The sequence below is a fragment of the Strix aluco genome, chromosome 16 (assembly GCF_031877795.1).
Source record: "Strix aluco isolate bStrAlu1 chromosome 16, bStrAlu1.hap1, whole genome shotgun sequence".
In the NCBI taxonomy this organism is placed as follows: Eukaryota; Metazoa; Chordata; class Aves; order Strigiformes; family Strigidae; genus Strix; species Strix aluco.
The window spans coordinates 12542524-12664419 of record NC_133946.1 but is presented as its reverse complement, the minus strand read 5'-3'; the positions used below and the strand labels follow the sequence as shown (position 1 = coordinate 12664419).

Below are 121896 nucleotides of genomic sequence, written 5' to 3'. Positions count from 1 at the left end.
GTTTTCCAGCTACTCTGGGGCCAAGCCCCACATTGGGGCCAGCAAGACCATCCCCAACAGTGTTCCTGTCATCCGTTCCCCACCCCATCCCAGCGTTATCCTGGCAAAAGCACACACGCATCCACAGTCGTCCCACCCCCATCACAGCTCTTGCTTCAGCCTCATTCCATGCCAGAACCACCCTGGGAAGAGGAACTAACCAGTAAAAATAGGGGAAGTGAGCCTGTCCATATGGAAAGAGTCACATCTTTCACAGCAGAAGCTGCTTTAACTGTTTATTCCCCAAAACATGCAGCAGCTGCCCCATGCCACTGAAATGGGGGCCCAGACAAACGCCAGCATCCCTGAGCAGAGCCAGCTCAGTACCACTGGGACCAGCCTCCCACGGCTCAGCAATCCTGAGCAGGAGGTGCTTTTCCCAGCTGGGGACACTGGAGACCCTGAGGGAAGGACAGGGATGGAGTAGAGGAGGCTGCAGAGGGGCCTAATGTAGATGTTGGTATGGGGGGACCGACACCTGTGCCACGGGCTGGTCCCCATGAGGGGGAACCTCCAAACCCACCAGTGCCTGCCCCAGGGTCTTGGGCAGCCTCTTCCCCATGAGAGAAGAGAGACAAGCTGTGCACTGTCCCCCACACCGAAACCACACTGCACCACCTCCACGCTTCCTCTCCTCACCTCAACTTTGCCACGGAGGAAAGCCTCAGAGTCAGTGACAAAGCCCATGTAACCAGGGACAGATCTCACCCCGTCATGAGAGTGGGACCCCAAGGCCATAGGGCTGGGGACAGGACCCTTGCATGGCACAAAGGAGTCAGGGTCACCCAGGGACAAGGGGGATTCATCTGGGGGAGTCACCCAAGCACTGGCCAAGGGAGATTCACACAGTGAAATTCCCTGGGCACAGCGCAGACCTGAAGGTGAGATTTCTCCCTGCTCCATCCCCAGCAGAGCAGCTTTCATGGGGAGAAGGAGCTTTTGCAACAGGGAGGCAATGAGCTCCGGGCACTTCTGTTTTCTGCTTCCCACCCACTTGTCTCAGATGCATTCGGTCATTTCTCACCTTCATCAGTTCTCACTTCTCCTTTCCCTTTTGTTAATTCAACCCCCAAAAGGAGGAACCACCCAGCAGCTGCAACCCCAGTCAGCTCATTTCCTCAGCTCCCGCCTCACCGCTCGGACGTCTGGTGAGGGCCCTGTGCCGATTCAGCCATGGGCTGGGTGCTGTGGGGGGTCCTGCTCGCCTGGGTGTCAGTGGCTTGGGTGAGAGGGGCTGAGCAGTCCCAGGAGCTGTCCTCCTCTGCGGGGTTTTCGGAGTGCAAGCAGGCCCTGAAGCTCCCAAGTCTGGAAGTCCTGCCGGGGGGGGGCTGGGATAACCTCAGGAATTTGGATATGGGCAGAGTTATCAACCTGGGCTACTCACTGTGTAAGACCACAGAAGACGGATCTTATATCATCCCAGATGAGATCTTCACTATCCCTCGCAAGCAGAGCAACCTGGACTTCAACTCCGAGATCATCGAGTCCTGGAAAGATTACCAAAGCATCACCTCTGCCTCCATCAACCTGGAGCTGTGCCTCTTCTCCTCCATCAATGGCAAGTTCTCCTATGACTTCCACCGGACCAAGACCCACCAAGTGAAAGACCATGCTGTCACCACCCGAGTGCAAGTCAGGAACCTGGCTTACACAGCCAAGATCAACCCAGGGGCAGTCCTGGACAAGGGCTTCAAGAAGCAGCTGCTGATGATTGCCAGCCACCTGGAGAACAACCAGACGCGGATGGCTGATTTTCTGGCTGAGGTGCTGGTGCTTAACTATGGCACCCACACCATCACCTCTGTGGATGCTGGAGCCAGCTTGGTACAGGAGGATCAGATCAAGGCCACCTTCCTGAAGGACAGCTGGGCCACACGGAGTGCGGTCACCGCCTCGGCGGGCGTGGCCTTCCACAGCATCATCAGCGTGAAAAGCGAGGAGTCCCTGGACATCAGCTCTGGCTTCACCAAGCAGTATCTAGAGAACCGCACCAACTCTAGGGTAGAGAGCATCGGTGGCACCCCCTTTTACCCAGGTATCACCCTAAAGACCTGGCAGGAGGGGATCAGAAACCAGCTGGTGGCTCTCGACCGCTCAGGGCTGCCCCTGTACTTCTTCATCAACCCCAGCACCCTGCCAGAGCTGCCCACCCCCATGGTGAAGAAGCTGGCCAGGCGAGTGGAGATGGCTATCCGCCGCTATTACACCTTCAATACCTACCTAGGCTGCACTGATGTCACCTCGCCCAACTTCAACTTCCATGCCAATGCCGATGATGGCTCCTGCGAGGGTGTCATGACCAACTTCACCTTCGGGGGAGTCTTCCAGGAGTGTGCCGGGCTGGCTGGCCCCGACACCAGCACGCTGTGCCGGGCACTGGAGCAGAGGAACCCCCTCACTGGGGCTTTTTCCTGCCCCACCACCTACACTCCAGTGCTGCTGGGCACGCAGGAGCGGGAGGAAGGACACAGCCATCTGGAGTGCCACAACAAGTGCACCTTGGGCATCTTCTGCCACCGCGTGTGCCAGGACATCTTCTGGCTCTCCCGGGTGCAATTCAGCGCCTACTGGTGCGCCGCAAGCGGGCCGGTGGCCCCAGGCTCAGGATACCTCTTTGGGGGGCTGTTCAGCGCCCACAGCGCCAACTCCATCACTGGTGCTCAGTCCTGCCCCTCAGGGTACTTCCCGCTGAAGCTCTTTGATGAGCTCAGGGTGTGTGTGAGCCAGGATTATGAGGTGGGTGGCCAGTATGCAGTGCCCTTTGGGGGCTTCTTCAGCTGCCAGGCAGGGAACCCCTTGGTGGGGCAGCACCAGGGCACCGCCGAGGACCCCCACCCCAAAAGCTGCCCCCCAGGCTTCAGCCAGCACTTGGCGCTCATCAGCGATAGCTGCCAGGTGCAGTACTGCGTCCGGGCTGGCGTCTTCACAGGGGGCTCCCTGCCGCCCGCCCGCCTGCCACCCTTCACCCGGCCCCCCACCAACCTGCCGGCCGTCGACACCGTGCTGGTGAGCAGCGGGGATGGGGACAGCGCCTGGGTCAGGGATGGGCAGAGCCACGTGTGGCGGCTGGCGCAGCCGGAAGAGATCCAGCACACGGCAGAGATGGTGAGGAGCCAGGGGCTGACGGGGGGCGAGGTGGCTGGCATCACCGCGGCAGTCCTGGCAGGGCTGGCCACCACCCTGGCCATGGTCTACTACAGCCGCCAGAGGTACAAGGTGAGGGGGTACCGCGCGATGGGCGAAGGGGACAGCGCAGCCGCCGTGAGCCCCGAGGACAGCACTGTGCTGAGTGTGGGCGAGGGGTACCAGCGAGAGCCCGAGGTGCTGATGGCGTGAGCATCCCATCCCCCCGCAGTTGCCAGGCGATGCCTTGTGCCCCAAACCCTGGCAAAGCCCCCTGCCCAACGCCCCTTCCAGGGGCAAAGCTGCGCTGCGCCACCAGCCCCCTGCCCCTCACCCCCCGGAGCCAAGGGTCTCTCTCCTCAGGGGGGCCCCAGGCTCACCCCTCCATGGGGTGACACACGCTCTCGTCCTCCACCGCATCCCCAAGCTCCAGCCTCGCGCACCTGGGAGGCTCTGTGACCCTTCAGACATCCCCCTCTGGCTGACCTTGGAGGCCAACTCCCAGGGTCAACCTGTCATCAGCCCCTGCACCTCCACAGTGGCATCTCCTCCCTCCAAACAGTCCCAGAGCTCTGCCCCTTCAGAGATAAATGAGTTTCCCTTCCACTGCAAACCATGCCCCAGCTGTCCCCCTGCCCCAAAACGAAAAAAGGGGGCCCATGGCCCTTCAGCCAGCTGCTGGGGACACTGGGGTGCCCAAGGAGAAGGAAACCCTGAGCACAGCTGTATCTTCTTTCCCCCAGGCTGGCCCCAAAAAGCCAGGGGAAGCTGCACAACCCCCCCTACTCTCCCCTGACACACAAAAACACCCGCAGGACTCCTGCCCATCCCGGGTGGAGACTTGCTACTTGTAAAAACACTGGGTGAGGATGCATGCTGGGGCCTGACTCCTGGGAAAAGACCTCCAGCCCTGCAAGCCCAGAAAGTCCCCCCAGCTACTGCAGGCACCTAGGGCCGGCGCAGTCGGCATTATCAATGCTTCGCCTTGCAGGAAAGGAGGGAGCGGGGCGGCCCCGCGGAGACGTGCACGGGGTTAGCCACCAATTTCTGTCCCCTGCAGCTGGAGGGCAACCCCTGTCTCCATGTATATCTATCGGGATAGATATACACACACATGCAGAGAGGCACGGATCTGTTTTATTTCAGCCAGCAACTAATTGCGTAGGCAACACAGCATTAAAAAAGTCATGTTATGAAAAGACTGTGTCACGTTAAGAGCCGTCCGGCCGGCACGCAGGGAGGGTGGGGGAAACCCCCTTCCTCCCCCAGATCACAGGAGGGTTTTGCATAGCTCCAGCCAGGGTTTTTCTGCAAACGGGGGAAGCCCGGGGCTCAGGTGGAGGAGAAATCGCACTGCCGCAGCTCCCCTGGCTTCAGAGCCACCCAAAATGGGGATTTTCCTGGGGAAAGAGGTTTTTCTGCCTTGAGGTAGAAAATAACATCCCATGCTAAGGACAGCTGGGAACAGACCGGTGCAAAGGCGACTGAGGGGGACAAGGGGCGCCTCGCCCTGCCCACGGTGCCCCCTCGCTCGCCTGGCCACACAGACGACGGACAGAAGACAACAGAGAGGCCAGGCCATGCAGGGACAGCGAACGTCCCCTGCCATCTCTTTTATTGACCCCCACCCCCCCCACCTCCATGGGGCGGCCAGCTAGGGGCAACACACCCCCCAGGCTGGGGAGAGGAAAAACAACGACAACAGAACGATGCACAGCAGGACAGGTCTCCCTCCTGCACCACCGTCACCTGGCACAGAGGGCAAGGTGACTCCCCCAGGAAAACCAAGAAGGGAATGCAACAAAACGGGCTAGGAGGCCCCAAGCCCCCAGGAAGCAACAGTGCAGGGCTGGGGGCAGCCTGGGCAGTGGCGGGTGCTGCCCCCCGCTCTGCTCTCCAAGCCCGGGGGTCTCCCAGGACAGGAGCACAGCCAGCCCCCACAGCTGTGGGGACCTCCCAGGCACCCCATCGCAGCTGGCTCTGACAGGCCCTATGAAGTCCCCTGGGGACTGCAGGGACCCCAAGATGCCATGCAACCCCACAATCACCACCCACACTCCCCTCCCCATGCCAACCCCCCCGGCCCCAGCCCAAAACCACTGTGCCAGCTCACTGCCAGCCAGCTGCCTCCTCCCCGCCTCCCCAGGGCCTCCCCAGCAAGAAGGGGAACTGTTCCCACCCACACCTGCGTCTGGCCCCACGGGGACCCACAGGCGACAGCCCCACCATGGGGCACTGACCCCCTTTGGGGCGGGGGGTCCCCGCAGTAGGGGAGTGGTGCTACCCCCATCCCGCTTCCCCTCCCTGATGGCCACCGGGCTCAGCCCCCAGTCTGGCCACAGCACCACATTCTCCCAGCACACAGGCCACCTCCCGAAACACCACCACCTATATGTACACATACACCACAAAACCCCAAAACATGAGGTATATAAAAATTCAACACGGGGACACCCCCATACAAACAGTTCAAGGAACCCACTAGATGGGGGGTGGGAGTCAGGTCAGGAAACGTGCCTCCCCCCCTTCACTTCCTACCACCCGCCTACCCCTCCCCAGCACAGGGCCGGGGCGGGGGGTGGACCGCCAGCCCAGACAAGTGGACCCTGCAGGGCACAGCTCAGACACAGCCAAGAGGACGAGGGGACACAGGGCTGGGGGGCCAGCCGAGGCAGGCCGGGCCCCCGCAACCTCTGGGGACACAGGAGACCAGTGGGGAGGTACCGGACAGGACAAACGAACGAACAGACGTCAGAAGGATGAGGCAGAGCGAGGGGGACTCCCACGGCTCCCACTCCCACCCCAGGCCAGGTCCCAGCCCCAGGTGGGTGTCAGGGGCGTTGCGCCAGGCTGGGACCGCCCGATGGACGAGGAGGGAGGGGAGCCTGACACCCCCAAAGCCCTCGGCACGGCGGCAGCGGGGATAGGACACCGGCTGGAGGAGATGGCCAGGCCAGCATGAAGCCCCGCGGCTCTGTGGGGGGAGGCTCCCTCCCCGTGCGGGAGTGAAGGGGATGGCCGAAAGGGCCTTCTCCCGCATTCCCGGCCAGCCTGGGGATGCTCTCACTTGGCAGGTGCCACCGGCAGCAGGGGGCTTCGGGTGCCCCCTGCAAAGCCCTCAGGCGGGTTTCTCCAGCAGCTTTATCCTTGGGGGCATGGGCACCCCTTCCCTTGCCTCCCTGCCGTGGTCTCAGTCCTTCTCCTGCACCAGGCTCTCCTCCGTGATGCCCTGGGCCGCAAGCTCAGCCAGGACATTGTCCAGGTAGTTGATGTCAGGGTAGCCGTGGCCGGTGAGGTTGGAGCCAAACTCTGTCTTGTGGTGGATCTCGTTCCAGATCACTGTGTCTGACTCGCCTGTGGTGCTGGAGGTCCCGATGGCGAAGATCAAACGCCGGTCCCAGGCTACCAGCAGCAACTTCAGTACCTGTGGAAGGGAAAAACAGGGCAGGCAGCAAGGCAAACACGGGGTGAAAGAACCCACTTCTGCTCAGGGCACGCCTGATCCTGGTATGCCACGGCAATGTGGGCAACCCAGAGCCGAGCCCTCCCAGGGAGCTCAGGATCCCAGCATGGGGTCTGACTCCAACCAAAACAGCGGGACCAGGCTGCAGAAGTCCCCCAGCACACAGGAATGTTGCTGGGCTCCTGCAGAGTGTGCCAGATGGGCTATGGGGAAAACCTCCACCCCGATCTGCCTGCATAAGCCCCATCTGCTTTTCCCCATTGCTTCAGATAGCTGCTCATGCCCTCTCCCCCTCAATATGCCCTTAGGCATGCCTTGGCCAGCTCGAGCTGCCTGGGTGAGCCCCTCACCTTTCTGCCCTTCTCGCTGTCCGGCAAGTAGCAGTGCCGGGGGAAGCCACGGGCGGTGAAGCTCTTCCCGGGGTTTGGATGCTCCGGTCCCTGCAGTGTGTGGAATGGGAGAGGAACAATACCCTTCTGGAACTCAAAAGGATGCTCTGGGCACAAGGTAACCCCCCAACCTCAGTGGATGCAGAGCTGCTCGCTGCTGTGCTGGGTGGCCACACTCCAGCACGGTGGCCCTAAACACCACCGTCCCCCCGGCCACCGAGCAGATGTGGCCAACACTTTCCTGCAGACATACCCCAGGCTTCCCACAACATCCTTATGGACATGCAGCTCCCAAGACATCATTGAATGCAGAGCCCTCAGTCAAGGCATGAACTGCAGCATGACCCAGTGGTGATGCAGCAGTGACAAGGGCCACCAGCCTCGACAGGGGACCACCCACACACCCCCCTGGGCATAGGGCTGGGCCGCACCTGCACCCCCGGGGGGATGTTGTAGATGATGCGGATGGTTTTGCAGTCAGAGTGGCCAGGCAGTGCGTGAGGGATGATGTGATACTCCATCTTCCCTGGGGGCTGTGTCCCCGTCTTCACCCCATAGATGGTTTTGCAGGTAGGACACTGTAGGCTTCCATCCTGAGAGCAGGAAAAGAGAGGAACATAATGAAAGTGGTATTCCCCAGCACCCAGCCAGACTGGGCACTTTGTCCCTGAGCGGCACTGAAAACTGTTTTCATCACGAAAACAGCCATTTCAAAAACACTCAGGAAGCAGGGGCTAGGACTGTGAGAATTTGCTACAGCAATCCAACTTTAGCCAAAAACCTGAGGTCTGCATTTCTATTCAGCAGTTTCACAGTCCTTGATACTTTCCCTACCTCTGTTTTGGGTTTGGTTTTGGTTTCTTTTTCAAAGAGGGAAAGATAACAGCTATTAAAAAACCTCAAGCAACGTGAAATGCATTTTCCAGGAATGTCAAGCACAAGGGCCATTTGCAGGGGGCTCAGAAAAGCCCGCCTGTGGCTGCAAAAGCACTGCCCAGCGCCAGATGCCAGGTAGCTCTGCACAAACATTCATGGATCAAGGTTCACCGCCACTAACCCTGGGAAGGAAAGCAAGGACATAAAACTGGGCATAGTGGGGGGAAAAAACATCCACGCAACCCTGTTTTCTGATTTAGCAGTCCCAAAGTGCTTGCTGCTGATAAAAATTAAACACTCTATCAGAGTGGGGAGGTCAGAGCCCTCCAGGACAGCAGGACTCGAGCAGCGTCCCGCGGAGGGCAGGTAGAGCTCAGCAGCAGTCACTGAGCTGGGGGCTCGGGCATGCCCAGGGCTGCTGCCTCGCACCTTGTTGCCATTGTTGTACATGGCGACCAGGCAGTGGAGGTGGAAGACGTGGCCGCATTTCACCAGCTTCCCCACCAGGTCGGGCTTGACGGCCGGCTGGGGTCCCTTGTAGCCGGAGGGTGCGGAGAGGCGCTCCATGCAGATGGTGCAGTCCTGCACGGAAGGGAGGAGGGGTCAGATGGACGGATGCAGCCAGAGCCTTGCTGAGGACACTCAGCTCACGAGCTGCCCTGCATTTGCCCAGGGACCAACACCCACCCCTGGTGCCATGCCGTCACCCTGGGCCACCGCAGGGGCCGGCCAACATGGGCTCTTCGGAGCAGGACAGGGCAGAGCCACGGGAGGCAGCAGGAGACCCCGGCACGGCACAGGGGCATCGCCCGTGTCCCCAGTCACTCCTCCCAGACCAAAGTACCCTGGCAACACCCTAGCGTGGCCCCCACTGCTCGCACCTCATCCGGCGGATGCCGCACCTTCTGCAGGTATTTCTTCAGTACCTCCTCCGGGGTTTTACCTGCAGGACAGCAAGAGTCAGAGGGGCTGGGGGGCAGCACGAGGGAAACCCACTGCTGGGGGCAGCGGGAAGGGACGGGGGGGATATGGGAACCAGGTAGGGAAGCGGGGACAGGAACAGGGGCCAAGTAGCAAAGCGCCTCTCACCCTTCTTGGCCTGTTTCTTGGTGGTCTTGCGGCAGGTGTGGGAGATGCCGGGGATAGACTGGATCTCACTTTTGCTGACGGGTGGGGGGTGCAGCACCAATTTGGGAGGCCGTGTCAGGCAGACGGGCAGCCCGGCCGCACTCATCAGGATCCCCGTGATCCCTAGGCAAGGAGGTTCGAAACGGCACTGAGGAACCAGCATCACCCCAAACCCCAGATGTTCCCCCAAAACCACCCCACTGGGGCAGACTGTCCCCTAGGGAGGCCAGCACCTACGGGCACCAGGCACCCCGCTGCGGCCCCATCCTCACCTGCCAGTGCTGGGTTGACGGGGCTGGAGCCAGTCAGGTTCTTCACAGGGACGGTGGGGACCCTGCGAGGAGCCAGCAGAGACCACATCAGGGCTGGCAGCAGGCACCCATGTCCCCACAGCCCCCAGGGGCCAGCAGGGGCCAGATAATAGTTGCCTGAGCAACTGCACAGGCCCTGGCTGGAAACAGAGAATCCCCTGACGGGGCGACATGCCCCCCCTGCCCCACTGCCGCCTTTTCTCTTGCTCTTTAGAAACCCCGCCTGCGTCTCCATTCACGGCCCCTTTTTGTCACCGCTCCCTGGGCCGGTCTGTTGTTTTTTTTCCTCTTTTCTCCTATGGCCACATCGCTACCGCAGCTCTTTCCCCCCCCCGCCCCTCCCCTTGGGGCTCTCTTCCATGGGAAAGTTTCCCGGCGGGTCAGGAGTGGAGGGAAGGGGGAGGACGGAGATGGAAAGGAAAGGGGCCAGGCTGTGACAGAAGGCTGACGGCAGAGCCAGACAAAGGGGAGAAACAGGCTCATTAAATGCCCACCCCCTCAAAAAAAAAATAAGTGTCTTTGGAGGGTGGGGGTCTGGAGGGACCCTTTCTCATGGGGCCTGAATGGCTTTTCTTTGGGCCTTTCGCAGTCCCCTACCCATCCCCTGCCACCGAGAGAAAGAGCAGCCTCAGCCTACTCATTGAGATGCAGGAGCCACCTCGTCCCCGCTCTACTCCCCAGGCACCCGTGGGGAAGGCAAGGGGCCCAGCAGAGTCCTCTGCCCACAGGAGGTTGGGGAGGTCTGTCTCCCACCAGGCTCATGGGTGACAGCACCCCTGCAGCAGGGAACCCCATGGGGCTGCAGCCCCTCTGTGCCGTGGAGAGGGGAAAAAAAAAACAAACCCACACTGCCCCTGTTCTTCCCTGAACTACCCTCTCGCTTGCACACGGCAGGACTCACCCAGACGCAATGAGCACCCGGGACTGGGCGATGGCCAGGCGCTGGAGGTGGCTGCGGTTCAGGGTGCCAAGGCTGGGACGAGACACCTTGCTGCTTCCTGCGCCCGGGGGGCTGGCGGCGGAGCTGGCCGAGCTCAGGGCGGGCGTGCTGGCTGCCTGCCGCCGACCCCCTTGGGCTGCCAGCGGCTTCAGCGAGCCACGCACCACGGCTGTGCCGTCGGGCGCCTTGGCCCCTGGGACCGGCACTGGGGCTTTGGGGGCGGTGGGTGGTGCAGGGGGTGCTTTGCGGGGCTGCAGGGTGGCTGTGCCGGGGCCAGCGGCCGAGACGGTGGCTTTGACGCTCATGACTAAGAGGCACTGGGGACAGGCGCAGGCGGGGACCGGGGGGGCTGCCGCCGCCCCAGGGCTGGCCGGCCAGGACTGTGACTTGGGCAGGGTGCCCGAGACCAGCGGGTAGACCATGTCAAGGCGGCGGCGGACGCGGCGCTTGCGCTGGGTCTGCCTGTTGATCTGGCCCATGGTGGCAAAGTCGATGACATAGCAGAAGCCGATGGCGCTCAGGTCCACCCAGGGGTGCTGCTTCTCGTAGGCGCGCTGGATGGTGATGCCCACATCCATGTCATAGGGCGTCCACGACCCGCTGTCGTTCTCCCACTCCCACACGACTCCCTTGCCTGGTGCTGAGGATGGGTCGTAGTAGCTGCGCCGGACAGGGCGGATAGTGCCTGAGGGAGGGTGAGAGGTGCTGTCAGACCCTGGCACCCGCACCCACCTGTGGGCAGGGAGCGAAACCACCCCAACCTGCCCAGCCGGTGCCGTTCGGCATGGGGACAGGACAGCTTTCCGGCTCAGCTTTTGTCCCCGCCCTGCCAGGGGAATGGTGTGCCTTGGTTTCCCCAGGCCACTGCCTGCAAGCCGCCCTGCTGCCGGCACACCCAAAAGGCCAAGGAGCCCCTGGCCTGTGCGTGCACGGCACTGGGGTGCACCCCCAGCATGACTGGGGTGAGGAAAGGGCAGAATTCACCCCCAACAGTCTATGGTGGTGGCCACCCTCCCAGCCCCAGCCTGCAGCTGCTCAGCCCTGATGGGGATACACAGAACCACAAGCTCGGCCGCTCCAAGCTGCTCCCAGGGACCTCCCGTGGGAGCCTGATGAAATCAGGCATGTAGGCACCGGACTCCTTCAGTGCCCACCATGGCCCTGTCTCCCCCTCGGTTCTGGACTGGAACTGGGGAATAAAAGATTTAAGCGGCAGCTCTGAGCCCCACAGTGGTGACACTCACAGGCACCCACACGTGCAGGGGAGTGGGGCTCACACCAGCCCCACCACCTGCAGATGTCAAACTGGCCCGTGATGAAAACCCAGCCCATGGCGCAGAGGGTTTTCCTGCGAGGCCGAGCAAAAGAGTTCAAGCAGGACCCCATGCCTGGCTCCTGCTCCCTATCAGCAAGTGTTAAGAGTGGGATGAGAGCGCAAAGCACGAAGGCTTTGTGGCTTGCGTCCTTATTTTTGCTAGGCATTTCCTTTCCCACCGCTCCCAGTTGACTAAGATGCATTCAAAGCACGGACACAAATTTTGGAAACTCCTACAATGAGGAGAAAGCCTTCCTTTCTGGGACGTTTCATGGCACAGCAAGGCAGGCTGAATGTGGCCAGGCTCAGCCTCAGGGTCCCATCCTGAGCATGCTATTAGCGCTCAGAGTTGCTTGGTTAATAGGTGGGATGAGCTCACAAGCATCTCTGCCTCCACGCTCTTCTGCAAAACCCCACGGCTCAGCCCCGCTGCCAGCGGTAGGAACAAGAAAGCTCAAAGAGAAGAAATAATAAGCCTGCCTCTTCAGCTTTTCACCACCTGTCTTGCAAAGCCTGCAAGAATTTCAGTCCCTTTTCACCCCCACCTCTTCGCTGGGAGCAGCCGCCACCATCGGTCCCCGCACAGGACCATTTCCCATGAAAAAGCGAGGTAAAAATGAAAAGCTGTTTATTAGCACTAAAGAGAGGTGCACATCAAGCAACCCACTATGGAGAGTGGGGTGCAGCTGCACCCAAGGCAAGCCAGGCCATCCATCCCCATCCTGCGAAGGGGCACCCGGGGGAGAAAAGCCGCCAGCACTGGCGGCACAAAGCGGGGCCGGAGGGGAGCGGCGCGGTGATTTATTCTAATCTGGCGCGAGGCGGGGAGGGCAGCAGCGGCGGCATGCTGCATCTGGCAGTCCCCGGGCGGCGGTGTGGGAATGCCGCGCGTCCCCCCAGCCCAGCGCGGCCAGCCGGCCTCCCATTCAGCAGGGGAAGAGAAAGGGACAATAGCTATTCAGGGCCTGCCAGGGTCGCGACCCCCCCAAATCAGAGCTGTTTAATGACCCAAAATACCAACATCCCCAGCAACCCAGGGAGAGACAGAACAATCCCCCTTTCAGGCCTCCTTCCCCAGCAACAATAGTCCTCAGAGGCTGGCCCCCAGCCCCGCCGCAGAGGTCCCTTGTCCCCACACCCCCGGGCAGGGGAGGGTCCCCGCCAGCTCCCAGGGCTGCTGGGGGAAGGAAGACAAAAGAGTGCTTCGGTCACCCCTCTGCACCCAGCACCCCCTGTCCCACGGACAAGGGACATTGGCTGGTCCCCTTCCCACGGCCGTCACTGGGGTGTTGCGGGCGAGGCACAAATCCCCTGAGCCAGCCTCTCCCCCATGGGTGCCTGTGCCCCACATCCCAGACACTGCCAGGGCCATATGTGCCCCACCACCTTGGGAATCCTTCCACACCCCCACCACCCTGGGGGCCCCAATGCCTGCCCGTCGCCCCCCCACTCCCAAATACCCCCCCCCCCTTTACCTGTCCAAGCCACCACCCTGGGGACCACCCCACCTGCCTGTGCCCTTCCTGAGCATCCCCCCACCCGCTTGTGCCCCCAGCCTGGGCACCCCCATGGGCTGTTGTGACCCAGGGCAGGATTTGGCCCTCAAGCACCGTACAGCACTGGGCCTTTGGGGTTGATGATGGCTCAGGGGTAGCACAGAGGGAGCTGGGCACGGTGGGGCAGGGCCCTGGGAAGGGTCTGCAGTGGATGAGCTCCATGCATGAAGGGACTGCAAGCTGGGAGAGGAAAAGGCTGTAGTGTGCAACAGAGCCCAGGGAGGTACAGCAGGGAGAGGAGACCAGGCGGCACGACCCTGTAAGGGACCAGGAACGCACGGGGGCTTGGGCAGCAGCGCAGGACTGGGCAGCGAGGAGCAGAGCTGTGCAATTCCAGGGCAGCGCACGGCAAGTCCAGACGCAGCAGAGGACAAGGCAACGCAATCCAGGCTCAGGCAGGATAACGCAGCGGGGCACCCAGCAGCGCGGCGCACTCCAGCCAGCAACGCGACGGCAGGGCGGGCGAGGGGATGTAACGCAGGGCAAGGCAGCACCGCCACATGGGGCTGGGGAAGGCAGCGCAGCCCAGCCCCGGGTCCGGCCGTGCAGCGCAGCACGGGGCCTGGCCGCGCAGCACCGCGCAGCACCGCGCAACGCGATTCCAGGTCAGGCGGCGCCGCGCAGCACCGGCAGTAAAGCGCTGCTCGGCGCGACTCTACACCGACCATCGCCGCGCAACACGGGCCCTGGCAGCGCAGCGCAAACCCGGCTCGGCCGCGCCAGGCAGGAGAGCGCCCGAGCGGGCGGGGCAGCCCGGGAGCCGGCGGCACGGCGCGGTGCCAGGCCGGGGAGCCGCGGCAGCGGGGGACCGGGCGGCGCGGCGCCGAGCGACGCAGGGCCCCGGCCGGGGAGCCCGGTGCTGCCGGGCGCCCTGCGCGGCACCCGGCGGGGCACGGCGGCGCAACCGCAGCCCGGGGAGCCCGGCGCGGGGCCCGGCCGGGCCGAGGCGGGCGGACTCACCGGTGTCCTGGCGGAACTGGTGCATGGACTGCAGGTCGATGATGTAGGGCGCCAGGCGGCTGTCGGCCTGGCCCAGCACCACGCTGCCGCCCGCCCGCGGCCCGGCGCGGGCCACCGCCTCGATGTGGTGGCTGACGGCCGGGCTGTAGGGCCGCCACCGCCCGTGCTCGTTCAGCCATTCCCACACCACCACGGCCGAGGCCAGCAGCATGGCTCCGCCGCCGCGGCCCGCCCCGGCCCGCCGCCTGCCCCGGCCCGGCCCCGGCCCCGGCCCCGGCCCCGGCCCCGGCTGGCCGCCGCAGACGCCCCGCGGCCGCTGCAGCCCGCCCCGCCGGCACTCGCATGCTCGGCGCGGCGCAGGGCTCTGCCCGCCCCCGCCCCGGGGCCGCCGAGCGGGCGCGGAGCCGAGGCCGCCCCTCAGCGCCGCCGCGGGACCGGCTCCGCCCCGCGCGCGGGGGGCGGGGCCGCGCCGCCCTGACGTCACCGCGCCCGGCCCCGGCCCGGCGGCCCCGAGCGCCCGGGAGAAACCATTGCCGGGGGGGGGAGGGGGGGGTGGCTCGGCCCTGCGCACCCCGCGGACACTGTGCCCCGCCCCCGGGACCCGGTGCGCCCCGCACCCCCCCGCACCCCTCAGACCCCGGGGTCCCCGCACCCCCCGCACCTTGGGACCCCTCCCAGTGCCCTCCGCACCCCCGCCCTGTAGCCCAAGGGCCTCCCGGTGCTCCCACACCCCTCACCGAGAGCCCGCGGCGCGCCCCGGCCCCAGCCCCGCAGCAGCGGCAGTGGGGTGCTGGGGGCGGTGGGGTGCTGGGGGCGGTGGGGTGCTGGGGCGGTGGGGTGCTGGGGGCGGTGGGGTGCTGGAGGTGGTGGGGTGCTGGGGACAGTGGTGCACTGGGGGCAGTGGTGCACTGGGGGCAGTGGGGTGCTGGGGCGGTGTGGTGCTGGAGGTGGTGGGGTGCTGGGGGCGGTGGGGTGCTGGGGCAGTGGGGTGCTGGAGGCAGTGGTGCACTGGGGGCAGTGGGGTGCTGGGGCAGTGGGGTGCTGGGGCGGTGGTGCACTGGAGGCAGTGGTGCACTGGGGGCAGTGGGGTGCGGGGGCAGTGGGGTGCTGCCCCATGTGCCGCAACAGAGAAACGTGGTCCAAGAGCTTCGGCCACCCCCACCCGCGGCTGCCGCCCCCAGGGAACAGCCCAGCGAGCTGCCCCGGCCACGGCCCCCAGTGCACAGAAATGGGTTCAAAGCCCAAAATCGCTGCGTGCCTTGAGGGGCACCCAGGCTGTAACCCCAGCTCCTGTACCCCAGCTCTCCCACCTGCCTGCCACGGATTAGTTTCCCTGGGAAGTGCTTTTTGGGGAGATTTTTCACGCATCTTCACCCTGGCATGCGACTGTGAGGCCTCCAGGACGCTCCTCCAACTTACACTTGGGTGACCCGGTGCCTTTGCTGTGCAAACCAAAGCCGGTGCAACAAAACCCTGCGTGCTCCCGCTGGCCGTGCTCCGCGGGCACCTCTGCTTTGTGGTGACTCCCTGGGACCGGAGCAGCTGGTGCTCACCCTTCCCCACAGCCCAAAGTTCATTCTGAGCTTGTTCTTTTGCTGAGCCCCACGAGCACCATCCCAGGGCAGCCCTGAACAGCAGGGTGTTGACATCAGGGAAGTGCCGGCGTTAGGTCTCGCCTCATTTAGTGTTCCTGTGCTCAGACACACAAAACACTAATTTTCTTGGATATTAAACGGAACACCCATCGTTGCCTGGCTCAGTGAGAACTGTACAAATTGCATCCACGTCCCACACACAGGGGTTTCCCAGCACCGTGGGTCCGTGTCAGCTCGGAGGGCGCCTCGTCCCCAGGACACGGGGACCCACAGTGCTGCTGCAGGATGTTGCCGAGGTCCCCACGGCCACGCAGCTCCTCTCCTGACAAACCTGTTTCCCAGGCACTGCCCAGCCCGCCAAGCGTCCGACAGCAACACTTGTGGTGAGAAACCATCAGGGAAGACATAAATAGAGGAAAAAAGAGAAAGAAGGAAAAAAAAAGGGGGGGAAGAAACAGGTGGGGACTAACTGCAGTGATGCCAGCTGGCGAGCGCTGTGGTGAGAGAGGAGGAGGCAAACCGCAGAAGTTCAGGCAAATCTCTCCTTCCAGCTCACCCCCTTGGAGACACACAGGGCCACGCTTGAAGCACGTTTTCTTGCAGGAAGAGAGGGCTCCTTGCCCTTCCCAGGAAGGGTGCGCAGCAGCAGAGAGCTGCTTCTGTGCGTTTTCACCTGTTCCTTTGGGGCAGGCGAGTACAGCCAAGGCCACGATGGGGAAACCCAGGGAAATCTTTTCTGCTGACTCAGGCGGGAGGAAAAGGTTTTCCTGCTATTAAAAAAGGAAAGTGTTGGTGAACATTCCCGCCCCGGCTCAGGATCAAAAAGTCAGGAGCCAGCGCTGCAATGCTGGCAGGGGATGGTGCAAGGGGACGGGAGAGCCGGTGGGACCGGCACAGCTGAATCCTACCTGCCTCCGGCGCAGTTGGCAAGGGGTGAATCTATTCCCTCCCAGTGCCCAGCGCCGACGCCAGCACCCAAGTGCTGCATGCCTGAGGTCAGGGAGCAGCCTCAGTTGGCTTAAAACCTTTCCAACCCCACAACGTGTGCCCAACCCAACCACACGTTAAGCCCAAACATTTGGTTTTTGAAATGAAACACATCTGTGGGTTGGTTTTGGTGGCTCCTTCCCCACTGCAATTCAGGAGCGCAGCACCCCCCTCCTTCCCCCTTCCCACAGCACTGCAAATCCTTTCTCTCTTCCCAAAGCACAATCTCAGATGGTTTTTTGGTGGGTTTTTAGTCTGCAGGAGGCCATCTGGGGTCCTCAGCAGCATTAGCCATGTGGGTACAACTGTCCTTCCCTCAAGCTCTCTGTCTCCAACATCAACAGCTTCAGTCACCTTCAGCCACCTGGATCAACTTATCTTCAGTCTGTGGCAATGCAAGTCCAAAGGGCCTCCGAGCAACAGGGGAGATCGGCCATCAGATGCCCTTGTTCTTCTCAAATCAGTTTACCAGTGATTCCTTTTGGTGCTGCAGCTGAAAAATAGCATTAAAACCCAGCAGGCTCAGACGTCAGCACCTCCCTACTGCATGGTGGGGGCTTGCTGGTGGGGAAAGCTCGAGACCTGGAGCCTCTTGCTCAGCCAGACCATGGAGGTTTGGGTTATGGTTCGCTTTTTCACATTGTTTCTGGTTATGGTGGCCATTTCAAAGCATTGTGGGTGCTTTGCAAACACAGAGGTGCCCAGCACTGCTGGCAAGGTAGGAGTAAGGAAGGTTGCAAAAGTAGCAATTTGCGCTGCTGGGCACAACCCAGGGAAGCCCCTGGAACAACATCATCGTCCACCTTCAATCCCCATTGCTACTTGGACTCCCGGAGCGTGACTGCAGCAGGCCAAGGCTTGGAGCACCGCCAGCAGTTGATCTGGAAGGATCGAGTTGCAGGGACCTGTGCCAGGGCTGGGGCCGGCTCCCTGGGACGTGAAGGTCACCTCGTACCTGGGGCTACTGCAGTGGGTGAAAAGGGGTCTGCTCCCACCTGCTTGGGTCACAAGATCCAGAGCCGGATGTGAGAGGTTTGAGATGTACGTGCCCACCTTCAGGAAAGTGAGGGGCAGCAAGTAGGTGAGGATTCGAGCACTGGGCCAGTGCTGAGCATGAGGGTGCAAGGGGAGAAAAGCAAGATGACTTCAAGCACACAAAGCAGACAAGACCAGGAGAGGGAGAAATACTTGCTGGGAAAGGGACTCACTTTGACTAATTCTGAAAAAAATAAAGGCCAGACATTGTTACTCCCACGTGCAGGGAAGCAGAAACACTGCAAATAATCGAGTCTGAACTGCAAAGCTGAGGCCAGGCAACGTGGCGATGAAGGAGATGCACATTCTTCCCCTCCAGCGTCACCCACCAAAAAACCAGGCACCCCCAAACCTCCTTTGCCACGACCCTGTGGGGCAGCCCCAGCCCTGCGGCCCTGCCTACCCCGATGTGGCTGGTGGGGTGGACAGGATGGGCGCTGGGGGCCCTACCTCAGCATCGCCCTTCGTCCTCTCGCGGCGCCCAGGGCCCCCCCATCCACGCAGAGGCCGCTGGCGCTGGGGCAGGCGCTGTGACCGGTGCTGCAACAAAGCCGCTTTGTGCGGGGCCGGCCAGGCACGTCCCCAGCCTCCTCCCCACCCCGTGCCTCTGGCATCCCCACATGTTGCCTTCCCTCTCACGGGTCAGGGAGGAAGGCAGGACCACACCAGGAAGGGGGACAACCCCAGCGACCCCCCCCACCTCCTCCTCATCCTCCCACCACATCCATCTCCTTCATCCCCACCTCCTTCATCATCCCCACAGCCTCCCAGCGGGTCCTGTCCCCCACAAACCTCTCACCCTACTGGGACGAACCCTTCCCTGGTGGGGACGGGGCAGCCCAGGCTCTCCAGTGAGGTTGAGTCCCACTGTACCACCTCCCCGAAGAAGTCACATCACCCCGGTAGATCTCCCAGCCTTTTTATTTGCTCGGCAGCCAGCAGCCATCACATCCATTCAGCAAGAAAACCATGGCCCGGGCAGCTGCGAAAACTCACAGCGTTCCCCTTCACAGGGTGAGTGATGTGGTCGGGGCTGCTTAATCCTCCATGGCGTTTCCAGTCCCAGAATAACCCCTGGAGGCACAAACCTCCTTGCAGAGGGTCTTTGGAATCACAGCTTTCAACTAAAAGATCCTCTCCATTACCTTGTCTGAGTGTTAAGAAATTCCTTCCTGGTCATGCCCCCAGAGTCCCCCCTCCCGAAAAAGCCCCCAAGCAGTTAGAGCAGAAATTCAAGGTGCAGAAAACGCTAGCCAGGTGGGAGAAAAGAGTCCACGTGAAGGAGGCGAAGCCTCGCATCTTGCAGCTGGGGGTCAGGTCCCAAGACTCCTTTCACCAGGCGGTATTTTGCTGTCCCTTCGCTCCTGCCTTGTCTCCACAAGAGCCCCGAGGCAGCTTCCATCCATCCGAGGCAGCACCAGGCAATGGCAAGCCAGGCAGCGACCGAATTTCAAAGGAATTTTGAAGGTGCACCGCTGCACCCCACTGAGGATCAGGGCCTCCGGGCCCCGGGGTGAGCGGCAAAGCTGCTTCCCAGGGGCTAATTCCAACCCCCCGGCAGGCAGAGCCTGAGCCACCCCCGAGGTTCACCCCACCTGGGGGTCCCTGCTCCCTCTGGGGCAGCGTGTGGTCTGTGCCTCAGTTTCCCCACAGGGAGTGGCACCAAAAGTGGGGGGGGCCTGGGGGTTAATGACACGGTCCCTCCCGTCCATCCCCCTCTCTGAACATCCCCTTTGCTGTCGGCAGCCCTGCGCAGGGGTGGGCGAGGAGCCCCCCGCTATGCCCCAGTGGGACCCGAGCCCCCCCACCCCCCCGGCCGCCTTCAGGGGCTCTCAGCCAGGCTGGCAGCCGAGCTGCTGCCCGGGCTGGGCTTGGCGAGCTGCCGCAGGTCCCGCGTGGACCTGACAGCCCACTGGGCCAGCTCCCGCAGCACCCCCAGGCCACGCAGCTTCCTCTCGAAGAGGCTGAGGTGGGGGGCTGGGGGAGGCTCGGCCCCCTCCTCGCTGGGGGGCCCACGGCTCTCCAGCCGCAGCAGCTCCTCGAGGTGGTAGGTGAAGGCTGAGACCTGGAGCAGGACGGCTGCCAGCGCCCGGCCCAGGGCGGCGTCCGCCTCCCCCAGCTGCTCCTGCTGCTCCTCCAGCATCTGGGCCAGCAGGGCCCGGAAGGCCCGGTACGCCGCCAGGTTCTCCAGCAGCCGCTGGGTCCCCGTCTGCTCGTCCCAGCGCTCCACCGCTGCCGCCGGCACCCCCTCCACCGCCGCCACGCTGGCGGAGGCGTCCAAGCCCTGCCGCTCCACCTGCGGGGCGACAGCAGACAGGGATCAGCAGCGGCTTGAGAAATGGGGGGGCTCCCGAGCCCTGCCAGCACCGGCTCCAGGGAGCCCCGATTCAGCTCCAGCACTGGCATTCGGGGCAGCGCAAGGCCAGGTGCTCAAGGTTTGCCCAAGCATCGGCCGGCAGTGCCAAGGCCCGGACACCGGCAGCATTTCACCCCCCATCTCTACCGTGGGCCAGAGCCCTCGCGCCCCGGCACAGCTGCCAGGAGCCCCCCAGCAGCGGGAGCCAGCCCTGCGGTCAGCCGGAGGGAGCCGGGCAAACTCACGTAGGTGTCCAGGAGGTCGACGACGTCCGAGCGCATCTTCCCAGCCAGGCGGATACCTCGGCTGCACAGGTCACGGCGCCGGAGGGCGGCTGAGGTGTTGTCTGCTGCCGCCATGGCCCGGGCAGCTGTGGCGGGCACCAGGCTCACGGCGCAGCGCCTGCCCGGCCCGGGGAGGACAATCCCTTGCTGAGCTGGTGCATTCCAGCTGGGAGCTCCGCTCACACGTCCGCTGGCCTGGCTCTCCCCCTCTTCCGTGCCTGGGGCCTGGCACGACGCTGCAAATTCCCGCCTCTGGGATCAACAGCGACAGATTATTTCTCTAATTCCCCCACGCATCGCTACTCCAAGCGCCTTGCCCAGAAGGGTCTCGCCCGGCGGCAACAGGCTCCCAGCCCCGGCTCTGACCCATTCCTCCCTCCCAGCTCTGCAGTGAGATTAGCAGCACGCTAATCCCCCCAGCTCATGCCAGAGCGCGGGAAACCACTGCCGGGAAGAGGCGAGCAAAGCCAGGACATTGCTCAACATCTCAGCCCGGGCAGCGGGCTGGGGCCGGAGCAGGGCAGAGCGCTGGGGGTTGGCCCGTGAGGGACTGAGGGCAGCCCCCAGGCTGGAGCCCCAGCACCGGCCGCAGGCTGGGCTGGAACCTGAACCCCAACAGAAGGCTGCAGGGGCCCGGCCCGGCCGCCTCCAGCCCTCTTATTCCCCCACGGCTGCAAGGGACAGGGTCCCCCAGGCCTAACTCCCCTTTCGCAGCGGGGTCCTGCGGGCAGGGGAGGAGGGCCCAGCCACCCCAGGGTAATGCCGGCCACCCGCCACAGGTGAGCTGCATGCACCAAGACAAAAACAGCCCTTTTAGCTGGTTTGGTTTTTCCTCAGTACGTTTATTTTGGTTATGTATTACCCAGATTAAGAGAGAAAACAGGAGTTGAAAAGCACTTTCCCTTTAGTGTCACAGTACACAGAGCCTTGCCCCAGACTGGCTGGGGGGACTGCCCCAGCTCCAGGGCCGGTGGCCAACCCAGCAGCATCGTTGCCACCTGGTGGCTACTGCAGAAAGCGCTGCTGGGCTCCGAGAGCCCCCCACCTCCAGCTGGCACAGCCCCCCTGGCCCAAACCCTGCGCCTCGGGGCCAACGGAGAGGCCCCTGCCCGCGCCGGGCACAGCACCCGCGAGCTCTGCGGGGGGCAGAGAGCAGCCAAAGGGCCCTGCGCCCCCTCGTTCCCTCCCCGGGAGGAGAAAAAAAAAAAATAAATACAGAGAAAAAAATACAAAAAAGTTTATTGCAAACTACTACAATAATTTATTGAAGCGAACTGCATGCGAGTGAAGGAGAGACATCAAAGGGAGGAGGAGCTGCAGGAGGGCTGTGTCAGTTTTAGGGTTTCAAAGAGGAGTGGGAAGGGAGCTACGCCAGTCTCTCCTGCATCAGGGGTTAGCAGGCTGCGGTTAGAGGACAGACAGGCAACTGGCCGAGACCAGAAAAAGAAAAAGGAGAGCTACGAGAGGTGTGCATGGAAGGACAAGGCGGGGACTGGCGGAGGCGTCCAGGCTGGGAAACAAATGAGCTGGACAAGGCAGCCTGCCTCACCTCCCAGCCAGGTGCCAAGCGTTGCGTCACCAGAGGTGAGCAAGCCCCTGACCCAAAAGCATTTTATCGTGCCATCCCTCAGAAAACAAAACCCCGAGCTCTCCGTTTAGTGTTCTGTGCAAGGCTCTGCCCGCTCTGCGCCTCCCACCGGGCACAGGGGCAGGGAAGCAGCTCCAGCAGCATGGCTGGTCTACAGCGAGCGCTGGGGACGACGCAGCCAACCCCCGCGACACCAGCGCAGCTGCTACCGGCGGCCAGCATCCAGGCCAGGGAGCAGGCCACCACACGAGGCAGCTCGGGCAGCCCCAAGCCTCCCCGGACAGAAGACCCACACTGCTGGTGGGTGAAACCATCAGAGCTGGGTTTGAACAAGTCTCATTGTGCTGCTGCTTTTCAGTTTGCAAGGGGAAGGGACCGGATGGCCACCCGAAAGCTTCCTGCTGGAAATCACAACGATTTGATCCAAGCAAGAAACTGGATCATCCCAAGTGAAGAAACTGGTTTAGTTTAACACCGTACCACCACAGACCTGACGTGCACTGTCCCAGGAGACCTGCGTTCAGGAGCCTCTCCAGGAGAGGCATGGCTGGACACATCTCCTGCAGGCGTGGGAGCCACACTGCTGCCACGGTGCAAGAACGTGGGATGCCCACATCCAGGGCACAAGACAACAGGGTTGCAAACTGTTCAGCCACGAACCGCCCCAACACCAGAAGTGTTTCACCTTGTTCTGACAAAGGTATCAGTGTAAGGGGGGAAGGGAGGGGGCAAATCAGGACAGATAGCCCAATAAATGCTGTCAGGCTTGGGCCATAGCTGGATTTCCAGGCAGCACGGGGGACAGAGTGGGTGTTCAGAGTAAGTTTCCTGGAAAAAGCTTCCAATTAAACTCCCATGTTTTATTGCCATTCTCCAGACCCCAGGTACTTGATTTCGCCAAGCTACTGCTGTGTCCTACAGACCAATTTAGCTGATCTTGTGCTCAGACAAGATACTTCAGCTCTGCTCCCAACCACATAAACCCAACTGAAAAAACAAACAAACAAAAAGCCCAGGTTATTCTTCACCTCTTTCAAAAACACTACGAATCCAAGGCCACTGAATCTCCACACAAAGTTTCAGATAAGAGCAAAAAAAGATCCAAGTCTCCATAGCAGACACATCATACTCTATGTAAGCTTTTCCAAGGGCTCAGAGCTGTCCTCACTACACCAGCAGGCAACACTTGAACCGCCACACTCCAGGGAAAGCAGGGGTGCTTGAGCAGAAGAGCGAAGCTTTGAGAACATGGCTGCACAACACCCTCCCCCCAGAATGGGGGCAGGGAGAGAAGCCAACAGCCCCTTAGTCCTGCGTCAGTCTATTGCCTTGGATAAACAAGCCTGAGACAACCACATCCAGTCCCTGCTTCTGTATATGTCTAGACCTGGAAAGGAGAGGCAGAGTCAGATGACAACATCCCCCAGCAGCAAGCAGCTCACAACCGTCCTAAGTCACGAGAACAAAGTTCCTGACTAATGACGTTCTTCCCCGAAAGGCTAGGGAGCAAGGGGGAGGCAAAAAGAGCATTTAATGCAAGGAGCTCACCCCGACCTGGGAGGGAGGGAGACAACAGCCAGCTGTTCCATCACTCACCTCATCCTCCTGCTAAAACGCTGCTGCAGAGACTCCCACTGCAAACGGGCTCTTCTCCAGGGGCTCTCCCTCTACTCTGGAAAAGCTGCGAGAGACATCTGACTCCACAACGCTGCCTTCACCTCAGCTCTTCCAGCTGCTGTTATGATGGCACGATGTGCTCCCTGCCGCTCACTAGGGCCAAGGAGCCTACTGGGAAATAGCCTGAACACCTTCCGCCCCCACCCCCTAAGAACATAACTAAAAAATACCGACCCTTTTTTAATCAATAAATAAGGAATCTTGTTACCACAACACAAAAACGAAGCATGTTCAAAGTGCAAATTACTGTCGTCAAACTGGGATGCTCCTCCTTGCCTCTCCCACGCAGGGCTCCCGTAGCCCCCGGGCCTCTCCAAGCAAACATGATCTATGAGCCAGGGCGTTCCCTCGACTTCCTGCCAGAGCTGGAGCAGAGGAGCGCGGTGGGGAGAGGGACGTGCGCTGTTTCACAGCTCACCCTGCTGAGGGGGCCTAAAGTGCCAAGCCAAACTCCCAGCCCCGGGGGAAAGAATGAGACTGCAAGGACCAGAGTGCAGCGATGCATAGAAGTTGGGACCAGGGGTGAGAGGGAGTCCTAAGAAACTTGTCCAGAGCACATCAAATGCTTTCTAGTTTGTGAGAGGGGCCACGTCAAGGAGCCAGAAAGGCATCTGCTTTGGGGTAGAGCAAAGGGTTTCAGCAGTCTCCCCTCCCTTGGGGAAATCCGTCGCTCAATCCAACTTGCTCTGGTAATGGCAGCATGTGCCCCTTTCTACAAAGGAGCAGTGGGAGAGAGAGAAGTGCTTGGGAGAGAGGATGTGCTGTGATCCACGCTGGAGGGGAGCAGACCCTTCGGTTATTTACTAGTATTGTAAGTTTTGTTTAACTTTTCTCTCTTTCAGTAAGTGCCTCTTTTTTTTTTTTTTTTTCCTCCTTTTAAATACAGAGTCCAAACTGTCCCAGCACCCACGTGCTCCCCACCCACTAGGGTCCAGTGGAGTCTGAATCTTCGATGAGCACCTCTGTGGTGGCTCCCAGAATCTCTGTGTTCATGACCAGCCCCTCCGGGTTTGCGCTGCTGCCGCTGCCCACGAAGAGCTTGCCGTCAGCCACCAGGCTCACGCGCTCTGCCCCACCGCAGTACGTCTTCGGCATCCCGTCGGGGTTCAGCAGCAGGCAATCTGCCGGGGCAGCGCTTCCCAGGGGGTCGGGAAGGAGGGGGAGGCCCTGCCCGTCGGTGGGCGGCGCGATGGCCTCGGGATTAGTGCCCAGGATGTCGGTGCTGGTGATCAGGGCACCCGCGTTGGCAGCCAGTGCTTCGGCAATAAGCACTTCGGGGTGGCTCTTGGCTTTGTGGGCCACCACGCTGTCCTTCTTCTCAAATTTCTTGCCACAAATGTTGCAGGAGAACTGGTAGAAGGAGTCCGCATCATGCTTCTTCATGTGCCAGTTGAGGGAAGCCTTCTGCCGGCAGGTGAATCCACAGATCTCACACCTGGGAGGGGGAAAAAGGAGGAGGTCACAACAAAGGGACACCCCACACACTTGGGGAGACAGCAATAGCAAGAGGCAGCCCAGGAAAACAGCAGGGGCCCACTAAAATGGGGTGTCACTGTAGGTCCAGCTCTTCCAGTTTTATTTACAGAGGGCTTATGTTCCTCAGATCTCGACTGAGTCACCGCCTCAAGGAGCAGGCGAGACAAGTGGCAGCTCAAACGCTCCTGCGGGTGCATGTTTAAAGAGAGCTGGGACACCAGAGACAGGCTCCAGCCCCGACTTCAGAGCTGCCCCTGCTCTGGGTACAGCCCCAGAACAGCTGTACCCAAGGGTCCCTCAAAGCAGGGGATCAAGAGACAGGCAGAGGTACTCACTGCAAGGGCTTCTCGCCCGTGTGGATCATCCGGTGCACCGCCAAGTTATGAGAACTCTTAAACGCCCGGGCACAGTACTCACAGATGTAATCCCTTTGATCTAAAAAGCAACACCAGTTGGAGCATTACTCTCCCACAGACCTGCTCCCTTTTCCAGCTCTCACATGGTGCAGGTAAAGCTGCCCAAGAAGCAGCAGAACTAGAAGGGCTGGGAAGCCAGCAGGCATAGCAAAGGAGGAGGCGTCCCACAATACACCACAGCAGCTGATCTGGAGAGTTAAGGCATGATTAAGACTCTCCTAAGAGCTAATCATCCATTCTGACCAATACTGAAGGACTGGCAAATTAGGATAAAGCTTGATTTGGTTTATTCCTCTACAGAACCCCTGAGTGATACTTGCCAGGGGGTGAATTAAAAGCTCTACAGCCTATTTCTTTCATTTCCTTAAAAGATGGTAATCCAGAAGGAATTAATACCCTGCTGCTGCTGCAAATCTATGCCAGCTGCCTTGGCTTCACCCTCCCCAGAAGTCCTAGAGGCTTTTCCATTTTTTCCCCTCTCTGTTCACTGACCTGAGGAGGAGTTTGTATCTGTTTCCCACCTCCCTGTACCTGTGTGGTGTTTGGCATGCCGCAGGAGCTGCTTCTGGAGTCGAAAGAGCCGACCACAGGAGGGATGAGGACACACATATTTTTTCTTCAGTAAGTGCTGGTACTTTATGTGATGCTATAAAGGAAGAGTGAAAGGTTGTAGACTCTCTCTGTATATGGCTAAGAGAACAGCTGAGACACATTGACTGCAGATGGCCCCCAACAGGTCACCAGACTTCAATCACTCACAAGACACCCTTATACCATGAACACAAAGGCTTTGATCTCCACTGAGAGAAGAAAGCCAAACAAATGTGGACATCTAGCAACATGACAGGTAAGAGACACACGTGGCCACAAGTGGCCACAATTAAGTCTAACAGAAAGACATTAGAAAGGAGTACTTCAGTGCCAGCGGAGGATCAGCTGCCTGTTCGAAACGGCCCTTCCCTGGCCACACACATGTCATTCGGGAGGTGAAAAGTCAACCAACCTGCAGGTAACGTGGGTGAGCCAAGACTGTGCCACAGCCTTCCATCTCACAGCGGACGTACTGTATCGGAGGCTTCTTCCTAAGAGGTCAGCAAGGAGAAGGGCAAAGTAGTTAGCTGATGCATCTGAAGCCAGGGCAGCAGCAAGGTAAACGAGCGTGAGTGCAGCTCAGTGATGTGAGCGCACAGGATTATGCTCCAATATTCCTGTTCGAGCTATGCTGGTGGAGGCTCTGTCCAAGAGTTCCCTCCACTCCTAGCACTACTTGAGGGCTCTCCCCAGAGCTGAGAAAACCCCAGGACCTTATCGCTGGGCAATGGCCAGGCTAGGGATCAACTCAGAAGTGGGGAGGCGGGGCTGGTTCAGTTGGAAGAAATCAAGCCCACACCTACAGGGAGAAGGAGGAAGGAAAGGAGGGAAGGCAAGGCATGCTGCTATCCCCCACCCCGCCCCTTTAAGGCAGACCTCCATACTGCGCGAGATAGCTCTGAGACAATGAACATCTCTGTGTAGGACACAAGGGAAGCAAGACTCCAGAACAGAAACGAGTAGAGGGGACCACTTACCTTCTCTTGGGCAGCCTTGGGCTCTTGTCATCCTTTCTCCTCCTTCCTCTCCTGTAACAGGGTTACAGAAACAGAACTGAAAGAAGCCTCTTTACATTGGTAGTGGGCAGAGTTTTTGAAGTGTATGCTATAAAGCAGGAGCATGCTATAAGAAATACTACAGAACTCTTCTACACTTTTAGGCTGAAAAGTAACACTGCACCCGGCAAGTCAGCTGCTCTGGCAAGTCTGCCACCTGCTCTGGGTCAAAACGCCTGAAGAGTTTCTAAGGAAACGCTCTTGTAATAGATGGGCAGGTTCCCTAAAGAAGTTAAGTAATCAGGCCTCCATGCAAATTGTCCCTGCATTTTGCAGAACTGCCACATCACACAGAAGACCGCTCCCTGCTGATACCTGGGTGACACTTCTTTCTGCATGACATTTGGTGGCATGTGGCAGACCTCAAATCACCCTGCCTCTGCCAAGACAGCCAGGCTGCGGTTGCGTGACTACCTGCTAGGTCTAGCATACAACACATTTTTGAGCACGGTTGCCTCGCTCAGATGTGTCTCAGCCCACTATTCACAACTGTGCAGATACCAGTAAACAGGTATCAGACACCCACAGCCCAACAGGCTGCGGTCAGAAATTGCCAACTCTCCTGCCACAATGGAGCGAGGAAGGGCTATTTTAAAAACTCCTCAACCAGGCATCACACACTCCACATTTCTTCTTTTAAAAACCTGCAACTGCCCAAACAACTTGTGACCTTATTAAATTCATCCCTCTCCAGGCTGCACAACAGCACACAAGATTCTGGTCTCGTAAGCTTCTGCCGCAGACAGTTAGCAAGCTATTGCCTCATCAACTGCAAGCTCTAGAAAAATCAATTGAGTGCAAGTTGGAGGCAGATTCAGAGGAAGGCAAGATTCCTGACAAATAAATGCTTCATTTGGTTTGCTCTCACGACTCCTCCTATTTCCTAATGCATTTTTTATAAACATGTAATTTTGCCAACACAGTCCAGAATTGATGGTGCACCCTATTTCCTCTGCTCTGCTGGGTAGCACTTCATACCATGTGAAGAACACCAATCTGCATGACTGGGAAGAACAGGATTAATGACCTCGCAGCCATTTTACAGTCCTCTGAATTAACTATAGCAGCTTACACACCTGCCAAGACAAAAATCCATGCTCTGTCTGAGCAGAGCCATGCTTACATGTAAACCGCACCCTCCCAAACAATGCCTCTGCCCAGAACATTGTGCCTGACTGATCATATTGCTGCAGCCCCTTAGAGTGAATTGATGGAAATCTTTTCTAGCCTGTACTGAGACATCTTTATTGATAGCAAGACCATGCTAGTAACATGCAGAACAGGCGCTCAGCATTCAAGCCAAAGCCTTCAGAAGAGGCACAGGTTTTATTATGCACAAAAGTAGTGTCTGATCCAAACAACATAACCACCAGCCTCAGAAAGCCATTTCTAACAGAAAAAATAAACTTCTCAAAATGTCAGCATCCGTACTCCTCTCCAGTGTAAATCAGCTCTGCAGCAGCTTAGAAACAGCAAGAGAAATTAAAACGAAGGTGTGCAGAGCCCCATGCCACAGACCAGCAGAGGGAGCCCCGTTTGTTCCAATTGCTCAGAGAAGCTAAAAGCACAAAAACTGCTTTTTTTTCCCCTCATACTATACCAAAGGATGGCTTTGACAAGACACATAAATCCAGTCTACCTCAGCTGCCAGAAGGAAAGCTTCAGTGTTGAGTTCCAGTGACAGCATACCCAAAGGTTTTGAGTCTCCACTCAAAGCAGTAGTGACTGACTAGGTAGCAAGCTTGTTCTTTTATTTCTCCAAAAGGAGAGAAAACACAGCTGTTTTTTCTGAGCTCTGGTATGTTAGTCCCAGACATACAAAGAGGACACTTACCACATGACACGTACAAAGTATTCCCGTGTCTGCCTCCAGGCACACAACAGAAGAGATGTTGCCTTCTCTGACTGGCTTTCTAATACGGTCTAATCCACTTCAGTCATCACAACAGAAACTAGTTTTGAGAATGCTGCGAAGTATTTCACACTGTCTGGCCATATCCAGGTAAGCTGACTAAACCACAGTATGGAGAAAAACCCCTCAACTTAAACTAAATGAAAATACCAACTATTTTATCTTGCCAAACATGTACGAGAGAGAAGTCCTGCTTCCTAGTATCAGAACAAAAGGTTCTGCCCTATTATCTTTCAGGCCCAGAGGAGGAGAGGGGAAGCCAATGACAACAAAACATGGTTGCACACTAGCAAGAATGCAAAATATACAATACACACTGCTACATATAACTGCAGAATTGTACTCACTTCCTTGGCGGTTCTTCATCTTCCTGAAACTCACTCTCTTCTTTCACTTCTACTTTAATCTCTTTATGTTTCTCTTTTTCCTCCTTCCCCTTGCTAGCTTTTCTCCTTTGCTTTGGTGCTTCCCTACAAAGATACACATACAACATATTACTCCAATATTCTTTCCGTTGTCTGCTTTTTCAAATATTTAAGCAAAAACTGGATCCAAGTTCAGGTCTATTTATCAAGTCCTACTTCTAAGCAGAAGTATGAACAAGGGTTAAGGAAGAACCCAGCAGCCAGCAGGGCTCTACGGCTTTAGCCTGTTAGAGAAGAACAGTCCTGATAGCTGTGGGCAATATTTAGACAACAGTGTGCCCAATGGGAGCCATTCTACCTTAGCAGCTAGCACAGGTTCTGACAGTCAAATTAAGCTTATTCAACTAAGATGTCACAATTTTTTTTGGTTTAAAAACACAGTAAGTACGTAATCTAATATACTTCTCTAGGTGGGGCTTGTAGGTTTCATCTCTTGGATCATCTTTGAAGGGAACTTCTTCCTCACTGATGAGCATCTCCTCATCATCACTGCTGGGAGAAAGGAGAACAGAGGACTAGCAGCAACAGCCTAAGCACTATGGCAAGAATATTCACGCATCGTCCCCTGGGATGGGAAAGACACTATTACACAGCACTTCCTCATTCAGCATGACTGGGGAAAGCTAACAGCTTGCTCTGACTAAGGAGCATGACGCCAGCCAAAACAGGCAGGCTAGGCAGAGCAGTCTCCTCTTGTGAACCCACCTAACTACAGCATCTTCTCCTGAGGAAAAAAAGCCACCAGGTGAAGTGCCCACATCAAATCTCACTGCCCATTTCTCTACAGTATCTCCTGACATCTGCAGTCCATCTGCAATCCGGACTGAAAATACAAAGGTCCGGGACTGAATGAAAACAGAGCTACTATCCATCCCATAGAATCTTTCAAAAGAAGCACTTTTTTTTAAAAAAAAAAAACCACCTCAGGCCCTTATTTTCCCTTCATGAGACATTACACAGGAAGAAATACCACAAAATAAAATTTCCTACCTGATTCCAGCTGGAGACCGATGCTCTTCTGTGACCTCTGAAAGGAAAAGTCACCATTAGGTTTCAATCTGTGTTCGCTGCAGTGAGCTCATCTGTCTCAAGATACCTCCGTTGACATTCAGTGCCAGGAGTGCTGGTGGCAGAAGGTACTCATGACCAAGAAGCACCACGCCTGTACCAGCCACAGTCTGCATACAGCTCACAAAGTTACGCCCACATCCAGCTCCCTTCAAAGGTTCCCAAGACCTGACTATCTCCAGACACTTTCATGCCAGGGCTTCCCACGTACCGTATTCAAGCTGGTCTGTGTTTGGCTCTGACTTGCAGACAAGCTGCAGGGAACCAGTCTTGGATCTGGAGGCACGTGAATTCTCAGTGTCACGCTGGCGGGCCGCAGTGGCTGACCTGCTGCTGCGCCAGCTTCTGCTTGGCCTGGCTGTGCTGACGGGAGAGCCATGGCTGAGGACACTGGAAACTTCCTCCTCTTCCTTCTCTTCTTTGGGATCTGAAACACCCATTGCAACCTCTTTAATAGCAAGAAAAATCATTAATTCTATCATTAATTCACACTCCTCTCTGTCGCACGATGTTGAACAGCCTAACTGCCCCCATCTGCTCTGACGAAGAAGCCACTACCTCTTATAGATTTGGAGTGTAGCTCTGCCAAGCCAGACAGGACACATCTCAGCAAGCCTTCATTCAAACTCTCATCACATTTCCTACTGTCTCTAAGTAAAGACACGAATATTTGAAAACAGCTTACATTTCCCTCTGATAAAGTCTTCTAAGATGATTATTTGCTGGCTCTGATCTCCCCTAAGCACTACAAGATAGACACTCATAAACCTCAGCAACTGCTTTATGAAAACTAGCTTCAAAATTGGACCACGTTAAAAGTCACATTTGGAGAATCCCCCAAACACATCTTTAATCAGAATTGTACACCTGGTAATAACCCTGAGGAATCTGAGCTGGATGTTTCTGGTCTTATGCTACAGCAAAAAGCATCACAAGCACTGTTAGCCTGAGGTCTTTGCACTCATTTATAGCTTCTACAGGTGGTTTCTTTTTGGCTTATGGCTGATCTCCAGATATGTTTTGGCAAGATAACAGAACTGGCTGAAATGTCTATGTGAGCAAGTTCATCCCTTAAAAACCAAAATTCCCAAGTACAGTTCACCTGATCTCACTTTTTGGTGCTTGCTGTGACACTAGGCCTTAATGAACTCAAATGCCTTTTGAAATGTCACAATGTGCTGAAGAAATTAATTCCAAGCAGCTGGCTACACTCAGCACTCCAGGTTTGCCACTGCTTTAGTACACAAAGCCACCTGGAGTGCTCCGCAGGGCCTGTGCTCTAGGCTAAGCTCTGACCCACTCCTTTTTACCCAAATACATTTGCACTGCTGTCTAGTTTCAGGTGGGTTTCTGCTGCCTAAGCACCAGCCAGCAGCACCACTGAGATGCCTGGGAATTTATCAAGCATCTGCTGGCAAAGGCAGCAGACAGTCCTCTAAGGACTGGCTGGGGAGCAGCTCTGCTATGCTGGGAGTCCCAGCGAAGAGCAAACTGCACATCGAGAGCCAGGAGCGTGCCCTGGCAGTGAGGGAAGCCCACAGCATCGGAGGGGCCATTCACAGGAGCAGGGCCAGGAAACAGAGGGACACTGTTAACGTCCTTTACTCAGCACTTGTTAGACATTTGGATTCCCCCTCCAGTTTTGGACTACCACCACAAGAAGGTTGTCAACATGTCTGAGCAAGTCCAAGGGGGACCACCAAGACGGTCAGGGGCTGAAACACAAAACCTGACAAGCCAAGGGAAAAGTACTTGTCCACCTGGAGAACAGAAAACCCTGGGGGGAAGCAGCAGCAGCCTTACAGTATACAGACAGGCTCTCAAGCAAACCAAACCTCCTTGCTGAGGTGCACAGCAGGAAGATGAGGGGCAGGGGTCATCTAGTGAAACAGGGAGGTCTGACTGCATACAGGAACAGCATTTTTCCCCAAGAGTATGATAGTCAAGAACTGTAAGAGGGGCCCAGCAAGGCTGTGCAGCCTCCACAGAATCCTAGCATGGTTTGGGTTGGAAGGGACCTTTACAGGTCATCTAGTCTAACCCCCCCTGCAATGAGCAGGGACATCTTCAACTAGATCAGGTTGCTCAGAGCCCTTCCAACCTGACCTTGAACGTTTCCAGGGATGGGGGATCTACCACCGGTCTGGGCAACCTGTTCCAGTGTTTCACCACCCTCATTGTAAAACATTACTTCCTTATATCTAGTTAGAATCTACCCTCTTTTAGTTTAAAACCATTGGCCCTTGTCCTGTTGCAACAGGCCCTACTAAAAAGCCTGTCCTCATCTTCCTTATGAGCCCCCTTTAAGTACTGAAAGGTGGCAATAAGGCCTCCCCAGAGCTGAACAACCCCAACTCTCTCAGCCTCTCCTCATAGCAGAGACGTTCCATCCCTCTGAACATTTCTGCGGCCTCCTCTGGACCCATTCTAACAGGTCCATGTCTTTCTTGTACCAAGAACCCCAGAGCTGGACACAATACTCCAGGTGGGGTCTTAGCAGAGTAGAGGGGCTGCAATCACCTCCCTCAACCTGCTGGCCACGCTTCTTTTTATGTGGCCCAGGACACCGCTAGCTTTCTAGGCTGCAAGCACAAATTGCTGGCCCATGTCCAGTTTTTCATCCACCAGTACCCCCAAGTCCTTCTCTGCAGGGCTGCTCTCAATCTCTTCATCCCACAGCCAGGGGTTGCCCTGACCCAGGTGCAAGACCTTGCACTTGGCCTTGTTGAACCTCATGAGGTTCCCATGGGCCCACTTCTCGAGCTTGCCCAGACCTGACTGGAGAAAGCCCTGAGCAACATGATGTGGACTCTGTGTTGAATCCATGTTATGCAGCAGGTGGGACCAGAAATATCCTGAGGTGCCTCCCAACCTGAAATCTCTAATTTTGCATCAAGCCTTTTGAACCAAATGATCCTTTTACTTCTAGCATGTAGTTTGCTTCGCATGACTCATTCCCTAGTCCTTGATTAACAGGATGGAAATAATCAACATTTGACTGAAAAAATCTGACTGGAATACAGGATGCGAGGCATCACAATTTTGTTGTAAAACAGCAACTAAGTCTGATGTCTTGCATGTATAAAGTCCACTTCATCTTCAGGCATGAACTACGCCTTCTTTTTGGCTTCCTGGTTTAGCAGATCAAGGTGAACTATGACTGCTTTATGTTTTTAATCCTAATTGGGAACATGCTCAATGTTTTTGAATGCTAAATCGAATCCAAAGACACTTGAAACCATTCTCTTGAAATTTCCCCCTCAAACACTACCATGCTACCAGTGTTAGCACACACTGCTGCTGTTTAAAGAGGTTTATTCCCTTGGAAGATTGAGCATTCAACTGATTTCTTAGCAAGAGCTAGTATTTTAAAGATTAGACTTACTGAGTTGAAACAGACCACCCTCAGAATACATTTCTACAAAGCACACCACTCACCTAGCAATTTTGCTTCATTTCTCTGAAGTGAAGGTGTTTAATAAGCCTTTCCCCATGATTTCTCCGTTTTTACTTCTTCCTCTACTTCAGCATGCTTGTCTAACAGATTCATTGCATTTTAACATGCTGTGAATACCTATGTACCTCCAAAAAAACCCATAGTTAGGAGAAACATCAAATATTTACTTTGCAGTAGATCTCATAAAGCAATATAGAGCTATTAGGTGAAAATCCTTATAATTCTAGAACCTCCCAACGGGGGATACAGGCCCCTACGCAAAGGTCAGAGCTGCACCAGGAAACTTGTATCTGCAAAGTATTCAGCTGCACTACCAGCTGGAATCAGCATTCACCAAGGCTTTGTCCAAAATAAAAGATTGCAAGAAAAGTCCTAGATTTTTAATAAATTTTATACCTCTTTCCCACACCTAAATTTCCTTTTTCCTTCACAAAAACAGCCTTCTGATAAATCCAGCCTGCCTCTCAAAAAAACAACCACCAAACCAAAACGGTAATGAAAAAACCACTAAATACAGAGACAGCAGCTGGCTTAGAGACAAAAGCAGAACTTCCTCCTCCTGCTGCCTTCTTGTCTAACACACCTGACCTGGCATTAGAGGTAATCACAAGCCTGTCACTGGAGGCGTTGCAATTTTAATTGTGTTTGAGGATTCCTCCCCAAACTGCTGATGTTAGGCAGGAAGTAACAGGACTTGTGTCTGCATTTAGGTCAGAAACACGACTGCCCCTGTCTGTCTCTGTCACCAGTGGAAGGAGTTAGGAGATGCCTGCCTCTCTTGGTTGACTACCCAGGGACCTTACCGTTATTTTAAGTCCTGTCTTGGGTATCACGCTTAGCCTGTGAAGGAATCCTGTGGATTACCCCTCTCCTCTCACAAACGCCTCTACACAGAAAGCCACACTCCTCAGTTAGGATCTGGCTAATGGCACAAAGAAGCAAGAGAAACAAGATAGAGGGAATAAACATTGCTATCAGATAATCGGGCTCTGTTCTTCCAACAAAAACTATGCTGCTTGAAACTCTTGAGACTGAAACATAGGAAAAATTTAAGTTAGAAAGGCTGTAGTCAATTCTGCATTTAAAACCGCATAAACTTGTCAACACCACTAGCTCTGGCTAGCCACAATTCCTCTGGAAGGATCCTGTCCTCCCAGAAGACGCACAGAAAATGGATTATAGGCTCACATCCTGTTATTTCGTAGCAAATGTCAGCAGTTGTGACAGACACCAGGTCATAAGAACTCAAGACTGCAGGAGGACAGAAGAATACGAGGCACAAGAAGCGTTGAGGCACCCCCAGCGCAAAGCATAAAGCAGCACCAAGCATTTGCTTCTCAGATCGGCTGCTGCAAAATGAATTACATGCCTTCCTTTTGGCAGAGTCTGCCGGCCAGTCGCCACATGCAACCTCAGATTAAGACCCAGCTCTGCTGGTTTTTGTCCGAATCACATTTCATGGAGAGAGGGCAACAGAAACTACAACTTGGCAAAATGAGTCTGCCAAGAAGCATCCTCATGCTCACACTCACCTGCAACTCTCCAGCACTGACATTAATCGTAGAAACCCAGGTTGGAAGGGACCTCAAGGATCATCCGGGCCAACCTTTCCTGGCAAAAGCACAGTCTAGACAAGACGGCCCCGCACCTTGCTGACCAGGGCTGGGGAATCCACCACTTCCCTGGTGGGAATACTGACGGTAATCATTACCTACCTCATCCCGTAGCCTCTGCAGAAGCTAGATTTGGGAGCTGCGTGGATGCCTGCATCTCTCAGGAAGTCATTCAAGAGAGACGGGGAAAATCCACTTTCTGAAGTCTTACCAATCCTTTTGATTTTTTGGCTCCCGGGGTTCTTCCTACCTTGAACTCTCCCTTAAGTCAGTCAATGATAAACAGCTTTCATTCTGAGGTACTTTCACCATTCTGCTGATTCTTCCCAACAACCTTTAAACTTAACAGTGTCCGGGGCAGAAAACATGTATAGATTTGAGCGATGGTACACAAGAGGCACCAACTGTCCTTTAATCTTAAAATTTGTGAAGAAAAGACCAGTCACTGGGAGAAGGGACAAGAAAAGGAAATCTAGGAGGAAACTAGCTAAAAAGTTGTAGCTCCCTTATAATTGTTTAGGCAAACAAAAGACAAGACTCTGAGCACTGCTCTGCTTCTTAACAGAGCTTACCCCAGTAATGCTCCATCGTTACTCAGCACGCTAGTCAGCACAGATTCCCATTTCAGATGTGCAGCAGAAACGTATTCTCATTCACACTCCAACTCTGCCCCCGGAGCACTGCACGCAAGGTGACCAAACCAGCAAAAGCATCTATCTCAGAACCTGTATCACGTTTTTCTACATATACCAGCATTGCCACGAACTGAAACAAAAGAGATAAATATGAAAGTTTGTCCACTGTCTCCCAGACCAGGAGATAAACTTACCCTTCTGAGTCTCAATTCCTCCCTATATCATAAATCCACTTTGCAGGCAGGATACCCACAGGAAGCCACGGAGACTGGCACTCACGCTTTCTCATGCTTTGTTTCTTGCTTCATCTACAGCTGCTTCACTCCCCAGTCCCACAGCATTTTCTTTATAGGACACTGCTCCAAGAACAGGGTGCTTACCGCTTCTTTTTTTACACCACTGGATGCAGCAAGTGTTAAGAGCGTGGCTGGGTAACTGACAGCAAGCCGACAAGGGCCTGAGCAGTAAATACGCATATCCCACATCCGACACCTCCCAGACTTTCTTTCCAAGCACTGAAGGAAAACAAAGTCCCAGGCACATATCAATTACTCATTGCAAAGAGCAGAAAGTCCAAACCAACTGCATTCACTTCCTGAAGAAGTAGTAGCAGTTCCTTCATCACAGGCCTCGCGTGATCCTGCTGTGCCTGTCCACCCCCGTTCCCCTAACAGCTTGCAGATGCAGTGTTGCTCTGTATTTCAGGAAAGAGAAGCAGGTAGCCAGAGAACAGAGACCTGAATTACCGTTCCCCGCAGGAAGGGCGTGCGGAAGTAAAGCTAGTACAGATGCCATTTTGCAAAGTCGGCAGCACTGGTGGGAGATACTGCTGTCCTCGGGTTTCACTGGGGATGAAGGATGGAAACCCTCCAGAAGCAGAGCCACTTGCTTCTGCTGCTTACAGCACAGCTCATAGACTTGGCATCAGCCTGCCCTCTGTAACCAGTGCATTGCTAGGCACCAGTCCTGCTATCCTGGCAGCTCAAAAATCCACTCAATTACTCTCAGAACTGGGAGTTCTTTGGTACTCCACATCTACTTTTACCAGCTTGTTCAGATGTTCAAGCTTTGATTTACCAACCCCCTTTCAACCTGCCGCTCAGAGGTAAGCTTGTTGCAGTAACAGATTCCTCTCTTTCTCTGACATAACAACAGTAACAAATATCCATGTCACTTTACCCCTGATGTACAGAAAAATGAAACATTCTATTGGTACAAATTAACAGTTTGTTGATTGCTAACAATTTCTCTAAACTTTAATTTATAAAGCATTTGAAAGCATCTTACTAACCCTGCCAAGTAGACGCTTTCAGAAAATACCTATGTACAATTAAGTGAAAGGAAAATAAACCGTGAATTAAGTTACAAAACATTTATTATGAAAATAAATGCACAACATATATACATCTCAGACTGTGACTTAGATTTAACATAGTAACCATACAACAGTTAAGGCACTGAACACGTAGTTTTTTAATGGCAGAGACAAAAATGAAACTCAGGGAAAAAATCCTAGTGTAAACCTCTATCCAAATGGCTCCTCCCCCGCCAAAGAGCTGTGAAATTGTACATATGGGACACAGGAAAATCCTTGTAGGAGTGAAAGTAGGTTTGGGCAATCCGAGTTATTTAAATTCAGCACATTTTTATGAGGTTAGATTTTAAGTAATGACGTTTCTCTCTCAAAACACTGATGAAGTCTTAAGGGAAAGCAGTCATTACTAAAGAAGCATGAAGCTTTAAGAATACAAATAATGAGGTATAATGCGAGTTATCTATGCTACAAAACCAACTAGAGTCTTAATGTTTTCCATCTTTTTTTAATCCATGGAAGCTTACAGTTTTTCTAGCAGTTAAAAGCGGACTGCTTCAGAGCAAGCTTGTATTTCCCACTCATTTCCTTTCACGGTCCTTGAAGAAACAGCCCTCTGACCTCCCCTCTCCCCTGAGCCTTCAAATCGCAGCTTGGAAGCCACTGTGGTGAGAGAACGGCTGCAATAACAGCCACCCACAAAGTGCATTACAGTAGCCTCATATGGAAAGACTGGAGAAAAAAAATTTATCACGGAACAAATCACCAAGATAGTTCTCCAACTGTGTGAATATCTAACAAAAGTATTCCACACATGACTGTTTCTAACGCACAGTTTCTATAACCATGCACTGAGGAAATATGTAAATACTGCTGGCGTTATCCTTTAGCCCACGCTGTGCAAAAAAAACTTTGCTTTGAGAACGGACTTCCAAGGAGATGACTCTCCATGCACATGGCACTACATCACTTTCGATCACAGCTTTTAAGTAAATAAAGGCTTCATAAATAAAGGCCCTGTTTTACCTCTCCAACAAACCCTTCTTTCCACCTTTTAATAGCACTACCACACAGCTGTGTACCTACGTGCACTTCAGGAATTACACTGGATCTTGTTCTTATCACTGCAAAAAAGCATCAATACCAATGTAGAGTTGCATGAAAACATGCAAGAAAAATAACTTGCATAAAAAAGGGTCCACATCGAGTATGTTTCAGCTGTGTGACACAGGCAGAGCAACATTAGAGACGGAGATTCAGTAATCTGAGTGTTCATCCGTGGCATAACACAAATAGTACAAATGCTTCCAATCCCACCCTCTTTCTTCTCGCTGCGGAAGAAGTAACCTTCTTGCAACCTGCAGCTCTAAAACCTCGAAGACAAAGCACGTACATTTTGGGAACACAGTAAGGCAGGGGCTCTACTACTGAGCATAAACCTGGCTTCCTTATACTCAGCCACTACTCCAGAATAGCTTCACAGCCTGTTTTTTCAGCTGTAATTGATTGTAAGATTTCATTCAAACTCTTAAAAGTGGTTACTAAACAGCAGAGGTAAAAATCTTACAAAAAGGTGGATGGAGTCAGAAATTGATTCGGCTGTAAAATTAAATTGGAGAAGCAAGTTTTGTCTGACTGCTAATAAGAGTCACAGCAAGCAGTGAATTTCCAATCCAGTGATGGCAGGACGTGAAGTGTATTCATTAAATCTATATTCCAATAATTAAAATTATTCAGGCCTAACTAAAATGAAAATTATTTCCACAAGTATATACAGCATCATGGGAAGTCAAATGTGAATTATACTACACAGTCTGACTATAGCTACATGAATTCATTTATAAACTGAGATTAAATGTTCTACTTATGTAACTAATATTTCTACAGGAACACATTAGGGAAATATTGCAAATGCATGACTAAGCAGACAAGACAGGAAATACAATCAGCACGGCTGACTTTGCAACTGCCTTCGTGCACACTAGTATGGTAACAATCGCAGACTAATTCTGACACAGTACACACCTTCGACTTCAACCTTCCAGCAATCTTCCCGTCAGACCTGCACAGTCAGACCTTTGTGCCTGCACTCCCAAGTGGACGAGCAGAAAAGCCCTCTGATCCCACAGCACTATACAGAGAACGTAAATCCTGGCGAGACACTTCCACTGTTACAGCGACTCGGTTATAATCAACAGCACAAATTTAGCCATGATCACGCCCATCACTGCTAAGCTTTCTTTACCAACAGCAACGCTGGTGACTTTACTTCAAAATATAATCCCAAACATAAGACAACACCACTTACTGAATAAACTTTGGTGCAGCAAGTTTTTTATTTCTCCGATAGGTACACAGGACATGTCACCAGGTATACCTCACTTCCACAGGCCATTTGCCCTGTATACAGAGGCTAACAGTTATGGCTGAGCTCATGCAAATTTAGTATTCTAAACTGGCTTTAGTATTTTACAGTAAGGATAATATTATAACGCAAATCACCATGTAGAATTAAATTCCATGTCAGAACTCACGCCAGTAAATCACTAGCACTAAATTCAAACCCTTCTCCAGAACCACTCAGCAGCTTTACTGGATTTCTTCCTCAACCCAGCTCCATCCTGGGGTGAAATGATGAAAGGTATTTTACCTTTCAGAATTACTCCTAGCTACCAAAAAACCCTGCTGTGCAAGGAAAGCTGCAGTTTGCTTACACCTGATTAGGCTTCTTCACACATTTCACGCTAAAGGCCAAGAAGGGGGGAGCAGGAGGGAAGCTTCTCTCCTGCATACTGCATGATCTGTCTGAGGAGGACACTTTATTCAGTGTTTCCATGTCTTCTCCAATAAGCACAAACACACAGCAAGGATTTCATCCAGTGTGCAGCTGGGACACAGAAGTGCAGCTTTCTCGCTTCTGCATTTTTAAAGACTAAAAACCAAACAAGAAAGAAAACAAAAAAATCACCAAGGCAGATTTCCTTTGGACTAGAAGTAGTCATCACTTCTCAGTGCCAATTTCCATGTAAATGTTCGTGCCATCCATTTTGGCTGCTAGTCTAATCATAAAAAAAGAGACCAAGAAATTTAATAAATACTTTTTCCACTCTCACATTCAAGGACAGCTGAATCACTCAAGAGCCCAAAGCTACAAGTCTAAAACGGCCAGAGTGCAGAGCACCACCAAACTTGGGAAGCTTCGGACGGATATTTGCCGTACCCAAGCACATCTCAAGAAAGTGGGAGTAAAAGTAGGACTATTCTGCCTGTTTTCCACCACTGTCATGTGAACATTTCTGCTTAAGGGTATCCAAAACAATGAGAATCACCATTAAAATGTGATGTTAACACTACATGCATATTAGGTGCCAACATCACGCCTTTTTACACGTTTCAGCAACTTTGCTTTGACCTAAAAGGCTGGAGCTCTTACAATACTCGGCCCACCCCTTACGCAGTAAGAGTTAAACGCACGCAAGCAGGGTCTGTGCTAAACACACATCAGTTAATTCTGCTTTGGTCTGCAAAAATACACCTTGCCACTAGAACTGTGATGGATTTCAACACCCAAATGAAATAAATCCATAGACTTGTATAAACAAAGTTAAAGCGTTAAACAGTTACAAGAATAAAGGCAGCCTTCAAGACACAAAGGCCTGCAAACCAGAACTGAACAGCTCCAGCAGAAAGGTGAATTCATTTGCACGGGTGTACAACCTTCTTTCCTCACTACTTCATTCTGTGGCAGTTCTCCAGTGCCAGATCAAAACCAACACTACAGAAAGCCTTTCACTTGGAGCTGTTTCAGAAGTCATCACTGTGTAAGGAGCAAAGCCCTCTAACATTTCTCGTGTACAAGAAGCTGTTAAATAGATGCACAGAGTTCACACAGTTCACACTGGAAGAACAAAAGTTCTGCTCCTGGTTGCAGCTCCCGACAGCTCGGGCTTTCTTGATCAGACCCATTAAGCTACTCGCTCCCCTTCAAAACTTTTCTTTTTCATCCCTGAACACATAAGCATAAAAAAATTCACCATCCCCTAAAGCTAGAAAAGTACAAGTGTAAATATTTGAATACTCTTATTTCCACGTATCTTTCACACATCTCTTGAGGACCTACACCTGTATTTGTGACAGCAGCAGACACGAGCCCAGGTTTTGCCAGCTACTCGGGACCACTGTGCAACAAGAGCTGCCAAACTGCGGTGCGGTGTGGTCTCAACTTCTGACAGCGAAGTAATACCCTAGTGGTTATTTGGAAGAACAAGTTTTTGCACGTTGGGCACGTGCAAACATCAGCAGCAGCTTACCGCAGTTCCACAGTCTTGAGAGAGACCTTGGAAAGAAACTGCTTGTCGTCAAGCAACAAAGTATTATTTAAAAGGAAGATCCAACAGATGTTTGGCTACCTTCGTGGGAAAGCCCTAACTTTCTGGGTGGAATACAACAGTAGGAGTAATTCAGCTCTTACCTTTACCAGTTGCTTTATCTGTGCACCTGAAAAAAGACAAGAGACAAGCATAAGAGACAGCTTCTGCGGCATGGCAGCTGAAACAAGAAACTGAATGATGTGGAGAATGAGCCCTAATTCCCAACTGTGGACAGACCCGGTGCCTTGTGCTCATATCGCTGGCTTCAACCTCTTATACCATCACAGATTATTTCATCCAGAGAAAACTTAGGTGAACTATACGAATACATCAGCCCAGTCTTGCCCATAATAGTCCTGTCCAAATCAGAGGGGCTTTGCAGTTAAAACGCGGCAGATCAGCTACGTTACCAAAGGCTCCAAGAGTACATACGCACGTGGCTAGCTTCCTACTCCAGAAATAAAGCAGCAGTGAGATGCAGTCATCTCCTCACGGGAAAATAAATCCCGCCACCTCCTTCACTGAGACTTTTGGTGTATGGAGGCAGAACGAGCTGGGCAGCAAAGAGCACCCGGGAAGGCGGCAGCTATCCCCGAGGAGGCTGCGCAGCAGGCACTCACGGTTCCGCTTACAACCGGAGGCACGTCTGGTGCAGCAGGCAGGGCGGCCAGGGCAGCAGCGCTCGGGACACTGCCCTTCCTGGGAAGGGACCGGTGGGGCCGGCCCGGAACAAAGAGGCGGAGGCGCGGGGCGCCCCGCGGCTGGAGGCGGACCCCGGGGCCTAGGCGCCACTCGAGCGGGACGGGGCCGCCCGCCAGCCCCCCACCCCCGGCCCCGACCCCGCGGAGGGCGGGGGCCAAGCCCGGCGCCGCAGGGCACTCACCCGGCCCGGGGGGCCTTCTTGGCCGCGGGCGGCGTCTCGGCGGCGGGCTGCTCGGCGGCGGGCCGGGCCCCGGGGCTGCTCCGCCGACGCCGGGGATACTCGGCCTTACGGCGGCGGGAGGCGGCTGCGGCGGCGGCGGCTCCCCCCGCGGCCGAGGCAGCGGCGGCCGCGGCCCGGCCCCGCTCCCGGCCGCCCCTCAGCACCCGGCTGCCGCCAGACTCCTCCCCCTGCTCGGCGGCGGGCGGCGGCGGCGGGCGGCGGCGGCCCGAGGACGGCGGCCTCTCTGCGGCCGCCGGCGGGCCCTGGGCGGGCGGCTGCTCCTCGGCGCCCCCCGGCTGCTCGATGCCCGCCGGCATCGGGTCGGCGAGCGACGGGGCCGCGGCGGCTGCTGCGCGCTCCACCCTCCCGCCAAACCTTCCCCCGCCCGCCCCGGCCGCGCCCAATCACCGCCCGCCGCCCGCCTTCACGCGGGGCCGCCGGCGAACCCGCCCCTTCCCCGCGCCCGCCAATCCGCGGGCGGGAGGCGAGGGACGGCCCCGCCCCCGGCCCCACGCCCCCCGGCCCGCGGCCCTCCCGCCTTTCTCCGCCGCTCGCGCGCCGCCCGGCCAATGGGCGGCCCGGCTCGGCGGGGCCCGGCCCCGCGCTGTCGCGCGGCCAACCAGCGGGCGGCTCCCCGCGCGCCCCGAGCGTGCGCCACGCCGCGCAGGCGCCGCTGGGGCCGCCGCGCTCGCTCGCCCGCTCCCCCCCCGGCCGGCCCCGCAGCGGCGCCCACCCGAGCGCGGCCCCTCCGGCTGCCGCTCTGCCGGCCCCGCCGCCCGGCTCGCCCGTCCGCCGCGCGGCCGCCGCCCGGCCCTCGGCGCTGCCGGGCTCCCTACCGCCGCCGCTGCCTGCGCCCCTCCGGCTGCCCCCGGGTTCCCTCGCCCCGCGGGCGAGGCCTGGCAGGGGAAGCCGCTCGCCCCCCCCGCCCCGCGCGGCCGCTCCCTGCCGCGGGGCCGCGGCGCCGCTCGCGGTTCCGGCGAGGCCTGGCGGCGGGGCCCGCTTTTGGCTGTCGCTTCTCCTTTAAGAAAAAAAAAAACGCCCCGTCGGGCGGCGGGTGAAAGTCGGTGACAAAATGGCGGCCGGCGCAAAGGGGGCGGGGCCGGCGGCGGGAGCTCCGCCCGCTTCCGCCCGGCCCGCGCGCATGCGCGCTGCCTGCCGGGAGATGTAGTTCCCGCCGGCTTCGGGCGGCCGCGGGGTACGCTGGGAGCGGTGGGTTCCCGGGCCCCGCTGGGCTGGGCTCGTCTCCCCGAGGCCCGGGCGGTGCCCCGGTGGCCGGTGAGCATCACCGTTGTGTCACTGTCTGGGAGCGGGCCGCGACCCGCAGGGCCGCGGCACCTGTGCCGCCCGCGTTCCCCGGGAGCCCTCGGGGCCCTGCGGCAGGCCCCGAGCAGCATGGCGCCCAGCTGCGGCCTGAAGGGCCGAGCTGCGGGATGGCGAAGGCGACATCCACCGAGCATCAGGTCACCTCCCCTACCAGCAGCCAGGGCTCTGTCCCAGCGCTACAGACCCCCACTGGGCCTGCCGGCAGAGCTCAGGACAGCGGCTCTGCGGAAGGACCCGCTGTTGTCATCTCCAATAACTGAGTTGCCTCCCCAAAGTAAACTTCTGCAGTACCTGACAACACACGCTCCCAGCAGAAGCAGCACTGTCACATAAGCACCAAAGAGAACCCAAAAGCTTCAAGCCCATGAACACAAGCCACAACCTTCAAGCACTTTTGTGTCCCAGTCTCCACCCCTTCCGCCTGGTGTCAGGACCAGAACTACAATCGGGGGAATCTCTGGGTATGCTCTTGGTCCTGGCCAGATCCACTCTCCTCATTGCTGAGGCTGTCTCAAGACCCTGAGAGCCACCTCCAGAACTTCCTGCAGATCCTTCGGTGAGCTCCAGCACGACGAGGATGCGTTTGGAACCAAGGATGCCCTCCAGACCTGTCTCTCTCGCTGGATGAAGCAGTTAAATCAAATGGCCCCGCTGCCAACGCTCTCAGAACAGCCACTATCATCCACCTGTGAAAGCGTCCCCACACCCCACCTTGACAACAGTGGGTTGTGACTCAGACAGCTGGAAGCCAGGTGTTGCTCTCGGGGATGAGGGTTGTTCCTGTGATTCTTCTGGAGAGGATGATTTGGCTGATCTTACCTATCATTTTAGGACAGCAAAACGAGGATAATACTTCCACATCAGAAAATCCATCTTTCCCCCAGTTCTTGAAAAGATTGGCTAAACTGGTCAGATTTCACTTAATTCCATTCCAGGAGTCAACAGGGAGTCTCACTGGTTGGTACCTGGATCAAAAGTCCTTTTGCAATAGAGCTGCCATGCCCTTGCATCCTATCTTGGACAAGCTGGTAAAGAAAGTACGGCAGACACCCCACACTGTTCCTCCTGTGTCAAAAGAAATTGAAAGAAAATACATCCTCCCTGAGGATGTGCTCAGTTATGTCTCTCTGCACACGAGTGTGTGGTAGTTGAGGCAGCAGTGGTGAGGGAGAAGGCAGGCCAGGAGCACAGCACTGCACCCCAACAGCCAGAACTGTGACGCCTGAATTCCTTTGGCCAGAGGGTTTTACCAGTTCGCAGCTGCAGCCCTTCATGTTGTGGACTATTAAGTCTACATGGCCAGAGGGCAAAGCTGAGCTCTGGAAGAAAGTTTCTGTGCTAGCAAAACGTCTTCCCCAGGACCAGCATCAGACCCTCCAGGCCGTCATTCTCGAGGGCGCAGACCTGGCCAGGCATCAGGTGCAAGCAGCCTTTGACGTGGGGGATACAGTGGCAGGAGCCGCTGCCTCAGGGGTAGGTGCACAGCGGTCTGCTTGGCTGCAAGCCTCCAGCTTCCACGAGGAGGTCCAAACAAAACTCGAGAACTTACCCTACACAGGGGAGAATCTTTCCGGGGAAGAGGCGGAAGCTGCTTTACAAAGAGCCAAAGAGAGGCAGGCCACGCTGCACTTCCTGGGGGCGCTGCCCCTTGGCCCCCCAGCGTGGTTGGTAAGAGGAAAGCTCCTCTGCATAAGCTGGCATTCACGTCCACTCTTTGTTTCAAGCGTGTGCAGTGCCCTTCTGGGAAGGGTGCCCCACCACAGCAGCAGAAGGAGGTGCTCTTCATCCAGCAAAAATAAAAGGGAATTTAAAAAGCTTGAGGCATTTAGCTGGTAAATCATGTTTGGTAAACTGACACCCGTCAGTGAGGTGACTCGGTCTGCCTATTTCCTCCTGTTTTTGAGTTTCAAGTCCTAAACCTTATTATGTGTGACTAGAAAACAGAAGTGTGTCCAAATCTCCATTCCTCAGTTCCTGAGAGTGCTCTAATAAACCATCTTATTGTGGAGAACCGCGTAGTCTGATTCCTCTTGGCAAAGACGCTGGGCCGTGGGGAGGAGGAGTACATCCTAATGTGGAAGCTAAAGAACCAGGAAAGTTCAAGATACTCACACAGGGATTCCTCCTGTCCCTTCCAGACCAAGGCAAGAGCCCACTGGTCCAGCCTCCTGCAGAAGCTGTGGCAACACGCTTTCTGAGCAGCGGCGAGTTTCAAAGGCGGTGTACAAACCCTCTCCAGAGTCACTTACCCGGGTGGTTGAGGCTCATTTTCAGCACAGAGGCAGTTTGGCTGGGTCTTGCATTTTGTCAGTCCACTGTCAATCTGTTAGTTTTCTTTCAATTGAAATGTTTCTCTCTCAAGAAGGAAATCTCAGCAAGAATTTAAGTAATGTCTGCCACTGCTGTTTGTATTGTAAGTGGCTGAAAGTATTTTTTTTCTCCCCAAGGACTCGTCTAGCTGGAAAAGTGATTGACATCACTTTCCAAACTAACTGTTCTGCTACAGTTAACTCATACTCTTTGCTATGAAATGACTTTGCATTTATTCTTAAATAAACTTTATTTCAAACTAGAGAGTCTCGATGTGGGAAGTTATTCTCAAGTCGCTGTCATGGTTGATTTCTCCTTTGTAGGCAAGGCATGGTATCGCTTAATTCTTGTTAAAATAGGTTGGCTAAACCATTGCACGGAAATACAGCTCAGATCAGGACACAGCTCAGCCATTTGCATCTGTTGGGCTTGTGTTTTGTACTGGGAAATTTTATAACATGAAGTTACAGCTCCAAATACTTGTTCACACAGGGGCTCACATTATCACTGGAGGGGAAGAGTAAATCACTCAGAAGTCTAAAAATAACCTGAAACCTTCCGCAGACAGGAAGGTTCTGTTATTTGCAGAAAGGGAAGTGTCTCAAAGTAGCCACAGGGGAGTGATACAAGCAGTGACTTGACTTTGGGGTAGCTCTCAGCATTGCTTGTCCTGAAGCGTATCACGGGACTCACCGTTCAGCATCGCACGTGGCTTCTCCTGAGATGGTGCCCTGCTGGGTGTCTCTACTGTCAGCAGACAACAAAAGAGCTTCACCTACGTGGAGTGTAATTAAGTGAATCTTGACGTGCCCTCTTGGTACAAAGGGGCTTAATTCAACCCCATCCTACCCAGATGGTGCAGACAGGGTCAGCGATGTGTGAGAACGGGTGGCCCAGACGGTGTTGGCTGGAGCTGCGCAGCAAGCGCTCGTGCCTCAGCTGTGCAGGAGGCTGCAGCTGCCTCTGCACGGGGATTTAGCAGACTCGTGGAGAGGACGGACTTGGAAGGAGCAGGCTCAGCCCAGCCACCGACGGAGCCTGCGGGTGTCCGTGAGGATGCTTACAGGTCCCGACGGCAGACCCTCTTCCAGGTGCCGACAGATGGCTGCATCCTGCTCGTTGCTGCCACAAGAGACCCACCTGCTTTTATTTGGCCTTGAGGTGAATCTCTTCTTCCCCAGGATCAGTAATGTTTCTGAAGCAGCAACATCTTGTGTATCTATCTGGGTTATTTCGTGGCAAATCACACATCTGGAGGCAGTGCAGTGCTTGACTGCAACCTTTCCTTTGAGAATCCTGAAAGCTCTCCTGACAAGGCATAAAGCTGCTACGGTGAAGCTGCGCATGGAACTGGGCCTCCTCTCCCCTGGCAATGCTGGGAAAAAACTGAGGCTTATTTGGCTTTATCTGGAATGAGTTTTTTTTCTGAACAAGCCTCTTCCCTGCAGATGAAATGGAGGGTGGGCAGCAGAGAGGCAAACCCAGAGAGTATGGGAGCAAGATCAAAGAGATACCCACAGCATGGGAGATGTGAGAGAGGTGAGACATCGCAAGAAGTGTCACACACCCACAGGAGAAGCAGCAGGGAGCCATGGGCTCTGTGTGGCTCATAACTTTGGCTCCCAAGGGTTTTATAGCATCTTTGAAACCCCTGGGTAGTCCAAACTCATGAGGAGCCTAGCAAGGATGCAGTGAGTCTTGCGTGGGGCTGGTAGCCAAGGTGTCTGAGATGTTATACATGCACCCACAAGGTGATGCCTCCTCCAAAAACCCTAGCAAGAACACAAAGGATGTGTCAAGCCACATGCAGCCTCCCCTGCACACGCCATCTGAGATTAATCACCACAGCCGGCTCTAAGGCGAGCGGGGCAGGGGTGTTGCGATGGGATGATAGACCAGCAAGGGCGAGAGCACCAGCAGCAGTGTGGGGGGAAAACCCCTTCGCAGCAGGTTGGAAAAGCAGCTCTGAGGGAGAAACAAGCTGGAGGGTTGTGGTGGGACATGTCATCCCAGGTGTCTACTCCTCAGGTCCATGTTTTGACTGCGGGCATCATTGCACTGCCATCTCCTGCCATTCCCCTGTCCGCTAGTGTAATGAATATGCCAGTTCTCTACCTCTCTCCACTGCAGCGGCCTCCACTTCATCCCCCCACCCCAGATCACTCACCAGTCCCTTGGAGCTGTTTCAACATCCACTGGCTGCTCTCAGCAGTGCCAAAAATTTCTCTGCTAAAAAGCCAAGCCATAAATATCACTTGATCACCCTCACAGGAGCTGGGCGTCAGTGGGGGCACCAGGGATAACGGCAGTACCTGTGGGTCTGTCTGTCCCGAACGGCGAGGGACCCGTGCCTGCATCTCGGGGCAGGCAGACCGCCACCTCAACCCGTGTCCCTGCCAGAAACCCCTGCGTCGCTCCTGCCTCCAACACACATCCAGGTGCTCGTGGGCTTATCGGCCGAGAGGGCCGTACGGGGTGCCCAGACACTGAAGCACTCTGGCTCAGGAGAAGCAGAAAAGTCCCAATGGTGGGTAAATCGCTCAAATAACCAGCACAGATGAGTGCTCCAGTCTGGTGGGTGTTGTGCCTGGCTGGCGGTGACACGCTGGGCGGGTGTATCCCCAGGGCTGAGCTATGCCCAGCAGTCACGCACATGGCACCTCTGGGAAACTTTTAAGTGGCCCAAAGCATTGACACGGGGAGAGCGTAGCACAGCCACCGGCTTTGGCAGTGCCACCGCTGCCTGTGTGGCCACAGCAAGTCCAGTCCTTGCATTCACACTGGCTCTAAGTGACACAAAGGGATTTGCCATTACCTGGAAATCCAAGAGGAAGCTCCAAAAGCATCTGTCCAAAAAGCAGGGCTGCGTTGGAGCATGCCAGCACTGTGTGTCCTGTGCCTACCTCCATCACACCATTGCAAATGCATTTCCCCCTGGCGCAGGGATGCCGTCCCTCGTCACATGCAGCTGGTGGCTTCTGGAAAGGCCATGGGTCTGCAGGATGCGTGCGCTCTGGCTTCCAGCCGAGATGCCCAAGGAGTTCCGATGTTTTTATGAGTCCGGAGCTGCCTGAACAACCCACTAGCCAGTTTCTTCCCTCTCCAGCCCCAACCTGGGGCTGCTCTCGGCTCCCCTTGCCCCAGCCTCTGCCACCACTTTCTGCCTGCTGCCTGTCACATGTGGTGCAGAGCACACAACCCACAGAGGAAAAACCCCAAGCGACAAACCCCAGTCCTGGGGGCGGGGTGGTGGAGGAGAGGCTGGAGAGCGGAACCAAAAGCCTGCGCAGCCCAGACTGCCAGGTCACCACCCCAGCCCCTCAGCCGCCGGGACCCCATGCCGAGGCAGGATGGAGGATTTAGGTAAGCCAGGACCCTCCAGAGCCAGGCCCGTGCCCAGGCCTGGTGCGGGGTTGTGCCTTCGGCGGCTCAGGGGAGCCTTGTCCTTCCTCTACCTCAGGGTCAGGTGGGGATGCTGCAGAGGGGGCAGCAATGGAGCCACACTCCCTGCCATGCCTTCCCCCATCTCAGGGGACAAACAGGGCCCAGGCAGCCGAGCGAGCACTTGGCCGAAAATGGAGAACGCTTGAAGACAGGAAACAGGCTGCCGCAACGATACAATCCCGGCTGCACGCAACGGCCGAGCAGCCCAAGGGTGTGGCACAACATCCAAGGGTGCCGGGAGTCATCCCTGGCCCGGGGTGGGAGAGATGGGGTCAGGGAAGCAGCTGCTGGGGGGGATCCCCCCTGTTTCCTGACATGAGGGCAGTGAGGTAGCAAGGTTAAAGCAGAAAGAGAAAGCGCTTCACCGTCGCTGCAGGAAGTGCCACTCTGGGTGCACAGAAAGCACCGAGATTTAGCTCTCCCGTGCCAGGGCTTGTGCTGGGATGAATTTAAGGGCTGGTGGATGTTGCTTTGTAAGCCAGAGATAGTATGTGGGGAAGTAGGAGCCCTGTTGCCAGCCGTCCCCCATGCTTCAGGAAGGCTGCACAGTGCGGTCGGCACATCCTGTGTTGGGGATGGGGGTCCAGGTGAGGGTGCTCGGGGCCACCACCATCCCTCAGAGCCCTGGCACCTGGTTGTCAAGCTGCTGTGACACTGCTTTTGCTCCTGAGATTTCAGGAGTGGCACAAGACTGCTTAGGAGGGCGCACAGGAGCAGGGGGCAGCCAGTGGCTGGCGCGTCTGACCTGGGTCTCTCCGTGCAGATGCTTTGCTGGCAGAACTGGAGCAGAGCTCTCGCCCGGCCCCCAAGGACTGTGTGCTGCAGGTGCCAAGCTCCTACAAGCAGGATTTGGCCACAGCTGGGCCCCCAGCCCCCCGTGGCCATGAGCCACTTGCCTCAGCGGCTGCAAAGGTAATGCCTCAACACAGTGGGGCTGGCGGCTGAGACCCTGCTCAGCTTGTGACAGGGGTGGTGGTGCTGGACGGGCAGTGAAGAGTGCCAGGGGAGCATCCTATGGGCTCAGCCACAAGGGTTTGTCCTTCCAGGTGCAGCTGCCACCTCGGGCTCAGCCTCCAGAAGAGGCTTTGAAGACAGTGTACAGGTAAAACATAGCCATGGGAGGCAGCGAAGCCATTTGGGACTACCCTTTCCATTGCTTGGACGCGTTCCCCGGGGTTACCTGGCCTCGTGCATATTGCCCCAAAAAACGTGTCCTTCTGCAAGCTGGGGTGGGGGGGGTTGCATCCTGCGTCCCTGCAGCACTGCTGGAGTGAGGACGGGGCTTCCAGCAGACCACCCCCGTCTCCCACAACATACGGCGCTCCCCACCAGCACATCCCTGGGGAGGCCCTGCCCCCGTCCCCTGCTGTGGCCCATGAGGAAAGGGCAGCATCTCACGGGGGTGGAGGGTTCTCAGCCCTGAGCGCACTCTGGCCTCGGGCTGGAAGCCGCAGCGTCCCTCACTCTCTGCCGTGTTCAGCAGCTCCGTGATGGTCCCGCAGCCGCGTCTCTCCTCGCCTCCACCCACAGCAGCTGCCTGGCAGCTGGACGAGCTCCTGGCCGACCTGGGCCACATGCAGAGTAAGGTGAGCTTTGGCCCTGGGGCAAGGAGTTGGGGGCCTGGCCCTCACCCAGCTTTCACCATCCTCCTGCCTGGCAGCTGGCGGTCACAGGACAGGGAGCCGGGGTGCCAGTGGACACCTCATCCTCGCTGGACAACATGCTGGGCAGTCTCACCCAGGACCTGCAGGAGCTGGGCATCAGCACTACCACTGCTGGCGTCTGCGCTGCCTGCCACAAGCCCATCGCCGGCAAGGTGAACACCCCGCACCTCCACCCTGCTGACCCTCTCCCCTTAGCTGACGGCATCCCCTGGAGCTGCTCTTGCTGCCCCCCACCTCCTCACAGGTGCTCACAGCCCTGGGCAAAACCTGGCACCCCGAGCACTTCACCTGCGCCCGCTGTGGGCAGGAGCTGGGCGGCTGCCCCTTCTTTGAGCGGGGTGGGCAGGCATACTGCCAGGAGGACTACTACCAGGCCTTCACCCCCCGCTGCGCTTACTGTGCCGGCCCCATCTGTGAGGTAAGACCCCCCCGGCCTCCCACGCCACCCCCCACCGCCACCGGCAGCCTCACCTTGCTTCTTCCTGCAGAAAGTCCTCACGGCCCTGGACCAGACCTGGCACCCCGAGCACTTCTTCTGTGCCCACTGCGGGAAGGTGTTCGGAGATGACGGTATGTCCCGGGGGGCAGGAGTGGGGGTCCTGCCCCATTGCCCCCATCCTGATTTCCCCTGCCATAGCCCTGCCCTGGCATCCCCGCCCCCCCCATAGCCCCACCGTTGCACCCTTGCCACATCCGACATCCCCCCACGCTCCTTCCCTTGCCCTGCTGCCCCCCACCCCGAGCCTCCCCCCAGGTGGGTGCCCATCCCGACGCCCTCCCTGCAGGTTTCCACGAGCGGAGCGGGAAGCCGTACTGCCGCCAGGACTTCCTGGCTATGTTTGCCCCGAAATGCCAGGGCTGCGAGCGCCCCGTGACGGACAATTACCTGTCGGCCTTGCAGGGCGTCTGGCACCCCGAGTGCTTCGTGTGCGCGGTGAGTGGGCGGCGGGCCGGCGGGGGTGCGGGGGTGAGCGTGTCCCCAAGGCCGTGCCAGCCTTCCCCGTCTCCTTCCCCCCAGGAGTGCCTGAGCGGCTTCGCCAGCGGCTCCTTCTTCGAGCTGGAGGGTCGGCCCTACTGTGAGCTGCACTTCCACCAGCGGCAGGGCAACATCTGCCACGGCTGTGGCCACCCCGTGACCGGCCGCTGCATCACGGCCGCGGGGCGCAAGTACCACCCCGAGCACTTCATCTGCGCCTACTGCCTGGGCCAGCTGCAGAAAGGCACCTTCCGTGAGCGCGGCAACAAGATGTACTGCCAGGCCTGCCACGACAAGCTCTTCCTCTGAGCCGCGGCGCCCCAGCCGCACCCCAGCACGCAGCCACCCTTCCTGCCTGCCTGTCCCTGGTATCGTCCCCACGCCGACATCCCTGGCGCCGTCCCTGCTGAGCCAAACGTGCCTCGTGTCCTCCCACCCACCGACCCCCCTGGCATCGGTCCTGCAGAGCCAAAAGCCCCCAGCGCTGTCTCTGCCAAGCCAGACACCCCGACATCATTCCCCGTCCCCCTTCCCCTCGAGACGTTCCCAGCCTTGTCCCTGCCAAGCTGCATTCCAGGCATTGCCCCCTCAACCTGAAGCAATAAAACACCTGGCCCTGCCTTTGCTCCACTTGCTGGTGGCTTTGGGGACAAGACTACAAGGCAAGGTGGGAGGGCTGGAACCCCCATAGCCAGGGGCATCCGTCAGTGCTCCCCCCACCCATGGGTGCACTGGGTCCCCAGCTCCCAGGGTGCTGCAGGCCAGGGGTGACTTTCTCCCGTAACCTAGAGGAGGGCAGCCCCAGGCGCTCTGGGAGAGCGGTTCAAGCTCCCGTGGGGCTGCACTGCGCAGGAAATCAGCCCCCCCCAGCCCTGCCTCACCCCCGACTGCATCCCGCTGCCACAGGGCAGTAAAATCTTTCCAACAGCAATGCAGCTTCAGGAAAAAAAACAGGTTGAAGCAGAAGCCAGAAAACTGCTTCCAAAAAGGTATTTCCACACATTTACAGAATTTCTTTCTGTATTTTCACACACACACACAGAGGGGTGAAAGCAAAGTGGGTTAACATGGTGTTTGAGCCTGGCTTCAGTACTCCCGAGAAAGGGATGAGCACATTTGCAGCTCATCTGTGCCCTGCGGGGGCAGCCCCTGCTCCAGAGGGCTCCCCCCTTTTTTAAGGATGGACTATTAGTATTTCTGCACTCCTGCAAAGTCCGCCAGCCCCCGGAGGAGAGGGGTAACGGAGGGAAAGGCTTCCCAGCAGGAAGCCCTAATGCTCTGGGGAGAGAAGGGGTTCTCAGCTGCCCTGCAAAAATTTTTGCGAGCTCAGTACAAAGCAAAGTTTTGGTGCTTTGTATTTTTCCTCCAATCTTTTGCTAAGAGTGGAAATGTCACTCCCACCCGAGAAAGGGTTTGTCACAAAGTGGCACCTTTCAGAGCCACACACAAACAAGCAACGCTCAAGCACGCAGCCCTGCCCCGAGAAGAGGCATTTGTTCCCAACCGCAAAGCTAAAGACACCAAGGTAGCAGCCTTAAGTGGAAGGCACAGAGACACACTTTAAAAACTTTATTTATATAAAAAAATCATTTTGTTTTAAAAGCGTTACAAGAGTGTGCACAGGAATCAGACAAGGAACGGCTTCTTGCTCCCCACTCCCCTCCTCCCTAGCCTCACTCCCTGCCAGGGCAGGGGTGGCCCAGAAGAGCCAGGGCAGGGGAGGAGAGAAGGGGGAAGCTTTTTTTTTGGTTCATTTGGAGTTAAAAATTAAAAAAAGGAATTAGTGTTTTACATATTTAAAGGAAAAGAGAAGAGTTAGACCCCAGAACAAAACCAAACCGCGCTGAGGTGGGGCTGGAGCCAGGGAGGGCTCAGCCAGAGCCGGAAGGTGCTTCCAGGCAGAGGAGCGGGCAGGAGCAAGGCACCAGTTCTGTCTGCTGCAGCCTCCCCGCTCCCCGCCTGAGCCCACGCTTCGGGGGAGCCCCACACGCTGGGGAGGGCTCCTGCTCCAGTTTGCAGCCTCCTAGAGAGGCTTCCAGTTCACAGGGAGCCTAAGGGCTCCCCAAAAGATCACAGCACTTGGATGTGCCCCCCACCACCACAGCAGAGAGGAGGAGGAGGGGGAGGGGGACATGTACATCCCAGCTCCTGTGGCAGCCTCGTCTCCCCAGGACAGGATGCAGATGAGAGTCCTGTGCCCCATCAGTGAGGGCAGGGGGGCTGGGATCCCCCCAGACACAGGCTTCCAGCCTCACTGCAGACAATTAAGGCTGCCGCTGGGGAAGGGAAGAGCTCAGTCCTGCCGGAAGCCCAGGAAACACCCCTTCCCCAGCGAAGAAGCCAGACAGTACGATTCAAAGAGCTATTTCACAGTGGCAAAAGAAAGGCACGTGTCAAGAGAAAGTCAGAGGGGCACCGCCGCAGGCGGCCGGTGCGCGGGGTGAGAGGGGGGATCCTGGCTCTACCCGCCTGCAGCCCTGCTCCTCGCGCCCGGCACGCAGCGTGCCCCGCGCAGCCTCTCCCCAGAAGCCCCGTCGCGTCTCCTCCCACAGGGACCCGCTGCCTCCAGCACCGGGAGGCCCATCCCAAGCCCCCGCACTGACCATCCTCCCCACACAGGGATCCCTCCTCACACAGTCACCGGGTGGGGGCCAGCGGCCCCATCCAGACCCCTTCGCAGGACCCAGAGCCAGATCCCCCTTCCCATGTCCCCGAAGCCTCATCTAGAGCAAAGCAAGAGAAGTTATTGCTGGTTTTCCTTCCCCTCACCCCTCCATGACTCCAGGCCCCCTCGCCCTGGTCCCGCCGCCGCCAGGGAGGGAATGCTCCCGTTATCCCCACAGCCCCAGCTGAAGAGTGATCCCGCACAAAAATATATCCTATAGGCAACAAAAGAGAAACCCAAACCAAAACAAAAAGGCGGCGAGTGAGGTCCCAGACTCTGTCCCTGCAGACATCTCCGAGCAGAGGGAAGGCGTGGGAGAGAAGGCAGCTCCTGGTCAAGGCAGAGATCCGGAGTCCTTTTGCAGCATCCATGCCGGTCGGTCCGGCAGAGTCAGGCAGGAGGCTTTTACTCTCTGGAGGAAGGAGGTGGTGGAGGACAGGGAGGAAGAGTTATCGGTCAAGGTGTCCCAGAACGGGGAGGTGCAGCGGTCTAGAGGAGGCAGAGTGGCCCGGGCTGCCCCTGCGGGACCAGGCCCAGTCATTTGGCTGGCTAGTTGGCACAAACAGTCCAGCAAAAAATCCAAAAATAAGACAAGGTAAAAGTCGGTCCATTCCACCACGAAGAGTTATATATATATTTATATATATAATATATTATCAACCCAAACTGAGTGGAGGCAGGGATGTCAGCTAGATCTTCTGCTGTGGAGAGAGAAGGAGAGATGTTAGCATGCCCAGGGAGCCAGGGAGCAGTGGAGGTGTGATCATGGCCCCGATGGATCAAGCAGCGATTGCGGGCAGCAGCGATCAGAGCAGAATCTGGCTGGCCAAAGCACCCCTAACAGCACAGCAGGATCTGTCACCGCTGTTCAGGACACTGCGGGACATACCGACATGGGGGGAAACATGGCAGCATCCTCCTCCGCCTCCTCTACCTCAGGCTGCGATTCCTGCCCCTCCTCCTGCTGCAGACACACAGGGGTTAGTAGGGGTGATGGAGCAGGTGGGGGGGTTGTTAGTCATGGGAGCCCAGTTCTCCCCTCCTCCTGCCAGCCAGGACAGCGATGTGTCACCTCCTGCACCCCGGTCCCACTCACTCTTCCCCCACACTAGGAAGAGCTGCTCACCATCAACGGCGCTGCCTTCACCGGCTCCATATCTCCGAGGTCACCGGATCGGTCCAGTGTCCTGCTGTGGTCCCTCTCATTGAGTGTGGAATAGTTGTCTGGAGCAGGAGAGGGGACAGTCACGTCACCTCCATGAGGGGCAGCATCGTCCCCACGGAAGAGGCGAACTCTGCCCCCTCCCACCACACCAAGGAGGCAAGACGCCCCCATCCCAGTCCCTCTCCTACCTGGTCCCATGTTGCTCATCTGGATCTCTTCCCGGGAGGACTTCTTGTCTACAAGCACGGGAGAGCAGCAGGTCAGACACCGCCCCTGCAGCCACAAGCAGCAGAGGAACCACTGCCCACCCCAGCAAGAGGAGCCCAGACCCAGCTGCAGCTGCAGCACCGTTGACCCAAGGATGCTACAGGACCTATGCTAACTGCACACATCATTTCCAGTCCTGAGAAGCACCTAAAGCCCAGACTGACAGCCTTGTGTGAACAGCTGTGGCTGCCACGAAAGCCAGGGCTGAAGAACAGGGAGGGGACAAAGACCAGCTGTTCTGGGTACCCACAAGGTGGAAGGATGACAGTGGGGACAGGTGCTGAAGGGAAGGAACACACCTGATTTTTGGTTCCTGTCGATGAGAGGCAAGGTGCTGTCATCAAATGAGTTGCCTCCCTGGGTTCGGGACGCATTGCTCAGGTTCACCTGGAGCATCAGACAACGAGCACTCACACTCTGGCCCAGAGATTCCTTCCCCATCAGCACATCCCACCCCTCCAGACCCAGGAACCGTCCCACAGCCCTTGAGCAAGGGGCCTGAGGCAACCAGAGGGTGTTCCAGCAGCCAGCCCTTAAGCAGCAAGGACAGTCCCAGCTTTTGGGAAAAATTGAGCCCTCAAGAGCCTTGTTCTTCAGCACTGCCAGTGGCTTTTAGTGCTGCAAACTTCCCTGCCTGCAGATCCACATGCTTATGTGTGGGACAGGGCTTAAAGCTTTTAGGTGTTTCATCCTTTGTAAAAGCTTCCTGTTGGTCACGTGCTGAGAAACAGCAGAGGGGACACCTTCGAGGGTCTCCAACCCCACCAGCAAGGTAAGAGCTGAAATCCAGTACTGCTGAGCTCCAGGAACACCCTTCTCCCTGCTGCGGGACCCAACCTACTACCCCAGCCACAACAGGGCATCCCCATACCTGGAAATCTGACTTCTTCCAGCCCTCCTTCTCGAGGGGCTTCCGCAGCTCTTTATATCCCCAGACTGTCTGCAAGACAAGGGCGGCTGCTCGGACTTCTCTCTCTGAGCGGTTCCTAGGAAGAGGTGAAGGGAGAAATGTTTGAAAATTCCCAATGGCCTCAAACAAGCTCCCGGAGAAGCCCCTCTCTGCCCCTTACACTATCCTTCAAGCAGAGCCTACCCAGATTTGTTGATTAGCACCAACTTCTCAATCCCCTGTGTTTCCCGCAGCTTCTTGGCAGCCTCGAGGTTGTCCACAATTACTTCATTGATGGTGTTGAGGATTGACACCACTGTGTCCTCAGAGAGGTTTTTGGCTGGGGTCTGCTGGCCTCCGGGCAGGTTCTTCACTAGGTTGGGGATGGCATGTTTACCTGGGATGGGGAAAGAACTGGGCATGAGCAAGCGAGGAAGAGGACTGCAAGGGGAAAAAAAAAAAAATCACTGCAGAAGGATCAGGGACAGGTGACCAATTTTTGATGTCCCTCTCAGTGGAGCTCAGCACGTGCTACTCTGGGAGAGGAGCAGTAGAGAGGTGCTGGGCTGATGCCATGCCCACACGCTTCCTCAGCTGCCGATATCAGGAGGAAGCTCCTGCCTAACCCAGATGGACACGGAGAGCATGGCGTTCCCCCTCCGCAGCCCTCACCTATCAGCTCTTTGTTACGCAAGTCGACAGCCAGGTTGCGCAGGGCCCCGGAGGCCGCTTTCACCACTCGCTCGCTGTCGTGGGTCAGGAGGTCAGCGATGGCGGAGAGCCCCTTCTCCTGGCGCAGGGCCGAGCGGATGTACCGGCCGTACTGCAGGGCAGAGCACAGCACCACAGCGTCACCGGGCGGGCACAGCCTCTCCCCAGGAGCATCTCCCTGGGCAGGGAGCCCCGCACCAAGCCAGCCGCCTGAAGCGGCAGAGCCCCGGCCATCCAGAGCTCTGCAGGCTCCCCAGGGCGCCCTCCCCGCAGCACACATCGGGGGGTGCCGCGGGCACTCACCGTCCAGCTGCCAGCGCACAGGTTCTGTATGGCTCCTGCCGAAGCCTCCAGGATAGCCGGAGTCTTGCTTTCCTTTAGAAGGGAGATGTATATCCGGACCACTTCTGGCTGGAAGAGGAGCTCATAGCCTGCCAGAGGAACACAGGTAGGAAGGGCTTACTGAAGGGCTCTGCTGGCATCCGACTAATCCAAAGGAGCACTGCTGGGCAGATGAGGCTGGAAGCTTTCACCCAGGCTCGCTGCTCCCCAGAGGACAGATCCTTGGTGCAGAGGGGTCCAGGCTGACCCACAGTGCCGGAAACCCAGGCCCCCAGCACCAGCCCTGATCCAGGATGCCACCACCCTAGCAAGCAGACAGGCATCAGGCCTTCAAGTATTAACTCTTTTCCATGGAAACATATGCCCAGAAGTGATTTCTAAAGCAGCAGTGAGGCTGCAGTTTACAGTTGCAAGGCCGGGTTTTCCATCTTGTTCTCTGTCCTCAGCCCCCAAAAAGAGCAGATGGCTTCTCAGGTTTCTGCCCGAGATGGGTGCTGACCCTTCCCACAGCCCAGGTCAGCCTGAGGAGCCACCAACCACATATCTGAGCTGCTCACAAGGTCAGCTCTGTCCTAAGTTTCCTTGTGATTCTTCTAGCTTGACTCTTCATACCCCTGGGAGCACCAGCATCCTCCCAGGAACCACGTGGTGATTTGGGGTAGAAGCAGCTGAACTCAAGCCCTGGGCTAATGCCCACTTCTTGACCAGCCAGAGCGGGGCTGTAATTCACAACCCTCTAGGCAGCGAGACGTTTGTACCCAGAGGCTTCCTGGAATGACCTTTCCTCATGCTTGAGAACACTTTAAGGCAGGGTTTTTTGGCTTTAAATCCTGCCTGTTCTTCGTGCCCAGAAGAGCAGAGCAGGCAAGAGAGCAACTGCACTGAGAAGTCCAAGACCACCATAGAGGCTGCCCGTCCTAGGGCTGTGTCACCACGCTGTGCCCCAGTTCCCTCTGCAGCCCCAGGAAGCTGGTCCTGAGGCAGCACTGGCCTCCTCCAGGCACAGCACACACCCTCACAACTGTCTGCAGCAGAGCGAGTGTTTTAACAGGCACTTGGGCAACCAGAAACACACCACCTCCAAACCAAACCTCTGCCCATTTGAGAGGCTCACTTCAATGGGAAGCCAACTCTACTCACTTCTCTCCTGGGCTGCTTGTGGAAAAGCAGCCCCACATGCTCAAGCAAAGACACAGAGGCACATACCTTTGGCTGGAGTTGTTCTTTTGGGAAAATCCACTGTGTCGGCACCAGGGTCTTCCGGGAGCTTTTTGCCTTCAGAGGGTAAGCAGAGAGGCGTAAGACACCTCACCTCCTCTCCCCACCCATCTCAGCCCAACAGCTCTTTGCCACTTGCTACAAGAACAAGCCCAGAGGTGAGCTGAAGTCAAGCTACCAGCATGTGCCAGGAGGGAAGGTCAAGGGCATTAGCCACACTGCAGGCAGTACGTGCCCAGCTGGGGGGAGGGGAACAAAGAGAGCTAGAGAAAGCACCCAATCAAACCACAGAAAAATTAAAACCAAGAGCACACTCACCTCTGGAGAACCATTCGTCTATTGGCGAAGCGGAGAGAAGGACAGGAGAGAGGGGAGGCAGGAGGAGAGAAGTGCCAACAGCATCATGGGGCAGATCATTTGGCAAGAAAGCGAAGGGAAGGGGAAGGGGCAACACAGGAGAAAAGGGAAGGTGTGAAGTTAGTGGACATCTATCCATCACCATCCCACCACCACAGAAACCCACCATTAGCTTGTGTCAAACATTTTGTGTAAGCCAAGCAGTAGCTCCCAAAGCCAGGGGAGGCACGGGCCACTGCGTCTCTCCAGAGGAAGCTGCAGTTTAGCCTTCGCACAAGAGATGCCAGAGTAGGAGCACCAAGACCCCAGACCACCCTCAAGCTCCACTGTAGAACTTCTTCATCCCACCTCCCTCCATGCTGCTGCCACGTAACGAACCTTTGCCCTTCTTGGCACCGAAGCAGCTCGCTGCGTGGGGCCCAGCGTTGTTGGCGGGGGCCAGAGGGGTCTCCTGGTAGCGCTCTGCATGGGGGATCTCACGGTGGACTTGGTAGGACAAGTTTCTCAGCAGGCACACACAGTTCTCCACCAGCTAGAGAGAAAGCCAGATGGTTTGACCTGGAGCAGCACATGCCCATCCCGTGTCTGAGGGCCCCATCACAGCTTGCAACCCAGAGCCAGGCCAAGGGGGCCGAGGACCACGGGATATGCAGCTCCACCCAAGATGGAGCTGGAGCACACCCCCATCCCAGTGAAGGTGTGGCCAGTTCTGGCATGAACTTCTGCAGGCATGAGTTCACACTCTGCTGGGCCAAAAATCTCTCTGCCATCAGCACAAAAGGTCCAAGGAAAGGCTCAAGAAGAATTCAAGGCAATGCCTCGTCAAGGCAGATCAGGTAGCCCCGAGCCAGGGGGGTACCATCACAGGGACAAGTGACTCCACTTGGAGGAGCAACATTCCTACTGCAAACGGCAGGCCGGGTGCTGGACACCTCCTGCCCAGACAGCACCCAAGGCACACCCCACGCAGGCTCGCTCTTCCCAAGTTGAGATCATGGAAAGGTGTGAGCCAGGACTGGGTTTTCCCAAGCTAGTCCCACCAGGCCAAACCCCTCCCTGGTGAAGATTCCCCCTGTCCATTCTTCATCTGCCTTAGGACAAACCCTGCTTCAGCCACCATGAACAGCAGAGCACTGCTAGAGCCGGCTGACAAGGGCAGAGCTCTGCACATGCCCCGGCAACACCCCCACAGTGGTACCTTGCTGTCCGAGTCCTTCTGGCCAATCTCAGACTGGACGATGTAGATCAGGGCATCCACCAGACCATCACATTCCCGCAGCTTCCGACGGGCCTCGCTCCGCTCTGAGCTCACATTCCTGGCAGGCAGGAGAGAATCATCATGGGAGGCAGCTGAGGGCAGGCGAGGAGCAGCCCACACCCAGCAGAGCTCAAACCAGAAAAAAGCTCCTGTGGCTCCCCTGCACTGAGAAAAACCTCCTCCAAAATCAAGGACTGCATCACCAGTAGCTGTCCTAGGAGAGCAGCTCCTCTGCAGACCTCCTCTGGCAGTCCTGGGAAGCTACCAGGAACAGCCAGGAAGGAGCGTTACAGCAGCCCTGACCCACACTAGCTCTCTGCCAGCAGCTGGTAGCCCCCCTCCATACCTAAGGCAGCCAGCGGTGTTGGTGAGCACTGACTCCCACTCGATATGGCGGGGTTTTGAGTCCTCATTGGGTTCCCGCTCCCAGCCCGAGCGGGGAATGACCACCTCATCGGTCAGAGCGTGTAGTGCGTGATCCACAATGGCCATCTTGATGGAGTCGTGCGAGGACAGGTTCCACAGCGTTCCTGCAAGGCCGCGAGCAGGAGGCGATCAGACCACGTGGGCTTAAAAGCCTGCACTGTGCATCCCTCGCCCAAGGGATTAGTCCCTCCTCTCCCCTCCGGAGCCATTACCTGTGATGACCTCCGTGAGGTCCATGTCATGGGCCTTCCGCAGCAGGCGCACCAGAGCAGGTACACCATCGCAGTTCTTGATGGCAATCTTATTGTCTTGGTCCTTGCCGAAGGAGATGTTCTTGAGGGCTCCGCAGGCACCATAGTGCACCTCTTTCTTGGGGTGGTCCAGCAATCCCACCAGCACGGGAATGCCCTTCAGCTTGCGCACCTCGGTCTTCACCTTGTCGTTACGGTAGCAGAGGTGCTGCAGGTAGGCAGCTGCATTGGACTTGACGGCGTCCAGCCGGAAGCTCAGCATGGCTATGACCTCCGGCAGCTCTGGCTGGCGCCAGTTGCCCGGGGCTGGGCCGCCCTTCCGCAGGCTGTCCAGACTAGCCAAGCTGCCCCGCTCGTGCTGAGCCAGAGGAGCCCAGTAGTACCGGTCGGGGGCCACCTCATCGACCAGCATGTCTTCATAACTCCTAGGAGAGAAGGCAGCAGGCGTCAGCACGAGCCCTAGACCTGGGGGGACACACACGCTGTGCCCCCTCCGACCCGCTGTAAGATGGGCTGAAGCGCACACAATGTCCAGTCACACAACGCTGCTGGAGCGTACCGGGCAGATGCCCATCAAGGGCCGGGAGCAGGCGGCAGAGCAGCGTTGCAGCACCGTCCTGCTCCCCACGCAGGGCCCAGCTGGAGCCCGCAGCTGCAGGCAGCCACCCCGGCGTGCCACAGGCCTGCTCGGGAAGCAGACGGTTGCTCCCCAGGAGAAGGCAGCCTCAGCAGCTCTTCCGCTCCCTCCCCACCCACCGGGTTTAGCTGTGGGACAGACCCTGGTCTCTGCGTAAGCCCCGCGGGGGCAGGAGCCGGCCCGAGGCACAAGAAGCCACTTGGGCCTGCAGCCACTAGAGGGCAAGTTCCCACCACGGCAGAGGGCTGGGACAGCAACTCGCCAGGGTCACACCAGCACTCAGTGGCGCAGCAAGTGCCCGGAGTCCAGTGTCAGCCCACCCAGCTCTGGCTGTATCCATCGCCGCACCCCGCAGCACCCCCGGGCACACCAGCTGCTGCCAGACCCAGCCACTGCCACTACTGCAGAGCGCCACGGCCAGAGCGATGGGGCTCAGACTCCTTTGCCTGCAGATGCCCCGCAACATACACAAAGTTGTGCTGGGCTTAGCTGGGCATCAAGAGACACCTGGGCTCCAGGGATCAGCCTCACTGCTCCCAGCTCTGGCACAGGGAAGAGCTGTGGTCCCACACTGCCTGCCCTGGTGAGGAGGGGTTCACCCACAGACCTGGCAGCACTGGGAACGAGCCCCAGCAAGCACATGGAAGCTGAAAGAGTGCACCTAGTCCCCCCACCATGCGCCAAGGTGACATTAACAGCCCCAGAACATACACCACACAAAATCCCAGATTCTCACCCTATTTTTGTAGTCACTGGCAACATAATCCTGCCCCCACCCAGGCAGAGGAATCCAGCGATTTCCAACAGAAGGGGATGGGAGAGGACTTGGCACTTAAGCAGAGGGGCCTGACTGCTGCTGTCAGCCCTGCTGTGCCAGGGCACTGGGGACACACAGCCAAGGTCCCAGATGAGGGACTCACATCTGCCCTGGGGCTGCTTGCCACCTTCTGAGCTCCCAGATCAGGTGCAGGCAGCCCCCACCCCCGAGCAGGCAGGGAAAGTTGCAACAAAGGACAGTAGCAGGTTCTGCTTCCTTCGCCACTGCTTCCCCCACAGCCTCTGGTACAGGACCTGCTAAAACCACCGGCTCTGGGTGGCAGCCACATCCACAGCCACGTCCCCCTCGGGTGCTACTGCACAGCACCACTGCAGACAGTGGCAGTGGGCTGCACGGTTGGCTTCCAGTGTGTCCTGACAGGGAAACGTGCTGCTTGCCACATGGCCTGGCTACTAAGAGATGCCGAGGAGTCCGGCCATGCCGGGGAGTGGCTCCCCGCACACCACACCACCCACCACCATCCCCGCAGCGGGACAGGGCAGGAGAAAGACACAGCCGAGAGCCAGCCTGGCAAACAAGGCACCTGATGCTTGTCAACACGGCCAGCAGCCGACCCCGCTCTCATGCCAAGACTCACATGCCCCAAAAGGGAGCTCCTGCCCAGGCACGAGGGTCACCCAGTGCTGGATCCCACCCTGTGCCTCCAGGTGAGATGGGGCTGGCAGGGAGGGGGGAACACACCCTGCACTGCCGCTGAACCCCCCACTCCCTCTTCCCCTGCAGAGAGGGAACTCCAAGAGCAGCCACAGGAGAGGGGACCCGATGGCAGCCAGCACGCGCTGCGTCTCTCAGCTCAACACAGTCCTGCATCTCCCGTGCCTGGCAAGCTGCCTCCCTGAAGGAAGTCATTAACAGCTCAAGACAAACATCTGAGGCAGGGGGGATGCTGATCTCGCCTGTTCCCATTCCTGCAAGCCAGGCAGCTGAGTGTGGACAGTAACTGAGAAGGCAAGGGACAAGCCAAGCTCAACAGTGCCTGGATTCCACAGATTGCTGCGATCTTTATCAGTCTGCCTGGGGAAGGAGAGCCCAAACAGGGGCCACATCAACCCGCCTTCCATACCCTGCACCATCCCTGCACGACAAGGTGACGTCTCTACCAGGGCTGCTCCTTGGCCGTGCTGGGAAGTGGGACCTTCTCCCTCTGCTGTGACCCAAGTACCCTGGTCTCCCACCCGGCTGCAGCTCCCGTATCTCCCGTCCTCCTGGATCTGGAGGGGCAGAAGGAGCATGGATACCACCCAGCCCAGCAGAGAGGCCTCATGGTCTCAAAGGCCGAGCAGTTCAGACTGGGCCATCCAGGGAGGGCTCTGACCTGCGTGCTGGGCAGGACAGGAACCCAGGGAAGGTTTGCAAGCTGGAGCGAAGCAGCCACAGGTCAGAGGTGCCAGCTTAACCCCTTCTGCCCAAGCTGCTCACCAAGGGGATAGTCATGACAGCCACATGCTCACAACTGCTGATGCTGGCTCTGGCAGGCTGCTTGAGCTACTGCGGGCAGCAGCCCTGCCAGCCCTCCTCCAGCCGGCACAAGCTGCTCAAGGTGAGGCAGACTGGGGATATCAATCTGGGTGAACAACCGCCCCGACTGGTTCAGCACAGCAACAGAAACACTTGTGCTGGCACAAGCCAAAAGGACAAAGCTCCTCCTTTAGTCCCTTCAGCAGCCAGGAGCTACCATGGATTTACAGTACGTGCCTCGAGACGGGCAGATCTCCAGCAGAGGCTGGCAAGAGCCTCCTCTCCCTCGGGTCTCTCCCTCCTGCCTCTCTTTTATGCCCTAGGAGCTTAAGCAGCCTGTGCTCAGCCTGTACATCCATCCCAGCCTGCTGACACAGCCCCCTCCCCCGTCTCTGGGACAGGCTCAGCCCCTCGCTCCATTCCTACCTCACCCTCCCAGCCCTCCTCCTGCACCTGCCCAAAGCCCACCTGACAGCCCCGGCAGCAAGCAGAGCAGGCTGAGAGGCTTAGGCAGGCAGCAGCATTTGTGCAAGACACAACTGTCACAAGACACCAGTCTAGAGGAGTCACGGCCTCAGGCACGTAACATCCCGGCATGCCCCTGCACGCCTGGCAGGGCGGCTGAAGGGCCACCAAGACCCTGCCCTGGCTGCCAAGGGTGGCTGCTCAGCACTGGGGCTGGAGGAGCCACCGATCACCCACAGACAAATCGGGGGAGAAGTGGCTACTGCCGAACAGGTTGAGCAGCTTCTCCCGCCCTGCCCGGAGGGCCGGGCCCTGCTGCAGGAACCGGGGGTAGCCGGGTCCTGGCTCCGCTCAGCTCCCCGGGCTGCCCCAGCTGGGCAGGCGCAGGATGGCCGGGCTGCTGCCACGGGGCTGTGCTGCACACCCCGTGCCGACGAGCCCGCGTCCCGCCAGCGGAAGGGCGGCACAGAGAGGGAAGGGCCCGGAGCTACATCCAACCACCCAGTGGAACTCCTTGCTGCAGGACGACCGGCTCAATTAGCACTGAGCTTTAACCACCAATTAAGCAGACAATTAGAAGCGGATGCAAGTTTTCTCCTGCATGAGCCGCGTGTGACTCAGCTCGTGGTACTGTCTCTGCAATCCTCCTTTCTCCGAAGAGGGGGAAGTTATAAAGCACCCCACGGTCCCCTGCCCCACGTACCTGAGCCGCCGCCGAGGATCAGACGGGGTCCCGGCCCGCCTGGCCGTGCCGTAGTCAGACATAAGCCCGTAGTCCACATCTTCGAAGCCCACGCTGCGCTGGTCATCCTCCAGGCCATATGGCTCGGGGTGGAAGTGGTTGAGGTCCATGTTGCTGCCCCCGACGCGCACCTGCGGCTGGGGGCCGTAGATGTCCTGGCGGCTGGGGGCCCGGTAGGTGTCCATGGGGGCCCGGTAGCGCTCGTCGATGCGGGTGACACGCGACAGGCTGCCGTAGCTGTGATCGCTGCCCGGGTAGCCGTCCTCGTAGGGGCGGCCGTAGCCATCGGGGTAGTGGTAATTACGAGGGAGGGTGGCCGTGCCCGGCTGGCTCAGGTAGCTGCCGGGGCCCCCATTGCCATTCTTGCGGAAGTTCCTGTCCATGGTCTGGACGTAGTTGCTGGTGATGGGGGAGGTTTCCAAAGGCAACCCATCAGGCCCCACCGGCACCTGCTGCACTGTCCGGGTGGTCACAGTCTTCACCACTTTCTTCACCTGGAGGGACAGACATGGGACACACTCCCATCAGGAAATCCACCACACACCTGCGTCCCCAGATTCCCCTTCCAGCCCAGCACGTTACTGCAGGCAGATTTCACACCCCGTCTCAGCTCACAGCACAGCAAGCTGGCAGACATCACGGCTATAGCACCCCAGCCATCATCTTGCTCTGTCCCTCCGTGCTCTCTCCAGGCCCATACCGTGGTCTCTGTACGCCGAGTTGTCCCATCGTCTGATGTCTCCACAGACACGACTGACATGGCCCCTTCTGGGTCCTCCTCCATGGTGTATGTCTCCTCCACGATCTGGCCCGGGTCCTGCATCCTGGGGATCGTGCTGTACAAGAGGTGGCTGTGGTCCTGAGGGGAGCAAGGCACAGGCACTCAGCCCTCCACTGCCAACATGGGCCTCCCTGGAGTCAGTCAGTCAAGAGATCTCACCTCTCAGGGAGCCCCGATATCTCCCTGCACGGGAGGGGGTGCCAACAACCCCACACCTAAAGCCCCTTCAAGCCAGGGCAGCCACATCAGAAACAAGTCCCCCTCTCCCAGCTAGGGTGGGGACACTGGAGCCCTGGTCCTGCACCCCCCACCAGCAAGCAGGCTGCCCCCAGCCAGAGAGCTCAGCTTCTCTTACCTGTGGCCCGTTGAGCTTCAGATCTGGGTATTTCTGCCTTTCCAGGTCAGCATCGCCCAAGAAACGGCCGTTCTGAAACAAGAGCACCACAGCAGGCCTGTTACTAGACTGATCTCCCACTGCCAGGACCCAATATATCCACCCCACCGGGTTCCCTGCCAGGCCGTCCCTGGCACCCAACAGATCCCCAGCACACGCCCCTCATGTCGCTCCCAGGAGAGGAGCACACTCCTTGGGGGCCTGTGCGAAGTGCAGCAAACCACCCCCCATTCCAGCTTGGGGATGAGCCGGAGGACACACCATTCAGCCCCTCTCCAGGCAACCCAACTCTCCCACAGTGCCCACACGCTCCTGAGGGAATGGCCAAGACCCTTCCCTGCTCCCCAGCACGGCCCTGAGACCTTCCACGTCTTCTGACACAGGAGCTGCAAGCGATGTCCCAGAGGCCCCCCCAGGTTGCGAGGCGGCCGTTTGCAGAGCGCTACTGTTGGACTCTCCTGTACTTCCCCTCTGCCCATCCCTTCTACCCCCTGGACCCACATGTCTCCCTCAGCACCACCACCTTCCACAGCCAGAAAGGCACCTGCCTCCTGCACAACACCACGCACCAGCCCTCTGAGCACCCCTCTCCAAAACAGAGCCTGGGTAAGTGAGAATAGGAAAGAGACCTCAAGCCAAGGCAGATGAAACCGCATTGCCAGCCCTGTAGAGAAAGGAGATCTCTCCCAGTCCTGGTTTGGCTGTTTGGGGGATAGATCAAGACTCCAGGGACCTGCTCATCATCACCTGAGAGGGAGACACACACTCTCCCACAGCTATACACCAACCCCTGTGTTTCAGCCACTTTTCTTCCAAGAAGCTGAGTGGGATGGGGAGAAAAGATGCCCAGGACTGAATACAGACAGCCTCACAAAACCAAACCAGAGCTGACCTGGTAACAAGACCCTCCAGGCCAGCTCCTCCTCCCCAGAACACTCTGCCTGCCGAGGTAGGTTTGCGCATCCCCAGATCACCTTCAGCACCACCAGTTACAGGACCAGCTTTGCCCTCCTCCACCTCACACAGCCAGGGAGGGCCAAAGGAAGGGAGATGGGCCCAGGGCTGCCCCCACCGAGGCAGGACTGACATGGACGGGGGCTCTGGGAGCCTCCGCACCCACCTCTGCTGAGGGGGTTTTTTACCTGGTGCCGCCGGGTGAGCGTGCCGTTGGCCAAGCCCGGGCCGGCGTCCTGTGGGGAGACCCGGACTCGTTCCAGTTGAGCTGAGACATGGCGCCGTTCCTCCTCAAGCGCCCGGGTCAGCTTCTCGAACTGTGCCTCCTGCTCCTTGACAGAGGCAAGGATGCTGGCGGTCGACTCCACTTCCGAGTCGTCCATGGGTGACGGGGGCCCAGGACGGGCAGGGCGGGGGTGGAGGGCACAGGGACGCACGAGTGGAGGCGGCTTGGTGTCAAGGTGAGGGGAAGAAAAGTGACCCGGAAGGGCAGGAGCCCCTCTCTTCACTGCACGTGATTTGGGGAAGGAAAGGAGGAGAGAAGAGCGGTCAGAAGAGACTGATTTCATTAAGACAGATTCTCAGAACAAGAAAAACTTATCTTATGGCATTAACACCCGTTCCCACCCACCACCAGAGAGCTGGCAAGAGGGTCTCAGAGCAGCACAGCACCAGGCGTGACTCCCTGCCCCAGCACTTAAGCTTGGAGAAGTGGCACTTTGTGGGCAGAAGGTCCTCCCCCATCACATCAAGCAGTTGGGATCGAGCCAGGTTCACAAGAGCTGCTGTGTGCCGAGGACGTTCCCTCTTCCCCCTCCTCAGGCTGCAGGAAAACTTCCCCTACAAGGAGAAGCTGCCGGCAGTCAGTGGCAGGAAGGGAGGGCATGTCTTTCGGGCAGAACAGGGGACACTCCTGTAGAACGAGAAGTGACCCACATCCCAGTATTTCCTCCAGGGAAGGGCTGAGGGAGAGGGCTGTGTCACTTGATCTGCTCCCTCCTCCCCAGTGAGATAAGAGCTGGGCAGACAGCCGCAACTCCACAGCTCCTTCCTACCCAGGAAAGGGGATGAAGTGGGATGGGACCCCCCTAAAGGGGACCCCATGAGCCCCTTTGCTGCCAAAGCTGACACCCTCCAGGTTCTCACCAGGGTTCTCAAGGCTGCAGCCACCCCAGGAGCTTCTCAGCCCACAGATCTAGGGACAGGCTTGGACCCCTCCAACATCCCCTCCAAAGGAGAACGGTGAACCAGCACACCACAGTCAACACATTTTGATAGAGAAAGGCAATATTCTTCCATACAGACCTGTCAGAGGAGGAAGTTCAGGTTTGATTGGCAAAGGCACGGGACAGCCAGGTCTAGATGCAGATAGTCATGGGAGAAATAGCCCAGCCACCACAGTGAGGAAGCAGGAGGGAAGAGAGCTGCAGGGACAGCAGGAGAGGAGGTCAAAAATCACATGAGTGAACTCAAAACAGAAGGCAGGGCAGGCAACGGGCCGGGGAAATGGGCACCTCTCTCCCACCCCCTCTTCTCTGGGGGATAGAGCAGTGTCTGGAGAGGGCTGGTGGTGGCATACGCTGTTCCCACAGCAGGCCCCCAGCATCTCCGACTGCTCCCCACTGACGGGGGGAACAGCACAGGCAGAGAGGAGCGGCAAGGGCTCAGCCCTCCGCCCCCCGCACAGCTCAGCCGAGTCCCAGCAAGCCCGCCGGAGGTTTTCCCAAACCCGCGCAGTCATGGCAGGCGTGTGGGGACTCGTTTGAGCCAGGCAGTCAGCACAGAAACTGCTTTCCCACGGTCTCCAGCATCAGCTCTGCCCACTCCCCCAGTGCCACCGCGCCAGTGTGGCTGTAACGGCGACCTGGGACCAAAAGCACAGGCAACATCACCCCACTGCCCCCGCAGAGGCCTGTCCCATCCACCCCCACAGCCCCACGCTCCCTGGCAGCCCTGCCCTCCAGTCCCAGCCTGCAGCAGATGCTGGTTCAGAGGAGCTCAGAGCAGGGCTTTTGGGGTTTTTTATTCATTTCCCACACCATCTCAAGTGTACCCAGACAAAACCCTTCCTGAAATGCCTCCACCACTCCCAACAAATCCAATCCTCCCCATGTCTCTGCCCTCCCAAAGCTTCCCTCAGACAGAGGCAGCCCTGGCATTTACCAGACACCATGGCACCACCGTGACTGAGCCCAGTGAAGAAGGGTGGATTTTTTCCAAGTGCTTTTGGAGGCTGCCTGCAGTGCCTCTGAACATCTGGTCACTGCCACCCTGTAATCTGCCTTCATCCATAAAAAATCCAGTTCTACGCGTGCCCATGTGGTGCCCAGCGAGAGATGAAGCCGTGGCACATGCACACCCGCTCCAGACCCCATCAGCTCCCTGCGCCCTGCCCCAGCCCAGCGTGGGCTGGGATGAGGCCGGCCAGTCTGCACCCCAGGAGGCAGGCGGCCCACCACTCTGGGCTCAAGAGCCCAAGCAGGTTTTCGGAGGCTCCCAGACATGACTCCTGGCTCAAACATGCAACTCTCCACTCCTCCCACCTTGCAACAGGTATGCCCTAAGGCTTTTTTTCAACAGATTGACTCCAAGCCTTGTATGGAAATGCAGGGACAGCTCTGACCCTTGCTGCTCCAAGTCTCACCTGCCCCACATATTTGCAAGAGAGATCCTCTGAAGGTGAGGCTTGGTGCCTCCCAGAACAGCGCTGACACATCCCAGCTCTCACCGAGTTAAACACTGCCCATCTTTGGTGGGCATCCATCCATCTCAGGCAGGGACACAGACCCTCCACCTCTGGGACTCACTGAAGGTCACTGTCAGCCCCCATGGACACTGAGCTCTGCAGCTGGGGAAAGGCAGCCTGGACCACTGACCCGGTCCCTCTCCCCCAAGGAAGAGGGAGCATCTCCTTGCCACATCCCAGGCCTCTCCAGCAGGTCAGGGGATGGTCCTGCCACTCAGAGCCTACAGAACTGGAGCATCCAAAACCCCAGCCAGAAGCCCCGCTGGCTTGTTGTGACTGATTTCCAGAGCGGTATTTCACCAAGCCCCCTACAGAGGGGGGATCCTCCATGACATGAGCTTGCCCAAGTAGCTGTGCTGCTCTGTAACAGCTCCCCAGCTCACTCCCCAGCACACTCTTTTCATCTCTGCACAGAAAAGGCAGATTTCTGGGGTGCGTGAGGATGGAGTCAGCATGCTGGCTTCAAGGAGGGATTTAGCTGAGACCTGGCTCTCGTGAACGAGCTCACTTGCTTGCAAGCAGCCTCAGTTCTGAGCAGCGAGCACAGACCAGCAGGGTTTGTCTCTGCGGGAAGGCACGTAGAGGAGAGACAGCAACCCCAGCAGATTCCTTCAGCCCTGCGTGGCTGCCAGGCAGGCCCGGCACAGCCAGCAACGCCTCCTCAGCCCCGAGTCCCCACCTCGGTATGTCCCCTGGGAACACGGCCTGCAGAACATGGAGGCTAACAATGAAACTTGCAGGGCCATTCAGGGCCCCAGATAAGGGGCCAGAGCAGCCGTGAGGCTGTTTCCTTCCCGTCCCTTCCACAGGGAGTAAACACAACAGTGGGGGGAAGGAACAGGCCAGGTCTGTTGCCTGCCAGGTCTCCCTTTCCTTGCACTCACAAATGTCCCTCCAGCCCAGGCTGGAGGAGGTGAGGACACACACAGGCCCCCCCCTGCCTCCCTTTGGGCCTCCAGGTCAGAGCAGAAAGCCTCAGGGAGAGGCAGCAGCCAAGGGGCTTTCAGGGAGCCTGTCACACCAGGGCAGTGGTCCCAGGCTGGGTGGAGACAGTGACTCTGCAGACCCATCAACACTGACCGTTGATGCTCAGGAGTGGCCACCTGAGGGTCTCTCCACAGGATTAAGCCACACTGAGCAGCAGGGCAGCAACTGGAGCCTGCCCTGCGTGCACAGTTGTCACTCCTGCCCTGAGCGGCAGGCACGGCTCCGTCATGGGCCAGAGGTGCCAGCAGAACGGGGAACCTGCTGCCGGAGGGGGCTCCCCCAGCTCTGCTCCTGGGGCCTCTGCCATCAGGCACCACCTCCCTCCACTCTCATTCCAGCCATCTAGTCTTCATCGGTCCCGGATTAAAGACATAATTACCGAGAGGCAGTGCCAGGTCCAGAGAGGTTAGCGAGTACTGTCCCCAGCTCTCCCTGCAGACACACGCCAGCGCCATCCTGGGCTGGAGTGCAGCCGTTCCCTTACAGCTGGCTAGCACACAAACCCCAAACAACCACTCAGCCTTACACCCTCCCAGCTGTGGAGAATCTGCCCCAAATCCCTGCTGCAGTGGCTCACACACCAGCGTCTCAGGGACAGGGGCTTCCCAGGCACAGTGCAACCCCTCACCACCTCCCGATGCCAGCTGGGGGCACGGGGCATCTTCAAAGCAAGACAGGAGAGGAGGGAAGAGGAGAGTCACAGCTGCGCAGCCTGATCGCACCAGCCAGCATGCTGTTTGTGACAGCGCGAAGCTAAGCACGCTGGATCCCGCAAGGGTGAAATTCCAGGGATCGCTGTGTGCCCATTTCCCCCTCCTCCTCCTCAGCCTCTGAAGATACAACTACAGAGCATTTTTCCAGAGCCAGACCCTGACCATCTTTGAGGACGGCTGCATGAAAGCTTTTTCATCATGAGAGAGGCACTTGCTGACACACCCGTTACTTAAAAACCCCAGCAAGCCAAAAATATTTCGGCTGGCTCAGTAAGGGCAAAACAAAAAGCCTAAAGACAGAACACACCCCAGAGCAGCTTCTGCCCCAGGGCAGAAGCACCAGAGCACTTCCCCTGTGTGTGTCAGCAAGAGGACCCCCCAGGGACCCAGAAAGCTTTACATCCAAATCCCTCCGGCCTTGTGTCATCTCCCAACTTCCTGGCACCAGCACAACCCTGCGCTGTGCCCAGAGGTCCCAAAGCCAGAGCAGGTCCACCAGAGATGACCAACACGTGGTGCCCTTGGGGAAGAGCCTGCTGGCTGGCAGGGAGGCAGCCGTGAGCCGATGTGCGTGCACAGAGCTTCCCTCTGCAGGGACCCACCGTGATCTTCCTGCCTGGACTAAAGGCTCAGTGGTAGCCACAAAGACATGCAAAACCCAGACCAAGCCCTCCAGAGCTCTTCCACTGGGGGCAGCTTTGACACAGCACATTTTTCCAAAAACCCCTTGTCCCTGCTTCTCAAGACGACTGCCATCCCGCAGAACAAATCCTTTGCCTGGAAAGGTACGTTTCCAGGGCCAAACCACAGCCATACTCACCTAGATTTCACCTGCACCCTCCTCTGCTGGAGGATGGAGCTCAAGCCTTGGAGGCTCCCCACCAGGAGTGCTTCCCTGTCAGCCACAGGAAGATTAACCCTGGGGCCCAGACCAGGCGGGCAGATGGGGAACTGTACACCACAGGGAGAAGGGACAAGATCCAGCAGATAAAACACAGGCAGGAGGCTTGACAGGCAGCACCCGCTGCAGTGCAGGGAATCTCCAGCACACAGCCGTCTGCTTGGGTCTTGCCAAGGAGCCACTCCAGCCCTGCTTCGTGCCCCAAGTCCCCAGAGCTATCACCCAACGGTCCTGGGATCCCTGGAGCTAAGGCCACGCCCTCAGCATGGAGGATTTTGGGCAAAGTTCAACCCAGGCACCTACAAAGCCAGAAACCACCTCTGTGAGGTCAGCTCTGCCCAGCTCCCTGCTAAGAGACACACCAGGCACCCGCTCCCAACAGCCCTCTGCCACCAGGGAACGGGGACAGAGCCACATCAGCTCCGACTGCCAGGTCCCAGCTCTCCCCGCAGCTTTACTGCTCATTTGTGTCCCCTGGGCACTGGTTCAGCAAGCAGCAAGGTCTGTCACCACATCCAGACACCCCTCACAGCCCCCACCACTGCTGTGAGCCATGAGCAAAGCAGCCCTTCTCCAGTTCATCACCACCAGTGTGGTCAGAGCCAGGAAGGTCCCAGGCATTCACCCGGGTTGGCTGAGCCCCTGCAGGGACACCAGGAGCTCTGGGGTCCCTGGCCAGACCCACCCACCAGGCTGACAAGAAGGGATGCACTGCCTGAGGAACCTGTTCCTTCTCCAATGCAGTCCCAGCACCGACTAGACAGGAAAAATGGCAACATTGCTCAAATAATTCTCCTTGCCCCATCAATTTGAGGGGCTCTGAGGAGAGCCAGCTGGCTGCTGCCCTTCAAAAGCAAACATCAACAGTGCTGAGCACCAGACCCCCCATCCTCAAGAGAGAGAGAGAGGAAGCAACAAATTCTCCTGGTTCCAGTTGCCTATCATGATGCACTTAGGAAAAACAGAAACCCCATCAATAATTCAAGCTTGCAATTGTCCGAGCGCTTGCAGTGCATTACACTTGCTTGCTCTGCACAGGTTCACAGCCCTGCTAATTCACCACAGGCTTCTGGTCAGTCTCAATTAGCTAAAAAATAAATGAGCTGGCATCTTTGGCATCTTTCCACCCCCCTGAGCACAGGGTCCAGGCTCACACATCAGTCCTTAGACCTCAGCCTGCCCAAGCACTAACGCGAGCCAAGGTGCAGGAAGCCAGGAGGGCACTGGGCAGAGCCCGCGGGCCCAAGCTTATCCCACCTCACTGGCATCTTCGTTCAGCTCAGGAGAGCTCGACAGCCCTCAGGGGAAGCAGGGCAGCTGATGCTGGGTGGTAGCTCCCACATCCCTGCACGGGCGATGGAGAGTTTTGGCCATGGCTGTTCCTCTCCCGACACCCCAGAGGCAGGAAGGTGCCTGTGCCTAGCGCTGCCAGCTCCCTCCGCACCCACCTGCCCAGGCAGATGCGTCCTTGTTCCCAGGTTGTGCAGCTCCTGCTCGCTCTGCCCGAGCCCCGTCAGACTCCACTCCAGGGCCGAGGCTCTCCCACCTCCTGCCGAGGGCTTCAGTCGCCTGCTGGGCCCCCAGCCCTGCGGGAAGGGCTCTCCCGCGGGCAGGTTACGGAGCACAGGCACAACGGACTTTGGACGGGCAGCCAGTGGGGTGGGAAAGGGCTACTCGACACGGCCTCAGGCCGGCCCCGGCCCAGCCCCACCTTCCCCGGGGAGCCGTGCCCAAGGCACCCGGTGAACTGCCAGGAGCGGCCGCCCCGGGGCTGCAGCAGGGAGGGAGTGGGAAGCAGCCGCTCGCCTCCGCCCGTCACACCCAACTGGTTGAACCGGCAGCGGGATCAGTGGTGGGATGGCTACCCGGTCTGCCTTGGCTGCTGCCCCCAGCGCCGCAGACGGAGCCCACGTCGCTGGGTTGGGAAAGCCTCACTCCAGAGGGGAGTTACCTGTGGGGATGCAGGCAGGGACGCGGCACCGCACCTCAGAAGGGACCGGGCCAGCAGCCAGCAAGGATAAAGGACAGATAAGGGTCAGGGTGGGGCCACGCTGCTGGCGGAGGGGAGGAAGCAGGCGTGCGCGTAGCTCCCCCCAGCAAGGGCAGGCAGCCCGAGAATGCACGATACCGATCAGGTCCGAAGGACAGGTCTGGACACAGCTGGGGGTTGCGAAACACTGTGGGCGATCCCCCGGGGAAGGGATCCATCCCCGGCGCAGCTGAGGTCACCACATCGGTGCCATTCACCGCCCCGGTGGGACAGCAGGCAGCAGCCGAGCGGGGCCAGCAGGAGGAAGGAGCAGCGTGGGGTCGGCCACAGAGAGCAGGGCTTGTTCTGCTGGTATGCCAGCCATGCGGCTGCGGAGCAGTTGTCCTCCGGGGCACACGAGGGGGGCCGCTCCGCACCCTCCCGAGCACGGATGGGACACAGCATGGGACGAGCTCCTTCCCTCCCGGCTGGGCCCGAGTGAGACCTGCAGGCAGGCCAGGAGAGCCGCCGACACTCTGCACTGCCCAGGGAAGCGCCGGCAGCTCCACGGCGAGCGAGAGACTGAGCTTCCCTCGGTGGTTTTGGGGAGGCGAGGACAAGCGTCCCTCCCTGCAGGACGGCAGCCAAGCCGCCGGGCTCCAGGCGGAGACGCCGTCCACCCACAATCCCCGAGCGGGACAGCCACGGGGCCAGAGCCTTCCTGCCAGCCACATCCCACGGTGGCCAGCTGCCCCAGGATGCCCCAAGAGCCCCGCTCCCGCGGGGTACCGCTGCACGTGTCCCCCCACCCCGGGGAGAGCAGTATGGCCGGGGTCCCCGCCGCCCCTCCGCACCAAGCAGGCACCAGCCTCACGGTTCGCACCCCCAGCCCCTGGGCCCAGGAGATTCGCATGTTGGGAGCCCTTCAGCAGCACAAAGGCGGCTCTCTCCTCTCTGTGGGAATTCGCAGCTGAGCACTCGGCAGGGACAAAGGGATTTCAGAGGCACATCCCCGGCCGGCCGGCCTCCCTCCCCCCGGCGTTCCCGCTTCCTGTCACAGTAGCACCAGACCTCAGGGGCGCAGCAGCAAACAAACACCCAGCGCCGGATTCTGGGAACGGGGCCAGAGCATTCCCGGGGCAGGCCGCGCTCCGGCAGCCATCGGGCTCCTGCTTCACCCAGGCGGCTGCTGGGCCCCGCAGGGGACAGGGAGCAGCCCCCCGGCCCCACCACCCCAGCCCGGGGAGCAGCAGATCAGCGGTGGGATGGTGGGGCAGCTACCCGGCTCCCCGCTGCGCCCAGGGAACGGCAGCCACCTAGATGGGGGACACGAGACATCCCCCCGCCCGCAGGGCTCGGCCTGAACCCCAGCGCTGCGCTGAAGGTCAGTGCTGCCCCCCAGGCTCCCTCCACGCCACTGCCTCTGCCCCCACCCACTGCCAGCCTGAATTTTCCCATTCAGCTGCGGCTCTCCCGCAGCAAAAACAAACACCAGCCCAGCTCCGCAGAGATAAGGGGTGTGCTGGCAAGGCCCAGGGAGCAAAGTCCTCCTCCATTAAATCCGAGGCTGCAGCACGGCAGGAGCTGCCTCCCCCCAGCCCGAGTGGAGGGACAAGGGCACAGCAGATGGGTGAAGCTGCTCCGGCACACTGTCCCCGGGGCAGATTTAGCTCCTCGAGGGCTCACATCTGCTGCTGGCTGCCCCCAGGCAGAGCTTGCAAGCCGGGGCCAGCATTCCCAGTGGGATTAAGGGAAGGCTCCCGCCATTCCACAGCTTAGCGGCCCTGCCAGCAGAGCCCGGGATGCAGAGCAGCAAGACAACCGGTGCCAGCCTGGCACCCAGACACAGGGACCTGGGCCCCCTTCCCCAGCACACAGCCCTCACCGCAGCCCCACGTCCCTCTTCCGAGGCAAGCCACTTGAGATCATTTCCTCTCCTGGCACCTGCAGCCCAGGGCCCAGCCCAGCTCATTACTCTGCTCTGGCCAATGCACAAAGGCACAGAGGACTGGGAGCATAGCGGGAATCACACCACCAGCTGCATGGGAACCGCAGGGCTGGCTGGATCAGAGCACACGGCCCGGGAGCCAGCCTGCGCTGCCCACCTGCCCTGTGAGGAGCATTCCAGCCACCGCGACCAGGAACATGGAGAGGGGCAGGAGCCCAGGGCCCCCCCATCCCAGCAACCCCACAAAGGGTCTTCCCGTCCCCTCCACCCTGGGGAGCACAGGTCACCTCGAGGCAGACAGGGCTCCTTCCCTCAGCCAGACACACCACACACCTCTCCCCTCCCCAGGCTGAGCAAACAGGCAGGCGGTGAAGTAGCATTGGGTGCGGGAGCGGCAGGCAGGGAATTGCTGAGATAAAGCCGAGCCACCCTCGCAGGGGCAGCCCGAGGGAGCCGCCCAGGAGAGACAGGACCCTCCTGCCCTCCCCTCGCCCTGGCCAGCCCAGGCTCCCCGGGCAGGTAGGGCAGCCAGCAGGCTGAGTCACAGCACGAATCACGCAGGGGCCGGGCTGAAAACCCCAGCTCCACTCGGCATGACCTCATCAGGTGCCCTGCTCTCTAATTGCATGCGTGCGTCTGCACTCGGAGCCGACTTGGAGGGCCCTGCCAAGAGGAGTAATGAATGGGTGAAGGAAAGCCACCGGAGAAGCATCAGGCAGGAGCCAGGGACTGAATCATGGCTGGGGGTGGGGAAGGGGGCTGCTGCAGGGCAACGGCAAGTCCCCCACGGTGCTCCAAGCCCCCTTAGTGCCCATGGCCAGGCAAGGTGCACGCATGGGCTGGCACAAGCCAGTGCTCATACACCTCAGCAAGGGACAATCAAGACAGGAGGCCAGGCCATGCTCAGAGGAACAGTGGGACTTCATTCTACCCCAGTCCCCTGCCCAAATTGTTTGCTGGTGCCACATCTGGCTACTGCTCCCCAACCCGCTTGCTGAGAAGCGGCTTCCCAGGCTCCTGCGCGAGCCGAAGGGAAGGAAACCTGCGTTTCCTGGTCAGACGGGAGATGACATCGTGACTTCCCTTTCCTGTAAGCTTCTAAACACAACGTCCTGCCAAGGGCCGCTCCCCGCTGCCCCCAGCCCACATGCAGACGCCCTGGAACCAGGCCGGGAACACCAGGCACGGGCACCACCAGCCCGGCAGTCGGCATGGTCCACCCAGGAGACCCGGCACCCAGCCAGTGTGCTGGAAGCGTCCCGCCTGCAGGGAATGCATCCAAGGGCTCCTCATCCATGGTGGTATCCGCATTCCTGTCCAGGGCCGGGAGTATCCTACAAGCAGAGGATGGAAGACTCTGTTTTCCAACCCCTGGAGGACATGCTGTGCCCACTGTGCCCTAGAGATGGGCTTGTTACCTGCTGAGGAGGCACTAACACTGTAACTCCAGTGAGACATCTGCTCACTAAGACCGCACGTGAGCATGCGCTGCTGCTCTCCAGCCTCCCCTCACACACCTCGTCTGCACAACTCCACCAGCCAAAAGGCACAAACAGGGCCACTCCGTGGTGTTCCCAAGGCTCCCGGAGGCAGGACAGGGACATCCCTGGGAAGCTGAGCCACAAGTCCTCCTCACAGCACAGGGCTGCTGCCGCTGCTTTGCTCCCCAGGCCCATCCACCCGCCCTGCCCAGGGCAGCTCCTCTCACTACCCAAGGAAGGAGAATAGAGAAGGGAAGTGGTTTCCCACCCAGGACAGCTGTAGGAGACAGACACAGGGCAGAGATCAAGGCAGAGCAGATCTCTCCGTTTGCCACACCAGTGTGCTCTGGAGGGGAGCTGCAGGGCCCTGGGAGCTCCCTCCTGCAGGTGAAAGCAGAGAGAAAAAGAGAAGCAGAGAGGGAGGGCTACAGAGCCAGCCTGGAGCAGGTGGCCTCCCCACATCAGAGACGATTCCTCCCAGAAGCACCCCCGGGCTGTCCCCCTCCTCCCCCATCAGACCCCGGTTAGCGCGAGGCGGGATGACATCTCTCCCCCCGCAGCGAGTCAGCCCGCCTGCAGCCAGAGCCAGGCATGGCAAGCAGCGCTGCGTGCAGCAACACGCTCACAAGAATGTGTTACTCCACTGGGCAAGGGGCCTGCCAGCAGCATGCAAACACGACCGGTGACCCACCCTTCCAGGTCGGAAAAACTCGTCTTTGCAGTTCAACACACTCCCTCCCACCCATCGCAGCTACCCACACGCGCAAGCTGCCCAGCGCCACCGTTGCCCCTTTCCTACTGGGCCAGGAGAGGAGCTGGGAGCACCAGTGGGGAAGCAGCTGAGAGATGTGGGAGCTCTTCTCAGAAAAGACCAGCCCGAGCACCACACGAGACAGGGATGAGAGGGAAACACGTCAGCTGAGGACAACGAGACGCCTTGCTCCTCCTGGCCAGGGTGGGACTCAGTTCTCCATATTCATCGACTCTGGGGCTATCCAACTCCCGCACAGGGCCACCTCACTCCCGGGAGGGAGCACACCCTCCTCGCCCCGGGTGATCGCCCTCCTACCCAGGAGGTGCTTCTGCCACTGCAAAAGCTGCGTGAGACGAGAGAGGAGGGCAACTCGAGGAGATGCTTCTGCAGTGGCAAAGGCCTCATGAGGCAAGAGGGGAGAGAAACTTGGCGCCCACTCCCCGCCATGTCCCAGCTGCCCTCCACCCCCCACACTGCACGGGCAGCCCTGCTCCATGCTGCCAGCTCCCAGGGAAGCAGCAGGTAAGGCTCACACTGCTCCCAGGTTCCTCACGCCCAGAAGGGGCTGGCAGCAGGAAGACGGTGAACTTTGAGCAGCGTTCGCTATAACTGGGGCCAACGCCCAGCGGAACAGGAGCAGTCGGGGCTGGGATGGAGGCACAGTAACAGCTCTGGCCCTCGCAGGCTGCCGCCACGGAAGGCGGCCCACTCGCAGCCGGGTGGGGATGCCCTCATACCAGCCCTGGAGCTGCAGATGTTTAAAAGTGCTCCCAGGACTGCACCACCCCGGCCAGGCTATAGGAGAGCTGTTCCCAGGGCTCACCCCGCCACCCCGATTTGCCCAGACTCTGCCTTGCTTGTGCTGGAAAGCCAGTCGCTCCTGGCCTGGACAAGCACCCCACCAAGACTGTTTTGCTAAGCACAGCAGCCAGGCAGGATGCCTGTACGCCCACCCACACCCCAGCAGCGCCTCTGCGGCCTCAGAGCCAGCCCCACCTCCTGCCACGCCAAAAGGCCAGGGCTGGGGTTTCACAAAAGCAATCCTGATCGCCCATCAGCACAAACATCTGGGTAAGGAACTGTTAAACATACGGGCAGAGTGCTCAGCCTGGATCAGGCCCCCAGGCCCACTGTGGCACAAGCATTTTTGCAGTGGGTAAGAGCTCCGCCGGGCTAAGTCAGCGCGGATTGTTAGGGACACGGCGACAAGCTCCCGGGCACCCTCTGTTCCTCTGTCACTGCCCCCTTGCAGGGAGCTCATCTCCCCAAGAACAGGGGAGGCTGGCATGGAGACTGCACACTCCCAGCTCCGTCCAAGGCCCACGGCCGCCTGTCCCACTGCCAGCCTCCGACCTACAGCTCACCGCTCTGGGCTGGAAAAAGCAGATGAAAGCAGAGGCGATGGGCACCCTGGTTAAGGGTCACCCGTCCTAGCAGCCCGTGCTCCTTAGTCACTGTTTTGCCCCCACAGCCAGCAGCCACCTCACCCCTCCACGCGGTTTCCTACGGGCCACAATGAGGAAGCAGTAACCCGCACGGGGAAAACTCTCCCTTCCTCCACAGGGAAAGGGGGACAGGGAGCAGCACTGCAGAAGGATCACACGGCACCCATTGGCACCCTGAAGCCCACCCAACAGGCTGAGGTCACACGGGAACACGACAGAGCAAATTAATCCCCAGGTCAAGCCCTGCACGCAGCAGTCACCAGGCAGGGGAAGCACAGGGACAGGCACGCCTGTGCTGAACCAGCAGCACCAGGCGACGCAACACCAGCAGCCTTCCCGGCTGGGAAGGAAGGCGGATTAGCAACAAGCACAAGACAGGCAGGAGCCGGACAGACTCATCAGCCTGCTGCTGGGAGTTTCCAGTACAAGAACAGCCTCTAAGAAGCAGTTTCCTCCCCCCCCAGATCACCTCCTCAGATGGTAAGAAGCAAAGAGAAGGCTGTGGCCACCTTGGGGAACTCAAGGACTTTGGTCGACAGCCCGTAAATCCAGCCCCTTTCCAACAGCCTCACGCCGAGACGCATTCCTGCACTCCGTGCCAGAGGACAACCTCCTCCGCGGGCCAAGCCCTGTGTCACACACTGAGGAGCTGCCTGAATCACCCAACAGGTTTGGGTTTTGTCACCACATCCAGGCAACACCTGTTGCCTTTTATGGACCCAAACCAGCTCCGTGGTTCTACTTCTCGCTGTCAGCAAGGCAGGGATGGGGGAAAAACAACCACACTGCAGAGAGCTGGGTTCTTAGGAGGAGAGCTCTGTACTTCCCTGGAGACAGTAACACCGCAGTCTTGGGAAAGGGCTCTGTCCTTGCCAGCAGTAAATAAGAGACAGTTATGAGGGGTTGTTGGGAAGAGAAACCAAGAGATTTAACCAGCACTCTCCCCTAAGGTCACAGACATTGGTAAGCTATTTTGAGAAGCCAACAGCCTTCCAGGCATGGTCCAAGCCATACTATTATTTTCTGGGTGTTCTAAAGCCACCCCCAGCACAGATACAATGGACCAAGGTCTTATCTCCACGCCAGAGGCTGCGGGAGGGAAGAGATGAGAGGCAATCTGGGGACAGAGACACTGGCTGCATGGTCTGGGCTGGACCATTCATCTGACTCCCAGCCCATCTTTAGGGAAGGGATGGCCTCAAGGGCTGCTCAACCACAAAGATTGGGGCCTGACCTCCGAGTCGGAAGGGAGGAGGCTCACCCCTCTGTGGCAGCACAGGCAAGCCCAGCACGCTCCACTAAGTGAACGCTTTCATCCTCCCACCCCTTCCAGGAAGGCTCCGTGCAAGATTCCAGCAAATGCTGCACATCGCGAAGGACAGTCACTTGCATGCAACAGAGTCCCGGCCAAGTTCAGTCAAGTGGAAGGAAAACAGCTTTTTAAAAGCTCCCTTTTTTTTTTTCTTTAAAGTGCAGGAGTAAACACCAACAGGTAAGAGAACCTGCCTCAAGAAAGCACTGGGAGCAGGACAGAGCAGGGAAGGTAACCATGGGGAAGACTAATGATCCCCCTGCTCGGGCTCTTCCCAGCACACAGCTTCCCCCGGACCTGGGGGACGCGCCCTGCTCCTCCAGCAGCAGGCTCTGCAGATTTGTCACACGCTCCTGTGTGTGCTGCGGGCATCAGAGACTGGAGTCTGCGAGTCACCAGTTGCTCACCCCACCTTGCCACATCCAGGAGAGCTTCTTGGAGGAGGAAAAGCAAGGCACAGAAATGGAAGCTTCAAACGCAAGCTGCAACCACTGACTACAGGATTCCCAGCACGCCTGGGTCCTGGAGGTGCTGAGCTTTCCCTGCTCCCTGCAAAGCCGAGGACAAGCTTGTTCACGATTTCACATCAAGAACTGGGCAGCCGAGTCCAAACACATCCGTGCGGCACACGGGGGACATCAGGTGGAACTGCGAGCAGCTGTAGTCAGATCCCACCACGACGCACCATGTGCCCAGGCAGTCCCATGTGTGCCCTGACACTCCCCTCCGGCTCTCCAGCAGCTGGGCAGAGGCCTGGGTGCCACCGCCCGAGGACAGGAGGCTTCAGCCCTGCCATCGGTTCCCCATCAGGGCAAGGACAGCCCAGGCCTCCCAGATAACCCCCATTAGCACCATTGTCACAGTCTCCGGGAAGAACCTGGGCACCAAGCCCTTGCCAGAGAGGGAGGCACCTCCAGGAGGTCCATCCCTCTTCTCCAACAATCAGACCAAGCTTTGTTGTCCAGGCTCCCTCACTCGAAGCCCAGGAGTGTAAGAGGTGCCCCACTTCCCTTCTGCCAAGTGGGCCAGCCTGTGCCTTGCAGATGCCAGCCGCCCTCATGACAGAGGGCCACCCAAACTTTCACACATTTACCCCAAGCTGAACCTCCTCTCTGCAACGCTCTGAGGAAGGGGAGCGCCCACGTTGCAGAAGGCAACGCCGCAGAAGGTCACCGACTCCTCGCACAAAAGGCGCTGGGCAGCGGGGGGAGGCTGTTGCTAAATGACAGGGGGGCCAGCGGGAGCTGAAGAAAAAGCAGCCGGCTGAGCCCGGGGCCTGAGCGCTCCAGGGTCGCGCCTCCCCGGACGCGTTTCAGTGTCACTTGCAGCCGCGGGTCCGGCGCACGGGTCTGCTGGGCTGGGTTTAAGCTCGGAGCCATCGCACCCCGGGACTGGCCGCGGGAGGAAGCTGCCTGCTCCACCCGCACACTTGACCCTCCCCGGGCACACCGGCTCCTTCCCCGCCGGAACAAAGGCGCAGGCAAATTAGATCCCGGAGGATAGGCCCGTCCTCAATCGGGCCGAGGCGAGCCCGGGCGGCCGGGACGGGACTGCCGCCGGGAGGCAGAGCCGGGACCGGGGCCGCGCCCGGCAGAGACCCCGCCGAGAGGCCGAGCGGCGGCCCCCGCACAAAGGGAGCGGGGGGGTGGGGGGCCCGGCCGGTGCCGGCCGCGGGAAGCTGGCACACGGGCTGCCTTTGTTCCGGGCAGGGCGAGCGGCGGAGGCGGCAGCGGGCGGGGAGCGGGGCGGCCGCCCGGCCCAGCCGCCTTTGTGTCGCTCCCCGCTGGCGCCCGGGCCCCGTCAGCGCCCCCACCAGGGCCGGGCACCGCCGCCGCGGCCGGTCCCGCGGGGCGCGGCCGCGCCTGGCACCCGGCTCCCGGGCAGCGACGGGCCCCAGCGGCCCAGCACCGACCGGCCCCGGCAGCCGAGCGCGCCCGGGCCGCGGCCCCGCCGGGAGGGCCGGGGGAAGGGCGAGGGCCGGCCCGCCCCCCCCCCTCCTCCCGCCGCGGGGGCGTGCGGCGCCCGGCAGGCGCCGGTCCGTACCGGCTCCCCTCCCCCCTCCCCGGGCAGGCGGCGGCGCCGAACGCGGGACTCACCGTGGCCGGACTCACCGTGGCCGGGCTCCTCGGCGGGCGGGCGGGGGGGTGAGTGGGGGCGTCCCGCCCCGCGGCGGCACGGCCGTCCGTCCTGCTCCACCGGGACCCGCCGCGGCGAGAGGCGAGAAGAGGCGCCCGGCGAGGGGCGGGAGCGGCGACTAGGGCCCCGCCGGCTGGTCCGTGGGCGCGGGGGAGCGGAGCGGTCCGGGGGGGTCGGGCCGGGCCTGGCCGCGCCGTGCGCCCCGCGCCGCTCCCGCACCTAAAATGGAAGTTGGTCCGGAGGGGCGGGGCGGGGCGGGGCGGCGGCTCCGCCCCCTGGCGTCAGCGCGCCGCGCACCCGTGGCGGGAGGAGCTCAGCGGCGGGCGGGGCCGGGGGTCTGTCCCGGGGGGTCTGTCCCGGGGGGTCTATCCCCCTGCCCGGCCTATCCCCCCCGGGGTGGCATCTGCCCAGAAGCAGGACCCTGGGGGGGGACGCAGACTGGGTGCAGACCCCCCCGGGGGTCACCCTGCCCCTCTGGCTCGGGGGCGGCGGTGCCGGTGGGAGCCCCAACGCCCGTCCGGGGGGGGCACCGCCAGCCCCCCAGCTCGGTCCGGGCGGATTCTGCCCCCACCAGCGCAGCCGGGGGGGGACACACGGGGACAAACGCGCTGCCACCAGCCTGGCCGGGGGGACCCGAAGGCCCCGCGGAGGGGACCGTGGCCGGTTCTGGGGCCCCCTCGCATGGGCAAGGCCGCGCGGGCAGCCGCGGGGCTGCAGACACGGGGGGCTGGCACTGATAAGATGGGGGGGGGGAGGCGTGCGGGGGGCCTGGCGTGGGGGCTCGTTGCGGCGTTGGCAGTGCCTTTTGCCGCAGATCAGGAAATTTAGATGTGAGGTTTAATAATTACAGCTAATTCAGGCAAAGAAATGCAACTGCAGAATGAGCATCACTCTGGGAGGGAGCAGCGTCAGGTCCCAGGGCCCACGGAGCTCGGGAAGCTGCTGCCAGCGCTCCTGCACCTGGCGGGGTGTCACCTTCCCAGGGGCGAGGAAGTGACCCAGAGCCTGCCCCGTCCCCCCTCCCGCTCACCCGAGGGAGTCTCCGTCCAGGGCCCCCAAAGGGGATGGTCTTCTGCCTCCTCTCTGGCCTGGCGCGGTTCAGGTCGGGAGAATCCTGCCCGCTCCTGATTGCCCAACTATTGGTAAGATAATGACAAGAGGAAGAGTTGAGGAAGGTTTTGGGTGGGGACAGGTGATTCTCGGTGTAAATATGCTCGGTGAGGCGAGGAGGAGGTGGGGGGAGGCAGCAGCAGCCCGGGGATGTCTGAAGGTGATGCCCCAGCCAGGAGTGGGGTTTGCTGGGGGTGACGCAAGGGGCAATAACGAGGAGAAATGGGACCCAGCGCATGTGAAGGGCACATTTAGGGGATTATCAGGGCATGGGACCCCCAAACCCTCCCTGACGTTCGACTTGTGAAACAGAACAGCCCAGCTGCTGGTGGAAGGAGCAGGGAGAGCTGTGCCCCACTCGCCCCGGGGAGGGGGGAGGTTTCTCCACACCACAGCAAGGAGCTGAGACCTTCTCCCCGTGCCCCCTCGTCCTCGTTGTCACCCAGGATGAGCCCTGTGCCCTGAGCGAGGACTGCTCCCAGATTGTAGATAAACATCGGCTGCCCTCCCCTCCTCTTCGCCCACACGGGAGGAAGGTGGGTGCGTCCCTGGAGTCCTGGGGACAAGGAGGGAGAAGGGAGGCTCTTGCAGTTCATCCTGGGACGAGGAGTCCCCGCCTGCCCGCCCCAGGGATTTCCGACACCCCCGAGGGCACGGCGCTCCCCCGCGGTTGCCGGGACAGGCCCTGGAGGGCCCTGCCTGGCTGTTGGGACAAGCGGGGCGCAGGCGCGGGCCGGGCTGCTCCCGCAGACCCTCTGCCCCGCGCAAAGCGGGGCCGAAACCAGCACGAGCCCTCGGCGGGGGAATCCCCGACCGAGCTTTCCACACCCGCTCACAAATTGTTTCAGGCCACAAGCGGATTCCAAGCGCAGCCTGCGGTGCTCCTCCTCCCCCTCCCGAATGACCCGGCGCCCCCGCCCTGCCCCGGGGGAAGCGGGTGCCCAGGATCGGGGTGCAGGAGCCCTGCTCAGGCCTCACCTCTGCGGGCGAGCGCAGGGACGCGGGGGGAGCGCACGGCCGACGGCCGCCCGACACAGACAGCAGGCAAGTGCAGAAAGCCCAGGGCAGCCTCCGCTGCGCCTGGCACGCGGCCGCGTTGTTGCCATTTCAATCAGCCCAGAAATTTAACAGCCTTCAAAGCCTTCAGTTTCTTCAAAGATGAAAGGTGGCGTTGCGAACACGTGTCTGCCGGCTCCGAGTTGGAGCTGGAGTCAGACCTCTCGGAAGCCGGGCGAGCTCCTCCTGTCCCGAGGGCTGCGGGATGGAACTGGACGGGGTCTGTCAGCGCGCTGTCAGCCCCGCTCCCGGCTCAGCCTGCGCGGCCGCTGCCGGAACACCCAGCGGCGCACGGTTACTGCGGGAGGCGGGCTGAACCCCGATGCTCCGGCTCCGGCTCACCCAGCAGCACATCGCGCTCTTGTTTGGAGAGAACTGCTGTGCCGGAGGCGTCGTCCCACTGCTTCCTGGGAAGCAGAGATGTGTTACCAGCATGGGAGAATTTGCCCTTTTACAGCAATTACGTGCAATAACATCTTGCGCTCCCCTTTCATCCATCCTACAGCGCTGCTGATGCCTTATCCAGATGAGACGCCCAGAAAACGCAGCTGCCACCGGAACAGAGCAAGACGACTTGTTTACAGGACAGATCAGTGCTCCCAGCGGCGGAGGGCAGGAGGAAGGGGAGGCTGCTGTCTCCACGTCCAGCGCAGGCGGTTCAGAGAGGTGGCCTGCATTGTTCTCCACCAGGATAATGAGGCACTTCCGCAGCCCCTTTCCTATGGGAATCCCGACAGGTTGTTGTCTTCCCCCTGCACGAGGGGAAGTGTGGCACCAGTGGGGTGAAATGGCTCATCCATCGGACAAGGGCAGGAGGGAAGCTGGGGCTGCCGGAACCCTTCAGCCCTAATTCAGACGCCAGGCGACAAGGCGAGTCCACAGTCCACCCTGAGACCTTTCCGGAGCCACGTCTGGCAGCTCCACGTGCTCAGCATGGCACCAAGTCAGAGGAAAGCTGGTACCTGTCCCCGCCTGCTCCTGTTGGGCCTGGCTCTCCTCTGCCTGCAGACCGGCCCACGTTCACCTTTGACACCTGACCCGGCCGCATCCCATCGTGCCCTTGGACTGTCAAATTCCTGCTACATCTGTTGCTCGAACATGCAAATGATGAAACATGCACAGAAATCTCCTTCCCTCCCAGCCCTACAATGATCCATCGCTACCCACAGTCTCTGCTTCTTCCTCTCTCCAGCTCCAGCTCTTTTCCCAGCCATGCCCCTCTGCCTCCGTCCTTCCCTCTGCGGCAGCCGCAGCAAGGTACGAGGTACCTCTCAAGAACAGGGAAACAGAGGCAGCTCCTGCACTGCAAAGGGGACGCTGCTGGAAAACAATCGTGGCTGTGAGATCCAAGATGATAATTTCCTTTCTCTTAAAGAAACCAGCTCAGAATCTGCTGATTTGAGGGCTTGGGAGACACCGGGAGGAGAGGACTTCTCCTGTGGGGAGGCTTCTCTTCCTATCAACTGCCGCTGGAGCCTGGATAACCAGCGCATGTTTAGGCTACCTCCGGGCTGAGCCACCTTCCCTTCCCCTCCCCAGTGAATCCCACCAGGAGATAAACCTGGCGTGACATTCCCGATCCACTGAGTCACCCAGGGCTGTGCCCAGCCACCCGCCAAGGACAGGCGCCGGAGTCCTGGCCTCAGCAAGGCAAGGGCTGTGCCGCAGGTAGCCGGCTCCTGAGCGCCTGAAGGTGGACAGAAACATTCACAGTCTTACACGTTTTGCTGGCGTGGCGGCAAGAGCTACAGTCACATATTTTTAGCCAGAAAATTCTGTCACCAAATACAGACATTGGTGTCTAAAGAAAGGGATCAATGGGACAAAAGGGTGTCGGTGCTTTTCCCAGTGTAGATTATTTGGGTTTGGGTACTCATAAAAGTACACTCCTAAAAGGCCTCTTTTGTGTATCTACAATGGGAGTGTTTGCTGGTATTGCCAGAGCATTTATCAGTAAATTTTAAGGGCAGACAAGGGTATTGGTGAGGAGGGAGAGGCGGCACCGCAGCTGCTGGGGGTGCAGCAGAGGACTGGGCTTTGCGTGACAGGGATTAGTGCTGTCGCCTCTGTGAAATACTAAAACCGTCTCAAAGCGGAGGGCCTGTCGCCTGTGGTGGCCCGGGGTCGCGTGTGGCTGCCTGAAAGCGGCTCTGTGAGCAGGACAGCGAGCCCTCGGGCAGTGCTGAGCCTGACTCAGAGAGCCCACCCCACCCCGGGCCTGCAGGCTTGCCCCAGCCCGGGGCCCGCCGCCCGCTCTGCCCCTGCCGCGCTTCCTGCGGCGTTCACCCTGCCAATGCCGCCGCCGGGCCCCGCTCCCACTCGCTGCCACGGGACACACCATGCGACAGCTCCGGCCCTGGCTGTAGGGCCGCTGCTGCAGGACATGGGGATCTCTTTGCCCATGGTGGGCCCATGAGGCAGAGGAGTATCTGTGCCACGTTTCACCTCAAAAACACTTTCCACGGGCCACGGAGCCTTGTGCGGCAAGGGTGGACTCTGCCCTTTCACAGGAGGACGCGTGGGAGCTGTTCTGCACAGTGTGAGCACAACTAACGTGGCTGGAGCTGAGGGACTTTGTCCCTCCTGTCATCTGCCACCTGAGGAGCCCACGGGGCCTCCAAAGTTCTCCCCTCACTCGAGGCTGCAGCGGCCAGCTCTCTGCTCCTCCTGCGGACAGAAGAGCCGCCGGTAGCCCCGAGTGTGTCTCAGGACAGGGACAGACAAGGGTTGCTCACCCTTTTATCTCCCCTGCCTCTGGAATGGCCTCGGGAGTGGGAAGAGGGACACAGCAGGACACAAGGAGGAGGGAAGAGCCCAGCCGTGCCTCGGCATCCTCCCTGGGGTGGACGAGCAAATGCGGCTCATTCCGCCACAGCCGGTGAACGCCTCGGCCTCTGCTCCTGGCCCGGTAGGGGATTTCTCAAGCCACATGAAAGGGAGGAGACTCCAGGCACTTCTCCCCTCCTGACGACTGGTGTTCTTGGCAAAGCAGGCAAAGCGAGGGCAGCTCTTCCATCTCCCTTTGCAGCAGGGCTGTGCAGGCACCAGGCGAGCTTGGATGAGGGGAGCGAGTCCTGTCCCCGAGCCAGGACCAAAGATTTGCGCTTCTCCAGTCCTCGGGACGTTGCCTCACCTGCTGATCATGAGGGGAAGTCCTCTGATGCCAGTGCCTTGGGATTTCGTAATTTCACTTCACACTGGCTCTGTGTCTTTCCCTTGACATCTCTGCCCTGGTTGGCTCCCCCGGCTGGGAAGTGATTTCCAGTGCTGATGTCCCCCACTTGCAGGCTCCCTGTCAGAGCATCCGCTTGCACCTCGGCCTTGGATGGAGAGGGAGGGGTTTTCCTCTTAGCTTTGCTTCTGATCCCCACTCAGCAAACTCCCCCTCTCCCTGCTCTGCTGTCTCAGCGTGGTTGGGGCACAACACAAAATACTACGCAGCAGCAGAGAAGTCCAGACGTTTTGCTGGGTCCTGGGGCCAGTTCTGACTCTTCTGTCGGGTTGCGGAGGTCTTCTCTGGAGGTGAAGGTGCTTCCCATGGGGAGTTTTCCAGGGATGCGACCAAGGGTGCAGGGGTCGACGTGGGCCCACAGGCAGATCACCAGGCTGGGGATGGATTTAAAAACATGAGGCAGCGGTAGCCGGGCTCTGAAAGCGGCAGGCAGGCGCCTCAATCAGTATCTGGATCCATCCGCTCCTGGTGAATTCAAGCTTCCCAAGTGACAGCTCCAATCATTGTAATTCTGAAAGATTGCAAGGAGGGGGAGGAAACATCTCTATTTTTCTTCTATTTTTATGAGCATATGATAGCACTTTGATATGAAATTACTTGTTTTGCTGTATCCCTTGGTATTTACGGCCAGACTCCAAGCCACCCGAGGTCAGTGGAAAGACTGCCACTAACCTCAGCAGCCGCTGGCCCAGACCCATCATCAGGCACTTTCCTTCTTGGTCTGCATCCATTGTGCATGCAGAAAAAATGGAGAAAAAAACCAAACACCCTCACATGTCAAACCAGATGAAAATCCATCTGCAAAGCCACAGAAAATATCAGGGGATGGTACCGCCTTTGAAAACTTTGTAGGTTTAAAATCTACGGCGTCATTTAGACTCCTATTCTTCTGCAGCTCTTGAAATTTCCTCCCACTCTGGTTGTTTGTAAGAACTGCTAGTATCTCCGGGCAATCGGGCTGGGATTATTATAATTGTTGTTCATGTGTGTGGAGTGACTGACGCAGATGTTTTTACAATGGATGCTTTATAAAATGACAAAATACTTTCAAACTAAGTAGGCAGCGTCGTTTGCATGAAGGACTGCTTCCAAAATACCCTCCATCAATCTTCCCCTTCAGAAGCCCGCTGCCTGTGTGGGTGCCCCGCTCCTCCCAAGGGGCGTCAGCGAGCCGCAAAAACGCCATTTCTCACACACAAGGCCGCGATAGATTTTGGAAATCCAAAACAAGGCCCGTTGCAGGGCTCCGAACTAATGAACTCCAGTGCCACCCTGCCAGGAAGAGCTGCTCTGCAGACAGCACGCTCCCCAGTTACTCATCTGGTGTGCTTCAGCGCCATAGTGACAGTGACCACCACGACACGGAGCTCTTACCTCACATCATGGCTCGGCTGCCGTGCCCGTACCGCTGCAGAAGCGAGGGCGAAGCCTGGGACAGGGTGGGCCGTCCCCCTGCTTGTCTCCTTGCACCCCTGCCCCGGGGGCGCTGGCCGGGCGGGCACAGACCAGCCCGCAGCAGGGCTCCATCCCGCCACCTCGCCGGCTCCAAAGCCCAGGGGCTGCGTTTGGCAAAACCCCACGGGGAACGCCATTTTGCAACAGACCACGAGCTTTAGTCTCCAGGCCTGTGCAGAGGCACCGCGGCTCGAGGGCTGAGGGAAATGGCCGGGAAGGCCGTGGCGGTGGAGGTCCGGCAGCCAGCCCTCACCCCCACAGCGCTCTGCCGCCGCCATGGCGGGTGATCCACCTCCCCTCAGCCACCCCGCCGTCCTCACGGCCTTCCCGCCGCAGCCCCAGCCGCGCCGCCATTGGCGGGAGGGGCGCGATTGGCTGATGGGGCGGGCCAATGGCGGGGCGGGGCGGGGCGAGCCGCCGGGCCACGTGAGGCGGCGGGCGCGAGGCCGCGGCCCCTTCCCGTGCGGTGCCGGTGCCCGGCCTCTGGGCGGCAGCCTCCACCCCCCCCACCCCCGCCATCTCCACGCCGGCAGGTACGCGGGGGCCAGGGGCCTGCGGCCTCGCCCCAGGCCGGGGACAGGCCGAGGGCGCCAAACCCGCCCTTTTTCCCCCAAAAACCGCCGTGGCTGGCGCCCCCTGGTGGCCGAGCGGAGCCGCAGGAACACGTGGGGTGTCGCACGGCCCGTGGGGCCCGGCGCGGCCTTTGCAGCGGCGCTGGACGGACCCGCGGGCCCCACCGCGGCCCAGCCCCAAACCCCCCGGGCCATGCCGAGGCGGGGGCGGCGGGAGCTGATCCCCGTGTCCCCGCAGGGTGCCATGGGGTCGCCGTCGCGCACCCGGAGGCTGCTCTACCGCAGCACCCGCATGCTCCGGACGGCCTTCCAGCACCTCCACCAGCAGCAGCAGCGAGATGATGTCTTCTGCGACGTGGTCCTGCAGGCCGAAGGTGAGCGGGCAGCCTGGCCCCCCCAGCTGCTCAGGGACCGGCGGGCAGGGTCCCTGCAGCCCCCCAGGGAGGATCAGGGAGAGCAGCGGGCAGCGGTGGGGGGCTGCAGGGCAGTGACAGATGCTACTGCTTTTCAGGTGAGGCGGTGGTGGCCCACTGCTGCGTCCTCTCAGTCTGCAGCCCCTTCTTCATGGAGCAGCTGGGCCGGGAGCTGCCCCCCCGGGGTCACAGGGTGGTGCTGGAGCTGAGGGGGGTGAAGATTGGGGTGCTGCGCAAACTGGTGGGCTTTCTCTACACAGCCGAGCTGGAGGCCACGCAGGAGGAGGTGCAGGAGGTGCTGGCAGCTGCCCGCCGCCTCCGCATCACCGAGCTTGAGTCACTGCAGCTCTGGGGGGGACGCCTGGTGAGGCCAGGACCCCAGCGGCACCTCAACCGCTCCTGCCTGCAGCCCCCCCAGCATGGCTCCCCCCTGGCGGCGGCTGGCGGGGCTGAGCCCGGCCGTGCTGGTGTCCTCCCCGGGAGCACCGGGGAACCCCCGCTGGGGCAGCCACACTCTCTGGGGACCACGTGCTCCAGCCCCCTGAGGCGGGTGAAGCTGCGGAAGGTGGAGAAGGCGGGGTGCTGGGAGGTGGTGAGGGAGAAGCAGTCCCCCACCGCGCCTGGCGCTAGGGGTGTGGCGGAACCGCGGCCCCCCCGAGATGGGGGCGCACTGGGGCAAGTGCGCAGGGGCTCCCCGCGCTGGGCGGCCCGGAGGAAGCACGGCCGGGTGCCGCCCACACCCCAGCACAGCTGCGGGCAGGTGGTACCCCCGGGAAACCCCCCAGGTGACCCCAAGGAGGAGGAGGTGGATGTGGGGTCGGTGGAGCCGTGCCTGCCCCCCGGCACCGTCTGCGTCTGGCCTTGCCCCTCATCTGAGTCAGATGAGGAGGAGGTGGACGTTCTCACCTAGGGGGCCGGCTCTGCCCCCCTGCGCTCAGGGCAATGCTGGCAGGGCTGCCCTCACCCCAGGCGGAGGGGCTGCACCAGCCCCAGGCCGAGTGGTGTTGAAATAAAGCGCTGGAACTGGCAGAGCTGCGCTGTGGGGCTGCCGAGCTTTATTGGGGAACAACGGGGGCACAGGGGGGGATGCGGGGGGAGCTGGGGGGTCCGGCTGCTGGCGGCCGAGCTGCAGCATCGGAGACGGGACTGGGGCTGGCGGGTGCCCCCCACTTCATCTCGCCTCTTCATGGACGCTTGTGCCGCGGGTGCCGGTCCCGGCTTGGCTGTGGGGAGAGGGTGGTTGGCGTGTGGTCCCCATCCCGTCCCCATCCCTATCCTGTCCCCGTCCCCGCTCACCCGGCTGCCGCCTCTACGCCAAACTGCTCTTCAGGGCTTCCACCACGGCCTCCGGTTGGGGGAACTTGAGCTTGCGGGGGGGACCCTTCCCAATGCCGCTCCACAGCTCCACGGCTGGGGAGGGCAAGGCGGGTAAGGTCAGGGGTGCCGGGGAGCCCCCCGCCGCCCCCCCTTACCCCCCCCACTCACTGCTGCCGTCCTCCTTCACCAGGGACACCTCGAAGCTGTTCCTGCGCGGCTGCCGGGGGTTGATGTCCACGGGGAGGTGGGCCACGGCCCCGCGCAGGGCCTCGCTCACCGCCGCCGCGTTGCGCCCGAACACTCGTCAGCTCTTGCTGGGGCGACACGGCGGGGTCAGCACCCCCGTGGGGGCGCCCCAAGGACACCCCCCCCCCGCCCCGTTGGCACTCGGGCCGGCTCACCAGTGCTCGATGACGACGCGGGGGCCGGTGCCCCCCGGGCTGCTGTCGCCCTGGGCACGGGCCCGTTTCTGCGGGGCTCCGGCCGGCTCCGGTGCCTCGGTCGCCGGCGGCTGCTGCTGGGCCCCGCGCTTCCTCCCGCGGGGAGCCATCCTGGGGAGAGCCGCGGGGCGGGGGGGGGACTGGGCAAGGGCGGGGGGGCACCCCGGGGTCCCGCAGTGGGAAGCGGGAAGGCGGGGACCCGGGGGTGCCGCTATCGGGGGCGGGGGGCGAAAGGGGGGTCCCCGCAGGGATCCTGCTGGGGGGGGGGGGTCAGGAAGGGCGCGTTCCCGGGGATCCCCCAGGGGCGGGAAAGGGGGGGTCCCCCACTGGGATTCTGCGATGGAGGGCGGGAAGGGGGGGGTCCCCAGGAATCCCGCCGCGGTGTGCGGGTGGGAAAGGGGGTCCCGGGTCCCGCCACCGGGGGATGGAGCCCCCGGCCGCGCCTTCTCCTACCTGCCGCGCCGACCACGTGCCGGGGGCGCCCCGCCGGACTCCGCCACTCGGGCCCCCGGGGGGGGGGGGTGGCGGAGGTGGAAAGGGGCAATCGGGGCTGAACGGCGCTCCGGAGCCCGCGGGCCGGGCCGCGCTAACACCCCGCTGCTCCCCGCGGGACCCCCCGGCCCTTCCCGGGTCAGCGATGGGGGGGGGCCCGGCCCGCGCTAACAACCCCCCCGCCGCTGAGTCAGTGGTTCCGCCCGCGCGCCCGCCGCTCCCCCTCCCCACCGTGCAGCCAATGGCAGGGCGGCGCCTTCGCGGAGGCCCCGCCTCCGGCGGTAAGCCCCGCCCCCAGACAGGCCTCGGGTCCCCCGCGCCAGCCCACGGACACGGACACGGACACGGACACGGACACGGACACGGACACGGACCGTTTATTGTCAGCGATGAGGATGAGCGTTAACCGAGGGCCGGGTCTGTCCCGCGGCCCTGCCTGTCCCTGCCCGCAGCGGGTCCCACCCCACGGGGCGGGGGGGCTCCCTTGGGGCTCAGCCGGGACCTTCCCCCGCCCAGCGCGGGCCCAGGCAGGGCCCGTGGGGCCGGTGTCACGCGGGTGACAGTGACACGGTGAGGGGTGACAGCGCGGGGCAGCGTCTACTTGTCCTTCTTGGTCTCCCCGTCGGGGCGGCCGGGGGGCTCCTCAGGCCCCTCCTCCCGTGGCTTCGCCTGTTTCTTGGCCTTCTGGTAGAGCTCGTTAAGGTTGAACTCCCGGATCACGTTCTCCTGCGGCCGAGAGGCAGCGTCAGCACCCCCGGGGCCCCCCGCAACCCCCCGACCCTTCCCCGGGCCCCGGCTGGCTGCCAAGCCCCATCCTGCCCCCGGGGCTGGACCCCACCTCGGAGAAGGTCCAGGACACGGCCCGGCCCTTCTTGTCGATCTGGGGCCGGCGCATGGTCTCTGTCCCGCCCTGGAAGAGGATGAGGGTGGGCAGCTGCTTGGTGAGGGGCGAGGTGCTGACCTTGTACCTGTGGCAGGAGGGGGAGAGGCCGGCGGTGACCCCCAGGCGGGCAGAGGGGGCTGGGGGCTCCCAGGGACCCTGCCCTGGCACTGCTGCCCAGGCCGCCTGCCCCCAGACCTGGTGCTGACGTCCGTGTACCGACCGACATCCACCTTCCCGAAGTGCAGCCCCGAGCAGTTGTACCTGGGGAGGACGGGGACACGTGGCTGTGAGTGCCGTGGGCAACTGCAGGGGCTGGGCACGAGCCCCGCGACTCGCCGAGGCCCCCGGCCAGCGCCACTCACTTGAGAGAGAGGTCAGCGAAGATGGGGGCAAAGGACTGGCACTCGCTGGACCAGTTGGCGAAGAACTCAACGATCCAGGTCACCCGCTTGTCCCGGTCCAGCTCCTCCTGCCACAGGGGCGCAGGGCTCAGTGCAGGACAGCAGGCAGAGCCCCCCGACACCCCCCCGGGAAGGGATACTCACATCTATGGTCTTGTCACTGAAATACTTGATGTACTCAGGGCCCATGTAGAGGGGGGGCTTGCAGGTCATCAGGAACACTGCAACAACAGTGCCCCTGAGCCCCCCAGAGCAGCCCAGGGGAACCAAGGCAGAGCGAGCTCTGGGGCAGACAGATGTCCCCCTCGAGGTGCTTCCTGAGCCACCCCCTCGCCCACCGCTGCCCCCGAGACCACAGAGACTCCTCCTCACACCTGCATCCTCCTCCACCAACAAAGGCCACAGGCCAACCCCATGGCGAGAGCGAGCTCTGGCCCTTCCAGCCAGGCAGCGTGGGCAGGCAGGGACAGCAGGTGCTGAGGGCAGGCCAAGCCATGCCAAAGGGGCACCACCGCTGCCCCCCCCAGTGCCGCGGGCTCCCCCCGGCACGGCTCACCTATGCAGAGCGTGAGGTAGAGGAGGCCCATGCGGATGTCAAGGCGGAAGAAGAGGATGGCGTTTGCCACTTTGCTGAACATGAAGATGTTCCCGATGTGCTGCTCCACGGTGACTGGGGAAGGAAGAGAGGGATAGAAGATGGGGCCAGATGCCCCCAGAGGACCAGGGGGGATCCTGAGGGGATCCCAACCCATCCAGCTCTTTGGGGGAGGACCCATAAGCAGCCCCACAGCCCCCCACACCTGCCCCACAGCACAGGCTCTGACTTACTGGAGCGTCGGTTCTTCATCATCACTATAGCGCTGAGGAACATGAGGATCTCCACCTCCCGCTGTGACAGGAGAGACAGCGTGAGCAGGAGGCACCCATGGGACCCTGCTGCCGCCCAGTGCTGCAGAGCCTGGGAGTGGCCACCAGCACGGCTGCAGCCGCACCACCCTCCCGCAGTCAGGCTGCTCCTGGCCCAGCCTGGCACGGGGACGAGCGGCCGTGCCAGGCCCTGCTGGCCCCAAGTCCCTGCCAGCTCCCTGCCTCCTGAAGCTGCTCCCTCCCGAATCCTGAGGGGCAGACAGCAAGGCGAGGGGGTGCCCCTGCCATGATGGGCGCAGCCTCCCATCCCCTCCCGCCTCAGCAGTGGGACGGCACCGGCAGAGCAACGCCAGTGGCTGCTGCACTTCCCCGCTCCCTCAGCTGGGCCGGGGATTCAGGGGCGCGCGGACTGGGGCGGGCGGCAGACCCGGGGGTTGGGCTGTAGGGGTGGGAGGGCACCCAGGCCCGGGGGGTGCGAGCCGAGGGCAGGGCCGTGCCGCCTCACCCAGTCGAAGTCGCAGGGGTTGCCGTCCTCCCGCTGGGACGGCAGGCCTTGGCAGAGCGGCGGGACCTTGCGGACGAGCAGGAAGGCAGTGGCGAGCAGGGCGGAGAGCGGGTAGTAGGGACGCGCCAGCCAGCGGCACAGCCCCGGCACCGAGTACAGCAGCGCCAGCAGCGGCGCTAGCACCGCCATCTTCCCCTCCGCTCTCCCGGCCGCCGTACAGCCGCCACGCGCCTATTGGGTCGCTCTCCTGCTCGTCTGTGGGAGGCGGGACTTCTTCCACGCTAGCCAATAGCGAGCGACGCTATCAAGCACGGCCCATGCCCCGGCGGGCCAATGAGGTGGGAAGAGAGAAGCGGCCAATCAGAAGGCCGGGACTGAGTCTCCCTTAGCAACGGGGGCAGTGGGCGTGGCCTGTGTGGCGCTCGGCTAATCGCGGCGGGGCGGGACGGCCCCGCGCGGGGCACGCCGGGAAGATGGAGAATTTCTCGGCGCTGTTCGGCGGGGCCGAGCCGCCGCCCGCCGCCGCCGCCGCCGCCGCCCTGGGCTTCGGGCCCGCCAAGGCGCCGGGCGCTGGGGCCGCGCCGCCCCCCGCCGCCGCCGCGCCGCCGCCGGGCGAGGACGCGGCCCGCAAGGCCGCCGGCGGCCCCTTCTACCTGCTGCGGGAGCTGCCAGGTGCGGGGCGGGGCCGCAGCGCGGGGGGCGGGCGTCTCGCTCAGCCAATCGGCGCGGCGGAGCTGGGCCGCGGCGGTAACTGGCGGCGCGGCGGGCCAATGAAGAGAGGGGATGGTGGGCGGGGAGGCGTGAACTGACGGCGCGGCAGGCCAATGACCGTGCAGGGGGCGGAACTAAGCAGCTCGCTGTCGAGTGGGGAAATGAGGCCTTGGGGGGGGGCCTGACCGGGGAGCGGGGGGTCCCCGGGGCCGGGAGAGCGAGGCTGGGGGGTCCCGGTGCTGGGGGCGGGGAGGAGATCGAGACTGGGGGGGTCGCCGGGGGGGGTGGGGAGCACGGCCGGGGTGTCGCGGTGCCCGGGGAGTGGGGTGGGGGGTCCCCAGTGCTGGGGCGGGGGCGGGGAGCGGGGCGGGGGCCCCTCTGGGCGGCAGCACCCCCCCATCTCCTGCCCGCGGCGGGCGCAGGCACCACGGAGCTGACAGGCAGCACCAACCTGATCACGCACTACAACCTGGAGCACGCCTACAACAAGTTCTGCGGCAAGAAGGTGAAGGAGAAGCTCAGCAACTTCCTCCCCGACCTGCCCGGCATGATCGACCTGCCCGGCTCCCATGACAACAGCAGCCTGCGCTCCCTCATCGAGAAGCCCCCCATCTGCGGCAGCTCCTTCACCCCCCTCACCGGCACCATGCTGACCGGCTTCCGCCTCCACGCCGGCCCGGTGAGCGCGGGGCTGCGAGCGGGGGGGCGGCTGCTGGGGCTGGAGGCAGCGGGGCAGGAGGGGCCCGGCCTGGCCTGACCAGCCCCGTCTGCTCTCCGCAGCTGCCCGAGCAGTGCCGGCTGATGCACATCCAGCCGCCCAAGAAGAAGAACAAGCACAAGCACAAGCAGAGCCGCACCCAGGATCCCGTCCCCCCAGGTGAGGGGCTGCGCCTCGCTGCCGCAGCCGCCCCCTCTTCCATCCCACGCTGGAGGATGCTCCGCTCATCCAGTGCTCTCATTTCTCCAGAAACCCCCTCGGACTCCGACCACAAGAAGAAAAAGAAGAAAAAAGAGGAGGATCCAGAACGGAAGAGGAAGAAGAAAGAGAAGAAGAAAAAGAAGGTGGGTGAGGAGAGCTGGGGTCCAGCCCAGCCTGTGCCCACCCGTGAGCGTGGCCCAGGTGGCAGCAGGGCCCAGAGCCAGCAAGCGGCCGTTCCCCGGGGGTGCTGCTGTCACGCAGGTCTCACGAGACGTGTCTGTGCTTCCTCCACAGAACCGGCACAGCCCGGAGCACCCGGGGGTGGGCAGCTCCCAGGCCAGCAGCAGCAGCAGTTTGCGGTGAGGCCGCGCCGGCGCCGCCCCGGGGATCCCCCAGCCGACGGGAACGGCCCTGACTGACCTGGGAGGGACTCGTCCCTCCTGCAGCGCTCGGCAGGGGGGCTCGGGCTGGCCTGCGCCCCCCCCAGCAGAGAGGACACCCCCGTAGCCCCCCACTTGCGTTGTGCAGCCAGCTGGGACCAGGGGACACAGACCCTGCTGGCACTGGCATCGCCGACCTTGGCTTTTATACCAAAACCACCCTGTGCTTCGGGGTCTCTCTTTTTTAGTCACCTTTTAATTAAAGTCTCTGCTCCAAGGAGGGGTTGGTGGCAGCGGCTGCTGTGACCCTCAGCCGTCACAGCGAGGACACAGGGCGTGCGGGGTCGGTGCTGCCCCAACGCACTGTGGCCTGGGGTGGAAGATCGTGGCTGAGCTCCTGCCCCAGCTCTCAGCCTGTCTCCCCCCTCTCCTGCCTGGGCAGGGCTGGGGGGGCTCCTGCCTTGGCTTTGGCAGCTGGGCTGGGGGGCTCTGTGCTCCCCTGCCCCTCCCAGGCCTGGCGAGGACTGGAGTGACCCTGGAGAGGCACCGCGTCCCCGCAGGAGCTCCGGCAGCAGCCATGGCATGACGCCAACGTCCTCCTTTGGTGCCAGCGTCTCCTGCAGGATCCCCAGCCTCACCGGCTCCTGTGACACCTTCCCCAGAGCCGCTTTCCTCATGCCCTGAGAAAACCTTACCTTCCGTGGGAGTAGGGCTTTCCCAAAAGCACCCTGAGGAGGTGCCTCCCCAAAACGGGACCACAGGCTCAGCTCTCCTCGGGCCCTTGGGAGGAAGGGGGGAAGGCCGAGACCCTGAAGGACAGGAGCCCTCCAGGGGCTCCTTCGTTCCTGGACGCTAAACAAAGCACACGCATGCCCGCCGGGGTGGCTCATTAAATATCCTTTTATTCCTCGTTTTTAAAATGGCTAATAATAATAAAAAAACAATGGTGTGGCTCTGCAGAGGCCACGGGAGAGATATTGCCGTAGAGAAAGAGTCAAGTAGTGCCTGAAGTTTTGTGGGCCCCTGCGTGGGGTGGTTGGCCCAGGCAGGGGCGGGGGATGGGGAGCACTGGGCTCCTTGGCTGCATTTTTGTTTTTGGCATGTGATGAGAAAATATTGCTTTATGGGGATGTGCCCTGCTGGCCTTCCTCTTCCCCAAACGGAAATAAAAACAACCACGTGACAGCGAGAAAACCCTATCAGACCCATTTAAAAAAAACAACAACCCAAACCCAACAAAAACAGCCCCCCCCCACCCACCTCCACCAACACAAACCCTGGGGAAACATAAAAAGAGCAAAAACCGCAGGTGGGGAAAGGCTGGAGCCTGCGAGCATTTCTCCTTGCCAGCCAGCGCCCACCGCGCCAGCTGGCGGTTGGGTTTGGGGGTGTGCGGGGAGGGGTCTGCCCCTCGGCCCTTCCTCCTGCACGGGCTGCTGCGGCCCCAGGAGGGAGGACTGGAGGCTGGAGGCTTCTCAAGCAAAGAACCGGGGAGGGGAGCGTCCTCGGCTGGAAGCACCTCGGTCTTTGGCGGGGGGACAGGGCACCCCAGGGGGGCACCTGCCATCCCACGGCCCTGCCGGCCCCACTTCAGAGCAGGGGGAGTAGCACCAGGCACCCGCCCCAGCTTGTTCCGGGAACGCGGGGGGCAGCCCCGGCCCCACATCCCTCCTTCAGGGACGGGGACGAGGCGGGGGCCCAGGCCCTGGGCAGGGAACGGGTAGTTTCTTCCTCTCTCTGGGTAAGATATATAATTTCTGCTTTTTTTTTTTTAATATTTATATTTATATATATAGATATTTATATATACACACACCTGGTAACTCAGAAAGAGAAAAAAAATAGAATCCGTAACAATAATAATAAAAAAAAGTATTCTGGTTTAAAAACAATCCATTCCTACCACGCTAGGCGAGCGATTGATTGCACAAGGCCCACAAGTGGCTGGCCCAGCCGAGATGGTGCCGGGGCGCGCGGCTGCAGGACACGGCCCCCCCCGGCCCCGCGCCTGGCCGGGGCGGCTGCCGGCGGCAGTCCTCGGCGGGCAGGGGGGGTGTCAGCCCCCCAGGTCCCGGGAGGGGTGGAGAAAGAGAGAAGCAGAGGGGGCCGCGGGCCCGTTTCCCCCCAATCCGGCTCTCGCTGGAGTCTGCAGAGCGTCCGGCCGCAGAACGTCCCTCGGGGCGGGCGGGGAGGAGGCGGGGGGCGAGCGGCTCTGCCCCTCATACCGAGATCTCGTAGGTGGTACCCCCCACGCCAGAGACCTTCTTGACGCCTCCACGCGTGGGGCTGCTGAGTGGCACCGGCCCCGGGCCCGGGGGGGCCGAGCCCAGGCTCTTGGGCTGCCCGTTGGACTTGCTGTAGGCTGTTCTCATCTGTACCTCGTCCCTGGGGAGGGAAGGACGGACGGACACGGCGTGAGGTGGGGAGGGAGTGGGGTGCCGCGGGGCTGCTGTCACCCCTGGGAGAGACCCTGGCTGCCAGCACAGCCCTGGCCCTGCCCCCCGCCGGCCCCCCCGTGCCGCTCCAGCTCCCTGAGAGGCCCGGGGGGTGGCCCAGGGGCACCCGCTCTGTTCGGGGGGGGGGGGGGGGGGGTGTGTGTTGGTTCCCTCACCCCTCTCCAGGCTACAGGGGCGTTTTGCTGCCCCCAGGAGCTGGTGCGGAGGAACGAGGTGGGGGACAACAGGTGCTGGGCAGGTACTTACTTTGGCGCCAGTAAGGGCTGCAAGGCCACCTCCTCCGTCTCGGGGACGCTGGCCTGAGACGCTGGTTTTTGGCTGCTGTAAGACACGGATTTGCCCAGGTGGGGGGCGGCGGGTTGGTCGGGGGAGCCCAGGGAGCGCACCCGGAGCGCGTGGGGGGGCTCGGGCTTGCCGAAGCGGGGAGGGGCTGGGCGGGTGAGTGGGTTCTTGCCCAGGGGCGAGCGCTTCGAATCGTCCGAGGAGGAGCTGGTGCGGGGGGCGTTGCTGGAGCCCGGCGTCGACTGGAGACCCGAGTCCGCCAGCCCCGCGTCCTCCTCCCTGCCCGTGGCCGGCGGCTGCTGCAGCAGCTTCTCCCGCTCCTGGATGGAGGCCACAATGTGGCGGGAGAGATTGTCATAGCGCACGGGCGAGGGCTCACGGGGCGGCGCGTGCTTGGGGGAGACGGCGCCGGCGAAGCGGCCGTGCAGGTCGGTCTCTCTCTGCTGGGCGATGCGGGCCGAGAGGAAGGGTGAGGTGTAACCCACCGGCGGGTCGGGCTCCGGGCCCGCCTGCACCGACTCGAAGTCAGGGCTGTCGGAGGGCGTCAACAGGCTGTCGTACGACAGGCTGCCGTTGCGCGTCTGGTTCACCAGGCTCTTGTAGGAGGTGGAGGTGGTGCCCTCGGAGCGGATGGACTGGAGGTGGCCCATCTCGAAGCCCGTGCCCTGGGCCGACTTGAGGCTGGAGGAGCGGGAGCCGCTGGAGAGTGGGTCGAAGTGGAAGCTCTTGCCGAAGGTGGGTGAGCGGAAGCTCTCAGGCTCCAGGCTCGGCTCCGAGCGGTAGTTGGGCTGGCGGCTGCTCTCGCAGATGGAGTTGGGCTCCTTCAGGCTGTTCACTCGGCTCAGCTGAGGGGCAGAGACGCAGCCGTCACCCACAGAAAGACAGAGCCCCCCTGCAAGGCTCCCAGGGCCCACCCCAGAGCCTCCTCCAAGTGGGGGCATCCCCTCGAGGCCGGGCTCCCCCCTTGCCAGGCTGGGGGCAGCGGCAGGCACGGCCTTACCTTGGCGCTGGTGGAGTGGGGCAGAGCTGCCGAGCTGCTGCTGCTGCTGTAGCCGGGCCGGTACTTGTACATGGTGGGCGTTGGGGGGCTGTCCTTGCCTAGCAGGCTGCTGTCTGTGGGTGGGAAGAGAGGAGAGAAGGGGGCTCAGACGCGGCGGCTGGCTGGGGCTGCGCAGGGGCAGGAACACGGCGCAGAGCCCTGCCCTCCCTTCCCAAGAACCGGCTCTGAGCCTGGGGCGGACAGACCGGGGAGGCGGACAGAGGGACGGGCTGGAGGAGAGGCGCACGGGGGCGGACGAAACAGAGCGGGATGGGAAACGAGTCCCCGAGGTGATGTTTGGGGCTGGCACTTCCACGGCCCCGACTGAGCCACACGCCGGGGTGGGCACCGCAGGAGGCAGTGGCGGGGGCGGGCGCTTCACGGAGCCGCTGGCCACCCCCCGTGTGCCGCAGCCCTTCTCCAGGCGGCCCCAGAGAGCTGCGGGGAGCTGCTGCTTCCGAGCTCTGCCCTTCACAGCCCACCTCTCTCGCCAAGCCCTCGCAGGCGGCTCCGAGCACCGCTTCGCCGGCGCGCAGGGGAGCGGGGAAAGCGACTGCGCCGGCCGCCGCAAATGTGCTCTCTGCTGCCGCGCCGGGCCTGCCACTCCTTCGCCTCCTTCGTCCCGGCGACGCTCCCGCGCCTGCCCGCGGCACGCAGCCCGCCAGCTGGCCCGTCGCAGGCCTCCACGGCTCGCAGCGGCTCTGGACAAGCCCCACACTGGCTCGGCTCGGCCTCCTGCTCCTCTCCAACGGAGCAGAGCTGGCTATGAGCGTCCCGCAGGCTTCTCCGAGTGCGAGGGGCCGCGTGTACCAGCCCAGAAACGCGGGCACGTCCTGCCCCGCAGCGCGGTGGTGCCGATGTGCTTCGGGCCTGCCCTGCAGCCTGTTCCGCCTATGGCCCTGGCTCCTGGTCTGCCTGGTGCAGCCCTGGGCTCCCTCTGGGGACCCTGCACACCTTCCTTACCCTCATTGGTGGCCAGGGTTAAGTGTGTCCTCAGGCCCGTGTAGCGGCTGAGGTCTGGCTTAGGTGGGGGGGGCGGTTCGGCGTCAGCAGACTGGCTCTCCGTCACCTCCAGGCTTCCTTTGGACTGCAGAGACAAAGCGCAGAGGGAGGGTCAGAGGGTGCCAAGGCCTCCCCTTGGCAGGCAGGGAGTGGGCACCGGTGTTACAGGGGCTCTCGCTGCCTCCCGGGCCATCCAACATGCTGAGCGCTTGAAGGCGGCACGTGCCTCCGGTGCCGGGAAGTGCTGAGGAAGGGGGAGCTCTGAATGACGCTGTGAGGGGGAAGGACGGGGTGGGGAAGGGCAACGGAGGGGGCAGAGCCTCATGCGGTTGCTGCCGCACGGGAGGGACAAGGTTTCTGTTCCATGGGGACACAGAACAGGATGACACGGAGGGGGACGGGCAACGTGACAAGGCTCACTCGGTTCTTTACTCACGGATGCAGGCTCGCACCCCTGGGCTCCACGGAGGGCCCCAACGCAGGGAACGCTAATCCCCGCCTTCCTCACCTTCGTCCTCTTCAGCTCTGTCTGGATACCGTTGTCCATGATCTTGACCGTGATCTGACCGTCCGACACCTCGGGCCGCAAGAAGGGGGGTCGCACCAGCACCGTCTGCTCGGCCTTCGGGCGCCCGAGGTACCTGTGGAGAGCGGCAGGAGGAGGGTCAAGGCCCAGAGCTCGGGATGGGGCAGTCTGCCAGGGGGTTGCAGGGTGGCGGGGCACCACCGCGCTGTGCCGGGCTCACCTGGGGGCCGGGGAGCTGCAGAGGACCCGGCTGACGTTCTTACAGCAACCGTTGGTGAAGGGGTTGACACCCCCGCGGAATTTGCCCGTCACCTGCGGGACGAGGAGCGTCACAGCATACCGGGGTGGGCAGGGACCTCGGGAGGGCTCCGGGCAGCATTTGTCCAGCTCACTCGTGACCATCTCCAAGGAGATACTTGGAGGTACTCCCCCTTTTCCAGGTCCCCGTTCCAGCGTTCAACTACCCTCGAGGGGAAAAAGCCTTTCCCCGATGTCTCACTGGAAGTTGCCTTGTTTCAGGGCATGCCCGTCGCTTCTCACCTGCCCGAGAAGAGCCGCCCCGGCTCCATCCTCTCCCCAGCCCCCCCGAGGAGCAGCAGTGAAGATCCCCCATCCCCAGGCTGTGCAGACGAGGTGCTCCCAGCCTCCCCCCCACAGGGACAGCCTGTGCTCTAGCCCCCAGGCAGCTCAGTGCCCTTCCCGTGCCTCGATCCAGCCTGTCCACCTCTGTCTTTTCCCGGGGAGCCCCAAAACGTCTCCAGACATGGCCTGGTAGGGGCCGGCAGCCCCACAGCAGCCCCGCAGACATACCTGTTCGTTGGTAGTACGGCCTCTCGCCACGAGCACCACGTGGAACCCCGTAAGGCCCGCGACAGGAATGAAGAACAAGCCGGCCACGCACATCACCACCATGCTGTCAGCAGCCAGCTAAGGAAGAGCCGCCGCCCTGCTCCGCCCCACTCTGTCCCCAGCCCCGCCAACGCCCTCCCGCCTCGGCCCCGCTGCTGCAGCCTGGCAGAGGATACGTGACGGCCATGCGGACACCAGAGAGCTCCTCCACCTGGTAGAGGACGTAGAGCAGGCCGAAACCGAACACTCCCATGATGTGCGTGGTGAGCGACAGCAGGAAGAGGAAGAAGTAACGGTAATTGCGCCGCCCGATGCAGTTGTTGACCCAGGGGCAGTGATGGTCAAACTCCTGTCGGTGGGGAGAAGAGACGGTGAGGGGCTTGGCAGCCTGCGCCAGGTTAAATCTACATGGAAACGAAGAGGCACCGAGACCCGGTGGTTCCTCACCTCCACACAGTTGTCGCAGACACTGCAGTGGGAGCAGCGCGGTGGCCGGTAGAAGCGGCAGGTCGCGCACCACTTCATGCGCACCTGAATGCCCTTGATCTCCACCGTCTTGTAGAGCGGAGCTCGGAAGTCGTCCTCCTTGTCCTCGTCCTCCTCAGCTGATGGGAAAGCCCAGCGCAGCCAGGTGTCAGGGTGCGGGGGGAGGCGATGCCAGGGCCCAGCTGCCCTCCCGCCCCGGGGGTGCCCAGCATCGCCCTCCTCTGTCACGATCTCGCCAGGCACAGGGACCAGCCTGGGACCCCCAAATACAGGTCGAGGAGGGGGGGCTCTCCCAGGCCCTGCCCCATAACCAGGACACCCGCCTGAGCCGCAGGTACCCGATACGGGGTGCAGGACTTACGCTGCTTCCCCCACCTGGTCCTGCAGGCTGGACCCAGGGCTACCATCCCCGTGGTGTCACCACCCAGGCAGGGTGAGGAGGGCTCTCCTCGAGCCTCGTGGGATCAGTGGATCCTCCACCTCGGAGGAAGGGTGGAAGGAGGTAGCTGTACCCCAGACACTTCCCAAGCAGAGCCAGACTCACCTCGCGGGAATATGCCTGGGTCCATGAAGGTGGCCATGCTGAAGTTGGCCAGCACGAAGAGGAAGACGACGGCATTGTAGACAGGAATGACTGGGGAGACGTACAGACTGAGCCCCGGGCACCTGCGGGCACGGGACAGTGAGACATGCTGGCCCCCTTCCACAGGCCACCGCTCCGCGCTGCCCCCCCGCATCACCCCGGGCAGGCGTCACCGGGCTCCAACAGAGCCCTCGGGGCGAGCAAGGGCCGAGCAGGTGCTGACCCCCGCCCTGAGCCCCATAGCCAGACCCACGAGCCGTTCCTGCTGTCCTCAGCGGTGGCCTGGCTGGGACGTCCACGTTCCCCGCTCTCGGGCTGTATTTCCAGGCTCCTGCCCAGGCAGGCAGCTGTGGAGGTTCCCTGCCACCAACTCTTCCTTTCACTCCCACCCAGTGCCCTCCACACCTAAACCGGAGCTGCACCCAGGCCAGCCTGACCTCAGGAGTGCTCAGCCCCCCTCCGCAGACCAGCCTAACCCAGCCCCGGGGGAGCGCTCCGGTAAACCAGAGAGCAAACCCACCGCTCGCCTCTCACGCCCACAGTCCCATGGGTGCTGCCAGCGCAGGACCCTGCTGCCACAGGGACCCCATCACCGCCCTGCTCCTCTGAAGGGCTCAGGGGGGGGCACAGCAGGGGAATCGCCACCAGGCGGGCAGGCTCAGGGCAGCAGGCTTCCCCCTCAGAGGCGCCAGCGTAATACCCTAATCTGCTTTGCTGCTGGGATTTTAATCCCGCAGATCTAGGGCAGCATCTGTCCCTCTCTTCCCCCCGCAGCGGTAAGTGCAGATGGATTTAGGCAGCCGGGGCGGGGAGGGGCAGAGCACAGGGCAGGGTGACGTGTGGTGCCAGCGCTGCCAGCACCCACGGCCCCGAGCAGGTAGAGGCGAAGGGGCAGGCGCCCTCTGTCCCCTCCTCTGCCACCGCCCGCTGTGATGCAGCTGGGGGACAGGGCGAGGCCCCCCCCCCGTCCTTGTCACTGCAGCCCTCGGAGTCTGCTCTGACTGGAAACAAACCCTTGGCCCAGGGCTCTGCCCCCAGTTCAGCCCAGTCCGTGGGGCGGAGTGAGGGGACAGGGACTGGGGTGGTGGCAGGCGGAGGAGCTGCCACCAGGCAAGCAGCAGGTGGGGGAGGAGCCGGGTCCAGGCTGGAGAAGCGGGCACACACACCGGCAGCAGAGGGCGAGGCGGGCATGGCTCCATGCCCTGGCCCTTCCTGCAGCCCGAGAAGGCGGGAGGCAGCAGCGGGACCTGCCCTCTGCTGGCCAAGGACATGGCCATCCCTGTCCAGAGGAGAGCAGGAGGACAAACCCCCTCGACTTTACAAGACCTCCTCCTCCTCCTTGCACCTCCACCCTCAGCAGCCCCTCCAGGCCCCAGCCCCTCACACCAGACCAGGGCTGCACCTGCAAACTTCTCCAAAACCTCTTCCACACCCCACCCCGTCCCTCCACGCTGCCCAGGAGCCCCCGAGTGCCTCGCTGGGGTGGGAGCCTCGCCCTCCCGGCACCTTGGGCGATGCCTCCCCACCTCTACCTATCTGGGGCAGCATCTCCCGGCATTTCACCAAGAGCTCCCCTCCGGGGCCGGGAGCGGCTCCTGGACAACGCGCACGGCACCGGCCGTGCCGGCTCTGCCTCCCAAGGCAGCCGGTCCCTGCTGGAAGCCAGCCAGGCGGATCCTCCGCAGCGCACAGCTGAGATGGGCCCTCTCCAATCTGTGCCCCAAAACCCTCGGAGAGCAGCTTGGAGAGGAACAGCGCGTACACGACGAGGCCAAGACCTGAGCAAGGAAAGAACACGGTAGCCACGTCGAGCCCAGCACGACCGGCACCACTGGAAGCCACGCCAGGAGCGTGGAGCTCACACCGAGCCCGGCTTCCTCTTCCCCTTCCCCTGCCACGGGCAGGCTGTGCCCACGGAACAGCACCGGCAAGAAACGTTCAAGTGGTTTAAGTGGTTTGCAGAAAACGAAGGTGAGAAAGTCTCCCAGTCTCACAGAGAGCAAACTGGTATTTGCAGCGGGGCAGGCTGGCAGGGCAGGGAGCACCCAAAGGAGAGCTGGGCAAGGGGCAACCGCCTGCTCCCCACAGCTCCCAGTGCCGGGGCCTTGCCAGCAGCGCGGTCTCAAGATCCTCGAGTGTCCCCACAGGGCTGCTCTCTGCCCTCCCAGCACAGCACAGCCCTTTGGAGGGGTGTTTCTCTCCTCTCCTGCCCTGGTTACTGGACACGGGCAGCGCCAAGGGGAAGGTGGCCGCTCATAATGTCACTGTGCCCCAAGGAGGGCAGAGCCAAGTGCCCCACGTCACTGAGCCGAGCACCCCGATGCCAGGAGCCTCCCCGGCTCCGCTCTCAGCCCCACTCTTACGAGCAGCAGAGGAAAGACTGCCGGAGGAAAAGCGGCAGGAGATGAGCCCTGAAGGTAGGAAAAGCCCTTCCAGAAATCCCGAGCAAGGAGCTCCTCTCTAGGAAGGGAAATGCCAGCCCAAATCTTTGCTTGAAAGGGATGGAGGGGAGCCAGGGCGACCCACGGCACGCCAGCCATCCCTGCGCAAGGGAAATGCCAACAGCAAGGCTGAGCCAAACAGGCAGCCCAGGTCCTCGAAAGACAGACCCTGGCAAGGCAGGAGAAAGACAGCGCTGCCTCAGCGAAGGCCGGCGCAGAGGAAAAGCTCTGGGGCAGGCAGAGAGGGAAGGACTGGCCTTCTGGGGTGAAGGGAACACCTCTTCCATCACCTCCCAGGAGGGAGAAGCACAGCTCCCGGGGCAGGTCCCCGGCGCGAGACAGACCAACCCTTCAGCCCCAGACACCTTGGCACCGAGGAGGACGCAGCCATGGCCCTGAGAGGCCGACCAGTGATCAGAGCGGATCAAATGGAGGAGACCTGCCCGGGGACCTGGATCCCCCGCCAGTGCAGCTCTGCTCTGGGGCCGTGTGTTCAGCCGCAGACGGGGTAGAGGCCTCGTGGCTGCGCGGCCACCAAGCCCAGCCTCCAGGGTGGCCGCAAACCCTGTGGCCAGACCCCGATTACTCTGAGTGCCAACCTGCCAGCCGGACGCCGCAGGGGGATGAAAGATCGAACTTGGGCCTTCAGAAAGGAGAACTGATGGGAGAAGCTGGTGTGGTGCCTCGGGGCCAGCTTACAACTCCCGTCCCTACCAGGTCTTGCCAGCTGCATGCCACCAGCCAGGCAGGCTGCTCCGACTTCACACCCTCCACAACTGGCCAGGGATGCAAAGCCACCCCAGGGTGGGATTTCCCAGGCCAGGGCAAGCAGAACGCCCTCCCCAGAGACCTTGTAAGCTGCGGAGGGTGGCCCCAGGGTCGCAAGCACAATGCCAGGGGTCTCCCAAGCATGGCAGCCCACTGCCTGCCGCCCGCTCTGCTCCCAGGGACCCCACCGTGCCGTGGGAGGGAAGCAGGAATCCTCACGACACACAAACCATACGTTACTCAAACCAAACCGCCCGCTGGCGTCCATGGCCCCAAAGCCAGGGGAGTCGCCTCCCCGAGATCAGCCCCACCCCGTGGGAGGGAACACAGGGAGCAAAGGTGGCTGCCGAGCCCCGAGGGGACACCTCCTTATCAGAAGCACTGACACCGACCTGTTCCTGCCTTTTACTCTTGAAGACGGAGAGCACGGGGTTCCCAGGGGCAGCCGGGCGTCCACAGGGGAGGAGGAGGAGGGAGGCTGCTCGTCATCGTGGCCACGCATGTCCCGGGCAGAGAACTCACCAGGTTCCCTCTCCGGATCGGGATGCCGAGCACGCCCATCGCTGGGAGAGCTGTCGAGACTTGTCTCTGGCAGCACATGAGAGAAATCGGGGAACCTCGGGCAAACTGAGTCACATCTGGATGCGAGACGGGCTGCTTGCCACTAGTCATACCAGGAGAAGCCCGTCACTCCCCAGCCTGGCTTCCCCTGCCCTGCGCAGGCCTGGAGCCACCCGCGGCCCCTCGTCCCCTGCCCTTTCCCGGGAGAAAGCCGCCCCACCCCGCCTGCACCCCTGGACTCCGACCCGAGGCCGTGCCAGGGCCGGGCTCACCTCGCCGACCTCACGGCCCCTCCAGCTCTCGCCGGCCGCTGCACACACAACCCCCGCTCACCGCCACGGTGGCGCAGGTCTGGGTCCAGCCAGAGGCACCGCGGGCTGCAGGGACGGCTGCCTCCCACCCCAGCGTCCCCATCCTCACCTCCCTGTCCTCTCCCTCGCCAGTGCTGGGGGAGGCGAGAGCTCCTTCCCCAAACAGCCTTCCCAGCTGCGAGGGTGGCTGGAGAAGTCAGGGATAGAGGTTTTACAGACAGATTCACCCGACTGCAAGAAAGTTTATACTTTGCAGGCTTTTATACAGCCCCAAAAGCCACGTGGAGCCGTGGCCATGGGTGAGAGTTGAGGCCAAAGGAGGAGACCGAGAGAGCCTCTGTCCAGAAAGCCCCCGCCAAGGTGTTCCCCACCTCCTGGGGGAGTGAGAGGCCAAGCACCGACTGCACGAGGAGCAGGGACCAGCACAGGCCAGCGGGGAGACGCAGGACTGGACAAACTGACCCCACGGGGGAATTTCAGTCCTAAAGGAGCACCTGTTTGAGACCCCAGCAAGTCAGAGACCCCCTCTCCTTCTGGAGGGAGGACGGGGGCATCCCCACTCCCTCCAGCACGATTGGCCTCAGCAAATTTCAACTGCCACGTGTTCTGCAGCATCTCCTAATTAAATTAATCAATTAAATAGAGTTCTTGGCCCAGAGATACAAAACCTGGGCCAGTGGGGATGGACCAAAAGGCGTCCAGCAGATACGCTAGAAATAACACAATTGGAGTCGTTCAAGAGAGCTGGGCTGAGCCCCGGCGGCTCTCCGCCCAGGGTCAGCCCCACAGGAGGTGTCCCGGCACCTCCCCACCGCACAACTCCCCTTCCACTTCCCAAAGGACGAGCTCTAGGTCCAGCTGGGACAGCGTAACCCTCCCGAGCGGGTCTGCGGCAGGCACTGTGGATGGGGGCTGGCATCCCGCTCGCCTCTTTGGCCAGGTGTGGAGGGGGGGCTCCACACTCCGCAGGGAAGCGGCCGTGCGGGCAGGAGGCAAAGCTCGCCGTGGGTCCGTACGTCCTTCCACCCCACCCTGGCAGCCCAGTGGGAGCTGCCCCAAGAGAACTGTAAGGCCGGGGAGTAACGCAATTCCCTCCCTGCCGAACAACCCGTGTGAAAGTGCGCTGCGCTCTGCCGCTCTGCTCGAGATTTAATTTGATGTTCTAAAGTAGGTTAAATAACATCTACTGACCTACAATTAAAGCGACCCTGCCCAGGTGTTCCTGTTCTGAACAAACCTGCTCCGCGGCGACAGCTCCCGGCTCGGCCTCACGCCGCAGCTGACAAGCGGCTGCTATCAGCCAGCCCGGGGCCAGGGGCTCGGCCACAGCTGGCAGGACGGGGTTTGGGGGGTAGGGCCGCCCTGCTATTGACCCCCAAAGCGCAGCCGGCTGTGACCAAGTGGAGGCACGCCTGTCCCCCTAAGTCACGGTGCGTCACGTGCTCGGAGGACATTGCCCGCTCCCTCCTCTTCTCCTTCATCCCCCTGAAGTGGGAGCACAGAGTCAACGACTGCTGCGAGCGTCTGACGGCCCGGAGCTGGCAGCAACGTGTGGCTGCAGAGCGCCGGGTGTCGGGTGGGGGGACTGCTGCTGAGCGACACCACCAGCTGCCTCCTGCTCTGTCCTTTACTCCTCAAATTACTCTTTTATTGCCCGGTTGTTGCCAGGCGTTAAAGCCGCGGTGACCTTCCAGCCGTTGGACGGCTCCATCCCAGGGAGTGGCAGCAGCCATCCCGTCCGGGCCCTTTGCCTCCTGCTGCCCCGCCAGCCCAGCCCCGGCATAAAACCCTCGCCAGGGTACAAGGAAAGGTGACCCCCAAGAGCAAAATCGGCAGAGGGAGCGGCTCCCCAGGAGCAGGGGGTGCACCTCCCTCTCCGCCCGGCCAGGAGCCTGCCAGGAGCAGCTGGCAGCGAAGAGAAATGGTCAAACAGGGAGAAAGGGAGCTGGGCTAATCCCCAGCCTCGAGGATGAAACCGATGGATGGGCGAGGGATGGAAGGATGGGGCGAGGGACCGAGGGACGGGGCGAGGCTCAAAGAGGCAAATCAGAGCTGAGAGCAGCCGCCTGGCCAGCCTGCCTGAGGGGATGCAGGCAGCAGTCACCCCCTGCCCTCCTCCCCGCTGCCTGGGATGGCGGCTGCTGCTGCACCCCCAGCCCGGCAGTCGGCACATCTCCAGACTGCTCTGACAATCCTAAACCCTTTGCACGGAGCCACCATCCAGCCCTCCGTGCTATGAGCACAAGAACACTGGTCTCACCATCAGATCTCTCTGCTGTCCCCCCAGACACCCCCCCTCAGACCCCGACCCCAGGAACATGCTGCAGGATTTGGCAGCCAGTCCCGGTGCCGTGCTCCAGGGTTCCTGCCTGGCACACGCGTGTCTCGGCTGCGGCCGCTCGAGCGGGGAGCGCAGGCAGCTCCCTGCCAGGGGCTCACCGCCGGCTGGGCAGCCTCCACTGCACCCCGAGGTCCTGCCTCCGCCCGCCACCGACCCAGAACCGGCTCAGCTCGGCCCCAAGCGAGCGTTAATAAGCTATTTATCACCCAGGGAGGGAAAATGTTAACGTGAGCAGCAGCCCTACCCTTCTCCCAGCCCGGGCAGATCCCTACGGTACAGCCTGGCCCTCTCCAGCAGCACCTGGTACCATTTTACACCCTAGTTTCCCCCATCGGCTCCAAAGCCAACGCAGGTGTCTGCCTCAGGCCCTGGTGACCCGCCGGCAGGCACCTCCTTCGGGTCTTCTCCAGAGAGACCAAACCCTCGTCTCCTCAGGGCAAGGCTGACGCCAACAGCAGCAAGAGCCACGCAGGGGTCAGAGTACTTCTCCTTGAACTTTCTTTTGTAGCTCACAAATCAGTTACGAAACTCTAAAAATAACACAGAGCCCGCCCCAGTCCACCAAACCACTTCACTTAGCTCCAAAGGAGAAAATTATCTATGCCATTTTCCACCTACAGGTCACAAACTAATTCCCAGCCTGGCTGATTTGCGAGAGAGTTGCCAGCGAGCCGAGCGAGTTGTGCAAACACCCGAAGAGAGGGGAGGAGCGGCTGCCAGGAACCGGAGCTGAGCGGTGGCAGGGTGCCTCACTGGGATCCTCTGCGCCCCGCTTCCTTGGCTCACCCCACGGGAAAACTGAGCGGAACGGGGCCAGCCAAGGCTGAACTGCTCCGACGGACCACAGGGCTACTCCACCGTCCATCCCGCAGCACCCAGGGCACGACATCCCGCCTGTAGCCCGGCAAGAAGTCGCAGCTCCTCTGCCCCCCAAACCTCGCAGCACCACGGAGGGGGCTGGGTCCCCGGGCCTCCCCTCACCCTCCCCGCTCTTTGGCTGCGTCGTTGGGACTCACGTGAAGGCAAAGAAGAGGGTGGTGGCTCCCACTAGGAAGATGGCAGCAGCTGAGACCGGGACGTATTTGCTGGGTTTGAATCTCTTTCCGGATGCTGCTGGCATGTTGGAGCTGTGGTGGGGGATCCGCCCCGCAGCATAGCCCAGGCCCAGCGGGACTCGGAGCGAGACGAGAAGGGGAGGGGAGAGGGACGGGGGCAAACCGCTACCCAGCCTCGGCGCTTGCTCCCAGGGCGGGCTCTGACCCGGGCCGACAGTCCGGAGAAGTCCAGGGCGGCCTCAGGAGCGCAGGGCCCTGGAGAGGAGTCCAGCCTACGCTCTGCCCCGCAAGGGTTCGCGGGTAAGGAGGTTTAAAAACATTAAAAATTCAGAACAGAGAATGGGATTTGGATTTAAACTGCTGAGAGCCTTTACGAACTTCCCTCGGTCGGGCAACAGCCCACAGAAAGCAGGTCCCCCACGGCTGGCAGCAGCAGCCAGCTCCAAGGGAAGGGATGGCTCGGGGTGCCAGGCGAGAGGCTGGACACACCTTCCCCTCCAGCCAGCACCCCGCGGGAGAGCGAGACACTGGGAAACTTCTTGCAAAAAAGCCACGCCGGGAGTCTCAAGGAAGCCACTTCTCCTTTTTTAATCTGCCCTCTGATGTGCTGCAGCCCCCTCCGGTCGCTGTGCGGGAAGAGGGGGGTTGTCTCGCAAGCAATCTGCTGTGCTTCCTTCTCCTCCTCCTCCTCCCCCTCGCTGGAGGGGGTCACAGAACACTCTCCCTGATTTCACCGGGATCCAGGACCGGCTGGCTGGTGGTGGCTGTTTAATTTTATTTATTTCTCTCTTGACTGTTAAAGCCGAGGAACAGCTGGTGCAAGGTTGAGCTGTAAATCCTTTCTTTGCAAGGGGGGCGGGAGGGGAAGGTCCAGCAGATTGTGTGTTTTTGTCCTCTTCCTACTTGCTCCTTTCTCCTGACCCCACGGGCCTTTCCACGGGCTCAGTATCCACTCGGTGGTTGGGAATTGACAGGAATTTCATAAATCTTCTCTGCAGCAACCATTTCCAAGCAGCGCAGGGTAGGTTAACGGAGAGGTCTGGAGGGGAGCTTTCAGGGAGTGCTTTTACAACCCCAGAAGACAGCTGATGGTGAAACCGGTGCTGAATGTGTCTGTCTCACCCATGGCCCGAGCGGTGTGGGGGAAGATCTCAGTTTGTTTCAAATGGCTCCATTTTTTCCTCCCCTTCCTTTGCTAAAATTTTTCTTCATTAATCCATTCGTCTTTTAAAAAAACTACATAAAATCATTAAAACTTGACATCTGGTACGCCACACCTCACCTAGAAAAATAAAAAATAAAAAATTAACAAGGCAAGAGAAGAGACACAGTCATGTAAAAATACTCACTGAAATGACACCGAGTGCCCCAGGACACCGAGCAGGCGATTAGTGGAAGATGGAAACAGTGCCTGGTAGATTTAAAACCCTGTTGGCAAGTCCCCACCAGCAAGATGCCGATCTCCAGGCCCAGCTCTGACACAGACTGATGCCGTAGCCCTGGGCCTATCCCCCAACATCCCTTTCCACATCTGCAAGGCTGGAGCAATGCCCACCCCGCGGAGGCTGCGATGAGCCAAGGGAGCCCAGCCCCAGCCCGCTGTCTCCCCTCCCACCTCCAGGCCCAGCAGCATCTGCTGCAGGGGAAGCCAAGCCACCTAACCCGCCTGAGACCACCTGGGAAATCCACACTGAGCCCCAAAAAAGATGAGGGAACCTGCAACTTCTTGCCCAGCTCCTTTCTGCAGTGACAGCTCGAGTCCGAACGCCTGCTGAGGGGAAGGGGCTGCTCAGAGGCTGGGGGCTGCAGGAGGAAGAGACAGACCAGACCCCCATCCCCTTCCTGGCGGGCAGGAGAAGGCAGAAGCCCGCGGAACACACCAGCCCCTTGACCAGAAGAGGCACTCACAGCTGCCTACTAGGTAGCCCCAACTGTTTTTGGGTGCCCTGCGAACGTGCCACCTTGGCTGGTCACGAGGACGCGGGAGGGAGCGCCACGGGGTACAGAAAACCAAACCTTTCTGGACATGGAAGGAGGAGGCACCAACTCGCCCCAGACTCCAAATGCCTGACAGCCCGTCGGGGACGAGCTACACACGGAGTATATTGCACCAGCTACTACTGCTACAGCACTGCTCCTGGTTTGTCACCCCTCCTCTGCTCCGCTGCCTCCCTGTTTCGTGGCCAGGCCTCCCTTGCACTGCAGGTCCAAGGACAGAGCCCTAACGACTCCTTTGCCTTCTCCTTCCAGTTTTCTCTTCTTCTGCCTCAAAATTTTTGTTCTTCAGGGTGGACAGGCAAATATCTAGAGCTGACTAAACACTCACGAAGGTTGAGAGAACTGCGGCACAAAATTAAAGGCATATTTAATGACAAGAATATATTACAATTAAATCGGTTCAGTCACAAAACAAGGCGTCAGACACTCTGGCTGACTAATGAAGGAACCGCTCCCACTGCGGAGCGGCTCTTCCTTTGCAGAAACGAAGCTCAACTTCTCCAACCAAGTTTTTTTCACCCTTGTGACCGAGGGGAAACACTGGTCTGGTGGTTGTGTGCTGGCCGGGGAAAGCTCTGGTTTCACCTGGTAGCAGCTCTTGACCGTGGTGAGTTTAAGAGTAACGCCAGAGAAAACGGTGGTTTTCTGCAGCAGCTCCCCGGCCATGCTCTACCCCCCGCCAGACACCGAGCTCCGAGGAGACGGAGCACAAGCCCCAGCACACACAATTTGGGGCAAAGCCCACACTATTTGGGGCAAAGCCCGACATCCCACAGAGATGAGCCCCACCGTGCCGTCACCGGGGGGAAGCGCTCGTCGTCCGAGCTGGCTGCTGCTGCGGTGCGGGCGGACAGCAATTCTAGGGATAGGTTACTCGGAAGTTTAAAGATGACATCACTGCTAATTACTTTAGCAGAAGCAATCTGCTAACACGCTGGTCTGCTGTAACAGAACACCCCAGCCCTTTGAAAGGCTCCGCTGTGAAAACAAAGCCACACCTCAAACTCAAACAGATACTGCCGAATTGAAGTTTTTTCCTGCGATATTCCTCCCCCGGAGACCTTCTCCACCCCTCTCCTCTCACAGCACAGTCGGTGTGTGCTCCTCCATTGGGTCCTGCCTCAGCTCCCACCTGGAGATGAGCTCAAGCGCTCCAGCCCCTCACATGGGGCGACCCGGCACACGGCGCCTTCGCAAAGGTCGGCGTGCCCCCTGGGCTCAGCGCAGAACGTGCACCGGGCAGCTCCTCATCGCATCAGGAACGTACGAGTCGAGATAATCGCTCATGGGACAGTCTACCTGAAAGAGCACCGTGTGTGGGGGAGAAATCTCCAGCGCTGTCATTAGCGAGACACAACGCAAATACAATCCCTGGCTCCCTGCCACCTGTGCCCAAGAACAACTCCACAACTCACCAAACCTCCAAAAGGCTGTGGAGCCCATCCTGCCCGGCTCCCTGAGCCCCCCTGCAGCTTGGGGATGCCCCCTCAAGCCCCACGGAGCCCCTCCATCACCTGTCAGCCCTGCGGCCGAGGCCACCCGCCCCGGAAAGGCCCGGGCAGCCGGTGGCGGGGAGGCACAGCTGCTGCCCCCCCCGAGCGCGGGACACCCGCATGCCCTGGCCCCCAGCGCAGGTCCTGACTTCCCGTGGGTGGGAACAGGGCACAGCCAGGCCACGGCAGCCGGCGAGGGTGCAGCACGGCAGGGCGTGCCGGGATCTCTGCTCTGCCACCTCCAAGGCACCTTCTCCTCTCCTCTCCGTGCTGAGCTCCGTGGCTTACCTCACCCTGACTGTCCTTGTCATTTACCCTGGCGTGCAGGAGAAACACAGGCAAAACCCACCGATTTCCCACAGATTACGCTGATTTAGGCCACGTTCACACCGATCCTCCCAAAACCACGCTTCCCTCCCTAGCCTTCCTCTTCTGCAGCCCTGCAACCTGTCTGCCTCTGGCCTATCAACGCCTCCTTTCCCTCTGCCTTCTTTCCAAACCCTTTGTCTCTCTGGCCACTCACACACTTCCCGGCTCAAAAGAGTCCCCAGCTCATCTCGCTCACCTGAAGCTTATATGGGCTCCGATCCCGCCTCCGGCTCCTTTCCCTCTGCCGCTTCCAGCCCAGCAACTCCTCCCTTCCAGCTTCTCCAGACCTGCCCCCAGCTCAGCCCTGCTCCGTCATCCCCCAATCAGACTGAGCCTGTGTCACCGGTGACTCCCCTTTCCCTCTCCCTTGGGAATTCCACCTGTTTTTCCAATCCCAGCACCCCTTTTTCAGAGTATTTTCCCAGCTCTCCTCAGCCACCTCCAGAGCACTCCTCCCCAGTCTCAAGGGTTTGCCCCCACTCATACAAGGGGCTGCTTCTATTTCCCCTCATCTCCATATCTGGGGACTTCCTTTAATTTTTAATTCCTTCCCTCCAGACATTTGCGAGTGCGACTGCTGCCACCTTCCATTTCTTTCACTCTGAGTCTCCTCTTCTTCAGTTAAGGCCCTGTAAAGTCGCACTCTAATTTCCTCTTCTTCCAGCACTTGCTTCTTGAAGCCCTGCACTCCTCCTCTCCTTCCTACTGCGCTCTCCACCCTGCTTTGCTCCGGCTGCCACAAGCCCTCTTTTCTCACCGTCTTCTCTAACATCTACCCAGACACAGCCTGAAGAGTTGGGTGCTTTGTGGCTCAATCTTTCCAAAGCATCAGACAGGACACGAAAACACGCTTCACCGGGCTCTCCCCACCTTTGCTGGGTTGGGGAAAACACGTGTAACCAGCTCACAACATTCCCTTCCTTATTTCAGTCGCTGTCGATAACCACTGCAGCTCCTCGACGCGCTCCTACCCCTGGAAGGAGGAAACATGCACATCAACATTACAAGCTTCCCTTAAACGCGGCGCCCTTCATCACCGCCTGGGGACAGGAGCGCAATGGCACGGCGAGGAGAGAGTTCACTCTCCGTTGCTGGTTCCTAAACATGCGTCGCTTCACTGCGGTTCGCAGCTACCTACCTGCCCCAAAGCCACCGGGTTTCGCGGCGTGGGTCAGACAGACAAGCAATTCCTTCCACGTGAGGCAACTCCCAGGCAGGGCAGACCCAGGATCACACACATACAGGATGTGCTTTACCTGTTCCTGCTGTGCTTTGATTAACTACACCCGGGAGTCATGCAGAGGAGCCCGTTCCAGAGCTTGCTGCTGGCCTCGGCACCCCCAACCTCCCACCACTGAGCCCAAGCAAGAACGGCAGCCCGAGGTCAAGGGCTCCCTTCTTCTCCCTCCACAGGCTCTCTGCTCTCATCTACCGCAGAGATTTAAGCCTCTAAAAACCAGCAGAGAGAGCAAAAGTGTTCAAATCTGCCAGGCAGCAGCACAGCTGAACCAGAGTAAACGTCCTGCACTGGAGACCACCAGCACGAGACCACCACCCCTCTCTGCCACCCTCCCCATCCTCCAGCACGGAGAGGTACCCTGAGATGGGAAACAGGCTCCAGCCAGCACCCCTTTGCCACAGGGGGTGCCTGCAATCACAGGACCCAGCCAGCGAGAAGTCAAAGGATTTTTTTAGCCCAGAAAACAGGACTGGACACCAACTGCCAAGATGCAAACTGCAAACTAAAATGCAAAGCCGTCACGGGGAAAGTAAACGCCGAGACTCCCTCCACAACACGAAGCAGCGGGGTCTCCCCCTGGAAGACAATTTTCTTATCGCCTGTGCCACAGTAATACAGAGCTCAGGCCTTGCTGAGCTCTGCGCTGTACATAAATAGGAGTCCCTGCCTCAAAGAGACGATTTGGTGACACTTCCCTGCTTTTAGTTCAAAAGGAAGATGCACAGCCACACGTAGCAGACGCTTCTGCTCTGGGGGGAAGTTTGGAAGCCAGAAAAGGCCTCTGTGGCCATCCCCAGGCTTCAAGTGAAACGGCCCGCATCTCACAACTGCGTTCCTCTGCAGCTAGACGTACACGTTTTTTAAGGAGAATAAGATACAGAAAATGGACAAATATTTTACTGCAGACAACAGCTAGGAGGCTGGCATCCACTCGGTGCTTATCTCCTGGCCTGGCTTACACCACTCCCATCCTCCTTCCTCCGCCCGTCTCGCTGGTTTACACAGGATTAGCCCCATTTTACGGGCAAAGCAGGGAAGAACAACGTCTCATCCATCGCAGCCGCGTCACAGTGAGCGAGGAACAAATCCAGCCTCTTGCCTTTGCATTATGAGACGCAACAGTTGGCAACGGAAACAACGGGCACAGCGACAGACGTCAACGTCAAACAGGCCTCTGACACAGGAGCTAAAGGTCTCCCCTTGGGCCCCGCCAGCTCCACCCAATTCCCACCTTCTCCGTCTCCAGTCGAGGCTTGAACCTCAGAAACCAACAGGAATAAAGCGCTCTGCTAAAGAACAACCGCTGCCTCGGCCGGAGGTAGCGAAGGTGATAATTAGATTAAGCCCGCTAAGACACTCTAAGATCAACTCTCCTCGTTTTGATCTAGATAAGGCTCTAGTTGTACTTTATCCCCCCCCCTCCCCCCCAAAAATCAGTAGCACCTAGTACAGAGAAGGCTGCTTCTCTAAACACCCAAATTCAGATCCATGCCCGAGCAAAAGCTGGCCGACCCGGGGCAAACCCCTTCCAGGGAGCCCCCGGGAGGAACGCGAGAGCAGCCGACCACCTCCCGAATCAGCGAGATGAACGCGGGCGCAACGCCAGGGTTTTATCTCATCCCGGGGAGGTGCGACCAAATACACAGATGCAATAAATTGAGATTTGCACACCTCGTGTTTAGAATTTGGGACTTCTGAGGAGAAAAGTCAGGTTGAACACCTGCCAACGCAATCCATTACACTGCCAAAACCCGGGAACACAACGCGGAAACGTGCTTTGAGGAGGAATCAGGCTCTGCACGTGTGGGACAGGACTCTGCCCAGAGAGCGGGGCTTTAACTTCTGCTCCTCGTCAGACCACAAGAGTCAAAGCGCGTACACTCAGACGCCAGGCTTCCAAAAAACAAAGATATTAACATTTTGGCAGAGGCACCGGGGGCAGTCCCAGGTACGGGTGAGCAAATGTGTCCATGTGAACGTTCCGTACGGGAGGCCAGGGCCGCCCGGGCAGGAGGGAGCCGCACACTGCCTGGTGCTGCCTGTCCCCGAGCCGGGCTGCGGGGAGGCGGCGGCGCTGGGACGGAGCCCCGCTGGGGCACGGGAGGGAGCCCCGTCGGGGTGTGCTTACGCCCCACTCGCAGGCAGCAGCGGCCCGTACCCTCAGGCCCGGCTCTCCCCTCCCAGCCCTGCCCCACCGCCCCCGCCGCTCGCCCTCAGCTGCCCCCGGCCTCGGGCAACGTCCAGCCCGGCCCGGAGAGGCTCCTCGGAAGGGACGGGCGCGGGAGGGGGGTTTCGGCGAGGAGAAGGGGCCCAGCGGAGGAAGACCGGGCAGGGGGGGCAGGGGGAAGCGGAGCTGCCGTCCAGGAGGTGACGGGGCCACTGGGCAGGGCCGGGCTACGGGAGATCAGGGCGGGCAGGGCCGGCCGTGCGGGACGGCGCGGCGGGGACACCCCAGGGCCGGGCCAGGCCCGCGGGGGTGCTCGTGGGCCGAACCCTTCCTCCGCGGGGCGGGCCGGGAAGGGGCCGGTCCCCGCGGCCGCGG

The 121896-nt window shown here is 59.9% G+C and overlaps 10 protein-coding genes across 20 annotated transcripts in view; 3 read left to right on the top strand and 7 right to left on the bottom strand.

The window, feature by feature from the left end:
* Positions 1-1176: 1176 nt before the first annotated feature.
* Positions 1177-4361, top strand: MPEG1 (macrophage expressed 1). Of its 2 annotated transcripts, XM_074841723.1 has the most exons (2): positions 1177-3255; positions 3906-4361. In XM_074841723.1, exons 1-2 carry the CDS (start codon positions 1213-1215, stop codon positions 4014-4016), a joined length of 2154 nt encoding a protein of 717 aa, XP_074697824.1. In that variant the 5' UTR covers positions 1177-1212; the 3' UTR covers positions 4017-4361. The 2 variants fall into 2 exon arrangements, with proteins under 2 accessions (XP_074697824.1, XP_074697823.1); XM_074841722.1 differs by having other exon boundaries at positions 1177-4361.
* DTX4 (deltex E3 ubiquitin ligase 4) lies at positions 4280-14376 on the bottom strand. The gene is made up of 9 exons (XM_074841725.1): positions 14101-14376; positions 10231-10954; positions 9291-9352; positions 8980-9141; positions 8772-8833; positions 8320-8472; positions 7446-7607; positions 6976-7065; positions 4280-6586 (listed from the first exon to the last, which is right to left on the bottom strand). Exons 1-9 carry the CDS (start codon positions 14309-14311, stop codon positions 6353-6355), a joined length of 1860 nt encoding a protein of 619 aa, XP_074697826.1. The 5' UTR covers positions 14312-14376; the 3' UTR covers positions 4280-6352.
* Positions 14377-18622: 4246 nt separating this feature from the next.
* CNTF (ciliary neurotrophic factor) lies at positions 18623-20752 on the bottom strand. Its single transcript, XM_074841967.1, has 2 exons — positions 20319-20752; positions 18623-20013 (listed from the first exon to the last, which is right to left on the bottom strand). The coding sequence occupies exons 1-2, from the start codon at positions 20430-20432 to the stop codon at positions 19540-19542; spliced, it is 588 nt and encodes a 195-aa protein (XP_074698068.1). The 5' UTR covers positions 20433-20752; the 3' UTR covers positions 18623-19539.
* Positions 20753-21579: 827 nt separating this feature from the next.
* Positions 21580-43432, bottom strand: ZFP91 (ZFP91 zinc finger protein, atypical E3 ubiquitin ligase). Of its 2 annotated transcripts, none has more exons than XM_074842603.1 (11): positions 42836-43432; positions 42054-42079; positions 30777-30992; positions 30488-30524; positions 29900-29989; positions 29420-29542; positions 27083-27133; positions 26518-26596; positions 26046-26160; positions 25434-25533; positions 21580-25057 (listed from the first exon to the last, which is right to left on the bottom strand). In XM_074842603.1, exons 1-11 carry the CDS (start codon positions 43189-43191, stop codon positions 24547-24549), a joined length of 1704 nt encoding a protein of 567 aa, XP_074698704.1. In that variant the 5' UTR covers positions 43192-43432; the 3' UTR covers positions 21580-24546. The 2 variants fall into 2 exon arrangements, with proteins under 2 accessions (XP_074698704.1, XP_074698705.1); XM_074842604.1 differs by having other exon boundaries at positions 29900-29986; positions 42836-43424.
* Positions 43433-49764: 6332 nt separating this feature from the next.
* On the top strand, positions 49765-53211 carry LPXN (leupaxin). Of its 2 annotated transcripts, none has more exons than XM_074841921.1 (9): positions 49765-49870; positions 50715-50863; positions 50998-51053; positions 51435-51537; positions 51612-51767; positions 51860-52033; positions 52104-52185; positions 52401-52549; positions 52634-53211. In XM_074841921.1, the coding sequence occupies exons 1-9, from the start codon at positions 49858-49860 to the stop codon at positions 52898-52900; spliced, it is 1149 nt and encodes a 382-aa protein (XP_074698022.1). In that variant the 5' UTR covers positions 49765-49857; the 3' UTR covers positions 52901-53211. The 2 variants fall into 2 exon arrangements, with proteins under 2 accessions (XP_074698022.1, XP_074698021.1); XM_074841920.1 differs by having other exon boundaries at positions 51432-51537.
* A 934-nt stretch (positions 53212-54145) lies between these two features.
* On the bottom strand, positions 54146-85014 carry CTNND1 (catenin delta 1). Of its 6 annotated transcripts, none has more exons than XM_074841698.1 (20): positions 84762-85014; positions 69715-69833; positions 68598-68917; positions 67417-67488; positions 66981-67139; positions 66242-66774; positions 62102-62565; positions 61810-61993; positions 61404-61521; positions 60584-60737; positions 60167-60184; positions 59837-59905; positions 58592-58719; positions 58250-58400; positions 57782-57974; positions 57560-57674; positions 56988-57075; positions 56610-56657; positions 56383-56480; positions 54146-55957 (listed from the first exon to the last, which is right to left on the bottom strand). In XM_074841698.1, exons 3-20 carry the CDS (start codon positions 68790-68792, stop codon positions 55946-55948), a joined length of 2799 nt encoding a protein of 932 aa, XP_074697799.1. In that variant the 5' UTR covers positions 68793-68917; positions 69715-69833; positions 84762-85014; the 3' UTR covers positions 54146-55945. The 6 variants fall into 6 exon arrangements, with proteins under 6 accessions (XP_074697799.1, XP_074697800.1, XP_074697795.1 ...); XM_074841699.1 differs by having other exon boundaries at positions 54146-55954; XM_074841694.1 differs by lacking the exon at positions 54146-55957 and adding an exon at positions 55979-56220.
* An 8649-nt stretch (positions 85015-93663) lies between these two features.
* Positions 93664-94975, bottom strand: SELENOH (selenoprotein H). Its single transcript, XM_074841957.1, has 5 exons — positions 94850-94975; positions 94358-94507; positions 94125-94270; positions 93936-94049; positions 93664-93862 (listed from the first exon to the last, which is right to left on the bottom strand). The coding sequence occupies exons 2-4, from the start codon at positions 94504-94506 to the stop codon at positions 93949-93951; spliced, it is 396 nt and encodes a 131-aa protein (XP_074698058.1). The 5' UTR covers position 94507; positions 94850-94975; the 3' UTR covers positions 93664-93862; positions 93936-93948.
* A 272-nt stretch (positions 94976-95247) lies between these two features.
* TMX2 (thioredoxin related transmembrane protein 2) lies at positions 95248-97785 on the bottom strand. Its single transcript, XM_074842614.1, has 8 exons — positions 97545-97785; positions 97001-97061; positions 96729-96842; positions 96317-96393; positions 96134-96240; positions 95967-96032; positions 95727-95856; positions 95248-95614 (listed from the first exon to the last, which is right to left on the bottom strand). Exons 1-8 carry the CDS (start codon positions 97731-97733, stop codon positions 95486-95488), a joined length of 873 nt encoding a protein of 290 aa, XP_074698715.1. The 5' UTR covers positions 97734-97785; the 3' UTR covers positions 95248-95485.
* Positions 97786-98013: 228 nt separating this feature from the next.
* Positions 98014-100539, top strand: MED19 (mediator complex subunit 19). Its single transcript, XM_074842615.1, has 5 exons — positions 98014-98216; positions 98678-98934; positions 99036-99132; positions 99223-99317; positions 99469-100539. Exons 1-5 carry the CDS (start codon positions 98018-98020, stop codon positions 99535-99537), a joined length of 717 nt encoding a protein of 238 aa, XP_074698716.1. The 5' UTR covers positions 98014-98017; the 3' UTR covers positions 99538-100539.
* ZDHHC5 (zDHHC palmitoyltransferase 5) overlaps positions 100437-121896 on the bottom strand; it is a 21930-nt gene continuing 470 nt past the window's right edge. The window contains exons 2-13 of one of the 3 annotated variants that reach the window (XM_074842612.1): positions 118985-119087; positions 114216-115536; positions 106739-106860; positions 106156-106313; positions 105885-106057; positions 105670-105772; positions 105080-105171; positions 104842-104974; positions 104295-104418; positions 103293-103405; positions 102257-103137; positions 100437-101939 (exon numbers count right to left, since the gene is read on the bottom strand). In XM_074842612.1, the coding sequence (XP_074698713.1) occupies positions 101774-101939; positions 102257-103137; positions 103293-103405; positions 104295-104418; positions 104842-104974; positions 105080-105171; positions 105670-105772; positions 105885-106057; positions 106156-106313; positions 106739-106860; positions 114216-114319 (2169 nt within the window). In that variant the 5' untranslated portion in view covers positions 114320-115536; positions 118985-119087 and the 3' untranslated portion in view covers positions 100437-101773. Of the gene's footprint in view, positions 101940-102256; positions 103138-103292; positions 103406-104294; positions 104419-104769; positions 104975-105079; positions 105172-105669; positions 105773-105884; positions 106058-106155; positions 106314-106738; positions 106861-114215; positions 115537-118984; positions 119088-121896 lie in introns of all 3 variants that reach the window. The other 2 variants (XM_074842613.1, XM_074842611.1) reach the window with 2 other exon arrangements.

Coding starts and splice junctions, on each gene's coding strand:
- LPXN (XM_074841920.1), top strand. Junction 50,864..50,997: donor TTGCCTCAGCGGCTGCAAAG/GTAATGCCTCAA, acceptor TTGTCCTTCCAG/GTGCAGCTGCCACCTCGGGC. Junction 52,034..52,103: donor GTGCCGGCCCCATCTGTGAG/GTAAGACCCCCC, acceptor TTCTTCCTGCAG/AAAGTCCTCACGGCCCTGGA.
- CTNND1 (XM_074841694.1), bottom strand. CDS start 68,792: ATGGACGACTCGGAAGTGGAGTCGACCGCCAGCATCCTTGCCTCTGTC. Junction 67,489..68,597: donor CGCTCACCCGGCGGCACCAG/GTAAAAAACCCC, acceptor CTCTTGTTTCAG/AACGGCCGTTTCTTGGGCGA. Junction 58,401..58,591: donor TGTGCGCTGGCAGCTGGACG/GTGAGTGCCCGC, acceptor TCTGCCCTGCAG/TACGGCCGGTACATCCGCTC.
- MED19 (XM_074842615.1), top strand. CDS start 98,018: ATGGAGAATTTCTCGGCGCTGTTCGGCGGGGCCGAGCCGCCGCCCGCC. Junction 98,935..99,035: donor TCCGCCTCCACGCCGGCCCG/GTGAGCGCGGGG, acceptor TGCTCTCCGCAG/CTGCCCGAGCAGTGCCGGCT. Junction 99,318..99,468: donor AAGAGAAGAAGAAAAAGAAG/GTGGGTGAGGAG, acceptor CTTCCTCCACAG/AACCGGCACAGCCCGGAGCA.
- TMX2 (XM_074842614.1), bottom strand. CDS start 97,733: ATGGCGGTGCTAGCGCCGCTGCTGGCGCTGCTGTACTCGGTGCCGGGG. Junction 97,062..97,544: donor ACCCCTGCGACTTCGACTGG/GTGAGGCGGCAC, acceptor CTCCTGTCACAG/CGGGAGGTGGAGATCCTCAT. Junction 96,394..96,728: donor CTACCTCACGCTCTGCATAG/GTGAGCCGTGCC, acceptor CTGTTGTTGCAG/TGTTCCTGATGACCTGCAAG.
- ZFP91 (XM_074842603.1), bottom strand. CDS start 43,191: ATGCCGGCGGGCATCGAGCAGCCGGGGGGCGCCGAGGAGCAGCCGCCC. Junction 29,543..29,899: donor TACAAGCCCCACCTAGAGAA/GTATATTAGATT, acceptor GTATCTTTGTAG/GGAAGCACCAAAGCAAAGGA. Junction 27,134..29,419: donor GATGAAGAACCGCCAAGGAA/GTGAGTACAATT, acceptor ACCCTGTTACAG/GAGAGGAAGGAGGAGAAAGG.
- MPEG1 (XM_074841722.1), top strand. CDS start 1,213: ATGGGCTGGGTGCTGTGGGGGGTCCTGCTCGCCTGGGTGTCAGTGGCT.
- DTX4 (XM_074841725.1), bottom strand. CDS start 14,311: ATGCTGCTGGCCTCGGCCGTGGTGGTGTGGGAATGGCTGAACGAGCAC. Junction 8,473..8,771: donor TGCGGCATCCGCCGGATGAG/GTGCGAGCAGTG, acceptor CCTTCCGTGCAG/GACTGCACCATCTGCATGGA. Junction 7,608..8,319: donor TGTACAACAATGGCAACAAG/GTGCGAGGCAGC, acceptor TCCTGCTCTCAG/GATGGAAGCCTACAGTGTCC.
- CNTF (XM_074841967.1), bottom strand. CDS start 20,432: ATGGCGGCAGCAGACAACACCTCAGCCGCCCTCCGGCGCCGTGACCTG. Junction 20,014..20,318: donor TCGACCTCCTGGACACCTAC/GTGAGTTTGCCC, acceptor GTCGCCCCGCAG/GTGGAGCGGCAGGGCTTGGA.